This window comes from Ixodes scapularis, unplaced genomic scaffold (genome assembly GCF_016920785.2).
Source record: "Ixodes scapularis isolate PalLabHiFi unplaced genomic scaffold, ASM1692078v2 PGA_scaffold12__126_contigs__length_90152505, whole genome shotgun sequence".
Lineage (NCBI taxonomy): Eukaryota > Metazoa > Arthropoda > Arachnida > Ixodida > Ixodidae > Ixodes > Ixodes scapularis.
Window position 1 is genome coordinate 19,538,133 of NW_024609838.1, and position 144,179 is coordinate 19,682,311.

General features: G+C 45.0%; 4 protein-coding genes across 4 annotated transcripts; 3 read left to right on the forward strand and 1 right to left on the reverse strand.

The window, feature by feature from the left end:
• Positions 1-15,933: 15,933 nt before the first annotated feature.
• Positions 15,934-34,565, forward strand: LOC8027589 (lysosomal Pro-X carboxypeptidase). Its single transcript, XM_040499244.1, has 9 exons — positions 15,934-16,068; positions 23,784-23,785; positions 25,179-25,280; positions 26,020-26,201; positions 27,733-27,890; positions 28,455-28,624; positions 29,180-29,341; positions 30,238-30,425; positions 34,361-34,565. The coding sequence occupies exons 1-9, from the start codon at positions 15,969-15,971 to the stop codon at positions 34,563-34,565; spliced, it is 1,269 nt and encodes a 422-aa protein (XP_040355178.1). The 5' UTR covers positions 15,934-15,968.
• A 14,144-nt stretch (positions 34,566-48,709) lies between these two features.
• Positions 48,710-73,676, forward strand: LOC8027593 (lysosomal Pro-X carboxypeptidase). Its single transcript, XM_029975364.3, has 9 exons — positions 48,710-49,059; positions 53,124-53,264; positions 60,330-60,431; positions 61,110-61,291; positions 66,014-66,171; positions 66,754-66,923; positions 68,596-68,757; positions 70,016-70,203; positions 73,302-73,676. The coding sequence occupies exons 1-9, from the start codon at positions 48,961-48,963 to the stop codon at positions 73,504-73,506; spliced, it is 1,407 nt and encodes a 468-aa protein (XP_029831224.2). The 5' UTR covers positions 48,710-48,960; the 3' UTR covers positions 73,507-73,676.
• A 412-nt stretch (positions 73,677-74,088) lies between these two features.
• On the reverse strand, positions 74,089-116,216 carry LOC115316026 (sodium channel modifier 1). Its single transcript, XM_029975362.4, has 7 exons — positions 116,004-116,216; positions 115,838-115,908; positions 115,683-115,771; positions 113,221-113,339; positions 92,651-92,774; positions 85,190-85,487; positions 74,089-75,815 (listed from the first exon to the last, which is right to left on the reverse strand). The coding sequence occupies exons 1-7, from the start codon at positions 116,145-116,147 to the stop codon at positions 75,719-75,721; spliced, it is 942 nt and encodes a 313-aa protein (XP_029831222.2). The 5' UTR covers positions 116,148-116,216; the 3' UTR covers positions 74,089-75,718.
• Positions 107,312-109,710, forward strand: LOC115322563. The gene has a single exon (XM_029982916.2). The coding sequence runs from the start codon at positions 107,798-107,800 to the stop codon at positions 109,655-109,657; it is 1,860 nt and encodes a 619-aa protein (XP_029838776.2). The 5' UTR covers positions 107,312-107,797; the 3' UTR covers positions 109,658-109,710.
• Positions 116,217-144,179: the final 27,963 nt, after the last annotated feature.

Consider the following 144,179-nt stretch of genomic DNA (forward strand, 5'->3'; position numbering starts at 1 on the left):
GAAAACGACACTTCGCGAACACCGAATGCACATTTGGCCAGATTAAGCGTAACTCCAGTTACAACAGTGTTTCCAGAACCGGACACACGCTTTCATTATGTTCCAGCATTGTGGCTCAGGAAACTAAGATGTCATTCATCAACTTTCCCACTCCTGGCAGCCGGTCTAATACTTTCACCATTCGTTTCTGAAAATCCTCTGGGACTGAGCTGACTGGAGCCGCTGGAAACAGTAGCGGCCGAACGGATTGATAAAGGTTGTTATCGGCTGACTCTTCTTGCAACTTCATTCAGTGGAAGTACGAATTAGCGTCCACTTTCGAATGAGAGGATTCTCCCGCCAGTTGACCTAGGGTGTCTACTATTGGCAGAAAAACATCGTTCGCGCAAGACCCCTTTGTTCAACTGCGTTAGGTCTACGCATAGGCGAATTTCGCCCGAGGGTTTTACTACGGGCACGACGCCTGCCCACCATTCGGCCGGGCCTTCTACCCCACTCCTAAAGCCATGTCGTGTCGCCTGATGACGGGAGGAGACAGACAGTCGACGAAGTGTTTCAACGAAACAAACAACTGACGTCGTTTGCTTCCATTCCTACATTTATTGCCTCTCGCGGTACAGCCTCATAAAAGCGAAACGCACGCCAGCATGCGTGCGCAGGCTCAAAATTATCGCGTAACGTCCGTGACCTCGTCAGGATGATACAGTCAGAGTGATACTGTCAGGATGACATATGACACTACACAACCTCCCTCGACAAATAGTGCTGAGCGAGCGCAGACTCCACTGCTGGTAACCAGAACTCAGCTTCAACAACTCTTCACCCGACCGATCGTAGCATGTGGTAACATGACAGAGTGAGAGGTTCCGATGAGAGCGCTCGTGAAAACAAACGAATCCAAGAAAATCCTTAAAGGGGCAGTGACCCAGACCAGCTCATTCGTATTTTAAGCCTCTTTCACGTTCTTCTCTTATGCTTCTTTCACGCTCGTTATGTCCCTTTCACGTGCGTCTTTTATGCTTCTTTCACGTCTCCAGCACTCGGACACACAGCTGTGCAACCATAAAACCTCTGGAGGCACCGACCGTCCCCTTCAGTTGTTCCGCTGATGCAAGGTACCAGTTGCCGTGAGCGACCGTATTCTATCGCAATCAACCACACTCTACCGTAAGCAACATTTTCACTGAACCTCGAGCACCGCACTCACAACAAAGCGAGCCGGAAACAACCAAACTCCCAGACTTCAAGTTCTTCAACTTCAAACTCTCCGTCGTACTGGACTACCCCAGTTTGTGGTACCACTTTTTTGTTTGTTTTAAATGCAAAGCATCCATCATAGCGCAGACATTAGGGCTTTAGTGTCCATGTCACGTAGCTTCGATGGTGTCACAATGTTACGTGACACTGTAAAGTCATCCCAAAGCCCCATCAAACGTATAGCATTTAAAGGTCTTTTGTGACGCATGACGCGGTGAAGTACGTGACAGATTGACACAACATGACACCATGGCTGTTCCGAATCTTATCCGAGTGACCTGTCTCCTACGTCAGCGGGTAATACCACGCGACATCGCAAGTAAACAATCCATGACTTGATTTTCGAACGGCATCGATTATCACGCGGACTAGATGTTTCTTGGGTTATGGCAAACAGAAAACATAAAGGCGATGGCGGAAAATAGCAGGCGATCGCTTTTGGTCGTGGAGAAAGCGCTTGAAGAGACCATAATATTAGCCGCTGCGCAGTTTCCCTAAAATTTACCTGATTATTCAGCGCTATCGTTGTAAGTCCAGTCCAGATGCCTCCAAAGCATACGTTAAATGCGTCGCAATTCGGACCGATTACGTTTTCCGGAAATCAATTCCACACGATGTAGCAGTACAGTATAGGGGGCTTTCTCAATAGTGGTATGTAACTTGCGTTCGCTTTCACCAGACGGCTGTGGATGCAGAGAGCAGACGACGAGCAGACGGCGAACAGATCACGGGACGTATTATCTCGATTTCATTCGACGTCACCCAGAGATCGAGGACGGTAGCGCGAGGAATTACACTGGAGTATACAACCCGCTTCTGGAACGCGTGTTCTGACGTCATCTGGTAAGCACGAGTAAGTTTTGAAACGCTCCGTTACGAAACCTTTACTCTGGAGTCGGATCGAGTAAATTTTGGAACACAGCCCATGACGGCACGTGAGAGTGGGACGTTATTGTGGCCCGCGACGTCAGGTAGCACTTGGACATTACATTGTTACGTCAAGTTCCGTTACACTATGACATCACATGACGGAGTGAATTTCCACGTGACGTGATATTACGTCACTGTGTCATGTGACACCGTGAAACCATGTTACACAGTGATGTCACAGTGTCGCGTAACAATTTCGGGGCATTATATATCCAAACCCTTGCCATCTGCTCTTCAGGGACCTCGTTACAGTGCCCGCAAAAGAAGGAACGTCAGTTTTACAAAGCTATCGAGTGTTTGGTGGCAAACCAGAATTGTTCAGCAGGCGCCAAAAACCTTACTCGCAGTTCTTTTAGGGCTAAGCAACAGTCGCGAGCAAAAAGACGTCATCTACAAGTATCTTGAAGACGATAAATATTTTATACAAGCTCTCGCTTGGAGAGATTAGCAAAAATATTTAGCAACATATTCTGCAATATTACGAGCACTACTGTCCCATTACGTGGCTTCAGTTATTTGGTTGAGTTGTGTTTTTAGTACTAGAAGATGACACGGTTTTGGTTTTGCTTTTATCTAAAATGAAACCAAGCTCGACAAGCCCATAAGATGTAAATTTTCAAGCTGCTTAATTTTAACGTTTAACTGCCGAGAGTAGGCCATTATGATATCATGGAATAGACAGGGTACGTGTCCCCGAGAAACAGTTGCAGTGTTTCATTCTTCTGAATAAAACCCTGTTTGTTCTATTCCCTCTGCTTGCGCTTTGATGCCTTGTTGTTCACGGAAACCCAGTTGCGAAAAGACGAGATACCGCCGAGTTTTGCAAACTACAACTGCATAAATTTAAACCGAGATAAAAAAAAAACGAAGAGGCGGAAATTCGATATACCTAGAGTCTTCAATTTCTTTTACTGTTGTGGACGAATATTCTAAAATCGATATAGATATCGAATGTCTAGTTATTCGCATGGAAACAATGTTTGTTGTTGCTGCATATAGACCGCCCACGGGAAACAAATTTGTGTTTCTTCATTTCTTTGACAACTTGCTTAATTTGCTTTGGTTAACGAAGCGCTTTTTATGGCTATGGGCGATATAAATATCTACACACTTACAAATGAGTCTCACACGACCGATTTTAATGACATCATTCTATCCTACGGATGTTCAAACGTTATACCGCTACCAACCAGAATAACAAGTAAGAGTGCCAGATCAATAGGCGTATGCATAACAAACATTAACCAAACTGAATTGTACCCTGGAATTTGTGCACAGGACATTAGTGACCAGCTGCCCATTTTCAGTTCAAGCCGCCGTCCAAAACAAGGCGAAAACATCGACAGTGTTAATTACTGCTACCGAAAAATAAACAAAAAAACACTTAGCATATTTCAAGAAGTCGTTAAGAAATTTGATTGGAAAGAGATTTACTTATAAGAATGCGCGGACACTGCTTATAGCAAGTTTTTAAGTGAGTTTAGAAAGGATTATGATAGTGCATTTCTATATCACGAGGGAAAAAGTCGAAACCCAAATTCCGTAAGCCATAGCCGGATACGACCTATACGAAAGAATTAGAATAAAAAATTACATGTGACATTGCTTCGTGAAGTTGCGAGATAAAACGCTGTTGAGTTACTTAAAAAGAAAAATCGGGAATAATATTAGTTCCGACTTTGAAACGGCAAAATTTGAATAATTTTTGCTCAAATTCGATGGTAATTACCATAACCCAAAGAAACTGAGGGATACGGTTAATAGGTTAACAAAGAAAGGAGATGGCAGGTGTAATGTGCACACAATATCTATAAACGGTAGAAATGTACTCAGAGAGAAACTTCCACACATTCTGAATTAGCATTTTATAAACGTTGGTACTCCGCGCAAATGGGAAACCGACAGCAAAATCAGTAACACAAATAAAACTAAGAACATCTCAAGCTCTATAATGCTCGAGCCTACTTCCCCAAGTGAGGTTAGTAACCCAGTGATGTGATTGGCCTAAGCCATTTTGGAGCAGCTTTTGGAGCAACCAAAACAGTGTTTTGGAGCAGCAAAAGTGGCTTTCGGAGCAGCCAAAACAGTGTTTCGGAGCACCAAAAATGGCTTTCGGAGCAGATATTTTTAGAAAAATAAAAATATTCGTTTAACGTGCTGGAAAAACGAAGGACACTTTGCTCGCTGAAATAAACGAATTATAGTCAAGTTCGATCACCTAGGAGTCTTTCAAGATGTAACTGAAATGTCAATGACATGACAGATTTTGCAATGCTTCAGTTAAATGATACCTATATATGTACCCACAATAGATAGATAAGAACCAAACTTCATATATTCAAATTTATTTGAAAACTAAACTTCCCATATTATAAATTATTTGGAAATGACCAGCTAAGTAGCAAATATCCCAGCATTAGGTTGACTAGTGATATAATATAATAAATGGAAGCGGTCCCCGACTGATGAAACACATAGCTACTGCAGTGCAATACGAAATTGCACACAAGAAAAGGGTGCTGTACGACTAGCGGGTACGACTAGCGGGCAAGCTTTGCTTTGGCTTAGGCTAGTAATGAATGTCCACTTTTAATGTCTCCAAAGAAACATTAAGACACCCCACAAGTGTACAGTGCTTTAGGCGTTGCCGAAAAATTTTGAAAAACCGCTTCCCACCGTTTTATTGATTCCCGACGTGCCAGACTTTCGTCAAAAGTAAACGTAAAATAGTGGATTGCAAGCGTCCCGGCCGGTGCCTCTGTCGTGCAATGATGTTCGCATGCACGTCAGGGCAACTTCGGCAGGCTTGCAGCTGCACATGCTTCGTCGCGCGAGCGGGGACGGCTGCTCGATCGAAACCGAAACCATGCCACTCCGCTCCGTCGCCAACTGGTCTCCAAAAATGTATGTAAGATGTAACTGCCCAGCATACGACAAAAGCTTGCGAGGCCGGCAGGCGAGGTACAAGCTAAACATACAAAAAAAAAAAAGAAACCTGAGCGCATTGATGCAGGACATCGCGAGTCAGGGTCAAAACGTTTTTGGAGCGCTTTGTGCAACGACTGAATCGAGACAAACAAGCGCGCTGTGCGGGTTCAGCGTGCAAACATTGCCTTATTTTCTTTAGCTCACTTCTCTTCACAAACTTTCTTGCGCGACAGATTTTTCATGTACCGGGGTCCCTCTCGGCAGAAAGCCAACCAAGAGAAACCTAGGTAATCAATACTTACACACAGCAGTCTTCGAACTAATGAGGGATTTTTTGTAGTAGCGTATGTTTTAAACAAGAAGAGGAATGTTGATGAACATGCGGCGGTCCTTATGTTTCAGTTTAGGAAGCTCCATATCTGTAGCGACGTGCGAACTGGCAGGCAGGACCAAATATAGTTTTCCCACGGCCGTTGCTTGCAGAAGCGAGTGCTTCAGCTCAAAAAGTAACTTCCGCCGCGCAAAAACGTAATTTCGTTTCACAGCGTGACGGCGTGGCAGGTATCCAGCACGTTAGCGTCGGAGCGTCCGCACACGCCCGCCATCTATCGTTGTAAAAATAAAAAAATAAAAAAATGCGAGACGACATTTACGAGACGACGAGAGCGCGAAAGAAGAGACGGCGGGAAAAACCATGCGAGACCGGATGGGCGATTGATGTAACTAAAGCAAGGGCGCAGGCAAGCTGGTTCAATACTGAGATTGGAGTTCTTCGCCTGTCCTACGTCCCTTCTTTTCCCCGGCTCCAGGGTTACAATGCCACAATTGATGCAGGGTACTTTGTGTCGGGTGGCCGCTTGCGCCACCGAGCTCACGCATACTCAGTTACGGTACTCAGTTTAGTCTCGGTTTTGAAAGGCGACCAAAACTGGTCCTTTGGCGCAGGCTTGGCGCAGACTACCCATATTTTGGCAAAATGTAGCAGGATGTAGCAGGGTTAGCCCCTTGGCGCAGTTTGGCGCAATTGGCGCAGCAATCACAACACTGGTAACCAGATAAAAAAAAATATAAAGACAAGTGTAGAGGCTGGGTCTGACGAAATAGAACCATAGCCAGTTAAAATGGTTTCAAATATAATTAGCCCAGTCCTGGCACACATTATAAACGACATGATACAAACGGGAATATATCCAGACGAACTGAAAGTCGGAAGGGTTAGTGCGCTGCATAAAGGGGGAAAACAAAAATGATATTTAAAAATACCGACCAATATCTGTATTAGTGATGTTCTCAAGAATATTTGAAAGCGTGATAATCATTAGATTTCGAAGGTTTTTTTGTGTGTTTTTGTTTTTTTCTCAAAACACAACGTAATCACTAGATTCCAATATGGTTTTCAAAGGGACAAAACGACTGAACTTGCGCTTACGAATATATAGGACAGAATTATAACCAACATTGTAAATAAACTATATACACTCGGGGTATTTTTAGATTTGAGCAAGGCCTTTGATTCAGTACAACAAAATATTTTACTATCAAAACTTCAGACTTGTGGTGTTCGTGGCGTAGCGCCTGACCTAATCAAGTCCTAACTCCGGAACTGTACACAGTTTGAACATGTCAATAACGCCACTTCTCAGCAAATAGAACTAAATCATGGAGTGCCCCAGGGCTCCATTTTGAGCCTACAATTGTTTGTCATATATATATATATAAGATATAACTGACATCCCGAATTCTCCACATATGGTGATGTGCGCTGATAATGCGGATGTTTTCTTCTGCAGCTGTACAAAACCGTCCTTAGCATAACGGGCGAATGATTATCTTCAAAAACTTTCAGAAAGACTGGAAACAAACGCACCTAAACTAATTGTGGGCAAAACAAAGTACATTATATTTGGACCTATCAATAAGCACGACAGTAGTGTAATACACCTGCAAAATAATAGCAACCCCATATGCTAGGTTATAGAACAAAAATTTCTTGGCGTCTGGTTTAATGAAACACTTATTTGGACCACTCACGTGAAAAATTTAAAAGAAGACGTATCGATAACAGTAGGCTGTATACATAAAATAGCAAATTCATTACCAAAGTGGCTTGTCAAAAACCTATATGACTCTTTGTTTTACTCAAAACTTTGTTACGTAATTATTGCATGGGGCACTACCACTTTCACAAATTATAGCAAATTAATTATTCTCAAACAACCGGAAAGAATAAACACAAAGTTCGGGACGCAGACAGACGATACAACTTTGTGAACTTTGTGTTTATTCTTTCCGGTTGTTTATGTATTTACCAACACGCTCGTTTTTAATGTTAATTATTCTCCAGAAAATGGTTTCGCGCATTTTAAAAGACGATCAAGGAAATAATCGCCACTTTTATAGCAGCCTATATTTCCACAAAATAACATGCTTAAAGCAAACTAGATTTATTAATTTAAACTTATGCAGACAATATACAAAGAAAAACGTTATCAAATGGATGAAAAGCCCTCGTAACCTTCTCTTCTCAGAAACGCCAAACACAAGAAGCCTAAGGTCAGGACAAATTCTGGAAAACAAAACTAAATTATCAGGTTCCTACATTACTAAACATTTTCGAAGGGCGTACCGATTTTACACTATCATTTAATAAATATAAAAACAACATCAGACACACGCTTGTACACCAGATATATTACGCGTAGTAGAAATCGAAACTGACACTTTCGTAATGCGCCTATATGTGTTGCAATGACAAATATGTTACATGACTTTCACCTTTTGTGAACATATCTCTTGTAAATAGTTGCTCCTTCGGTCATTTCGGAATTTTACGTCAGTGATTACGAATCCCTCACGTATGAATGATAGTTATCTTTGTGTGGCATTATCTAGTTGGGTTAATGATTTTAAAACGTTTTGTGAATTGTTTTTCTTATTTCTTGTAATATTATATTCATCTGAGGACAGATTAACCCACGTTTATATTGGTAAAATATATTTTAGAATATTGTGTAAAACGTGTGCATGTTTGCTGTTACATTCGTCATTATCGCGGCCGGCTCGCCTAAGCAAGTGGAGCCGGCCGCGATAATGACGAATCGCATGCCGGCGGAGCGATAACTTTACCGGCGCTCTTTCCTGTTTAGTTTCGGTTTGACACCATTTGCCACAGTGACATTTCTCGACCCCGTAGCGCCTACTAGGAATTTTTTTATCCAAATTTGACGACACGGCTAGACCATATACTGTGGTCTATCTTGAATCCTCTAAATACATTAAAGTGAAAAATTAAAAAAAGTTAGTTAGAACATTTTAGTTAATTAGCAAACTAATTACCTGATTTCACCTTTTTTCTAGAGGCCGCCATGGCCACTAACACTTCCGAAGGGCTCAAATTGCTCTATCTCACGTTCCCTTTTTTTTTTGAAAATTTGGTGCAGCTAAAAAGAAACACCCTGTATGTATGTTGTTTACTTTTTTTACTTATATATGGCAACTAAGGCACGCTGTGCTGTTATGAACTGTGGGGGCTAGGGGCCCAGTCACGCAGAAATGCCTTTTGTCTTTACCTCCCTACCGGGCTTGGTCCGTGGGAAACCAAAATAAACTTCAAACTTCAAACTTTTACCGTAAAATTAATCTACGCATTGCCATATTCTCATTCTCCGCCCAATTGCTGGGGGTCCGGACAAAAGGCCAAAGATTCAGACCTTAAAAGTTTTCAATTAAAAGCTTTCAACAACAACCACGAAGTTCACGGACACATATATAATAATAATAATAATCTTTATTTTTCGGGTGCCCTAAAACGGCCGAGCGGCCTTCTCTTAGGTACACCAACTCGTACAATAAAAACTCTTAAACAAAAATCCTACTCATTAAAAAGAAATAGATATGCATATACACTGACGCGCTATGAAGTGACGAAAAGTTCGTCCAACTGACAGCGAAATGTAGGCAGGGGTGTGGTGATGTCAACTTGAGGTGGCACAATGCTGTTATACAATGTCTGTAAACGAGAAAGAGGTGACACACGGCATGGTGAGCAAATATCAAAACAGGTGAGCTGTCTCGTCGCACGGAAAGGAACATGGAAATGGATTTTACTAATAAGCCATGAAGAATCAATGGCACCATTAATGATCTTATGCAGGAATACCAAGTCAAGGACTGTTCTTCTGTGTGATAAAAGCTTCAGCGAAAATCTATTCAGTAAGCATTCATAGTCATAATACACGCGTCGTCCAATCCATCTATCATAAACAATTCGAACAAATCTTTTTTGCACACGTTCTGTGATCAAAGCCTGTGTTACAGAAATTGAATTCCAAATCACAGAAGCAAACTCAAGCCTTGAAACCACTAAGGATTGAAAAAGATGTATTGCACAACGGGGCCTTTTAATGGCGTCAGCTTACAGGGAATGGACCTCATTGCCTCATTTGAATGTTCAGCATGTATTCCGTGTTACTTTTGAATGCGATATCGGTTAGTGCTGAAACTTTGGCATGTGGTTCGCAACACCAGCGCCACGTTTGGGCGGAAACCAAGCATTCGGCGATGCGTAGCCTATGTCTGCGGTGAAAAAAAAAAAAAAACACTAATCTCCTTTTGTGTAGACAAGCTGTGCTACCGACAACGTTTTCAACAGTGCTTCAATTTTTTTTCAATGTTTATTACAACAAACAAAGAACCCTTTAGTTTCTAATTTTCTCGCTACAAAAGCAAAAAGAAGCCGAAATAACGGGAAGGACTCTTTAACCGCGCCTACAATGTCAACTGAAACGTAACAATGATCATAACTTCTTACATAACCTTTCAGAGGGCCGAAGCTGACAGCACCTCAAAGACATCAATGATAATGTTTCGGATCATATCCATTTCACTGTTTTGTATACCTGCGCCGAGAGGTCAAGATGCCACATCATTCGAAGAGCGCTACTTTACAACCAAGGCAAGTTATCATAATTTTATTGATCGCTATGCTAGTTTAAAAAAAAAAAGATTGGTGGAGCCTATTCAAGCAGACGACAATGACAAAACGTTTGAGTGAGCTATAACAAGTGTTTAACTGCCATCGCAACCCTTCTTTAGCGCCCTTTCCCAGGCAACGCGTGGTAAATGCTACCAAAAAAAGACAGATAGTTTATAGGGAGTTCCCACACTTCGCCGGGACTCACACACTGGCCAGGGAGACCTTTGCGGATAATTAGTTAGGATAACAAAAATAAAAATGAAATCCCGCTGTCCCACACTGTGCTTACTGCGCACCATAAAGTCTCCTCAACGCCCAAAGAAAAAAAGGAACGCAGTAATCAACCCTGCATAACTCGTACAAACCTTATAGGGGGTACATGAAAGAAAAAGAAACAGAAAGTGGGAACGTTGAGGACATCGTCCACAGTCAGATAAACCAAGAACAATAAGGCCTAAAGGGGCGCACTGGTCTTCAAATGCGCGGGGTTCAAATTGACGGGTATAAAAAAGTGTCTGATGCCAGATTCACGAAGGGCTTCTTAGGCTGCCACAACTTAGCTAAGTTTGTAGGTTAGGAACATCGTAAGGAGATGAGAAATCGGTATTCACGAACGCGTTCTTAACTAAAAGGAGAAAAGCGATGTTCTCGTTCGGGAGAACTAGAACTTCCGGTGTCACGCAAGCTCCCGATCCCCGCGAGAGCGGGCCGTTGCTATGGCGACGGCGTCTTCGGCAACGAACAACAAATCGGAGAGCTCGGCATGGTTCGGATCATGTGGATTTTGAATACCAAACGCAGGCGGCCTTTCCGCCAACGCTTCTCTGGGGTTCGTGTCCGTGCAACGAAATGTCGAGGCTAACACGATTTAAACACGCCCGAATGCCGAGGCCGGGATAACCGCCTTCGTCGACTGCTACGAACTCGATCCCTACGAAGTCAACACAAGTGTCATTCTTGCTAAAAGAAGACGGCCGCAGCGGTCATTTGCAAAGCGGCGTAGGTTGAAACAAATCGCCGGGGCGTTTTTCGGAGATTTAGGAGCGAGCCGACGTTCAAGAAGGTACGTTTAAACTACGAGAGCGTCCGCAAGAGCCACGTAAATACCTGTTCACACCCACAGCAGACGCGCGCGTTTGATCGATTCGCGCTGTTGAACCGCGTCTTCGTAAGCGCTTCGGGACCGATCTTTTGCAATTGCAACTCGATGCTGACGTGACACTCAACAAAGGAAGGTTGGACCTGCATCCCGTAGCTCCAACGAACTCATGTAGCTCGACTGTGGTAACGTACCGTCGTGTCGGAATAAAAATGGCATACTAATAACATAGTGCACATTCCATACCTTGCGAAGGTAATCCGTACGGCGTTTATTTGAGCTCTATATCACAAAAACAACGCGAAAGAATGGATGAGAGTCCCTTTTCGACGGCAGCGTTCGTTACCACTGACTCGAAAACAAGGATTGACCTTTTAATATATATTGAGGTCAGCCATCAAACTATTCATACGAGAAGGGTCCACAAGGGACGCGCGGGCATATTTCATTCAGCAATCCAGCCGGTTGTGGGCAAAAGGTCCTGGCTAAAGACCGTTGGAGCAACGTTGCTAGCTCCTTGGAGTGCCTCCTTGCCACCCTCTAAAAAAAGCCGTGCGTCTACTTTCCCGCACAAAACTCAGAGAGCCAATCACCGCAACTTACGGATGCAGCTCAGCAAATCACGATGTTTAGACCAAAAAACGCTGTCTGAGTTGTTTCCGCATCGTCATTAGCTGAGCGGCATCCGTAAGTTGTGGTGATTGGCTCTCTGAGTGTTGTGCGGGAAAGTAGACGAACGGGCTTTTTTTTTTTAGACTACAGGCCTATATTCTGACGAGCTAGTGAGCTGGCTCTTGTCGGTCACTTGGTCGGTGGGATTGCTGCTGTTGTAGCTTTTCCCAAATGTTTGTGGATGTAGCGTTCATATCCTTTCTGGTTAGTTTGGAAAGTGCTTGGAAAATTTAATGTCCGTTAGTCATCACGACTGACGCTGTCGGCCATGTTTATTTGATCGTAAAAAAATGCCTAAGACAGAACCGGAGCTGCCGTAGGACTTCATCGCAACTTGCGCAAAACTTATGTTATATTCGTTTTGTGAATACGAATTTGTTCATACGTTTTGTCATACGCGCAGTTTTAACGATTGTTTCGTGAATCTGAGGCCAGATTCACGAAACAATCTTACGCCAAAAATGTGCTTACGACAAAACGAAAAAACAGATTCGTACTCACGAAACAAAATTATCGTAACTTTTGCGCACGTTACGATGAAAACCTACGACAGCTTCTGAGCTGTCTTACAGACTTTTTACGATGAAAAAACATGGTGACAATTACTTGGTCGTGACGACCAACTAACATATATTTCTCTACGTGCTGTTCTCGCGCGTCCGACTTGAAGCAGCAAGTAAAAAGAAAATACTTGAAACCGACCACGGCGGACATGAACGCTGGATCCATAAACGTCAGGGAAAAGCTTCAACGCAACGATCCCACCGACCAAGAGACCGCCAAGGGCTAGATCGGCGAGTTCGGCAGAATATAGACCAACCAAGGCCTATGTCCGACCTGCTCAGACGCAGCGTTGCTCCGACGGTCCCCGGCCAAGACCGTCTACCCACCATCGGCTGGCTTGCTGAATGGAATATGTCCGCGCGACCCTTATAGCCCCTTCCCGTATTAAAAGTTTGATCGGTGACCTCGATTTTAAATTAAATCGTCAATCTCTTCTTCTTGTCATACGCTTGTTTTCCGAGGCAGCGGTGACGAACGCAGTCGTCGAAAAGCGGCTGTCATCAATTCTATCCTCTTGTTTTGTGTAAAATAGAGCTCAAGTAAACGCCGTATGGATAACCTTCGCTACAACTGGCGTGTACACTGTTATTAGAATGTAATTTTTATTCCGACATGAAGGTACGTTAACACTGTCACGCTAGATCAGTTCGTGGGAGCTACGGGATGCAGGTCCAAACTTCCTTTGCCAAGTGTGACGTCAGCGTCGAGATGCAATCGGAAAAGATCGGTCCTGAAGCGTTTGCCAAGACGAGGCAAAACAGCGCGAATCCAGCACCTTGATAAAACGCGCGCGTCCGCCCCGAGTGCGATCCGGTATTTACATGGCTCTTGCTGGCAACTGTAATATTATGAAACTGGGCACGTGAGGGCGGCACTGCCGGACATAATAGAAGGCGCGCACTGCCTCGACCAGACAGTGTGTGAAACGTCCCCGTCTCGAGATGTTGTTCCTATAACTGCACTGTCCGTTCCCCGAGGAATGCGCTTTGCACAAATTATCGCAACTGGCTGACGAGCGGTAAACAACGTTCACTTCACGTTTGTGACACCAACCATGCCGGCCATCAGAACGGTAGAACCATTCGACGCGGCTACGTCAGATTGGAGCGAATACCGCGAACGCGTCGTATGTTACTTCGCGGCGAACAGCATTGCCGAGACGGAGAAGACCGCCGTGTTTTTGACGTGCTGCGGGTCAGAGACGTACTCGCTGCTGCGGAGCCTTCTCGCAAGTCTCCTTATACAATCTTGGCTGAAATTTTCGACGTCCTGAACGAGCATTACTCACCCACAGTGTCGGAGGTGGTGGCCAGCTTCAGAGTTTTTTTTTTTTCTCGGCATCGGCGAGAAGGAGAGCATGTCAGCGATTTCATCTCATCGCTAAAGAACCTTACCGATGACAGGAAGTTTGCAACATTTCGGGAGCAGATGCTACGGGATCAAATCATGAGTGGCATCAAGGACGTGATAATGCAGACCAGACTACTGGAAACAGCCGAGCTGGATTTTGAGACCGCGAGAAACGCCGTTATCGCCATTCATGGAGGCTGCTCGGAAGGACTCCCGTGCATTACGCGCCCAACGAGCTCAAGGAGCCTGGAGCATTCAATAGCTTATTAAAGGCCCTAGGTGTTTTGGAGAGCCTTCTCTTGACCCTTGTGACGCGCTTCACGCTTCTTTTTTTTTTTTTTTGTTTGGAAGATTAATTGTGATTCGTTTCAAGAACGAGAAAGAAGCGCGAAAAATATTTCATAAAAGAATCCTCCCCGTCAGGGACAGATTCACCGCCACTTTTCCTAAACTTCTCAACATCGAATTTCAGTCACCGTTCAAAAGATGGCGCAAGTGGGCGGCGTCTGCTACAACATAATTTCTTTTTAATAATTAGGGCAATTAGTACGCTTTAAAAAAAATAAATCTTGAAAAGTGGTTTTAATTGGAACTAGAAAAGCTATAATTAAAGATTCATTGTTTAAATAGCTGTCCGCGTTTCTGAAACCGGTTTCTTGCATACAGACTCGAGCTTCAAAATAGTCCGATGATGTAAAAATATTTTAAACAAATATGAATATAAATACAACCAAACCAGCCTTACAGAAAACCAGCCTAGTTCCTCTAGCATACAGTTAAAAAAGATTAGATCCGATGCTCGAATGTTATCTGAGAGAACCAAGAACGCGTGAAGGAAATTTTTTGAACATTTATCATTATCAAGTAACGTTCACAAAACAACTGCGGGCGCTACACTGCTAATATATATATATATATATATATATATATATATATATATATATATATATATATATATATATATCCCGAGTTTCTATGTTTACCAAGAGCAAGCCCTTAAATGTCGTTGCTGCGTTACAATGTGAAACTGAGTTTCGACACTTCAAAATTGCAAAAAAGAAAAGGGTACTTTTTGAATATTAAAAACATGCGAGTCTACTAACTCAGAAAAGAACGTAAATACAGAATCACCCGAGTCCTTCATATGTTGATTAAAAAAAAAAAATAAGAACCCAACTTGGATGCTATACAAGTCCTGAATCATTGAATGCGTAGAGGCATGTCTTTCAAAAAAATATCAAAACTTTCACTTTTTGTTTTCTTACTGCGCATTACGTTTTAAAAAATGGATGTCACACTCTGCACTAAGAAAGTGGTGTTGAATTGCCCATTTATTTTCAAGAAGAACGAAATACGTGGCACGCGCAGAGACGCAACATTTCCACCGCAAACAGGAGCGTTAGCACAGCTCCCACTGGTATTATGATTGGGGCCGTGAGACCGCCGCCCTTAGCCGTGTGTTGGAGACACAACCACCTCAAATGATAGTCATGCATGTTGAATGGGCTAGAAATTCACACGCAGGCGCACGCTTTAAAGTAACTGAAACTGCGTGATGAATTCATCACAGGTCAGCCCCCACTGAGACGCTGAAAGTTTCTTGAGCGTTCGAGAAATCCGCAGTGTCATCCAATCTTTTTTCGTCGACCACTTCGGCTAAGCCAACAACGACACCTTCAGCAATACGGCGAGCAAGTGTTCCAAAATTCCTGTTTTGGGCATCGGAACGCAAGCAGGAGCCCGCCAATCAAATGGCGACATACAGAACAGGTAGGGCACGCGCAATGACGAGGCAGATAAGCGCGCGCCGTCGCTGCTTGAGGTTGGGGGGAAGCAAAAGCACGTGGTCAAGTTTGAGAGGTAAACAAACGCACGAGGTGCGCAAAGAACATAAGAACTTGCAGGCGGCATAGAAAGTGCACGCTTTAGCAGTGTTACAAATCAAAATGAACTTGATTTGATTTGATTTGATTTGAACCAATCACTGTAGAAGGTAGCGATTGGCTATATGGGCGACCAGTGGACAGACACGGTTTAAAGTGCCTGAAAACCTGTGATAAATGTAAAGTTTTTCATAACGGCGCAGCCCTCATAGAGATGCTACAATATTACTTGGAGTTGGAAAAACCCGCCGTGTCTCCCGATTCCTTTCAGGTGGACCACTTCGGCTACGCCAACAACGACACCTTCAAGATGCGCTATCTGGTGGCGGATCAATACTGGGACCACGACGGGGGTGCCATCTTCTTCTACACGGGAAACGAGGCGGACATAGAGGTGTTCGCGAACAAAAGTTACAGTGTAAGGACACGCCTTCATCAATCACTAAATATTTCTTACCGCGTGGCTCGGACATTTCAGCGTTCAGGCGCTTAACCTTGCTCTGCCAAGAGTACGACCACGAAAACGAACGTCACTTGGTGTCATGTGACGCACGCTCGGTCCCCTTAGTTGTTTCGGGTCTCCGAAAGGATGAGAACGGTAGGGAGGATCGTCAGCTGTCCAACAAACAGCGCGAGCTTCCCACCTTCAACAATGCTTCGGCGCAACGTAAGCCTTGAGCGTGAGCACGCAGCAAAAGGACGGCGGAAGGCAAAAAGCGAGTGCTGACTGCCGGGCGTTCAAAAGAGACGCACTCCCGTTCCCACCCTGGGAGTGACTATGGAACGTCAACTGCATCCGATGGTCCCATGTTGCTTCTATGTGGAATACTCCACTAGTTTTAAGCATCACAAAACGTTCGCCTAATAAAACTCAAGAAGAATCATCGATAAACCACAAGCATTTAAAAGAGTGTGTGCCATGTAATTATATGAGATATATAAGAATTTACTACAAAGACATAACTCCGCTTCAAAAAATGTTTTCGTAGATTTTTTTTTTTTTTTTGTCATAGCTAAACGTGGTGTTTGGGAGGGTGCTGCTCTCGTGCGTAAGGCACAATTACACAGCGCCCTCGTCTGTGTTGCCTGAGAAGAATTTGGTGCAAAACCGTTATTCGAAGACCTTAATCAAAACAATTGTTGTCTTGAAACATGTATGCAGTGCTGCGAGGGCGTGAGGTACGGACGCCCACAATGCTGCTCTTTAGAGCACCCACTGTAAACGCAGCAACAGTCGGCCAGTTGTTTTCTGTACACGCCAGCCAAATATGTATGTACATTTCGGGACAAGAAGCATGCACATAGCAATCAAAATTTGTTAAAAACATAAATGCAGCATGTTCTCGGGGCTGAGGCACACTTCTGTCAGCAGAGGCAAAAAAAAACAAAAAAATCTGTGGAGAATAAATTGGGAGCCACTTCATGGTCCGTAACTGGAAGACCATTGAAGTTGTTTAGCACGCGACACAGACATAACACCTAATTTTCAACAAAAGTACGAACACATTTATTGTCTTGATCGGTGGTCACCATAACGAAAGGTATGCACAAGCATGTACCGCCTGCCGCCGCCGCTGACATTCTCGTTGCCGTTCCCGCCGTTGCTCTTCGTAGGTGCGTTGCTCTTCTGGAGTCCGGACTAGACGCGGCCTCCCCATTACGACGAGAGAAGAGAAGTGAAATTGAAAATGGAGAGCGGCAGCTTGCCTTTCTGTTTTTTTATATACATTCGCGGGGACGACTATCACCGCCCCGAGGAGCCGGAGGACACTAGACACGCGCAATGGGACCGCCACCCGACGGAAATTAAATAGGCGCGACGGGGCCGCCACCCCGGGAGAGCGGAAGGGAACAAGGCACGCAAGCGCTTGGAACGACGACAAAGAGAGGGCGGTGCGAGCGTAGAGTTGTTGGTCACGCACACGAAAAATTTACGGAACCCTAGCCATAAACAGCCTCGATGTAAAATGAAATATTTTGTCTAAACGCCCAGGTTTAGAAAAGTGACCTTGTGTGATTCAAACTCGGACATAAGATACGCGCCCCGTGTCACACGCGGTTGATTCTTTTATCAGTTCAATACGGTTTCCCCAAATCTGAGTAAAGGCATCAAACTTACCTGACTCCGCGCTTGTGGCACTTTAATAAACGCAGGGCGTGATGAATCTCGTGTATCATGTTATCACTCGGCAGCCAGTAAAATCCAGAGGATGAAAAAACCGCTTATCCTTAGTTTCGAATACATGAAAGGATACAACATCCAGGATGGGGGAATACTTTCATGTACTCGTATCAATTCATCAACACGCTCGTCTTCAATCATTATCTTTCGTTATGTAACCCATTATTCGGCAACTGATTCAAAATGTCGCGTGTTCCTGGCTTTATCCTTGCGGTTTTTCTAGCTTTTTGTTTAAGCTCCCACCATATTTACATGATAATATAAAACATAAAAATTCCGCTGGATGGAAAAACGCTTGGTGATCAGGGCTCCAGCTTTCCAATTTACCTTTTATTGCGAAGCGCTCTTTAAAAGTGGGCAGTTTCCGCATTCATACCTTATTGGACGGCTGCTGCTGCAAGTTGCGTTGAAAGAGTTTGCCTGTCGGATCCTGCAAGACCTTCGGAGACCATGATAAGAAACTTTCGGCAAGTCTAATACTCAGAACGTAGGTAATTTGATTTTTGTTACCTACCCGAAGTTCGAATGGTTCGGCAAATATGCAACATTTTAGCGAAGTTCGAGGAAGTTATAAATGAATTGCCAATGTCTACAGAATAGAGAAGACAACATGGACACTTCTTATCAATATAAAAAAGATCACGAATATTTTTCTTTCTTTTAAAGATTTATTTAATGTTAATCATGTCTATTTAATTTAAATCAAATTTATTTAATCTATATCAGATTGATTTTATATATATATATATATATATATATATATATATATATATATATATATATATATATATATATATATATATATATATATATATATATATATCAGATTTATGATTTCAATCAGGTCAATTTAATTTAAATCAATGTAGCTATGGAACAGTAATTGATATATTTCCAATATGGTAGAGTCGTTGATTTATCCCTCCAACCTTTGAGAACAATGAAATCAAAAATATATATAAACTTCAAATTTTAAGCACAGTTTAATTAAACTTTTTATATCGAGTAAACTCCGCCATACTAGAGCAAATATAGCTTGATTGGTTGTAGTTAGCAAAGAATGTTTATTTGCAATTTCTGTCGCGATTTGATTTTCTTCAATAGGACATTTGGTCTTGGTAGTTTTCATGCGTTCTTTTTTTTTTTTTTTTTGCATTCTTGTTTCCACGGAATAGAATGTTACGTAATTGACGAACGAAGTGTAGAATCGAAAGAAAGCTGAAAGTACCGATTTGCTCAGAAGATCATGTCGAGAGCGGTTATAACGAAGTCGGTTATAACAAAATAGAGGCTACAGCGAAGCGATCACGATTTCCCATTCCCTTTTGCACTTTGTTAACCGAGGTCGGTTATAACGAAATAGCGGATATAGCGAACCGATGTCCGATTCGTGTTGCGTTCATTTTATTCGTCTCTACTTTTTGTGCTCGTGTTCAGTCTGATATAAATCTTTTTGTGCTGTGAATTTTTTTTATTTAATTACAAAAGAAATTCATGCAAAAATTACAAAAAAAGTAACATGGTAATTCAATTATATTCGTGGGAAAGGTTAAGTTTAAATCAGCGGTCTCCAAACGTTTTGACTAGGGGGCTGGATTGCGCACCTGTTGCAGGCTCATGGGCCCGAAATTAGATGAGACAATATAAACGAATAAATAGTAACAAAAAAACCCCAAATAAGCATTTAAAAACAAAACATATATATAAACTGCAACAAAAATTAGAAAAGAAATGTAAAATGGAGAAATGCATATAGTTTATTTTTAAATGCAATAGTTCACTATTTATGTCATTACAAAATAATTTTGATCCCCGAGTACTTACCAGACATTAAATAAAAGCGCATAGGAACTTTGGCACATCCACACAGGTCTGAGGTCTAATGAAAATGACAGATCAGATCAGGTCACTATGCTTGACACACATAAGAACTCAAATGAAGGTTTTCATAGTTACGCAGACATTAAGCAGGGAATTGCGAATAGTAATTCTGGTAAAGACATTGCACAATGAATAACATGGCGAGCGAATCGGTGATTTAATGCACTTTTCTAGATATGTGCGATTAGGGTATTTTGAGTTCAAAGCGAGTAGTGATTTCGGCCAAATATATTCGAATCGAATATCAAATAGTTTTTCCAGGCTTCTCACTAACCATGCCTAAACAAAAATCCACCTGAACTTGTAAAGATTCTTCCCAAGCTTCCACTTGTCCGCATCTAAGCTAATTGTAATCTTGCCATATTAATGAACTATAACCTCATAAAGTCCACTGCCTGCGTGGGAACGGCAAGTAAACGATGCATTCAACTTCTAATTAAACATAAAGAGATGCCCAGCTGTACCTAATTGGGGGATGTATAAATCGTCTTGCTATATCGAAATATGCTTTATTAAATCTAGAATTTAGGAAACTAAAAAAGACAACCATGAATAATGAACGTAGGTTTTCGGAACATGTCTGCCTAACATACTTTTGCATGATAGCCGAAGTTTGATTTTAAAAATTTCTCTGCAGCGTAGATTTCGACATTCGCAAAGTTTGCTTCTGTTTACATGTATACACCACGTGCGCGCGTGCACCATCTCGATTTGAAAAAGGGGTTCCTCTGAAGAATGTGACTGCCATATTTGTACTTTTCGAAGTGTTGACGTGGTGGTGTTAGCCCTGTTGAGCGGGCTTGTTACTGAGCAGCGGTGCAGTGCAGAAAAGGAATACATCTTCGCAGAGCACCGCAGAGCACCACTTCGAAAAATGCGAATATCACAGTCCATCTTGTTGCGAATATTGAATAGCGTATTATTCGAAACTACTATTCGAAATTTTGAATATTCACACTAAAATATAATTTTCTAACATTCCTTCTGATGACTTTGTGTCTTCGAAACGTGTCGCAATGCCAATTTTCTTTTTTTTTTTTTTTTTTTTTTTTTTTTTTGCGCGCGCGTTTATTTTTGTGCTGGTAGCAGCGGGCCAAGTGCCGGTCGTCACTGGATTAGCTGCGTTCATCCGCGGAACGGCGGGAAAACCTCCGCGGTTCGAATGTGGCCCGCGGTCCGGGGTTTGCAGACCCCTGGTTTTAATTCCAGTGAAACCGATATGATTTAAATCACAAATTCAATCAACTTTATTTTTATTCTCCACCCTACTTTTTATGTTGGCGTTCAGTGAATCTTGGAAGTTTTAGCAAATTTTGACTAAGTTCGACTTAATAACAGTGCTGCCCGACTTCTACAAAAGCCATTTCAAATTTTGGGTAGAAAATAATTTATAAAGCAGTTTTTATTATAGTTTCCATAGTTTACAGTGTTTTTAGAATAAAAAAGTAACATTATTCTTTTAATTCTGTAGTTCGTTTTTTTCGGTCGCCTCGATGTCTACAGAATAAAAAAAAAGCCTTGACGTCTTCGGGGAAAAACGCCGGTCTTCGGATCCCCAAGTGCCGGGTTCGGATCCCGGCCTACGTGCACGCCGTCTGACCGAGGCTTATTGCGCAGAAGGCGTCGTGTAACCGAGACTTCGGTTACACGTCAGAGGATCTCCCGGAAGTCAGAATTAATCCTCAGACCACCGTTGGGGCGCGTCAGGTGCCCTTCGTTGGTTTGGCGTGTGAAAAAAAAAGCCGAATTGGAAGGTAGAATATTTTTGTAAAACAAAACCGTGTAGTCAGTTATTTTTTTTTCCGCCAGGCGGCATCAGTTTGATTTCAATATTCGCGCATGCGCATGGAAGTCTAACTTTGGACGAACCTCGTTGTTAGAACTTTGAAAAAGTAGGAACTAGTGGAACTCGAACCAGGGCAGGCTCGCCTCATCCCTAGGTGCGATGTCCAAGATCGCGTGAAATATTCCGTGGAACGACGGGCAAAAACTGAATATACCGGTTCACATGTGAGACTTGGGTACAGATCAGAGGTCTGGAACATCCGGTCTGCGACTCTATAGGACGCGGCACGCAAGTATCCCGCTGCCGCAAGCCCTCGTTCCCATGCCTTGAGCGACGAAATCCGTCATAATAATGGTTTTATATCGACGATTCATTTCCAATCGAAAAAGGGTGCTGCTCACATGGCATGTTCAGGCATTTTGCACTAATGTGTGTGTGTGTTTTTTGTTGTTGTTGTTTTTTTTTTGGGGGGGGGGGGACGGGGGCGGGGTACTTTTTTGTCTAAATATTTGCTTCTCAGCCCTTCCTCATGTAAATCAATCGAAATGGCAATACCACTAATAGGCTACAAGCACGAGCTCTTTGCTCAAGGAGGCACCTCGGCTGCAAAAACTCTGCTCAGCAGGAACAACTGCCAAAAAAATAAAGCTTTGAGTTCGGGCTTCTAGCTGTTGGAAAATATCTTTAAATTTAAGTTATTCTCTTATAACGGTGTTATAAAAATCGTCAGGAAAAAAAACATCTGCCGTATGAAGATATCTTTTCTTTCTTTCATTGCCTGGGAGTAAATTGTGCTACAGGGCAAGGATGCTGTGCTTGCTCCCTTTCTTTTGAAAACTGTCAGTACTGGTGTGGGGGTGCTTTAAATCTTCTTATGACATCAGCTGTGGGCCCGGAGTAGTCGGATATGCAAATCAAAAGCTAAAGATGGCAAGAAGATGCGCTTACAAAAAGCAGACGAAAGCACAAGGTTCCTTGTCTCGAAAGACCCTGGGGTGTCACTGGAACAGTGAGCGATGCTTTCCAACGTGAAACAGTCATGCTGTTGTTTATTTATTTATTTATTGTACTTTTCCGGTGCCCCTAAACAGCCCATAGGCCTACATAAGGGTGCACCGTTGACACCTACATGCAGTTTTGCATAAAAAAGATGCACGCAAACGCATACATAATTTGAACAAACAAAAACGTGAAATATAAATGTAAATGAGAAAAGTGCATAAAGTTGAAAACAACACTGTTTGCCAAAAAGACTGATACAAGGGGGCGTCACATTATAAAAGCACTAGCAGAGACCGCAAACTAAAACTTTCCCGCAAAAAGATGTCTACTTCAGGCGTGTTTGCGACATTTGACATGTTAAAATTATACTGAATACGCTCAATGGGTCTTAAGCTTTTTGGATCAGAGGAACCGAAAACACGATGGGAGCGTAGAGACCTGCCAGGTACAGCAATGAGTACGGATGAGGTTAGCTTGGGGCAATCTATGAAACCGTGAAGACATTTGTGTAAAAATAAAAAGTCTCGTGCCTGCCTCCTTTCGGAGAGGCAATGCAGGTTTAAAATCTTCAACAATCGCTCATGGCTGAAATAAATTCGCCTGTTAAAATAACGATCGTAAAGTAGTCGAACAAACTTCTTCTGTACATTTTCAAGTTCATTCGCGTTTGTCTGGTTTAAACGATTCCAAACAACGCTAGAGAAATCCAGTTTAGACAGGATGAGGGATCGGTACAAATGCAAAAAGCAAGAATATCCTCTAAAGTTTCGAGTCATTCTGGTAATTGCGCCCAAAGTACGGTAACATGTATTGCTCAAGTATGCCACATGATCAGAGAATTTAAATTCACTGTCCAAGAAAACTCCTAGATCACGTACAACTGAGACGCGCTCAATCGAGCACTTGTTCAAAGTGTAGTCAAAGGTGTTAAAGAAATGTTTTCTCGAAAAAGATATGACTTTTGTTTTAGCAGGGTTGAGAACCAACTTGTTGTCCTTGCACCAGTCTGCCAATGCTGTAATATCTTGCTGTAGTTTGTTGCACTCAGAAATGTCCACAATAGCTCGGAAAAGCTTAACGTCATCGGCAAATTGTAACATCTCCGAGTGATTTATGCATGAGCAAATATCGTTCACGAAGATGTTGAAAAGCAGAGGCGATAGGCTAGAACCCTGCGGGACTCCCGATTTGGAGAGGTACGCGGTTGATTGTGCACCACCGTATGAAACAGAATTCCATCTGTCATGCAGATAGCTCCGAATCCATTCGCAAAGTGGTAAGGAGATACCATAGGATGCAAGTTTCTTAACTAGCATTGAATGGCTCACAAGGTCAAATGCTTTTTTAAAATCAAAGTAAATTGCGTCGACCTGCTGCTTCGACCCTAGTTTGGCACCCACAAATTCCGTAAACGCTATTAAGTTTGTTTCCACAGAACGATTTGGCATAAAACCATGTTGTTGCACGTTTATACGTCTGGAAAAAAAAATGCATGATATGACAATGCATGGCCTTTTCGAACACCTTGGCAAACGAACAGATCAGTGAAATTGGACGATAATTAGTGACAGTCAGTGCCGACCCATCTTTGAATATTGGCACAACTAGAGAGTACTTCCATGCAGTTGGAAAAAGCCTATCTTTCAACGACCGATTAAATAAAAAAGTTAAAATCGGAGTTAACACGTCACCGCACCCTTTCACTATAAACAAAGGAATTCCGTCGGCTCCAGCCGATTTCTTAGGTGGTAACGCCCGAATCGCCGCAAAAACGTCGTCAATGCTGAGCTCGGGAATTGATAAGTATGCGTTTTCCTGGTCTGGCAGTGTGCAAGTTTGAGACGTATTTCCCGTGGAATCAAAAACACCAGAAAAGAAATCTGCAAACGCTTGACAGACGTCGCTCGGACTGCTGATATGTTCCGAACCGTTAGATAGTGTTATCTTCTGTGCCGTTTTCTTTTTATTCGAGAAGTTCCTGGTATACTTCCAAAGACTTTGTGGATTTTGCTTTAGGCTTGATTCAACACTTTGAGTGTGGCTTCGGAGGTCCCGACGATAAAGACGCTTCGCTAAAGCTCGCTCCGACTTGAACTTTTCGTACCAGAACAGATTATTAGTCAGCTTGTAATGTCTGTGATAACGTAGCTTTTTCCTCATTGTATGTTTCAATTCGTGGGAAAACCAAAAAGGGTAGTGATTTGTGACACCATGTACGTAAGCCGGAATGAACATCTTCATAGCTGATGTCACTAGGTCTGTAAGCATTAGTACTTGTTTATCTACGTCATCTTTACCTGATGTAATGACTGACCAATCTGTGTTCGCAAGAAACTCGTAAAGCTCCAGGTAATTCCCCTTTGCATAAGAAAAAGCAGTCGCTTGCGGACATGCTGTACCTTGGTTATCAGCTATACTCAAATCTACTTCAAACGGGACATGCCAGGTGTCAACAGGGACAAGTGGGGCGCTAGCTTGTTGTAGTATACATTCGTTATTATTTGTAAGGAACAAATCCAACTTTGTCCCCAGAAAAAAAAACATATTGATCACCCCCCCCCCCCCCTTGCCGTAGGCCCTTATCCTTTCCAGTATTGGCTATATATGGCCCACACACTCAAATGAGTTTTGAGACCCCTGGTAGAGATCATTCAAATTTCTCTTTTCAGGGCTTGATGTGGGAATGGGCCCCGGAATTCAAGGCCCTCTTGATTTTCGCTGAACATCGCTACTACGGAAAGTCCATGCCGTACGGAAACGAATCCTTCAAGGTAGACGATCCAGTTAGGAACTGATAACAAAGAGAAAGAATAAAAAAAAAAGAACTGCTCCTTTTTTTAAGTATTTAAATGCAAGGAATACAGTATTCGAGGAGCGACCGTTCGAATTTGTTTAAAAGACACCGAACAGGTGTTTCGGAGAGTGGGGAACATTGTTTATTCCTTTTCCCGTTAAATTTAACAAGGAAAGTTCATCACGTAAATTGACCTCACGTGAAAGTCCCACGCAAACTATAGCAGAAACAATTTACCACCCGAAGATATCACGGGAACCTTTCTCGCTACATTTAGCATGAAAAATCAACGTCACGTGATCTGACATCAAAGGGACAACCGTGTCCGCGAATTCATGACGTCAAGTGATGTTGGAACGCAATGTGACATCACGTGATGCCAATTTTTTTCCTCCATACAGCGCGAATTTTTTCTCCCTGACGTCGGGTCCTCTACTATCCTTTTTCCCATTCAATTTAGCGGGGAAATCGACATCTCGCGACGTGGTCACATGACCCGACCCAACTTCACGGCATCAAGTCAGGGTGTCCCGTGGTACAATGACGTCTTTCGTGACATGAGTCACGTGGAACCAATTTTCCCGCCAGATTTAGCGAAGAAAAGCACGGGCCAACGAACGTACAAAAATCTAGGATTAAAGGGTTCAATGAAAAAGCGTTTGATGCTTTAAAACGACCAGATGAAAGGTTTAAATTACGATCAATCTTTTACGTAGGGTCCGAGTCGCCATGGATACCTCACGTCAGAACAAGCCCTTGCGGATTACGCGGATCTGTTGATGCACTTCAAGGCACATGTCCCAGGAGCTGGGGACAGCAAAGTGGTTTCCTTCGGAGGATCCTATGGAGGCATGCTGGCAGCGTGGTTTCGTCTCAAATATCCCCACGTGACCACGGCGTAAGTTTGAGCTGCTTCATCACCCAAGTTATACGTACTTCCGGTGATGGGTTTTATTTAAAAAATGGAAGTTCTTAGAAAATAATAAATAAGTTTACTCGCGATTCCACACGAGAATGCTCTCTTCCGTGCTCTTCTAACGACTATTCTGTTTAACACAGACACCTTGGAGCCTTGACTGCGTTTCCGACTATTGTTTACCGCATCCTCAAAAAAGGTCCCTCGACTTTGTTCTTGTGTTATGAATTTAGCGGCTATTCATTGAGAGTCATAGCAGGAGTGACGTACAATTCTAAAATATAAAAAAGAATGGCATGCCCACACCAGCGGTCTAAGAAAATATATAAAAAAGCAACATGGAGACAAAAGCAATCTAATTACTAATATCGTTAATAGCAATAGTAAATTTGTCAATTGATGAAAGTGTTACTATTTCATTATCTATTCTATAGCAAATAGCATTCTTGTATCACCCAACGACGCCATAGAGATGCCACGCTATCGCCTGTCGCGATCCTGAAAGTGGCACAGCAGCAAAGGGGGACGTTGCTGACGTCTGTTCCGCCGCAGGTCGCTCTGCAGTCAGGCGGTCGGTGGAAACCAAAGTGGACACGAGTTGGAACGCCGCGACGACAGCGCACCCTCGCGTCCGCTCGCCTTATTTTCGCCAGCGATTCTACCATTAACCGCCAGGATCGCGACATCTGACACCATGGCAGGCCGGCGACTGCGACGCAACTGGTTGCCACTCCGCCAGGACAGATACGAATTCAAGCATACCGGTCGAAGGCGCGCTCCAAGCACCCTAGGTTTACACACTGGCACTGCCAACGATTTGTTGCCGAAAAAAGAACTGAGGTCTATAGCTGCCGTGTCGTATGATTTTCATACAGCTAGCTTATTTCAGACATTCCGAGTTATAAACGTGCATACATTAAATGGTTATAGGCTTAGCACTATTCTCAAAGTGGAGCAACTTAAAGAGACATTTTTTTTTAATAGATCTTGGACGCTTATCAAGACATGATTATAGTTACCCTACCCGTGGTGCTGAATGTTAGGAGGTGGCTACACCAAGAATAAACTATGGCAAACAAATGCTTAAATACACTATCCCGAATCTACTAAATTTGTATGTGGCTAAAAGTATGGATTGGGATAAGTTATCCCTAAGTGAAGTCATCCCTTTTCTCCAGCAGCTAGAGGTAGTTGCCTTTCTTTGTAGTCTTTGTGCCTAGTTTTTGTAAGATTTTATCTCTGCTATCCGTTATGCCTCAATGTAAAAAGGAAAAACCTAAAATGTGTTCTTAAAATGTAGTGATAGCGACAATCTTTGTACAATATTTTGTTTTCTCTTGATTACTGTTTTCCCGGCTCTGTTGCTGCTTTCTGTAGGTGGTCAAGGACCCGTCACCCTTTACCTGACAGCATTTTTCCCTGATCGCCCACCATATTATGGTGGAAATAAACATCATTATTATTATTATTTGTCGGAAGGTCTTTACGCACCGAATTCAATTCTTCACTACAGTGCCCTGGCATCAAGCGCGCCCATACTGCAGTTTACGGGGATGACGCCCTGCAACGCCTTCAGCGAAGTGGTGACGAAGGCCTTCGCCAAAGAATCGAACCAATGCACTAATGCGATCCGAACATCTTTCGAACTCATAAGGAAGCAAGCGGCGACAGGTACGATTCTGTATCTTTTTTTTTCCTTTTTTTTTTTATCAAGACGGTGGACAACAGGCGTGCATCATCTTGACACAAGCCCCTTTTAAACGCCGCTCGCTCTTCGCCTCTGGCAGAGAGAAACGCTAAACATGCGGCAGACAGGAAAGTTTGAGCCGGAGTCGCACCGCTCGTACAAAAGACGCGGGTGTTTACAGCAGACACGATGAAAGTATGGCATCTGCGAACATGCCTGAAGCGTGTTCGAAGAACGTTTTCTTCGTTCGTATGTACGCTGCTTGAAACATGTCTGCAGGCAGTTCTCGCACAGTGTGACATTACTGATAACCAAGGAAGAAGCACACCCGAGAGTCTCTGCAGACTCTCTTGTGTACGATGTACTATTAGTGGCGCGACGGTGGCTTTAGGTTTTCATTTGTAACCTCCGTATGGTATCATCATTTCCCACGACCAAATCGAATGCGTCACTTAGACTCGCTTTAATGGTAAATTAATGCCGCAGCTAGCGCACCTATTTGTCGTAATGTCTCCATTTTTCCCGCTCGACCACGTTTTCGGAAACAGAGGAAGGTGCCAAGGCTCTGAAAAAACAGTTCCGTCTGTGTAAGCCGCTCGCCCCCAGCAACGACACGGTGCTCAGGGACTGGATCAGGAACGTCTTTGCCTACCTCGCCATGGTGAACTATCCGTACGCCAGCAAGCTAACCCTGCCAGCTCCTGGACACCCCGTCAAGGTAACGGCGGCGAACCACTTTCCAGCAATTACAGTCCCCGCCGGTACAAAAGACGCCCTTGGAGCGTTCATCCGAGACACCATAGGGTGCCTTCATGTGCGCAGTCAATGGCCACGCTGCTCTCGCTCGCGGCAATGTAACCTCTTCAAAAGTGCGCGACGTCTATATTTTGTTTCACCGTAACTTGCCAAAGGCCAAACTCTACGGCCCTTTCGAGCCAAACGCAGCGACGGAGGCGAACCACGTAACAGCCCTTGCCAAAGGTACAAGGGCGAGGGCGTAACCTAACCAGTTGGAAAGAGGGACTCCCCTCTTACGCCAAAGCTTCGGCTCAATGATGTCCGGATGGAGCTAACCTTGGACCTACAGTAAAAGATCAATCGATCGCCATCATCATGTCGGCCAATAAGCAGCACAGCTGACGCTGTCTTAACGGGTCATGTCGCGTGATCATCGATCAATTTTTGGGGGGACGGATGCGATTGCTTTCACTATCCTGCTTTCCTAACTTGCCTATCACTAATCTACACGTGTGCGTTTTTCTCACCGCCGAAGGAAGCGTGCAAGTTTCTCAAAAAGAACTTCACGGACGTCCAGTCGCTTCTCGATGGAATTTACCGGGCCATCAGCGTGCTCACGAATTACACTGGCAAAATCCACTGCAACGATCTGTCCGACAATGCCGGAACACCGGGCATCCACGGTTGGGACGTCCAGGTACTACATAGCTTTCCTAGCCCAAAGGTGGGGTGGGGCTAGTCAAACTAGTAGACAATTATAATACAAACTGTGTTTGGTTTTAGTAATAAAAAAACTTCAGACTCTCCCTACAAGCCACGCCAAAAAAATCACGCCTCGACTCCCCAATCGTCACCTATGCGCAATTTATGAATTTTTCCTGGGAAGCTTTTCCATCTGGGCTCCGCCGCTTCATATTAAAAATATAAACAAATAGAGGAAATGGAGGAGCTTTGGCCTTGCTGAAGTATGTTTTGAAGGTTGGGTTCAGTTTAAAAAAATTGGGCCACAAATGTTTTGTTTGGGCAGTTTCTAGTACTTGGCTCATCGTCTCATGTGGGTACATGCTAAGAATGAAGGAAACTTCAGACAAAGCATGCGTTTTAATGTGGGCAGAGAAATTATCTCACATCAGTGGTGCTAAAAAGAAGAATCTGCAGTCAACTAACTATCTGTTTCAACTGTTCTTAGCCTCTAGGTAAAAAGTGATGCTCCACTTGGGAAATGGAAATATAAATTCTTCCCGGCAAGAAATGTGAATAATCATTGCATTCCTGTCTATACCTTCTTTTTATCGATTGTTAACACATCTACTTGGGTATACCAAAAGGTTTTCACACCACTGATATGTAAAATAATAGCTTAAGTCATTTGTGCATGTCGAAAAAAATATTATAAACGATTATGTATATTCAATCCTTCATTCCAAGAGGGCACAGGCTTGGGCATTGAATGTCAGAACGAACAGGGTAAAGCAAGTAAGGATGTGGATCAGCAACAGAAACCTAACCTCCCAAAAAATGAAGTACACATAAAAAATAATAAACTTAAAAATAGAGGCGATTGGCACACACACCTTATGCCTACTTTTTCAGTCGTGCAACGAAATGGTCATGCCAAAGTGCACCAACGGGAAAACAGACATGTTTTTCGACCGTCCCTGGATCATTGAGGATGTCACAGCATACTGTGAGAATAAGTTCGGTCTCACTCCCGATGTCCACAAGGCGGCACTCTTATACGGAGGAAAGAACATCGCAGCAGCTTCAAACATCATATTCAGGTAAACACACTTGAAAGTGAAGGTCGCACAACCCGAAACCTTGCAATTGTCAAAGAAACTGGCGAGTTTTCACTAGAGTAGTTTACAAAAGAGCCCGAGTACTTCCTCACATGCAACCCTGCGACAAAACCTCACAAAATTCAAAGCGATTGCAGCAAAACAATGTGCTTCATCCCTTGTAATTCAAACAATGCGGAGCGCAAGTATATCTGCTTCTTCTGCAGGAGTTCTGGCGACGTCAGAAGGCCGAGCTATGAATAAAGAATAGTGGGTAGACCTCAAAGCAAGCTGCCACGAGGTCTATTCACTATCCTTCAATCAGAACCAATCAAAGCTCAGCATTCTGACCTCACCACAACTTCCGCCAAAAAGCACAGAAACTTGCGCTTTGCATTAAACTACACTTGTTGACCACACTTATCACTAGCCTTCTATAGTCTCTGCAATTTTTTTTTAATAACCAGCTGCTGAAAGGTTAATGAAGTGCTTTGCATACAAGGGTAAACCTCCCAGTGCTAGCACATGTTTCCTCGATCACCATTTCGGCTGAAAAACAATGATTGATAGGCTCCCGACAATGACAAATTTAGATGTTTGTGACGGTCATCGACTATACCACAGACAAGTCTTCACGACTTGGGCTGACTCGTATATAGTCCGTACCGCAATTATAGAACAATTATTTACAGTGATGGAAGTGGCATTTGGCTTTTTGTAGCAGGTTGTGTACAAGCAAAACATTGCTTTGAGCAGCCACTAAGGCTTTTGGAGCATTCTGTTGGCCCATCATTTGAGGATGAAAACGTGATTGCATCTCTAAATCAGTTCATTTATGATAGTGATCAAGGGTTCCTTTTTGATAGTCGAGCATATTACTTATAACCGTTTGTGATAAGACTAGATTGAAAAAAAAACACAGAACGGATAATAAAATGGTTGAAAAGTGAATCAGAGTGTAACACTTTAGGTAAAATACTCTCACCCCTCCCTATCTCACACTCGATAGTTAGTTTAGCCTGTAAATATAATTTCTGCAAAATGCAAGCAAGAACCAGCAGATCCGCTAACACGTCCACCAATAAAAATACATCCCGTAAGTCTATTGAACGTACTAAACTACCTCTTAATATCATAAACTGCAAAAATCAACACCCAAAAATATTATAAAAGCCTACACTTGTGTTTTAAATGTGACACTGCTTTTTGGCAGCGTAGGAACCGGAGTCCTATCAAATTTCGCTGCTCTGTCGATCGACATCCGCACGGGACCTACCGTGACTACCGCATTTATTCAAATACATCTAAACCCGTGTTTTCGTCCCGCTCTCTCTTTGACTGATCATTTATTTTTTTAATAGAGCGCAGTTTCTAGACGCTCCTTCCCGTGTTTTGTGGCATTGCCACCGGCGTAACCGCGCGCGTTGCATTATGGGACCTCACAGACCTATACACCAATTCAATTCCCCGCTAAATTTAGCAAAGAAACTGAATTAGTGTGTAGTCTCTGGCGTCCCATAATGCAACAGTGCGCATTCAGTTTCCCCGCTAAATTAAGCGGCAAAACTTACGTCCCATGACATCAACACCAAACCGAAGCGGGGAATTGAATTGATGTTGAAGTCACGTGACGTAAATTTTCCCGCTAAATCTAGCAGAGAAACTGAATGTGTTCATAGGTAACGTGACACGGAGCGATTGGACGTAATGTTCCAAGCTAAATTTAGCGGAGAAACTCAATTGGTATTGAAGTCACGTGGCGTCAAGTTTCCAGCTAATTTTAGCGGGGAAACTATCGGAGGAGGGGAGGGTATAAAAGAGGACGAGAAGGAGAAGGAGGGGTCCTTTGTACCCTCCTCTTCTCATCCTTATATAATTAAGATTGTAGTAAACATATTAATTTATATATTTATTATATAAATATAATATATATACATATATATATGTCTCTGTGTGTGTGTGTGTGTGTGTGTGTTTGTGTGTGTGTGTGTGTGTGCGCGTGTGTGATCTATATTATGCACGTAGGACTATAAGGTCTATATTCGTACATACCTTAAAATACCGCAAAAACACCCATCTAGTTCAAGCGCCCACTATCGTATTTACTCGCATAATAAACGCAGCCCTATAACGCGTACCAATATTTATATTCTTTTCTTTTTCCTAGCGTCGTGAACGCACTTCCGATTTTCGGCTCCGCGAGTCTCGAACTGCGTCCAACTTAATTAGCCACCAAGCCAAACAAGCCGATTCTCTTCTGCCGAGAAGCAGTCAGGCCAAGTCGAGATAAGCCAAGCCACTCCCGTAATGGCTGCAAGTGCGTAGTTGCGGAAGTGATCAATCGTGAAACCGAGCGGCGCGCATACTTGAAGAAGCTTGGGTCCAGGAACTGCCCAGCCCCGGACGTTCTTTCCCTATTGGATGCACTGATGCCAACAAACACGCCGTCGTCTGTGGTCGGCTTTCGGAAAGTGAAATCGTGAAAGTGGTTAGGCCTAAAAATGGTCTCGTCGGTCTCCGAGCTTAGTGAGCTTCGCAGCGAGCTTTTCCTTTGGCACAAGACAAGCCGAAAGATCCCTAAAAAGGCTCGCAATTTATAATGCATGGTTGCTGTGGCACGCCCACGAGCAGCCGAGGGTGCGCCTCTGTCAGTGGAGGCATGCCACAGTATCCTGCCGTGTCACATTGGCACCTAATATGGCGTTTGCACGAAGTGTGTAAATGCAAAAAGTTTTCCCCGCGTAATGCGCGCGCCCCCAAATATGTCAATTTTTTGGGCAAGACAAGGTTGTTCATTATGCAAGTAAATAGACAATTAACATTTAGAAAAATAGTGAATTATGAAAATTACACATTAAACACCCGATTTGCCCGGACAAGCGCCCATGTCGACATTAATGAAGTTATCAGTGAAGGAAGAGGGGGGGGGGGGGGGGGGGGGGCGCCACCGGTATTTTATGGAATATATATTTTTCCTCAAATTTTTAGCACGGCATATTGCAAAATCAAAATACCTCAAGAGCTGCGCTCTAATTTCGCACTACAGGGATTTGTAACCGTTTTTTTTTATTTTTTTAATTAGAGATTGATTTACAATTTAGACAAAGAGGATTTACATGTAATAATCTGAGCATAATTTGCGCTAAGCCAGGCGCTCCCGCAGGTTAGCCGCCGCTCCTAGCACTCCGGTGCAAACCGTTGAAGCTCGACACGTGCTTGCTGGTGGGAGGCAGTGAAGGCTAACGCGGGCGGCACAAGTGCCACGGTACTCTGCAGCCACGGAACGAACGCGTGTGGCAAACACGATGATTAAGTCATCTTATCAGGACTATAAGACCCTGGATCTGTTTTATCACAAAAGCAGGGATCGGCAATCCTACAGTTTTGCGAAGTTTTGTTAGGTTCCTGATATCGACGACGAGGTCTGTAAATTTAGACGACGTCGGCGATCAACCAGCCAGCGCTTCAACCGGCCAGAGCAGTTGATGCCCAGCATCTTCCGTTTCACTTTCCGGAATACTATGGTCAACAAATAATAGAATATCTTTATTTATTTATTTTTTTGCTTGAAGCCCTGCACAGCGCAGGTTTCGCGCAATTCGTAGCAAAAATGGATTTTGGCGTACTTTCGTTCATGACGTAATTTGCAGACTTTCGTTCGTGACGTAATTTGGCGTAAATGGCGCAGCACTTTCATCACTGTTGTTACTGCACAAAAAAAAAGCTTCCATTGTCAGAAATCACCATTAAAGTAGTCTGTCATTCGCAAAATTCTTCAGGTCTTGAAGAAAAAACAATCCCTGTACACTTCAGGCTTGCAGAAAGTCTGCACCGCGTAAATTCCAAACTTTTTGGCATGCATAAACTCCGGAGTATGTGGCGTAATATATGGTACATTTGCTTTCCTTACTGCATTCCGTGTCGCACCTGCATTGCAGCAATGGTGACCTGGACCCCTGGTCTGGTGGTGGAGTGCTGACAAACCTGTCGGACAGCCTGATCGCCCTATACATAACGGAAGCAGCACACCACCTTGACCTGCGGTCTTCTAATCCGGCCGACCCCGAGTCGGTTGTCGCCGCCAGGAAGGTGGAGAAAATGTACATCAAGAAGTGGCTCCGCGAAGCACAGGCATCTGCCTAGGCAGCTTTGGAGGCCATTAGCGCTCAGAAAAGAAGGCAGAAGCGATGACGGCTAGTGTTCATGTGTTCAGCCCCGTCGTTCACACCACACAAACAATTCTGCACATTAGGGACGCTTCAATATCAGAGGCACATTGAAATAACAATAAAAGTTTCTTTTGACAGACCGGTCTGCTAGAAAACAAAATCTAATTTGAAATTATTCTTGATTGCACGGTGATCAACCTCAGTTAGAGGCTTCTAGTTACCCTCGACCCATGAAAACATGAGAATATATTTGTAAACTCGGACTGCAATAGAGGAATGGAGCATCGTCTAACAAGACACCAGGTTAACACGCTGCTAAAATGTTTTCGTACGTTTTGCTTGCTCTTCGGTACTAATTTACGCACACTGTATACTCTAATGACGTCGCTTGCGCCCATGCCTGTGCACAGAAATGTTCCTAAAGTGAAAAATTATTGGTGTGTGTAGTTGTGTAATAATGTTAGCATTCCGAGTCAGACATCATTATTCTCACATAGACTGTCTCATCGCGTACATCGAGGAGAGCAGGAACTATCGCAGCATGATCGCAACCTTATATACTAAAACAAATTGTAAAGTGTCTGTGTGGTTTTAGAACTTGCAATTGCGCTAGTTTGTGAACTATATGAAGCATGGTGCTAGGCGGAGAAAAAAAAATGAACACAAGGAAGGCACACACACGGACACCTATCTGTGTGTCTTCCGTGAGTCATGTTTCTTGCACCTTGCACCGTGCTTCATTTGTGTGGTTATTTACGAAACGGGACCAATGTTTTGTACTCTGCCCGCCAAGTTTGTTGCCGGCGTCGTGCTTATGATAAAAGCTATGCTTCCGAAACAACTCCACTATATCTGAATCAATTGCACTGTTGATGAACGACCATACACTGGAGTCGAGTATATACTGGTAGTACCACCAGATACTAGACATTAACACAAAACAAGCGGGTACAGCTATCTTTAAAATTTTTATTAGGTCAAAGTCATAAAAAGTTGACCCATTATCAATGTTGTGAACGCTACATATTCAACTTAGTTCAGGCAAGACATCTGTTAGGGCATTCAATGGGCATTTAAAGCTACAAACCTAGTCCTGTATGTCACCATCGCTGTCGAACACCGCATTCTCATCCTTCATCCAATTGCCGTCGGAATTCAGTTTCCAGCCTGACCTGAGAGGAGAAAACTGTGTTTTGTTAACCAAATAAAAATATGAAACCATATTTTTGAGAATCTTTCCTTAAAAACATATTCAAGGAACACTAAGAGCTTAAAGATGAAAAACAATCGGAACTGCAGTACCTGACACTGGTCAGGTTAGTTATTTTTATATATATATATTGCTAATGAAACTTGACTGCTGACAAATGCAGAAGAGTTCTTTTACGTAGAGCTCTAATAAATGGACCTCCCTAGATCAGCACAACCTTTAAAACTGTCTATATGATCCTCGAAGTCTTCGAAGTTGTCTTTTTTACCTTCTGATAAGTGGAACATCTAACACATAGAACAGTTTTATCTTATCCCTTGAAAATCCGCTTCAAAAAACATTCTACTGTGGTTAAATCTATGGTAAGCAAACATTGTCTTGCTGCACAATCTTGTTAAACGTGCAGATCCTGGGAACAGAATATCCAAGTTGACAGATTCCACTGTTTGCAAGGCATTCAGCCGTCGACGATATCAAATATAGCTTTACGCCAGCCATACTTGTCAATCTAAACACTGCGTATTTCTGAAAACGTGGGCACAGGCCGCCAATGTGAACTGCACAACTTTAGTTTACCATCCTAAGCCTGGCCTCAAGCCCGGAACAAAAAAGCTGATAGTGAACAAACGACCGTGATATACTGTGCGTGTGAGCATGTCGCTATAAGCACCCACCACCTACTTTTGAAACGTTTTAAATGTAAGTAGGCTGCAGACTTTCTGGCTTTAAACAAAAAAAAACACGGATAAACATTTGTCGGTGTCAAAAACACAAAATCGGTTAAAAGCCAAAAACATCGAGAGAAAACCTTTGGCGTGAAAATACAAAACCGATTGAAACAGAAAGGCTCAAATTTCTGGAAATTTTCTCTCCACCCAGGGGTGCTTTGTTGAAACCCTCTGCCGTTAGACTTAAATTCTTGATTTTCCATTTGTGTTTTCTACATTTAATCACCTTTTCAGGTGTCCTCCCGAAAAAAATTTTGACAAAATGCACCGATATTTGAAAACAGGATAAGCGCTGGGAAACGTCCGACGATTTTTTCTATTAATGAACGCCGGAAAAATCTACGGCACAATTAGAAACAACATGCATATCAAGCAACCGTCCCAACAAATGCCCGAGTCCGCCGAGCTAATTGAGGCAATCCTCTGCATCGGCCGAGTCTCTGAGAGGCCAGCTCAAGGCAGGGAAGCTTTACACGTGTGCACCGGTACGAAGCGGCAGTGTTGCCAACTTCCGCGGTCGTTTCTTCCCCGAATTTTATCGAAAAATTTCCTAGATTTTCCTGGATTTTCAGAGAATGTGTTAATTTGCGTCAATATTGAGAATAACGTTATGTGGTAGCTTAAGAAAACATTCCTGTAGTTGGTTGGGCATTAACAGGCTAAATTTGCTCCGTTAAAGCCTTCTTACATAATTAAACTTTGTTACTTTGGCCTTGTGTGGCCCCCCGAAATTGCTGTTGTTACCACTGAAGATTATCTCTGGTCCCCACAATATACAAAGATACCTCTTTATCGCTGCACTCGGCCGGCACGAGTGGGAAAACGGAAAGGAACGTGTCTCTAAAACCCTCTGAAACCCATTAAAAAGCAATGCCAAGATTTGAACAAATTTCCCTTTGCCCCTAAACGATGACGAAACTTCCTAGATCTAGGGAAGACTCCCTAAGGTTGGCAGCATTTTGAAGCGGAAAAGCTTGATGCAAAAGCGCCAATCAAAGGAGGCTTAAAGAGAGGGACGCGACTGCATTAAAGATTAGAGGTTTTGACAGACCCCCAAAATGCTCCCCTTCTGTTCCATGAAATCGAACAAGGGCTTACTCTAGCGCAAACCCCTTCTGCTTGTCTGCTCTCAAACCTAACAAGCGCCAGTGCCCTTTTTTATTTGTGAATATATCTAACTTTTGGGTAGGCGATGGATTACTATTCTACTGTACGCAGTCCTTGTGAAAGGAAGCTTTAAAAAGGTACTGTACGCTGAAAAGGTTATTTTGCTAAACCGCATGGATAATCCTCACAGGATATGCAAGGTCCAATAGAGAAAGGTAACGGCTCTTTAGACCACGTAAATAAACTAAGCTTCGCAGAAACCTAAAACCCCGTGAGAATGTGACGCTAACGGTAATGTTATAATGCGAAAGTTTCAGCAGGTGACGTTACCTGGATCAGACAATACTAAAGAAAAACAAACATTTTCTGTGAGCCGACGCCCACGCAAGCCCAATTTTTGTCAAACGAAATATTTTAGACTTCATGTTCCTTCAGCAATTATGTCGCTGAAAAAAACTAATCGGCATGAAGAAAAGCCGCAATGCCTTTCTAAGTGCCCAGCTTTTTCACTAAAATGAAAGTTACAGGTGCCCACAATCTCAAATTACGGTTATATGAATACTAGCCTTGGTGGACCTCGGCTCATCGATATTTTTTTTTTCTTTTCATCCAGGTACTGTCATGTGATCAAACTCATTTGATCACCACCGCTAGCGTCACATTCTTGAGAAGGTTAAGCTTTCGGCGAGGCCTAGTTCATTCGGGCTTCAAAGCCGGACTCATCTTTCTCGATTGGAACCTATATTTTCACACGGTTTCCCCTCCCCCCTCCTCCCCCCCAATCCAACCCAGACCCAGAAAAAAATACAATTAAAGCAACTTTCAAGTTCCCAGATGCATTTTAGTAAGGAGGAATTTCGTCTGCTGGTTAGTGCTGGCCGATAAATAACTTCATTTATTTATTTATTTATTCATTTATTCATTTGCTTGTTTGTTTGTTTGTTTGTTTATTTATTTATTTTATTTTGAATTGTCCGGACGCCGATTATCTCGGAACTTCTGCTGGCCGCACTCACGTATCGCCGCTTTTCGTGTGAGGTCGCCGTTTCTCCAGCCACTGCTGTACAGGTTTGAATGTGTTCAGTCAGCTTAGTTGTGAATAAGGCGCCGTTCACACTCTTGCAACCGAGTACGACCGAGAGAGACCAGAGCGGTTTTTAAGCCTCTTGCGACCTCTTAGGACCGGATGCGCTGCAGCGGGGCTGGTCCTAAGAGGTCGCAAAAGGCTTAAAAACCGGTCTGGTCTCTCTCGGTCCTACTCGGTTGCAAGAGTGTGAACGGACCTTAAGGTGCAAGCAACAATGGCCACGCCATATGTGATTTCCGCATGTGGGGGAGCCTATTGTTCTTGTAGTTCGACGGTGTGTCTTGTGACGATGTTTTCCCAGGCGTTGTGCACAGTATTAAGTACGGATTTTCTAGTAAAGAAATGTGTCCGAATAGATTAAGAAGTTCAGGGAAGGACGCACAAGTGTCAACCATAAAGAAGGAGCTGGATGGCCATATGCTTCCACGACGAATGATAACATCGATAGTGCATATGAACTGATTCTGTCGGATAGGCGACTGACAGTCGACGACGTGAGATACACTTTGCAAATCAGCCAAGGCTTTGCCTATGCAATAATCAATGGCAGGCTTGGGTTTGGAAAGGTTTTGATCAAAAGAAACGCTACAGCCAGAGTGCGGATAATTTTGTAAACGCACTCGTATATCTAGGTTAATGTCAGTGATGACAAATAGGAGTGACTTGGTCGGCCTCCCCATCAGCTGAACGGTGCGCGGACCAGAGGTACGCCCACAACGTACCTCTTGCTCTAGCAAAGCAATGTAAAAACGGCCTTTTGAGGTAAATAGTGTAAAACCCTTAATATTCGCGAGCCATTAAGTTTCGTAAATTTCGCAAATTCAAAAATTCGCGAAACTTAGGGGCATGCGAAAATTTCGTTCCTTAAGAGTTTCAGTGCAGGCGTCTGGAATTCGCGAAATTTAGTGGCCGCCGTTTCGTCCTCATTGAACGATCCGTGAAAAAAGGTGCCACGAAAATAAATGCTTTTACAGTATTGCCATTAAATAAACGTTTCGGGAAAAATTCATTTTTAAAGAATGTGGCTTACCCAGGCGCCTCAAAGAAAAGCAGGCCACAACGCACAAGAACAACGGGCTCGCATGCGGAGTTCAAGCTCGTCTGCTACTTGCGTAGGGGTTGCGGTCATGTAAGTTGTTATTGTAAGTTGTTATTCGCTGATGATTTGTAGCTGTCTTTGCGTGTGAGGTCACTCGCTGAATGCGAATATCTAGAGGACGATCTGTGAAGTTATCCTGAATGGTGTTTATGTAATCCCTTATTGATCAATCCTAATAAAACCAGGATGTTATACTTCGTTTCAGCTTCGGTCCGAGCGCGGCCGATGTTATGAGCCGAAGGGCCAATCAAACAGCGAAAGAGGCACAACGTCATGGCGTGCTCTCTGCAGTTGATAGGACCAGCCGGTATTCGCCGCCTCTCTGTGCGCGTTCCTCCGCCGGCTAGTCCTATCAAGCGCAGAGAGCACACCATGACGCTGCGCTTATTGCGCTCTTTGATTGGCTCTTCGGCTCATAACATCGGCCGCGCTCGGACCGAAGCTGAAACGAAGTATAGCAATGTATAGAACGGGGCAACCGATTTCTAACGACTACGTTCTCGGTACCACTTCTATTTTACGCGTCACAACAGTTCGTTATCTTAATGTTTATTTTGATAGCCTTTCTTCTTTTTCTTTTCGTGTATCCCAGATGGTTAGCTCGGCTTTTAAACTTTTGGGCATGATTGACCGTTTGACGAAGGGGTTTACAAATCCCTTGTGTATCATATTCGTATTCGTTGAAGCCTCATTCGTTCCAGAATTAAGTTCGCCAGTTTTTTTTTTTTTTTTTTAACCATCTTACAATATCCGAATAAGAACAAATTGAACATTTTCAGAAGGGGCTCGTTCGTATTATTTCTGATCAGTATTTTTATAGAAAGCGTATTTCTGATTATGACTACATTCTTAGAAATCTCAACTTACAATCTTTATAAAGCAGAAAAGTCGTGCAAAACGTATTGTTTTTTAAAAGAATGATTTCCTGTTCAACCTGATGGTGCTATGTTATGTTCTCTGAATCTCCACGCACCTATCCGTGTTAGTAGACATGCCTGTCCATTTTATACTTTTCATCAGGAGAAGCTATGTCCTATTACTCGCAAGCAACTTACATGCAACGACATCTCTCTTAACCGTAAATACTTTGTTAATTACATACATTTTAAGCGTGAACTTGAGTCACTCTCGTAGACATGGCTACCATATCGTTTTTAAACCTTTTCAATGAAGTTGTATGCGTGGATGCATGCATGTTGTTAAGAATGTATAGCTGTTTGTGAGCATGCTGTATTTTGTACTTAAGTGTCTCGAAGATTTTGTCATTTTGAGGCACGAAGAACCAAATAAATCAATATATCAAAAAACGATACTCCCGGGAAGTAGTTTGCTAACGCGGTGTAAAAGCAATCTACTAAAATCTGTATCAATATAGCACACTCAGCTGTTTTTTACATAGACGGTTTAACAGCTGGGTATACCTTTACATACTAATTAAATACCCTGCTCACTTCCCCAGTTTATAGCAAAATAAAATAGGCCAAGTCCACTAATTTAGATATTTTTGTTCAGCTTCTGCACAAGCCAGATGTGAAGCTTTGAAGCAAAACGCAGCTTTCGGTAAATAAATCCTTGAGGTGTTTCCTGTCGACCCACTTTATTATATGAAATTACACGTCCTAAATTTTGTTATAGGTTTTTATGACACCAGAAGGCTTTTACGACATTAGGTGACATTTATTGGAATACGTGTTCGTACTGAAATGAAAAAGAGTCGCACACAGAGCTTAAAGTAATACACAATAGAAGAGAAGAAAACCCCGTGGACAAGTGTTTATTGACTAAGACGATCACAAGAATAATGATGTTACTAGCACTCAAACTTTTCTTGCGTACAAAATATCCAGAGTGCACTTAGTCAGAATATTCCATCATTTTATATATTCCCCAAGCAGTGCCTAGAATATATTGAATATTCATAAAAGAAAAACAAAACTCAATTCTAATAATTTATCGTTCATTTGTGCAGTCGCCGATCACTAATGCTGACAGCAATTGTTGATTACATAATTGTAGAATTACCCGAGACTGCGGTGACGACAGAAAAACGACAGGAAGAAGGAAAGAAGCTAAAACACAGCTGAAAATTTATTGCGACAGAATCTATATATAATAATAATAATAATTTTTATTTTTGCATCCGTATGGGTTACAGACGCCGGAGCCACGGACAAAAAGTCAACAAATGTTGACTTGACGGGGTCCGGGCCCCGTGCACTTGGCAGACAGCTATGGCGATACAAAAATAACTGCAGAGATTACAGCAATACGTAAAATACATATATAAAAGAGACCTAGGTTTCACAGGTTAACGAAAACAGCTCTATACAAAAAGTAAGTACAATGACTTAGGGTTTATATTGTAGATGTCCACGTCATCTACGCAATATTTGTTTAGCAATGAGGGTAGATTATGTTTTAAAGACTGGTAACTGTAGTTCGTGCGAAACGGAAACACTTTCCATTCCTCGGAGTAGCGGGTGCAGATGGTGGGTATGTTTTTGATTAATCCCGATGTCTGTTTCAGAAAATTAATAGATTCAGGGGAAGAAAAAAGAAATGATCGAGTCAAAAGGTACTCATAAAAACGATGTATATTTATAATTTTGTATTGTGAAAATAGAGCCTCTGTGTGGGCTAAGAAATGAACGTTTCCAACAAAGCGCAAAACTTTTTTTTTGTAGTAATAATATTCTGTTCAGATTTGTCCTTGTGGTCGTGCCCCAAACGAGATGGCAATAGGATATTTGGGATTTAAATAATGCATGATATATTTGTAGTTTTATCTTTTCGGGGAGAATGGCTCGACAACGTGCAAGCACACCTACAATTTTGCATAATTTGCTGACGACCTGGTTTATGTGTTTATCCCACTGTAAGTTATCTGAAAATATAATACCTAATGTTTTATGTTCTTTCACTAATTCAATCGGCGTGGATTGAAAATGGAGAGTTTCATTTATATTTACCTGTTTATTGGACGGTTTAAATAAAATTGCCTTTGTTTTTGTATCATTAATATATAGGCCATTTATTCGCGACCACAAAAAAAATCTAGACAAAATTAAATTTCCTTTGGTTATTAGGTTATCCGCATCCGCGTCACTGAGGAACAGACTGGTGTCGTCGGCATACAAAACAAATTTGACATTTTCGGAAATATTCACAAGATCATTGATATAAATATTAAAGAGCAACGGACCCAAAATGCTACCTTGTGGCACGCCATACTTAATCTGCAACAGTGATGAGAAGTGACCATCGATGATTACAGATTGCCTACGTTCATATAAGTAAGAATACAGAAGTGAAAGTGATGGACCGCGTATACCATACCTACTTAGTTTGTCAATGAGTATGCCATGATTGAGACAGTCGAAGGCTTTACTAAAATCAATGAAGATGCCAAGTGTCAAGAGTTTGCTTTCTATATTTTGTAATATGATTTCTTTTTGCAAAAGAAGCGCAGATTCGGTAGATCTTCCTTTTCTAAAGCCAAACTGAGATTCTGTGATTACAGAGTGTTTGCACAAAAAACTATTCAGACGACAAAAAAAGATTTTTTCGAGTCCCTTTGAAAAAACAGGCAGAACAGATATGGGTCTATAATTTGACAGAACATTCTTATCTCCACCCTTATATATCACGGACACTTTTGCAAGCTTCATTTTTTGCGGGAATTTTCCGCACGATAAACACAGATTAAAAATATGTACAAGGCATGGTGTAATTATATCAAGAACAAATTTAATTGGTTTTATTTGAAGGTCGTCAATATCACACGTTTTGCTGTTTTTTAGGCCCATAAATACCCGAAACACTTCATGTTCGCTTGTTGGATCAAGAAACAGGGTTTCACTAACCCTTTGATAAATGCCTTCTACTGCATCCTCGCAGTATGAACTCGAGGCCAGGTTGACAAAATGAGAGTTAAAACATTCAGCAAGCGAGGTTCCAGACAGCAATTTTCCATTTACCTGGAGCTCTCCTAAAAAATTATGTTGTCTGCCGGGTTGGAGAATTTCATTTATTGATTTCCAGACGACATCTGGACGTTTTTTTGCACATTCACTGAATAAAGCTTTGTAGTAATCATGTTTGGCCTTCTTGAGTTCCGACGTCAGAGCATTGCGATACTTTTTGAATACTATCAATTTACTCGGGTCCCTTGTAGTAACGAAATTTTTGTACAAACGGTTCTTATGCGTGATTTTTTTAAGATGAAGAGGCGTTACCCAAGGCTTTCGAATTTTCTTTGATGCAGAAGTTGTTTTGTAAGGAAACCATCTGTTATAAACCTTATATATGGTCTAAACAATTAATGGGGAAAAGGGGAAACAAAAAAAAAGGGAAACCCCCGCAAATGACACATTCTCAAGGACAAAACACAAGGCACGGACGCGAACACATTTCCCCCCTTCTTATGATCTACAAGATCAAAAGCTTTAGAGCAATCGAAATAAATAGCATCAGCTTGTTCGCGGGATGTGACCTTAGATAGAATGTGTTCCGAAAATGATACAAGGCTTGTTTCCACTTTACGCCCTTGAAAAAAAAACCATGCTGGTTGAGAGAAAGGGGCGATTTAAAATGAAAATAAATATGCTTATATATCCTTTTCAAATACCTTAGAAAAATAACAAAGAAGAGAAATGGGTCTAAAGTTATTAACGGCAGTCAGTGCGACCAGATTTATGTATAAGTACAACTATTGCATTCTGTACTTATACATTTATGTATAAGACATGTATCAACACAGGGGCAAAACTATCCCTGTATCCCTTCACAATGAAAGCAGGAATTCCGTCCCCACCACAAGACTTTTTGGAGCGAGCTCATTTATTGCGAAAATCACATCTTCAAGCGTAAGATTCGGAACTAGTTTTGAAGGTGTGTCGCACGTAGATTTCTCTGCATCATTTATCGGCCGTCGAGTTCTGGATCGTCCAGTTGTTCTGGCGATTTGTCATGAATAAAGAGGAGAAAACAATCTGTACGGTTGCTCTTATGCACTATTAACCATGGCTATGTTTCATATTACTCTGATGGATCACAGGGCAACACAAATAGTGCAACGCTGTGGAGCAAGGATAGTTTTCGACGGCAAAAGTACAAGACGGCGCGATTGAAAATCTTTGAGGCGCGTCCCATATGATCGTGTGCATTAGGTTGACCAATCACAATTAGGCGAGCCGCGCTCAAACTTGATGTCACGTCCAATTGTTGATAATGAACCAGGCCTCTGATCAGTGATGAGGAGCTGTGTGCGCGGTATTCTGTAAACCGCCTGACAAAAAAAAAAAGACGTACCTCCTCCTCCTCCTTCTCCTCCTCCTCCTCCTCCTCCTCCTCCTCCTCCTCCTCCTCCATTTCCGTCGCCCCTGGACGATGGATCAAGCTCGTTTCTGGAATGCTTGAGCCGCAAGTTACAAATACAGTCGTCTAAGTAAAGTAAAATGCGGATCCAGAGGCACATAAGGCTTCACGCACATACGTACCATATTGCTTATCACCTTTTGTTATCATATTACTTATCGTACCATATTACTTATCACCTTTTGTTAATAAAAGAAAATTGAATAGGGTGCCAAAGAGTCACAGCACCTAACTTTTAGGAATAAAAAGGCTCTGGTCAGAGTAGGTTTTATTTAAAATAGGCACTCAAAAACTGTTGAAAATTTAATCACACCGCAACACTTCAGTTTGGGATAAAGCCTCTCTCCCCTCCCATTTTTGCACCCGGTCGTTCGTTTAGCCTGTAAATAGAATTTCTCTAAAATGACCGCCAAAACCAGCCTTCAAGTTTTAAAAACCTACCCAACTCAATATTCTAATATTATAAACTACAAAAACAACCACCCCAAAATAATATGGAAACCATTCTCGCCCTTTAAAGTTGACATTGCTCTCCAGCGCGTTGGAACCCGAGTGAAGTTAAAGTTGGCTGCTCTTTCGATCGACAGCTGAGCAGAAACTACCTTGACTACCGCCTTTATTTATTTATATTTAAACCTTGAGGTCTACCCACTACCCTTCAATCAGGGCCAATCAGAGCTCGGCGTTTTGACGCCACCACAACCCCTGCGAAAGAAGCAGGTAACCTTGCGCTCCGCATACCCCGGCCTGGTGCGTGTTAAATGCTGACCTGCTTCTGCACAACGTGGTGGTCTATAGCGATTTCTGGACCACGAATAAAGGTTTGCACTCCAAATCTAAGATGGACAATTTGATCTTGCCCACTGCAGGTTTACAACCTGCATGCGTGACCTACCTATATACATATGTTGCGTTAGCCTAAAACTGAAACGCAATAAATTACAAAAGAAAGTGAATTCAAGCCTCGTTATGCGCGTCCTCTTACCTTGGTGGTAAAGCTGAGAGTGGCATGTCAATACTTACGGCAATGTCCCAGACCGAACGTCCTTGACAAAGCCAAGACTAAACACCACCCTGCCTTCAAGATACGCGTTGGGGCTACAACCGACGAAAATATCACTCATGTGCAAGATCGGCGACTTTTGGTACTTAAAGAACTGCAAGTATGATAACCTATCGTCGGTGGCAGGCCAAGAACCCCGGGCGAGGGAAAGGAAGGCTGGGGAGGAGGAAGCAGGCGGAATGTTGGAGAGAGAGGGCAGTTTTCTCCTCTCCTTCCCAGCAGTCCACCTGCTCACTCCTCACCAGCTTTCCTTCCTCTCGCCTTGAGTTCTTGACCTGCCATCGACTATACGCGATTTATTTGACTGGTCAGGTCGGCATGGCGATCAATACACATAAATGCATAACGTAAGGAGTGCGGAAGGAGATTTCACCTGCTGTGTCCAAAGTACAAACGTACGCTAGCTCACGCTAAATAGCAGTTTATTCGACGAACGGTCCAATGTTGCTGCCTTGTACGTTGATCGGCCTCGCGCGTGCAGTCGCGACTTATTTTTCGAATGTCACTTCAGTGACAGAAAATCCACGGTCGGCAATACAAAGTCGGTCCGGAAGACCTCTATCTGTTTGAGGCTGAATAACTATTCATATTATATGCTGCCGTGCTATCCATCATAGGAGGGGGAAAATCTTTTTGTTACTGCTCTTATATGCCAGCTTGTTGGCATATAAGAGCGGTAACAAAAATATTTTCTCTACTAATGACCTGTGTCGCTCTACAGTACATGCAGGCAGGTTCCTGAGAATTTTATCTTTAAACAGTTCGTAATCTTTTTCTTTTTGGAATTTGCAGCCCTAATGGTAAAAGACAAGCATGGTTTCCGACTCGCGTATTCAACAGTGACACATCTTCTTCACGTTTCGTGAATTTGCTATTGTAGTGAATAATGATGGTCAGGGCGAGGATGCTATTTTTCTGGACTTCGCGAAGGCTTTTGACAGTGTATCGCCCCCCCCCCCCCCCCATCGTAAATTACTGTATAAACTTAAGCAGGTACTGGAAAATGACAGTCTCATACGGTGGATTGGCTTTTACCTAACGGACCGTCACCAGAACGTGACTGTTGGTAAGGCAGAGTCCACAGAAATTCCTGTTCTTTCAGAAGTCTTTCAGAGTTCAGTACTGGGCCCTTTGCTCTTTTTTTTTTTTTTGTGCTTATTAATGATTTTCGGGTGGTCAACCCAATCATTCAGCGTCGTTCGTTTGTTTGTTTGTATGTTCCATGCGATTGTGTTTTGTTTTTAAAGCCTCTTGTATTGCCGATCAGGAATGTTTAAATTATAGTCTGTGCATGCTATTTTCTGGGGCAAACATTGGCAAAAGAATTTAATCGCAAAGAAATGTGTTCAAATGACACTACCAACAAAAAGGTCTCCATTTGTGTTTTACTATATTACAAACTTACTTTCTTTTGAAATAGTCAATTTATATAATTAATTAGCTGTAATCATTACGTCGATCCCGTTATCTGTGGTCTTTACGAGGAAATGTCTGTCACTGTACCGCAGAAACGAAGCTCGTGGCGTAGACTTCTTTGATTCGTCTGCTATTGGAATATGCAGATATTTTATGCGACATGCATTCTCCGTCATCCATTGATCGATTGGAGGACGATCAGAAAAACTAACTTGGATTAATTTATGACGCATACGACAGGTAAACATTCATGTCATCCTTGTATGCCTCATCCGCATTACCATAGTCATCATGCCGAAGGAAGGTCAAGCGCTTAAAGTGTGTATGTTTTAATACACGGTACGATTTGGTTAAATTTCAACGGCTATCTTAAATACAACAACCGTGACACAAGGAGGAAGAACGAAAATCTACTTCGCAAATTTTAATGTAAAAATGTAAATTTTTAGATACTTCTTGTTTTCTTAGAACTGTTCGTGACCGGAATGACTTTCCTCAAAGTGTGACAAGTCCTAGACGATTGTGTTTGTAAACCAATATCCGTACAATCATCATTACTTTTGCATAACTTATTATGTAAAATTTCGTATTTTATATTTTTCCAATGTCTGCCCTGCAACTGTACACGCAACCATGCCTTGGCCCACAAAAATGGGCCGGCAGTATTTCTGAAGTAAATAAAAATAAATAAATATGCTGCCTGCTATATGTATCTTTCATTTCTCCGGACCGTTATGTTACCTTGACCTGCCTGTAATTGTTTTTCGTTTCACTCCAGCAAATAACTTGCACAACGACTGCTAGCCTGGGGTCTTTAACGTGCACCACGGAGTAGTGATACACGACCGCCACGCCGGTACGATATACTCATAAAAATCGAAACGGGCCGGGGTGGGGACTGAACGGAAGATCTCTGGGTTGAGCAGCGCGTGCTTTTGCTCCACGCGCCCCGAGCTGCGATGCGCTAACACACTCAGCCACCGAACACTCCCCCCCCCCCCCCCCCCCCCCGCCACTTCCCCTTATAACATAGAGTCCTTAAACCCATTCCACGTGTTTAACATCTGCGGCCAACGTTCGAAAGGGAACGCTGAACGTACACTCTCCACTCGTCCGATATTACGAACGTCGGTTATCGGTTGTCACGGGAGCCCGTCGAGACGATAAACGTACCACTTTTGGAGATTTCAAACCTCCGATAGCTCGTATAGAGAAGGAAAGCTACAGCAGAAGGTTGGAAGAGAGCCTAGACCGCGTACGGCCAGAGTTGTCGAAGGGTGAACATGGCGGGAGTGTGGCGTCTCGGTTTGCTGTTAGCAGGAGCCTTTGGCCTCGCCTCGTGTGCTGGATATTCCTACGATACCTATTACTTCACCACCAAGGTAAGACTGCACGCCGCGAACGTCGAAAAACAGGCCCGTTTCTCGACCGAGGGGCACCACGCAGCGTTCGCGAGACGCTGCGATAGGATGTATAAGTCTGATATTTAAAAAAATAGTGCATTAAATAAAATGGTCTCCCTTTCCGTTACCCCAAGGGTCCTTCAGCCTTCTACGTCATTCGTACCGCCATGCCCGAGAGTTGATCACAAGTTACATGGAACGCTGAGAAAGGAACACATTACTGTACCGATAGAATGTGCTTGAGCAGAGTGCTAGGGAGTCAATCACTGAAGATGTTAGTGATTACCTCAATGGGCGATCAATCTGCCCGCGCGCGCATTAAGGCTCCTGAAAGGGCGTGATGACCACTACACGATAAAATATCACAGCAGCTCAACCCTCGTAAAAACGGATCCGCGGTGCCTCCCGACTTCTTTCTGGTGAACCAGTAAGCCAACAATGACACCTTCAAATCAATGCGGAGAGCATGTCGTCTGCTTCCTGCGCAGGAGTTGCGTTGACGTCACAACGACGCCGAGTTCTGATTGGCTCTGATTGGAAGGATAGTGGGTAGACCTCAATGCTAGATGCCTTCAGGTCTACCCACTACTTTTTTTTCAATCAGCCAATAAGAGCTCGGTATTCTGACATCATCGCAACCCCTGCAAAGAAGCAGACAAACTTGCGGTTCGCGTGGAATATGCTTAAAGGGAAACTGAAGCGGCTCTGTATTTCAGGAAAAACACATAAATCGTCTTCATTTGGCCTCTAGAATCACGAATATCTAGTGCTTTTTTTTTTTTTTTTTTTGTTTCATTTTGGTGCACGGAGGTTGCAGAAAATCATTTTTAAAGTACCGCTGAAGCTCCCTTCACGGGGCGTGACGTCATACACAGGGGTTTTCGGAATCTCTACTTTCGCGTACAGGGGTTTCCCAGGATTCTAATCAAGGGGGGTGTCCCAGTGGCTGGGGGGGGGGGGGGGGGGGGGGGCGGGGGGGGGGGGCGGGGGGGGGGGGGGAGGCGATGCGAGGCGAGGCTAGATAAAATATAAAACTTTCTTTTTTAGTCCACTGGCTAAATTATTACAGACGTCTATTAACAAAATGCTCATACCCGTAATGTATGTTTCCCTTTCTCTGTATATACACCTGAGAGGTGGTGTTTTCTACTTAATCTGAAAAAAAAAATATTTTTATTTTTTCCTTTTTTTTCTTTTTTTTTTTTTTAGATTCAAGGGGGGGGGGGGGGGGGGGTCCAGGAAAACTAGGGGGGGTCTAGGGAAATCCTTGCTCGCGTAACTTCAGCACTTATCAAAGCTATGCACGCGCACTCTTGCAATTTTACAAAAAGGTAAGAAAGGACGTCACGACTGGTGTCTATGCGAAAAAAATATACCTGGCAAGCTTGCAATTGCACGCGCTGCCCACACGAGCGACACGCGATTGGCGGCCTGAAGATCATAATCTAAATCTTTTTTTCTTTTTTTAAGTGTTTTAGTTCTTAGATTAGTTTTTTTTTAATTTCTAATGTTTTTGTGCAAGACATCACTAAGTGAGAAAAAGATCTTGCGGCTTGACTTGTTAATTTTTCGTGAATAAAAAAAATAAAAATATTACTCGGCATAAACTTTTATCACACCATCTCTTTCGAGACACAGGTTGACAAGGACCTACGCTAGAAAAGTAGAAACGCTTGGCGATTAACTTATCTGATCAACAGGATAACAATAGAAAAGCGACTGGATGTTACAGAATACTCCTTCAATGAAAAAAAAAGTTAGGGCTCAAACTAACTGAGGATGGTTGAACATATTTTCACGTTCCTTGCCGTATTACTACACATCTTGCTATGCTTTTACGTTCATTCAATTTGTAGTGTGTTCCCAATGTCTTGTTTGCAGACTTCGTTCAATAGAAGCGTACGTGTTGTCCAGCCTGCATGTATTCAGTGACATTTCTAGTTTTCCGTAAAAAGTAACGATACCACACGGCAACCACTTGGCATCTGTACTTGCCGTGCATCTCTTCCATTGGCCTATTTGATGTTATCTTGTCCTTTGATCGGCCGTGTTTGATCGCTTGGTTTTTACTTTTTTTATTGTGTGTACCAAAGTGAGAACCACTGTGGTTGTTTTTGGACATATTAAATAAAGATTTATTATCGTATTAATATTATATTATTATTATTATTATATTAATATTATTATTAAAACAAAACCCCCGAGACTGTAGGGGAAAAAAATTCGATTGACTTTGTTCGTTGTGGCGTCCTTCTTTTTCTTTTTTTTTTCTCAGTGTTCACGTTTTAATATTGTTATTTTAATATAGGTTCGATATTATTTGTTTGATTTACCAAATTATTATCGTAAGCTATCATAAAATGTAAATAAAATATAGTATTTTTCTATATAACCGGAAATAATGTGCGATGGAAAACGGCAAGTTTTATTTCGGATTAAAATAACCTTTATTTCTAATTGCGCAGAATTGGAGGTATTTTTAGGCATTCGGGCAAAGGTACATACACACCCCTGTCCGTTTCGAACTGGATAAGCATCGTACCGGCGCGCGGTCGTGTACCACTACTGCGTGATGCAGGCTACCCCAGTCGATAACGTCACGGACAGCGACTGCCTTTCGCGTTTGCTCGTTTTCAACAATACTTCCGCAGCAAATGGTTTGGGTATTCGGGTTCAAGGGGTAAAAATACATCAGAATTCACTTCTAACTCTTTTTTTTTCAAGAACCTCCGTAGCTTCCTTTTAAACAAATCTGAATATGAATGCAACCAAATCAGCCTTACAGATAACCAGCCCAGTTGTGCTAGCTTACAGTTTAAAAAGATTAGATCCGACGCTACAACCTTACCTGAGAAACCAAAGAACGCGCGAAGAAAATTCTTTCAACTTTTATCATTCTCAAGTAATGTCACGTGGGGATACTCTTGTTTATTAGGAGCATGCCCTTAAATGTCGTTGCTGCCTTATGATGTGAAACTGAGTTACGACACTTCAAAAACGCATAAAAAGGTACTTTTTGAATATTTAAAACAGGCGAGTCAACTAATTAAGAAAATAACGCAAGTGCAGAACCCCACGTGTCCTTCATCTATTCGTTAAAAAAATAAGAACGCGACTTAGATGCATTACAAGTCTAGAAACTTGGAATGCGCAGAGGCATATGTCTCTGAAAATATCAAAACTTGGACTTTTCGTTTTCTTATTGTGCGTCAAGTTTTCAAAAATGCAAGTCACGTTCTGCACTAAGACACTGAGAATGAAATGGCCATTTATATGCGTAAAGAACGAAATACTTGGCACGCACAGAGACGCGACGTTTCCACCGCACACAGCAGCGTTAGCACAGCTGCCACCAGTATTATAGGGTTGGGACCGTGGGACCGCCGCCTAAAGCTGTGTGTTGGAGACACAATCACTTCAGAGGACAGTCATAATGGTTCTATGGGCGAGAAATTCACACCCAGGCGCACGGTCTAAAGTACCTGAAACCGCGCGATGAATTCTAAGGTTTACATAACAGCTCAGCCCCCCCAGAGACGCCGAAAATTTCTTTGGCGTTCGTAAAATCCGCAGTGTCACCCAATCTTTCTTCGTCGACCACTTCGGCTCAGCCAACAACGACACCTCCAGCAATACGGCGAGCAAGTGTTCCAAAATGCGTATTTTCCACATCGGGACGCAAGGAGGAGGCCGCCAATCAAATGACGACATGTCGCGCGATGACGAGGCAACCAAACGCGCGCCGTCAAATCTTGAGGTCGGGGGGAAGCAAAACCACGTAGGTACGTTTGAGGTGTAAACAAACGCAGGATGTGCGCAAAGATCATAGAAACTGGTAGGCCGCATAGAAAGTGCATGCTCAAGCAATGTGACAAGGAACCAATCACTGTAGAAGGTAGCGATTGGCTATATGGGCGAGCAATGGACAAACTCAAAATGTGTGATAAAATTAAAAGTTTTCCCTACCGGCTTATCCCTCATAGAGATGCTACAATATTATTTGGAGTTGTGGAAAACACAAGATGTCTCCCGATTCCTTTCAGGTCGATCACTTCGGCTACGCCAACAACGACACCTTCAAGATGCGGTATCTGGTGGCGGATCAATACTGGGACCACGACGGGGGTCCCATCTTCTTCTACACGGGCAACGAGGGGGACATAGAGGTGTTCGCGAACAACACCGTAAGTACACGCTTTCACTAATTAACAAACATTTCGCACAGTTTGGCTAGGATATTTTAGCGTTCAGGTGTTTAACCTTGCTTTGCCAGGAGTTCGACCAAAAAAAGCGAACATCACTTGGTACCGTGTGACACACGCTCGGTCTCCTTAGTTGCTTCCGGTCTCCGAAAGAATGAGAACGGCAGGGAAAATCGTCAGCTGTCCAACCTACAGCGCGAGCTTCCCACCTTTGACAATGCTTCGGCATCTCGTATGCCTCGAGAGTGAGCGCGCATAAAAAGGACGGCGGAAAGCAATAAGCGAGTGCTGGCTGCCTTGCGTTCGAAAGAGATGCACTGCCGTTCCAACCTTGGCAGTGATTATAAGGAACGTCAAATGCATCCGACGGTCTCATAATGCAACTAAATTTTGGAGTCCCGTGTCGGTTGTGTGTGGAATACTCCACTGGTCCTGAGCATCACAAATGTCCGCCTACTAAAATTCAAGAAGAATCATCGATAAGACACAAGCATTGGAAAGACTGTTTGTCGTCTCAGTATATGAGGCATATAAGAATTCACTACAAAAAAATCTACAAAAAAATAACTCCACTTTTTTTTGCTTTTCCTTTTTTTTTTTTTTTTTTTTTGACAGGTAAATATAGTGTTTGGGAAAGGATGGGGCTACTCTCGGACGTAATATTCATTTACACAGCGCACTCGTCCGTCTGACCTGAGGGGAATTTTGTGCAAAACCGTTATACCAAGACATTAATAAAAACAGTTGTTGGCTTGAAACATGTATGCAGTGCTGCGATGGCGCGAGGTACTACGGTCACTCACAGTGCTTCTTTTTAGCACACCCTTTGCAAGCGCAGCAGCAGTCGGCCAGTTTTTTTCTGCATACGCCGCCCAAATATATAAGTACTACATTTCGGGACCAGAAGCAGGCATTTATGAAGCAAAATTTGTTAAAAGCATAACTGCAGCATGTTCCCGGGACTGAGGCACACTGCAGCCAGCACAGGTCAACAAAATAAAAAAGAAGTATATGTTAGGAGAAAAGAAACATTTCGTGTAAACACCCAGGTTTCAAAAATAACCTTGTGTAATTCAAACGCAGACATAAGATACGCGCCCCGTGTTATACGCGGTTGATCCTTTTATCGGTTCAATACGGTTTCCCCAGACCTGAGTTAATATTGTACAAGCAACGAACTGAGCTGACTGCGTACTTATGGTCACTTTAGTAAACGCAGGGCGTGGTGAATCCCTTGTGTCATGTTATCACTCGGCAGCCAGTAAAATTCAGAGGAAGAAAACAACCGCTTATGTTTAGTTACGCATATATTAAAATAAAACATCGAGGATGGGGAAATACTTTAATGTTTCGTATCTATTCATCAAGACGCTCGTCTTCAATCGTCATCTTAAGTTATGCAACCCTCTATTCGGCAACTGATTCACAATGTCGCATGTTCTCGGCTTTTTCCTCGCAGTTTTCCCAGTTTTTTTCCTCCGCTCCCACCATATTTATATGGTAATATAAAGCTATTGGTATTATTCTTACAATACAGCGCGTTCTCAAGAAAAAAAAAGAGCTAGTTTTCTTGTTTTTTTTTTCGGCACACGTATATAGACTATGCATCGCGGAAAGATCAAACTCGATGAGAATGTTATCCTAACCTCGGTTATGGATATAATGCGAAAGTTGTAGAAGATGACATACCCCGGTTCAAGAAATAATTGGGGAATACAAAATTTCTCCGTAAGCCGACGTCCACCCGTAGTCGTCGCCGTACAGCACAATTGCTTCGACAATATTACGCGACGTATCGCCAAAGCAAGAATTGACGTTATGGACGCCTGCATCATCTTTTTTAGTGAGAAAAAAAAAACTTGTCGGCAAAACAAGAAAACAATATTATCTTTCCCAATGACAAGTGGCTTTGAATGATACAAATCCCACGTGACATGCGTCCACAGTATCATTTCATACTTTCACGATGTCAGGCTTAGGTGGACGGCGGTTCATATAGAGACCCATTCCGCATTATATCCCAACCGCTTGAGTCACATTCTCAGGGAGCTTGAGCTTACTGCGCTGCATCTGTATTTACACGGGCCGAAAAACGCGGGTCTCCTTTTTCAGGAACGACCGGTATTTCTATTACTCCCCCGCGACCCGTGATATACGCTTCACAAGCCAGAATCTCGTCAAGTTCCTTGACGAGATTCTGGCTAGTGATAGACGAGAATCAAGTTCGTCTGCCTCTTGCGAAGGGGTTGCACCGGCGTCAGAACGTTGGGCTCTGATTGGCCCTGACGGAGGGACAGCGGGTAGACCTCAATGCTAGCTGCCTTGAGGTCTCCCCACTATCCTTCAAATCAGAACCAATCAGAGCTCGGCGTTCTGGCCTCACCGCAACCCCTGCTCAATAGGCAGACGAACTTGCGCTTCGTATAGTGTCATGACACACCTTAAAAACCGCAGAGCCACAGCTTGTTATATATTCACTTAATATTCGTACTTTCTGATTGACTCTTTGGCATCCTTACCGGCTAATGCTGCAACCTCATTTGCTGCGGAGCGATAATGTTTATCTCATAAGATATCGAGTGTCTTAAGCTGTCCATGAGTGTAGCGCAAACGTTACATGTTACATTATAAAGCTTGGCATCTTTCAAGAGGGTACAACCCTCGTGTACTATTCCTTGCCTTGTTGCCGACATTAAGATACCACTGGGAGGAAAAACACGTGGTGATAGGCGCTCCAGCTTTCTACCTTATCTGTTATTGCGAAGTGCACTCTTTAAAAGTGGACGGTTTCCGCATTGATAACTCACTGGACGGCTGCTGCTGCAAGTCGCGTTGAACGAATTTGCCTGTCGGATCATGCAAGGCCTTCGGAGACCGCGATAAGAAACTTCCGGAAAGCCTAATACTCAAAGCGTAACTGGCTGGGAAATGTCATGATATTTTTTGTCCAACCCGAAGTTCGACTGGTTCAGTAAATTTCCAAAATTTTAGCGAAGTTCTACGAAGTTATACATTGATTACCAATGTCTACACAATATAGAAGCTAACATTGATACTTAAGAATTATTTAATCTAAATCATATTTATTTACTTTAAATTCGATTCATCTCATCTACACCAAATGTTTTATTTAAATCAGATTTATTATTTCAAAAAGGTCAATTTAATTTAAATCACTCTAGCTATAGAATAGTGATTCCGAATCACTAGATATATTTTCCAATCTGGTAGACTGAGTGATGAATCCCTCCCCCAATTCCTGAAAACAATTCGATAAAAATATATATATATATATATAGTGCAGATTTAGAGCACAGTTTAACTAACAACTTTATATTGAGTCAAATTTGCCATAGTAGATTAATAACAGCTTGATGTGTTGTTGTAAGCGAAGAAACTTTATTCGCCTTTCTGTCGCGATTTGGTTTTCTTGCAATAGAACATTAACTTTAGTAGTTTTCGTGTTGTTTTTATTCATTCTTGTTTGCATGCAATAAGACGTTATGCAATTGACGAACGATGTCTAGAATAGAAAGAAAGCTCAAAGTACCGATTTGCTCAGAAGATCACTTGTGTCGAGACCCGTTATAGCGAAATCGGCTATAACGAGATAGCGGAAATAGCGAAATGATTTCCGGTTCCCCTTGACTTTGTTATAATAGGTCTCGACAGTACTTGTGATCGTGTTCAGCCTGATATAAATCTTTGTTGTGTTAGTGATTTTTTTTAACTCAATTACAAAGCAAATTCACTCAAAAACTAGCAAAAGAAAGACAAAAGGTGAATTAATTATTTTCGTGGCAAAGGTTTAGTTCAATTCAGCGGGCTCCAAACGTTTTCGCTGGGGGCCTGATTGTGGACCTGTTGCAGTCTCGAGGGCCGGAAATTATATGAGACAATATAAAAGATTCAATACTAAACAAATAGGCCTAAATAAACTTTTATATACACAAAATATATAAACTACAGCAAAGGTTTATAGAGAACTCACCAGGCATAAAAAAGCGCATAGGAAGTTTGGCACTTTGACAAAGGGCTGACGACTAATGAAAATGCTAAATCAGATCAGATCACCAGGCACGACATATATGAGAACGCAAGTGATTTTTTTTTTTTTTCATAGTCAAGAAGGGAATAGTAATTCTGGTACCGACAATGTACAATAAATAACATGGCGAGGAAACCGGTGTTTCGACGCAGTTTTCTAGGCATGTGCGAATAGGATATTTTGCGCTCGAAGCGAATAGTGATTTCGGCCGAATATTTTCGAATTGAATATCGAATAGTTTCGCCAAGCTTTTAACTACACTGCACCATGCCTAAACGAAAATCCATCTGAACTCGTAAAGGTTGTACCCGAGCTTCGACTTGTCCGTATCTAAGCTAATTGTAATCTTGCTATATTTATGGTCTGTAACCTCATAAAGTCCGTTGCCTGCAGGGGAACAGCAAGTAAACGATGCATTGGACTTAAAATTAAACATATAGAGAAGCCCAGCTGTGTAACTGAGGGGGTTTATAATCGCCTTGTTATATGCGAATATTCTTTATTAAATCTAGAATTTAAAAAAAAATAAAAAGACAATCATGAATGATCAACGTAGGTTGTAAGGGCATATCTGGCTAACAGGATCTTGCATGATAGCCAAAGTTTAATTTTAAAAATTTTCTCTATAGCGTAGATTTCAACGTGCACAAATTTTATATTACCTGAGAGCGTTCGTCATCCTTCGTCTCGAGTTTGATTTATTCTTTCTGTAATCAAAAAAAAAGTTTTTCTTTTTTTTGCATATACTGCGCGCGCACGTTTATTATACCGCTTTGAAAGTGGGTTTTCTCTTAAGAACGTGACTGTCATAATTCCACTTTGCCAAATGTTCATCGCGGTGGGTCAAGCCCATTAAGAAAGCTTCTTACACAGCACCGGTACACTGCAGAAAAGGACCAGGGCTATCCCACCGCGGTTAACACTTCGAAAAATACGAATATCACGGTTAATATCTATGCGAATATTGAATAGCGTACTATTCGAAACTACTATTCGAACATTCGAATATTCACACAACACTGCACTTTTCTTCCATTCTTTCCGATAACTTCGTTTGCGCCTTTGGTGGGTGTCGCTGCGCTGATTTTTTACGGGACGCTATTTTTTGCGCTGGTAGCAGCGGGCCAGGGGGCGGATCGTCCCAGGTTTGACCGCGTCCATCGGCGGACCGGCCGGAAAGCATCCGCGGGTCGGATCTGGCCCGCGGGCGGGGTTTTTGAGACCACTGGTTTTAACCACAGTAAAACCGTATGATTTCAATCCCTAATTCAATCCACTTTATTTTTATTTTTATTATTTTTGTAGCTCGGTGAAACTTGAAACTTGTAGCAATTTTAACGAAGTTCGCCTTAAAAACAGTGTTGCACGACTATTACACAAGGCATTTCAAATTTGGGGAAGAAAATAATTTATAAATCAGTTTATTTTATAGTTTACAACAACATTTCCAATGTTTACATAATTTAAAAGCTAACATGTATTCTTTTAATGGTGTAGTTCGTTTTTTCGGCCGCCTCGGTGCCTCCTGGGCGAATCGCCGGTCTACGGATCCCCAGGCGGCGGGTTCGAATCCCGGCCTAGGTGCACGCCGTCTGACCGAGGCTTATTGCGGAGAAGGCGTCGCATAACAGGGACCTTGGTTGCACGTCAGAGGATCCCCCGGAGGTCAGAATTAATTCCTATTCCACCGCTAGGGCGTGCCAGGTGCGCTTCGTTGGTTTGGCGTGTATAAAATACCCAACTTTGTGTGTAGTTTATTATAGTAAAACAATAAAACCGTAAGGTCAATAAAAAACATTTGTTCCACTTTTTCTCCGCTAGGTGGTGTCAGCCCGTTTTCCATCTACGCGCATCCGCACGAAAGTCGAACTTTGGACCAACCTCTTTGTCAGAAGTTCGAAAAAGTCGAAGCTGGTGGAACTCGAACCAGGGCAGGCTCGCCTCATCCCTAGCTACGACGTCCAAGACCGCGTGAAATATCGCGAGCAACGAGGGGCAAAAATTGTATTTACCTGGTTCACACGTGAGCTTTGGGTATAGATCAGGGGTCTCAAACACGCGGCACGCGACTCTCTGGGACGCGGCCCGCAAGCGCCCTGTGGCCGCGAGCTCTCCTTCCCATGCCTTGAGCAACCAAGTCCGTCATAAATAATGGTTTTACATCGTCGATTCATTTCGGCTCAAAAAAGAGTTCTGCCCATATAACGTGTTCCCGCATTTTGCGCTATTGTGTTTTCTTTTGGGCGGAGTACTTCTTCGTCTAAATATTTGCTTCGCAGCATTTTCTCGTGTAAATCAATCAGAATGGCAATACCACTACTAGGCTAACAGCGAGAGCTGTTTGGTCAATGAGACACCTCAGCTGCACAAACTCTCACTCAGCAAGAGCAACTGCCAAAAAAATAAAGCTAGAGTTCGGGCTTCTTGCTGTCGGACCATATCTTTAAAAATATTTTTTATATAATGGTGTTATAAAAATCGTTAAGAGAAAAAAACTGCCGTATGAAGGTACCTTTTTTTCATTGCCTGTTGAGAGCAGTCAATTGTGCGGCAGGGCAAGCTTGCTCTCCTTCTATAGAGTTTTCACTGGACGCCATATTAACGTGAGCTCGGAAAGAGCTCACGTTAATAGGCTGCGAAGACCGGCAATCTTGGTGGTGCGGAATGCACATGGCAAAAGAACTGTGGAAGCACGCCGCCAGCACGCGCTCAGCATTCGCGCGCACAGCTATGGCCGCCAGTAAATACTCCCTATTGAAAACTGCCATTACTGCTGTGTGGTGGTGTTTTAAATCTTCTTACGACATCAGTTGTGGGCCCGAAGTAGACGTATATGCAAATGAAAAGCTGAAGATGGCAAGAAGATGCGCTTACAAAAAGCAGAAGAAAGCACAGGGTTCCTTGTGTAGAAAATCTCTGGGGTGTCGCTAGAACAGTCAGCCCCACACTCGAATGAGTTTGGGACCCCTGGTAGAGATCATTCGAATTTCTCTTTTCAGGGCTTGATGTGGGACTGGGCCCCGGAATTCAAGGCTCTCCTGATTTTCGCTGAACATCGCTACTACGGAAAGTCCATGCCGTACGGAAAGGAATCCTTCGAGGTAGGCGATCCATTTGGAAACTCTTAACAGATTAAAAAAAAAAAAAACCTTTTTTTTTTCTTTTTTTTTTTTAAGAATGCAGTATTTGAGCAGCAACCGTTTGAATTTGTTTAGAAGACATCGAACAGTCGTTTCGGGGAGTGAAGAATAGTGTTAATTAATTTTCCCGTTAAATTTAACGGGGAAAGTGACATTACGTAACCTGACCTCACGCGAAATTCAGCTGATACAATTTAACACGCGATGATATCGCGCGCAACTTTCTCGCAAATTTAGCCTGACAATTGACGTCCCGTGATCTGACATCATAGGGTCAACTGTGTCCGCGAGTTCATGACGTCAAGCGATGTCAGGCACGCAATATGACGTCATGTGATGAGTTTTTGTTTGCCGCTAAATACAGAGGGGATTTCTTCCGTGACGTCGGGTACTGTAATATTACTTTTCCCGTTAAATTTAGCGGGGAAATCGGCATCTCGCTACGTGGTCGCATGACCAAATTCACGGCGTCAAGTCAGGGTGTCCAGTGATACCATGAAGTCTTTCGTGACATGAGTCACGTGAAATCAATTTTCCCGCTAAATTTAGCGGGGAAAGCACGGGCGGACGAACGTACAAAGATCTACGATTAAAGGGCTCGCGATAAAAAGTTTAAATTACGATCAAACTTTTCCGTAGGGTCCGAGTCGCCATGGATACCTGACGGTAGAACAGGCCCTTGCGGATTACGCGGATCTGTTGACGCACTTCAAGGCACATGTCCCAGCAGCTGGAGACAGCAAGGTGGTTTCCTTCGGGGGATCCTACGGAGGCATGCTGGCAGCCTGGTTTCGTCTCAAGTATCCCCACGTGACCACGGCGTAAGTTTGCGCTGCTTCATCACCCAGTTATACGTACTTCCGGTGATGAGTTTTATGTTATAAAATGCAAGTTCTCAAAAAAAAAAGTGAAAGCCGTTTACAACTCCCTGTAACACCGAATTAGAGCGCAGCTCTTGAGGAGGAGGAGGGAAGGGTACTGGGGGGGTGAAGTGACCTGGGGGGGGTCACGTGACCTTGGGGGGTCACGTGACGATGCCGATGATGTCATCACTGACGTCACTGATGACGTCATCAGTGACGACAGTGTTGTACACGTTCCTCAAAAAAAGGAATGAAAGCTCGTTCCTCGTTCCTTCTGATTTTTGGAACGCGTTCCCGTTACAAGTTCCATGTGTGAAAAAGGAACTCGTTCCCGTTACAGTTTCAAAAATGGAACGTATCGTTACATATACGTTACATTTGTATTTTTGCTAATTACCATATTTAGTTAAATCAAATTGCAACAAAATGGTGAGTTGGGCCAGTTGGTTCATAATGGAAAAAGACAAGCGCCGAAAGACCAGGACAAAGTAAGAAGACGACAACACAAGGCGCCTTGTGTTGTCGTCTTCTTACTTTGTCCTGGTCTTTCGGCGCTTGTCTTTTTCCATTAGTTAAATCAATCAGAGTTTTTTTATCTATCCCATTAATAGTCAACATACGAGTTTGCATGTCGGGATGGAAGGGCACCAGGAGTAGAAAACACGCGGAAGTAGGGTTTTATTTGTTGATATATGTATTTTAAACATCCCAGCTATTAACCATGTCCATGTTTGTAGTGGACAATTCAGACGAGTCAAATTTAATGTACTTTTACCCAAGGTTGCACTAGCATTTTACAACCTCACACGCTTCAATTTAACAGAGTCCCGTGTTAGAACTTGACAACAGTTGCTTCTCCTTGTTGCTGTCCGCAAGACAAGCAAGTGAAGGAGAGGGTAAAGCTTCTGGAAAGTCAGTATTGAAAGCTACAAATACTTGGTTGGGAAGGTTAAATTTGTTGTTCAGTTTGAAGCTGGGGGACAAGGGAAGGAATAAAGGCTATTTTTTGTGTATCTTTTAAGTGAATAATGTTCGGGATACAAGGGTGAGTCCGATATCTCGCAATCTGTGATCTTGTTGTAATTGTAGGTCTCGTTATTGAAGTTCAAAAATGACTGTAGTCGCAATAAAATTTCTGGGTGTATGAGGATTCGTGGAACCAAAGAAAGTAGCTGAGTTAGAAACAGCCCTCTTTGTCTTTTCCTACGACTAAAAGTTTTGCTTTTTGTGCCGCAGTTTCGGGCACTCAAAGATATATCGACTCCCACCAGCTCTCCTGCACCCGAAACTGTTAGCAAGCGAGGACCACACAAAATAATCCAGAAGATTTGTAGCCAAAAAGTTAACGAGATCCTGCACTTCGTAAAGATATTGTGTTTGTACTTTCATACTTTCCCTGTTAGAAATAAAATAAAAATCAGCCCACTGGACGAAAAAAAGGAACGCCGTTACTCTTTCCGTTCCAGCAAAAATGTAACGCGTTCCCGTTCCAGTTCCAGCGATGCAAAATGGAACGGCGGCGTTCCTTCGTTCCTCCTAAAAGGAACGCGTTCCAGGAACGCCGTTCCTTGGAACGCCGTTCCGTACAACACTGAGTGACGATGACGATGCGGACTCCGATGACGTCATCAGCGATGACGCCGAGCATCATCGCTGATGACGTCAGCGATGATGACGTCATCAGCGATTATGACGATGATGATGCGGATGTTGGTGACGTCATCAGTGACGTCACTGATGACGTCATCTGTGATGATGACGATGCGGATGCCCCCCGAAGTCACGTGACACCCCCAGGTCACGTGACCACCCCCAGGGTCACGTGACCTGGGGGTGTCACGTCACTTCAGGGGGTGGGTCACGTGACCTCGGGGGGTCACGTGACTTCAGGGGGTCACGTGACTTTGAGTGTCACGTGACCTTGGGGGTCACGTGACCTTGGGGTGACCTTGTGGCCACGTGACCTTGGGATGACCTTGGTTACGCCGACGGCGACGCCGACGCCGCTCAAGCCGGGAACGGGCCCCAAAGAGCTGCGCTCTAAAAACGGCTCGAAGTGCACCTAAGCACTTCTAATGAGTTGTGAATGCGAAAGCATGTACGCCGCTCTTCCGTTCCCTTCTTTCGTCTGCGGCGTACTTGCGTCGACGGTTGAGCGCGTGCGCTGTCCTCGGCGCGCTGACTTTGGGCGTGGAGCGGTGGAGCCGCTGCCTCGCGGACACGCAGCGCCATGGGGTGGCGGTCGCTGAAACTGACGCGCAGCAGCCAATGAAAGCCTCGTTGACGCGCACCAGCCAATGGGACCAAAGCCGAAATCCATCAGCTTTACTCCGCTCCTTTGGAATCGGGGAAACTAGGTGCCGTTTGGCTAGGCTTTTCGCGTGGTTTCATAGCTGGGAGCTGACTTCACTTGGAGAAAGGATTTGAGGTGCCGTTTAGCGCGGCTTCAAAGCTGATGACGTTCGCTCGCTCTATGGGACTGTTAGTGCTTTCGCATTAAAATAATAAACAAGATTACTCGCGATTGCACACGAGTGCTCTCTTCCATGCTTTCCTAACAACTGTTTAACACAGACACCATGGTGCCTCGATTGCGCCTCCTACTATTGTTTACCACACCCTCAGAAATGGTCCCTCGACTTTGTTCATGTGTTATGAATTTAGCGGCTCTCCAGTGAGAGGCATAGCAGGAGTGACGTACAATGTTCAAATATAAGAAAGTAATGGCATGCCCAGAGGAGCGGTCTAAGTAAATATATAAAAAAGAAAGATGGACAAAAAAGTAATCAAATTAAAAATGTTAATAGCATTAGTAAATTTGTCAATTGAAGAATGAAGAGATCGTTACGTCACAAAGATGTCATGTTATCGCCTGTCGCGATCCTGACAGCGGCACAGCAGCAAGAGTGGATGTGGCAGACGTCTGCTCCGCCCCACGTCGCTCTGCAGCCAGGCAGTCGGCGGGAACCAAAGCAGACACGAGTTGAAATGCAGCGAAGACAGCGCACTCTCGCGTCTGTTCGCATTTTCCTCCAGTATTTCTACGTCACCAAACGCCAGAATCACGACATCCGACAGCATGGCACGCTGGCTCCTGCGACGCAATTGGTTGCCACTCCGAAACCGCCTAAAGCGCGATCCAAACCAACGCGTTTCTGTGCGCGCTTAGGGCGCGCGGATCCCGGAAGTTGCGTACTTCGTGACGCCGCGCTGATTCCGCGCACCTTCCGGGAGCGCACAAGAAAGTCGCATATTTTCAACTTCTTCTGGAGGCGCAAGAAAACGCGCTCTGACGTAGAAGGGCGCTCCTGTATGTCGGCCAATAGGAGGAGGGCACTAGTTCCGGATCCGCGTTTCTTCTCCGTCTGGCACAGATGCTCTCTGCTTGGTTGCAAGTATGGCTGCGTCTATGAACTTTCCCCCTCTTTCGGACGCCAGGAAGGTGACTTCTGCAGCCAAAAAGAAGGCTGCTACGGACGCGCAGAGCAAAGACAAAGCTGCATTAGGGTCACTTCACCACCAGAGTGCACTCGCCCGAAGCCGCACCATCCCAACCAAGGTGCATGGCTGTGACTCAGAAAGCGCCCCGGAATCAGCAAAAATGTCACAAAAAAAATGAAAGCCGTTTACAACTCCCTGTAACGCCGAAATAGAGCGCAGCTCTTGAGGAGGAGGAGGGAAGGGTACTAGGGGAGGGTGTACCCCTCCTCTTCACCTCGTCACACTGCCTGCTACTCCTCCCCTCCTCCTTCACCCCCCGTGATCTCACGGTTACGCCGACGCTGCTCAAGCCGTAAACGGGCGCCTAAGAGCTGCGCTCTAAAACGCAATTTCCGGGAAGTGCATGGCCAACGCGCACAAAAACGCGCCCCTAGCGCTCCGACCCGCACTCGAGGAATCATGGGAACGGTGGTCCCTCAGCTCTCTAGTGATCGGCAATTTCGACCAATTTGATGGTTATACAGTTTTGAGAGTAATCCGGAGTCACCCTGACCAAGCGTCATGTCGAGTCAAAGGACCTGTCATATCACTTTTAAAATTTCTCGTCAATGTCAGCGTTTTTGATACTGTGCATGCGGTCCACTTTTCGACCTGGTTGATCTGCAGAAATCGCTTACATTATTATCATTCTTGTACAGCTTCAAAGACGCTGACGTTGTCACTAAGTTAGAAACGCTGAAACTCCTATAAACAGCCCCGCCGACTCCCAGCTGAATCCTGGTTTTGATTGTCAATTCTGAACTTTTTAAGCAATTACTGCTAAAACAACAATCACGAGAATGATATTGCGAGATTTCTGCACCTCAGTCAGGTTGAAAGGTGAATCGCCTGCACACTATCAAAAACGCTGACATTGACGAGAAAATTTAAAAGTGATACGACTGCTTCTTGGACTCTACACGACACTCGATCAGGGTGACTCCGGATTGCACTTAAAACTGTGTAACCATCGAATTGGTCCAAATTACCAATCACTATGGAGCCGAAGGAACACCGTTCCCATGATTCCTCAGGTGCGGGTCGGGGCGCTTGGGGGATTTAGCCCATTGTTGCACGGGCCGGACAGGAAGGTAAACACACCGGTCAAAGACGCGTTCCAGGCACCCTTGGCTCACACAATGACACTGCCGCCGACCTGCTAGAAGGTTTTCATGCACCGAATTCCATTCTTCACTACAGTGCCCTGGCAGCAAGCGCGCCCATACTGCAGTTTACGGGGATCACGCCCTGCAATGCCCTCAACGAAGTGGTGACAAAGGCCTTCGCCAAAGAATCGGACCAATGCACTAGTGCGATCCGAACATCTTTCGAAGTCATGAGGAACCAAGCGGCAACAGGTGCGATTATCTTTTTTTTTTTTTTTTCTTTTTTATCAAGACAATGCGCAACAAGCGCGCATCGTCTTGACACCAGCCCCTTTCGCAAAGCCCTTTGCTTTCCCCTTTTGGCACAAAGAACTGTACAAGAGATGAGGCGGACGGGAAAATTTGAGCCGGAGTCGCACAGCTCGTACAAGAAACGGGTGTTTACTGCAGACACGATGAAAGTACGGTATCTGCAAACATGCCTCAAGCGTACGTGTTCGAAGAACGTTTGCTTCATTCGTATGTACGCTGCTTCAAACATGTCTGCAGGCAGTTCTCTTGCAGTGTGACATGAGTTATTCAAGAAATAAGCACACCCGAGAGTCTGCAGGCTGTCTTGTGTATGATGTACTGGTGCGACGCTGGCTTCAGGTTTTCATTCGTAACCTTCGATAGGGACCATCCCCGCCCACGACGTTTTCGAATGCGTCCCTCAGCCTCGCTTTAACGGTAAATTAATGTCGCAAGTAGTGCAACTGTTTTTTGTTTATGTTTTCATTTGAGCCATTGTTGTACACCTCCCTTTCGCCGGCTCGACCACTTTTCCGCAAACAGAGGAAGGTGCCAAGGCTCTGGAAGAAAAGTTCCGTCTGTGTCAGGCGCTTGCCCCCAGCAACTACACGGTGCTCAGGGACTGGTTCGTGGACGTCTACACCAACCTCGCCATGGTGAACTACCCGTACGCCAACGAGTTTCTTGGGCCGGTTCCTGGACACCCCGTCAAGGTAACGGCGGCAAACCACTCTCCAGCAGGTACGGTCTCCACCGACGTGAGAGACCCACTCGGAGCGAGTGGCCGAGACGGCAGCTGGTGGTGGCGACGCTGCAGTTTTAGTAGACCGTGTTTCCCGCTCCGCTAAGCCCCTCCGCTACCCGGAACTCTACAGCCAAGGCCATCGGCGCGCAGGCGCAGTGGCGGTTTCTTCGTAGCGGAGGGCTAGCGGAGCGGGAAACACGGTCTACTAAAACTCCCTGAGCCCCTTTCCGAAAGTGTGCGCCATCTATATTTCGTTTCACCGTAACTTGGCAAACGGCAGACGCTATGGCCCCTTCGAGACAATAGACCCTTTCCGGAATTCAGTCCGGCCACTTTGATCATTATCATCATCATCTGAAAACAGCATATGTGCTATACTAATGGCGGCCTTCTGTTTACTGATGAAGGAAGAAGTTGAAGATGCTCCTAAGCAGATGATTAGAGGCCTATACATGCTAGATGTTAGCGCGGCGTGAAGCAGGAATTGGACGCAAGAGCTGCGTAAGCGTTAATTTCTAACTCGTTCCCAGTCAATCTGTTAGTAGCACTCACTCGGCTTCAAAGCCCCTGGATGTATAGAACTCTATCAAGGCGTCTATGTGGGTTGGCGCTTCGTTCCGACTGGCTGCATTTGTTTCGCCATCGACACTAAAAGAGATTGAAAAATAATTGTAGTGAAGTGCACATTCTCGCTTACCGTCGACCTTTAAGTGACGTTGCCCTATTAAATACTGCAGACTACAGGTTCATTGCCGCCATTAGTATAGTAAAAGATAAACTGTCATTTGAGTCACCAGATGGCACTGAATTCCGGAAAGGGTCTATTAGGGTGACGGAAGCGAAGCACGTGACGGCCCTTGCCGAAGGGGACGAGGGCGTTGACCGAGCGGTTGGAAAAAGGGAAGGAGTGTCCCCCCTCTCGCCGAGTTCAATGATATCCGTACGGAGCTAGGCCAGGAGCTATAACTGAAGCTGCCACGCGTTACAGCACAAGTGCTGCATCACAGTACTACGGGCACCTTAATCACGATGTTTAAACCACGAGATTGGGAAAGTATCTTGTAAAACATTCAAGGAACGTAAAAAAAGTGACGGACCGCGTCCTAAGAAGTGGTCCCCCGATTTCCGCCCGACAACGTCGCAAAAGTCGCCGGCCGCGGTCCTAGCGGTGTCGCAGCAGCGGTGGTAAACGTGGCAGACGCGCGTTTCGCGCTCTCTGGCTCGAGTCGACCGAAGCTTCGGCAGCCAGAAGTAGGAACGCCGCAACAATGACAACACTCGAATTCTCTTTATTCTTTTCCGCGAGTGTATTATATAATTGAAAGCATCGCGAGCTGCGACATCCAACGGCACGATATTCCAGCTTTCGTGACGTCATTTGTTGCACTTCAGGACCACTTTCGATGCATGGGTTGAATATGTCGCTAAACACACAAGTTGGGGACGCATTCCTGCAGGCACCGTACTACAAAGCCGAAAATACCTGGAAGCTAAGAAAAAAAAAAAAAAAAAACCACAGCAACTTTTTTTTTTTTTTTTTGGGGGGGGGGGGGGGGGGCATGAGATTTTGTTTTCACTACCCTGCTTTCGTAACATGCCGATCATTAATCTACACATGTCCATTTTCCTCACCGGTGCAGGAGGCGTGCAAGTTTCTCGAGAAGAACTTCACAGACGACCAGTCGCTCCTTGACGGAATTTACCAAGCCATCAGCGTCTTCCAGAATTACACCGGCCAAACCCACTGCAACGATCTGACCAACAGTGCCGGAACGCTCGACGCCGGCGGTTGGGACATACAGGTACTACACACAGCTCCAAGATGGGGTCGGTGCCAGTCAATCTAGCAGACGATTATAAAGTCATACTGCATTTGGCTTTAGCATGGAGGTAGGAAGCACACGGACGCGACATGACACCACCAGAGGTGAAGCCGGGGGACACCTCCGGTTTGGAGGGACACACCCCCAACGATGACCAAAACCAAAAGACGCTGTTGGACGGACTTGGCCCCCTTAAACGCTACTCGACGTAGTTGGGCACCCTTGGGGGCGTTCCCATTGACCACGACCTTTACTTCCGGCTGCACTGGCGATTTCTTCTTTGGCTGGTTTGAGCCGGTATGTCGCCTCCTCTTATTCCTATCTCCATGGGTTGTAAGGAAACTTCAGACTCTCCCGACAACAAGCCAGGCTAAAGACACCGCACCTCGATTCCCCAATCGTCGCTTTGGCACCATTTCATAATTTATTCCGGGCAGCTTTCCAAACTGGGCTCCTTCCCTCCCCATTTACAAAGGCAAAGAGAGAAAGGAAAGGAGCTTCAGTCCTGCTGAAGTAAATTTTGAAGGTTAGTTTTATTGAGAAAATTAGGCCACGAATGTCTTGTATGGGCAGTTTCTTGTCCTTGGCTCATCTCCTTACATCCCCTCACATGGGTACAATGCAACCTTGCAATAACAATATTGAGAAAACCCAAAAATTTTGACCGTTATAATCGACTATCGTTGTATCTGGACTAGAAACTGATCATTTCCAGTCTAAGAACTCTAGAAACTGATTGTTATAAGTGGTACATCGTTATATGTGGTATCATTAACAGGAATCTGCTCTCAACTATCCATCCGTTTCAATTTTTCCTGGCGTCTAGGGCAAAAGTGGTACTCCATTTGGGAAATGGAATTATAAGTTAGTAGTTGCCTCCCGGCCACAAATTTCAATGATTATTGCATTCCTGTTGGACATGTCTTCTTATATATCGCGTGTTAGCACATCTACTTGGGTACACCAAAAGGTTTTTGCCCCACAGATATGTGAAACGTTGGTCATTTGTGCACGGTTTATAAAAAATTTCATATATACGATTATGTACATTCAATCCTGCATTCCAAGAGAGCACAGGCTTGGGCATTGAATGTCAGAACGAACAGGGTAAAGGAAGTAAGTATGTCAATCAGCAAAAGAAACCTATCCCCCCCAAAAAAAAATGAAGCACAAATGAAAAATAATAAAGTTATAAATAGAAATTATTTGAACACACACCTTATGCCTACTCTTTCAGTCGTGCAACGAAATGGTCATGCCAATGTGCAGCAACGGGAAAACGGACATGTTTTTCGACAATCCCTGGATCATTGAGAATGTCACAGCAAAATGTGAGCAGAAGTTTGGTCTCACTCCCGACGTCGACAAGGCGGCACTCATATTCGGAGGAAAGAACATCTCAGCAGCGTCAAACATCATATTCAGGTAAATACACTTGAAAGTGAAGGTCGCACCACTCGAAACCTCCCAAATGTCAAAGAAATTGGTGAGTTTTCACTAGAATAGTTTGCAAAACTGCCAGAGTACGTCCTCACGTGCAACTCTGTGACAAGACCTGACAAAATTTGAAGCAATTGCAGCAAACCAATGTGCTTCATCCCTAATAACTCAAACAAAGCACAGCGCAAGTTCGTCTGCTTCTTTTGCAGGGGTCGTGGTGACATCAGAACGCCGAGCTCTGATTGAACAATAGTGGGCAGACCTCAAAGCAAGCTGCCTTGAGGTCTATTCACTATCCTTCAAATAGAGCCAATCAGAGCTCAGCATTCCGACGTCACCACAACCCCTGCAAAACAAGCAGATGAACTAGCACTCCGCATTAGTCCACAGTTGGTGAACACACTTATCAAGAGCCTTGTGTAGTTACTACATTCTTCATTTATTTTTTCTAATTGCCATCTGCTGAAAAGGTTCATTAAGTGCCTTGCATAAGAAGGAAAACCTCTCATAGCTAGAACATTTTTACTTGATCACCATTCTGGCTGAAAAACTATGAACGAGGGGCTCCCGACAATGTCAAATGAAGATGTTTGTGATGGTCATCGATTATATCACAGACGATTCCAGGTTGCAACAGCCTCGATACCTTGCTACAGTTGGCTAAAGCATTGCTGCCATCCGCCTACAGCACTCAGCCCGACTATCCCATTTTCTGAACTATAGTTTGCCACCCAGTGTATAGTCTGCAGGGGCCAATACAGGCTGAAAAATGAGTTCTTACTTTAGAATGCCCACACCTGGTGCAACCTGCCCCAATAGAGTCTGCACATAAAAAATTATTACGCACAGCCCACCCTGAAACTAAACCAGTTTTCTTTGCACTTTTGTTGCTGGCTGCCAAGTACAGCTATTACAGTGATGCAAGTGACATTTGGCCTTTTATAACAGGTTCTGTAGCAAGCGAAATATTGGTTTGGAACAGGTTCTCTAGGAAGCCAAATATTGGTTTGGAGCAGATGCCAACATTTGTGAGCACGTGACTTGATAATAAAAAAGTGATTGCTTCACTAAATTAGTTCATTTGACAGTGGTCAAGGGTTTCCCTTTGATACTTGAGCATATCCCACTTATCACCGTTTGTGATAAGATTAGATAGAGTGTAAAAGGAACGCAGGAAGGGTATTAAAAAATGGCCAAAAAGTGAATCATAGTGCAACACTTCTTTGGTATAAATTCTCTCTTCCCTTCCTATTTTACACTCGGTAGTTTGTTTAGCCTGTTATTTCTGAAAAATGCTAGCAAGAGCCAGCAGATCTGCTGACACCTCTACCAATAAAAATGCATCCCTTAAGTTTAATGAACCTACCAAACTCAAGACACTTAATATCATAAACTGCAAAAGCTACCACCCAAAAATATTAGAAAAGCCTTCACTTGTGCTTTAAAGGGATACTACAACGAAATTCCGGGGCTCATTTTTTGGTCTACATGTGTTCAAAGGGGCAGCATCACACCGAACATACCAATATCTTGTTAAAAAAGTCACAAAAAGGAATTTTAAAATGAATGGAACGATTATTAAAAAGCACCTGGCGGATGTCGCTAACGCCTCGCTTGTAACGCCCGTCTAGGAACCTTGACAGCTAGTGACGGAGGTTGTCTCGCCTCCGGCCACGACGAGAGAAGAGGGGCAGGAGGATCTCCCCTCTTCCCGAGAATGCCTTTTGTGTGTCACAGAAGTCGCTATTGTCCCCCTACAAGATTACAGAAGATTAACCCGTCACTCAAAATTCATACAAAAGCAGCCACTTGGGTGGCTGGAACGACTAGGCCATCCTCTCGACATCAGCCTCGCCGTAGCTTTGCTCATCCTGAGACGACCTCCGTCATGATTGCGTTGGATGTCACGTGGTCTCCGCTGGGCCTCCTTTGAGCGCTTGCCAGAGTGGGCCGTTTATAACGAAAAATACAGCCACCAGGCTCAAAATATACAAGCGTGCGATTGTCATTTACGGATATTCTGGATCATATTAAACCTATTTTTGAACACGACGGGAATATTTCGAATTTCGTTGAAGTATCCCTTTAAAGGTGACACTGCTCTTCAGCGACACAGGAACCAGAGTTCCATCAAATTTCGCAGCTCTTTCGATCGACAGCTGCACGGGAACTACCGTGACTACCGTATTTATTCAAATATATATACTGTAGATGGACCCGTGTTTTCTTCTCCCTCTCTTTCTCGGCTCGTATTTATTTTATTTTTTTTATAAGAGATTGATTTACAATTTTGAAAAAGAAGGTGGACCTGCAATCATCCTGAGCATAATTTGCACTAAGCCAGGCGCTCCCCCAGTTCAGCCGCTGCTTCTAGCACTTTGGTGCAAAGCGGTGAAGCTCCACGTACGCACGTTGGTAAGAGGCGGTAGAGGTTGACGCAAGCGACGCAAGTGCCACGACACTCTGCAGCCACAGAGCAAAGAAGGCACGTGGCAGACATGATTATCAAGTGATCTTATCAGGAGTACAAGACCTTGGTTCTGTTTTATCCCAACAACCGCAATCGACAATCCTACTATTTTGCGAAGTTTCATCAGGTTCCTGACATCGACATTGTCTGTAAATTAGACGATGTTGGTGAACAACCTGCCAGCGCATTAACCGGCCAGAGTGGTTGATGCCCAGCCTCTTCCGCTCTACTTTCCTGAATATCTAAGTTGACCAATAATAAAAAAATTAAAATTTTTTGCTTTAAGCCCATCTCAGCGGAGGTGTGGCAATTTTTAGGGAAAATAAAATTTTGGCGCAATTTGGCACAAATGGTGCAGCACTTCCATCAATGCTATTAGTGCACAAAAAAAAAAAAACTTCTATCATCAGAAATTATTGCTAACATAATCCGTGATTCATTGTCATAACGAACGGTCTTGAAGAAACACAAATCCTTGTACAGGCCGGGCTTGCAGACAGTCCGCACCGCGTTAAATGTAAACTTTTGGGCGTGCATAGCCTGCGGACTACATTCCGAAAGATGTGATACACTTGCTTTCCTTACTGGACCTCATGTCACACCTGCGTTGCAGCAATGGCGACATAGACCCCTGGTCTGGTGGTGGAGTGCTGAAAAGCCTGTCGGACAGCCTGATCGCCCTGTACATGACGGAAGCAGCACATCACCTTGACCTGCGGTCTTCTAATCCGGCCGACCCCGAGTCGGTTGTCGCCGCCAGGATAGTGGAGAAAATGTACATCAAAAAGTGGCTCTGCGAAGCACAGGCATCTGCCTAGGAAGCTTTGGAGGTCATCAGTCCTCAGAAAAGAAGGCAGAAGCAATGACAGCTTGTGTTCATGCGTTCAGCCCCGTCGTTCATATTACACAAACAATTCTGAACATTAGGGCCACTACAATATCAGAGGCACATTGAAATAACAATAAAAGTTTTTTGCTTTTTTTTACAGTCCGGTCTGCTAAGGAACAAAATTTAGTTAGGAATTATTTATAATAGCACGGTGGTCAACCTCAGTTAGAGGCTTTTAGTTACCTACAGCCAGGGATGGGCAAAATACATGCAAATATGTATCGAAATACAAATACAAAATACTTTGTCAAAAATGTATTTAATTACAAATCTAATTACATTTCCCAAAAAGCATTTAAGTACAAGATACAAATACAACCAAATGTATTTGGTCTCCTCCAAATACTTGTCCAAATACATTCCTCAAAGTTTGCGTCAGCAACTTCAGGGCACCTGCAATGGGTTTCTGGGTAACTCATTTTAATTTTGCATCGCACACTCGGGAGTTAGTGAGCGAGGCTCTAGTAACGTGATAGAAATATAATCACAAAAAAAATGTAATCAGCTTGGACGTAATAGGTGAAAAAAGTAGAGCTTAAAGCAGCTTTTTTGTTGATTACATTTTGGTATATACCCACAAAGAACCGAGAAAACCAAGACGCGCAGCACTAGCTAGAGAATTTTTTATTGTTGCAACTCGCACCAGTTACGAAAATCTGGACGACCCGCGCATTTAGAATGTTCCAGGCAAAAATATGGATGGAAATCAGGCTGGAAAGCATCACAAGTTGTCACAGGCACTTATTTAGCCAGTCTGCCTGTGAACGTCGATTTCGTCACTATTCTTGCCCTGAGCACCGTAATCACAAAGTCACTAAACGCTTGTGCTTGATTGAGAGACACTGCATTCGGTGCAGAACGTAGTTTTCTTCCTGCTCTGGACAGCGACAATAAATTTGAGGGATGTATTTTCGCTCACAAAAGTGTATTTAATTACAATTCTATTTTAAATACCCACGTTTTAGTATTTAAATACACACGTCAAATACATTACCCAATTTGTAATTAAATACAAATGCAAAATACACAAAGTATTTGAAATACATATTTCAAATACTGGTATTTGAAATACAGTTGAACCTCAATTTAACGAAACCCGATTTTACGAGTTTCCCGATTTAACGAACAAATTCGGATTCCCCGCGCAGCCTATCCCGAAGAATGTCTTTCTCGACTTTACGAAGTTCCCGATTTAACGAAATAATTAGGGGGTCCTGGTGACTTCGCTAAATCGAGGTTCAACTGTACTGCCTATCCCTGCCTGCGACCAACAAAAACATGGGATTTTATTTTAACTCGGAGTGGAATAGAGGAATGGAACATTCTCTAACAAGACACCAGGTAAACAAGCTGCTAAAATATGTCCGTACCTTTTGCTTGCCCTGCAGTAGTCATTTACAAACACTGTATACCCTAACGACGACGCTTGCACCCCCGCACAGAAATGTCGCAAGCGAGAGATTATGTGTGTGTGTGTAGTGGTATAATAATGTTAGCATTCCAAGTCAGACACCATTATTTTCAGATAGGCTGTCTCATCGTATACATAGAGGGGAGCAAGAACAATTACAGCATGATCGCAACTTTATATACCAAGAGAAATTGTGAAGTATTTATCTCTGTGGTTGTAGAACTTGTAATTGGTCTAGTTGGTGAACAAATAAGCATGGTGCAAGATGCAAAACGCAATGGACACAAGGAAGAAGGCACACACAGGCACCTATGTGTGTGTCTTCTTCCTTGTGTGTGTTGTTTTTTGCACCTTGCATTATGCTTCATCTCTGTGGTTGTTGATGGAACAGGACCAATATTTTGTTTTCTGCCCGCCAAGTTTGTTACCGGCGTCCTGCTTATGATAAAGGCAAAACTTCCAAAACAACTCCACTAAATCTGAACATATTACACTGTTGATGAACGACCTTAGACTAGAGTCGAGCATATAATGGTAGTACCTCCACATACTAGACATCAATACAAAAACAAGCGGGTGCAGCTTTCTTTAAGATTTTTTTATAAGGCCAAAGTCGTGGAAAGGAGACCCATTATCAATGTTGTCAGCCACGCATATTCACCTTAGTTCCAGCAGAACATCTGTTACAACATTCAATGGGCATTTAAAGATACAAACCTAGTTCTGTATGTCACCCTTTAAACTCTGGAGGTTCATCTTCATCGCTGTCGAACTCGACATTCTCATCCTTGACCCACTTGCCGTCGGGATTCAGCTTCCAGCCTGACCTGAGAGGAGAAAACAAATGTTTTGCTAACCAAATAAAAATGTGAAATCATGCTGTTTAGAACCCTTCCTTAAAAACTTATTTAACAAACACTAATAACTGAAAGATGAAAAACAATCAGAACTGCGGTACCTGACACTGGTCAGATGTGCTATGTGGTCACACATTGCTCCTGAAACTTGATTGCTGACAAATGTAGCAGAGGTCCTTTATAAAAACTCTAATAAATGAACCCCCCTAGATCAGCAGAACCTTGAAAAATAACTTTATGATCCTCAAAGACTTCAAAACGGTCTTTTTACCTTCTGACAAGAGGAATATCTGCTACGTAGAACAGTGTTATCTGATCTCTTGGAATTCTGCTTCAGAAGACATTCTATTGTGGTGAAATTTATGGTAAGCAAGCATTGTCAAGCTGCACAATGTTGTAAAACCTGCACATCTTGGAAACAGAACATGCAAGCTGACAGATTCCACTGTTTACAAGGCATTCAGCTGTCGAAGATATCAAATATAGCTTTACACCAGCCATACTTGTCAACCTAAACACAGTGTATTTCTGGAAAACTGTCCCCAGGCCTCCAACATGAACAGCACTTCTTTAGTTTGCCATCCTAAGCCCTGAACAGGAAAGGTGTTAAGCAAGAAACACATGTACAAGGAAACCGTCCGATCCGACGTGCGGACTGCCGGAATGACCTTGAGGGGCGAGGGTTTTCGTAGCACCGGAGAGCGTTCAAAACCCTCGCCTCCAACCGTTGTATTGCCTGATCGGACGTCGGACCGGACTGCTTCGTCATACATGTGTTTCGCGCTTTAGTGAACAAACAACCGTAAAATACTGAGTGTGTGCACATGTTGCTATAAGCACCCACCCACTTTTGAAACGTTTTAAATATAAGTAGGCTGCAGATTTTCCAGTTTCAAACCAAAAAACCACGGATAAACATTTGTTGGTGTCAAAAACACAAAATCGGTTAAAAGCGAAATACCCCGGCAAACAACCGTTGGTGTGAAAAGTACAAAATCAGTTAAAAGAGAAAAGCTCAAATCTCTGGAAATTTTCGTTCCAGCTAGGGGTGTTTTTCTCGAAACCCTCCGCCCTTAGAATTGAACTCTTGGTTTTTCATTAAAATTTTCTACTGGTAATCACCTTTTCCGGCGTCCTTCCAAAAAAAATCAACGAAGTGCACCGATATTTGAAATCCGAATAAATGCTGGGAAACGCCCGCCGATTTTCCTTATCAATCAAGACCGGAGAAACCTACGGCCCAAATAGAAACAACAGACCTATCAAGCAACCGTCCAAACCGATGCCCGAGTCCGCCGAGCTAACTGAGGCGCTCTTCTGCATCGGCCAAGTCTCAAGAGGCCAGTTCAAGGCAGTGAAGCTTTACACATGTGCACCGGTGTGAAGCGGTAAAGTATAATGCAGAAGCGCCGAGCAATGGAGGCTTGACGAGAGGGATGAGACTGCTTTAAAAATCAGGGTTTGCCAGGCTCCCACGATGCTCCCCTTCTGTTCCATCGAACCAAACAAAGGATCACTCTTCCACATACCCGTTCTGCTTCTCTGCTCTCAAACCTAACAAGTACCCATGCCCTTTTTTTTTTTTTTTCCCGAATATCTCGAAGGTATGGGTGGGCACTGGATCAGTATTCAATAGGAGGCAGCTCTGGTGAAAGGAAGCTTTAAAGAGATACTGCATGCTGAAAAGGTCATTTTGCTAAACCGCATGGATAATCCTCACAAGATATAGACCGACACGCGGGCTTGACGTCAAGGAGCTGCGGTGACGCTGCGATCGCGCCGGAGCCGAGTGGTATGGGGAGAAGGGCGCACATTTTGCATGGGCCTCATAGCACTTCAGCATGCCGCAAAGCTGTGTAGCCGTTAATTGCACCAAAAGGTACAGAAAAAGTAGCGGAGTGAGGTTCCACAAGTTCTCGGACTAGGCGCAGAACTTAGATAATATCCGTGGATCGAAAAGAATGGTCACCTCGCGAGGCCGGCCGTTTGTGCAGCATGCACTTTCTTGAAGGCAAGTGTGGCTTCCATTTCAATCTCCGTGCCGCGCCTTACTTATGCGCATGGAAATCGCTACGCCAGTGCTACCAAACGGAAATATATCGGCGGCAAAATGGAGGAAGCATTATTGCTTGTCGTGCCTTGTGGTCATGAGGGTAAGAAAAATGTCATACCTTGAGTTGAAGGATGCTGTGTGTATTTAGTCAATTAATAAAAAGGCTTGAGATATATCGAAGCACTTCTTACGAGTTGTTAATGCGAAAGCACGCATGCCACTCTTCGTTCCCTTCTTTAATCTGCGGCGTACAACGCGCCGACCTTGGGCGTGGAACGGTGGAGCCGCTGCCTGGCAGACACGCAGTGCCATCGGGTGATCGATCGTTCAAACTGTCGTGTGCCTTGCAGCACGAGGGGTGAACAGACAGCACCCTAGTTCCCAGCAGAACGAACCCCCTGGTTTATACCATGCGCCGTATATATTGCCACGTGCCAAACAACCGATAAGAGATGAGCGAACGCGGTGATCAGTGATAACCCAACAGCGCCAGCAATCGGACCGAAATATAAAAGGTGCCATTGCCTAGCTTTGCGTGTGGTTTCATTAAGGTGCCGTTTTGCATGGTTTCAAAGCTGATGACTTCGGCTCGCTCCCATGAGACAGTTAATGCTTTCACATTATTACACTTTCGCAGACGCTGATCCCGCCAGCAGTGCGGAAGCCAGCTCGAAATGATCGTAGGCCTCAAGAGACTTGTACGCCCGCACCGTGCTGGCCATAAGCTGGCTTGGCGAAAAAACTAAATAGACGACGATGTGAGCCATCGACGTCGGTGGCAGAAACTTCATGTTGGGACTCCAGCAGGCCTTGTTTACAGCGTACGGATTGTCGAAGGCAGCGCCATCCACGCACAGTTTGTCTCGATACCGCTGCCATTCATGCTCGGGTAGCGAGCTCAAATAGTCGGGCATAACTAGAGTTTGGTGTTTTCGGTTTAAACCGATAAAACCGATAAAAGTATGTCGAATCCATTTTCTGAAATTCAGTTTTAACCAGAAAAGGTAACTTTAACCTTCAAGTCGTACCGCAGAGCCGTGGCGAAAAGGTGAAACGACAGTGTCTATCGAAACGTGTCCAAATGTATGGAATACACGGATGCCATCGTTGCTTTGTTTTTTTCTAATGCATGCATTATTGATTGGAATGTGAAGTCCGAAATACCCCATGACTTTCCCACGTACGAGCGTGTTTTCAAACTTGTTGTAAGGAAGACTGATTTGATGCAAGTTCTGTGTGTTCTGTTGTGCTTCAAAACATTGCACCGTGTCCCTCTTGGCGGTCACAATTGGTTGATTGGCCGATTTTGGCTCGGGCAGCGCTTCATCTCCTCAGCCTGCCAGTGTCCAGTGTTAGCGTTGAGAGAGCATTCTCGAAGCTCAGGGTCATATTAACAAAAAAGAAAGAGTGGAGATCAACGAGGAGAACCTGGAAAGGTACATGTGTGTGTACTATAATAAGATCACGTAATCCTGATGTACAGAAGGTGAAGTTCCATGTTTTTTTCGGCATAGGCTTCGTATCTGACTTGTTTGTACTTCTGTTTTTGTTTTTTTTTCTTGTTTCGTTTACAGTAGCGCAGATTTTCCAAATAAAGTATCTGTGCCGTTATTCTTTGAGTGATCAAAATATCAGAGCTAGAAGGATCATCTTATCCGGTGTCCGTTGGCGTTTATTAGGAGGAACTTTGTCTACTCAGCGTGTTGGCCTAAAAACGCTTTTACGAGGGTGACTAAAACATTATCCGCATACCGGTTATCTCAAACTTCTGCTGGCCGCACTGTCATATCGGCGCTTATCGTATGTGGTTGCTGCCTCTCCAGCCATTGCTGTACAGGTTTGAATGTGTACAGTCAGCGTAGTTGTGAATGAGGTGCAATCAACAAAGGCTACCCCAGATGTGATTTGCACATGAGCGGTAGCCTATAGTTTTTGGGGTTCGACAAAGTGTCTAGTTTCGGTATTTACCCAAGCCTTTGTGCACAGAATGAAGGACGGATTTTCTCGCAAAGAAGTGCGTCTGAATATATTAAGAAGTTCAAGGAAGGACGCATGAGTGTCAACCCTAAAAAAGGTGCCGGATGGTTATCTGCAACCATGATTGATTACGATATGGATAGTGCACATGAACTGATTCTGTCGGATAAATGATTGACAGTGGACGATGTAATAATCCCTCACAAATCAGCCAAGGCTTTGCCCATGCAATAATCTATGGCAAACTAGGGTTTGAAAAGCATGGGCGTACCAACCGGGGGGGCAAGGGGGGCACTTGCCCCCCCCAGTTCTCAGAGTGGGGGGGCAAGGCATGCGTTTTGCCCCCCCTGAAACGGCCGCCACTGGACAGAGCAGACACAGGCCGGCGGCGCCCAAGGAATACCAAGGGCACTGCCCCCCGACCCGCGCGGGCATATTTTTAACGCGCAGGCGATACAAACCCTAGCAACGGTGCTCACGCTGCCGGATTGGCTGGTTCGTAAAGCCTTGCTCCACGAACAAGGCTACACGGTAACCTTACGGAATCCATCCGCGAGACATGGGCCGGACGGGCCGTCCAGACCAGGACGTAGGCCCTTACACAAAATAAAGTTTTGCTTGCTTGCTTGGAGATAGGCGCTGCCGCCGTCAACATAGGCAGCGGATGCAATGCGAGTTTCCGAAGGGGTAGCGTAACTTAGTGGTGAGATGTCTGCCTCATACGTGTCAGACCCGGGTTCTATTTATGGTGTGGGCCGGCTTACTTCTTTTTATTTTTTTTCTCGAACATTTTGTTTTGTCGAGGCATTTGGCGATATTTACATTTCTTTTTTACCATTAACACTAAAAAAACGAATGTTGTTGACGAAACATCGCTAAACTAAATCGTATCGACTCTATTTACGGAAGTGCATGGGGGGCAGCGGGGCTTGGGTTGCCGACCGGACGCCGCAAAGCGGCGTGTACGGGGGGTGGGGGGGCTAGGTGGGTTAATAGATTTGTAATTAGCAGCCGCACACCGTCACCGCGAAGCGGCGTGAACGCAGGCGCGGGGGTGGGTTAACGCGCTTCGAGTGATACACGAGCAGCCCATCCGGCGTGAGCGTCGTTGTTAGGGGTTCTATCGCCTGCACCGTAAAAGGAGCAGTGTGCGCACCTCCTGTAGTGGGCAAGAATTCCTACATTGGAGAGAAGCGGGGACAAGCCCTTTCTTCAAATGCGTCAAGTCTCCTTGAGCTTCGGAATACAAAGAAACGCCACTATTCGGAGCTAATCCCACAGTTACTCGGCCTCTCTTGCGTCGTGTCTGTTCGCTCCCCGCGCCTCGTAGCAGTGTTGTTGCAGTGGGGGGGCTCGTTAAAATTTTGGGGTTTTTGGGCTATCTAAATCACTTTCTTCCTTCCCATCCCCCCCTTTTCTACTCCGCATGCTTCCCCCTCTGCAAATGTCAGCTGACCTTCCGACCTCTGTTCTCTGTTGATAGGCAAAGCAACCACTAAAATTAGAAAGTAATTTGTAATTTGAGTGGAAGTCACTCGGAAAAGTAGTTAAAGTAAACTACTGATTACTAGAATAGAAATGTAATTAAAAGGTACTAAACTACCCAGAAAAGTAGTTAAACTACAGTAACTTGAGTAAAGTAGTTGAACTACGTACAAGTCTGGCCTGGCAAGCACTCTACGTAAGTGTTTTCACTGATCTGCCTAGCCCCGCACACCATCACATGGGCCAAGAAAGCTGTAGTTCTTCTGCAGAGGAGAAATCAGCAGGGTCCAAGATGGTGACAATGGAGGATGGGGGACTGTTCCAGTGGCTGATGGCTTGAGAAAGGAATGACCAATTGAAAGCGTTCGTAGAGCCAGAAGTGTGTTTGATGGTGCAGACGTTGTTGAGGCGAGAAGATGTTCGGTCGAGGGGTAATAACAAAGTGGTTTTGAGGTCGGGAATGTGGTAGTAGATTTTGTGAATAAGGCACAGCTGAGAGACTTTCCTGCGAAGCTGCATAGAGGACATGGTTAGTTCAGTTTTTAGCGCCGAGACACTGAAAGAAAAGTCATAAGTGGATGAAATGAAGCGAGCAGCTCTGTTCTGAACTGCCTCTACAGCGTATTGATGAGGTACAGTCGATGGGTATTCCAGATGGTTGAAGCATATTCTATTTTTGGTCTGACGTACGTGTTAAAGGTTAGCTTAGGGACAAAGGGTGGAGCGATTTTTTAAGTTACGTCTGCTTAGTCCAAGAGTTCCAGATGAATCGGCGGTAATGACTTCAATGTGGTTATTCCAGGGAAGGTCAGATGTTAGTCTTACACCAAGGTATTTATACACAGTAGCGGTCTCAATCAGATCGGAGTCCAAGAAGTAATTAAATGACAGAGTGGTTTTTTTCTTGGTGAAGTGGATTAGTTTGCGTTTATACTTGTTTGGTGACATAATCCACTCTTTGCACCAATTGTTAATTTTATCTAGATCTTCCTGAAGCTGGTTATTATTTTGCACACAAGTTACTTTGTTATGGATGACGCAGTCGTCGGCGAAAAAGCGTTTTTTTTAAGAAATCCCAATGGGAATGTCATTAATAAATATTAAAAAGAGTAAGGGCCCAAGTACGAACCCCAGGGGAACACCAGGAGATACATTTATTAAGGAAGATTCATGATCATCATGGACGTGACCTGTACACGGGAAAAAAGAAAGTCACGAATCTATGCAAACGGTTATTTGGTCGAGGCAAAAAGTTGATAGCTTAGAAAGAAGGCGTTGATGAAGGACACAGCCGAACGCTTTGGAAAAAAAAAAAAAAAAACTGCGTCAGTTTGGACGTGACATTCAAGGTTAGTGTGCAAGTCATGGATGAAGTCGCAGAGTTGCGTTTCGCAGGAAAGTACCTTTTGAAAACCGTGCTGCTGTTTAAAGAAAAGAAGTGGGATGATAGGTGCCTCAAGATATTGGAGTAGAGGATATGCTCAAGTAGTTTGCAAGAAATTGAAGTCAATGAATTAGGGCGATAATTAGATGCGGAAGAGCGGCTGCCCTGTTTAAAGACTGGGAATTACCCTTCCCACCTTTTGGTCAGATGGAAGGCAGCTTTGAGGTGAGGACTGAATGAAGATGAGTTTCAAATACTCACTAGAAATAACACGGGTGTTTCTTTTAAATTTTAGGGTTGATGTTATCGGTTCCAGCGGACGAAGTATGTTTTAGTTTATCAATCAATGTTTTAATACCAGCGGAGTTAACGTTAATAGGATGCATGCGCTCGTAAAGCTCTTCAGGGAGAGTGGGGACGAAGTCCAAGCACTCGTTAGTAAACACTGATGAAAAGTATTCGTTAAACACAGAACTATCATGCTCGACGTTGCACATCCGACATTCCTAACTCTCCCCATCTTCCTAAACGTCCGTGTGTGTCCTAACACCAGAAACCGGAATTTTAAAGGTTAAAAACGGCACGTTGCGAATATAGAACGCGCACTTTCATGCAAAGCTGACGTCAAGTGACTCAAATCGAAAAACATGCATATTTACAGTATTGTTATCTCTTCTGGTGAAGGCTAAACAACCGTTGCATCCGTTTTCGCGCACGAAACGGTGACTCCCAGAGAAAGTAAGAACGCAGTGATTGTCTTTATTTTAACAATGTAAACACACTTGCAGGCGTGCGCTGATGAAGCCTCAAAATCAAAACTCTCATAGTGTGATTCGTGACTGCTCCAGCTACTACCCAACCTCGCTGTCACGCCACTTTCTGCAAGCAAACACTAAAATTGCCAGTAAACACACAAAAGCGACATCGATACAATTATCTTGTAGAATATCACCTTATTTAATCCTAACTGTTTCAATAGGCACTACAAGTTGTATTTATTTTAAGAAGAAGAAGCAAAATTTTTTTTCGTGAGAAAAAAACAAAATATCAATGTTAAGTCTGGTAACGTTGTAATTTTGCCGAATCATTGCCACATCTTTAGAAAACTTCGACAAAAGTTGCGCCGAATTTTCGATTAAGGGGGGGGGGGGGGGGGGGGGGGGGAAGAGGGTCGGGTTTGCCCCCCCACTCAAAAACAGGTTGGTACGCCACTGGTCGGATAAATGATTGACAGTGGACGATGTAATAATCCCTCACAAATCAGCCAAGGCTTTGCCCATGCAATAATCTATGGCAAACTAGGGTTTGAAAGATTTCGATCAAAAGAAACTCTACAGCCAGAGCGTGGACAATCTTGTAAATGCACTCAAACATCTAGGTTACGGTCACAGAGATGTCAAATAAGAATGATTTTGTCTGCCTCGCATCAGCTAGACGGTGCACGGACCAGAGGCACACCTACAACGTACCTCTTCTCCATGCGTGCTGAACCACAACTTTGTAAAAACAGCCTCATGACGAAAAAAATATTGCAAATAAATAAGCTTTTCGGTAAAAATGCATTTTTGTGGCATGTGATTTACCAAAATGTCTAAAAAAAAAAAGAAAAAGCGGCCCAGAACGTCCAAAATTAGCGGACACCTATGCGAAGCGCAAGTTTGTCCGCTTCTTGCGCAGGGGTTGCGGTCACGGCAGAACGCCGAGCTCCAATTGACTCTGATCGCAAGAATAGTGGGTAGACTTAAAGGCATCTAGCATTGAGATCTACCCACTACCCTTACAATCGGAGCCAATCAGAGCTCGGCCTTCTGACGTCACTGCAAAAAAGTCAAATTTGGGGGTTTTACGTGCCAAACCTACGACAGGCATCTGGCACGCCCCAGCGGAGGACTGAGGATTAATTTGGACCACCTGAGGATCTTTTGACGTGCAACCGAAAGCTCGGTTACACGGCGCCTTTTCCGCAATAAGCCTCCGTCATATTGCGGGCACCTCGCTGACGTCACTGCAATCCCTGCGCAAGCAGACGAACTCATTGTCACTGACAGAACGAGGACGACAGGGTGTGTTTCTCGAACACCCGGACTCCAGCACCTGCTCTTTGCCTTCCACCATGCTTTGGCTGAGCGCGATCACTCGAAAGTGTGCTGGACGCCGAAGCATCATAGAAGGTAAGAAACTTGTGCTGGGGGAGGGACAGCTGGAGTTCCTCCCTGCTGTTTTCATTTCGTCAGTGATTATTTATTGCTCGGACTGTGTCACACTAAAAGACTATAAGTTGCAAAAAAATGTTCTGACAAAGCGACGCAACTTTTAAAGCATCCTTGCAGCACGGTCCCCATTGCATGCCACACGAGCCGCATGAGCAGCCCCACTTGTCTGCTTGCTACTTTCGTGCGCACTGCAGACGAGCGGAAGAGCGACCAACGTGCCACATTCACTCACATTCTCAGGTTGAGAAAATAGTTGGCCTTTTCTCGTTGCTTCGTCTCCTCTTCGCTCGGCGCCGTACTTTCCGGTTTGGGCGTGGGCTTTGCCCGTGACGCAGCATGCTTTGTGGTGTCAACGAAGTCTTTGGCGGCGTCGCATGTGTCGTGCAAAGAGCTTGACTTATTGGCACGCTGTCCCGGGTTGCGCTTTGTCCTTTCCACCACACCAAGGAAGTCCCTCTTACGCCGGCTGTCCTTGAGGTAGGCCTTGATCAAAGGATTCTCCACCTTGCTTGGTACAGCAGCTGCAGTTCCTGGATGGTTGTGTTCCAAAAAGAAACAGATGACAATAGTTCAATCATGCATGCCGAAAAAGTGGACAGGATTCAGCAGCTTTCTGTGCCGATGTGACGACGCCATCGAAAATATCCCAGGCCGTCAGATGCCACCATTTCAGTAGTCCACAAGATTATCCATACTATGTAGCACCAGTGACTCACATGGCAGCCTTAACATACCCATAGCACAGGTCCCTGAAGCGAAAGATTGAGATTGTTTTTGGATAACACAAAAAGGTCCTTTCCACTAAAGGATGAGTTATGCTAGACACAGCTTGCCAACCTCTGTTCCCAGCAATGAAGAGTAGCCTCAGATCGCTTGAATTCAAAGTAAATGTCTCACAGGTATGATTCTGTTTCGAAAAATAATTATAATAAACAGAATACTTGCAAGTAATGAACTCTAAAATATTTCTGAAAAAAAACGTGGTGGAATAAGCTAGAGATGAGTTTATATTTGCGGTGTCTGGCGGCAGTGGCGGCACAGACGCCGGTAACCGTGGCTGTCAATCAGAGGTCGGCATTTTAGGTCGCCCTCACTCACCCTCACTTTCACAGCCACACTCACCTAAGCCCCTCACTCACCCTCACCCTCACAGCTACACTCACCTTGAGCCCCTCACTAACCCTCACAGTCACACTCACCATCAGCCCTTCACTCACCCTCACTGAACCTCGCGGCCCTCACGCACTCACCGCTCTCACGGCCCTCGCAGCCCTCACGCCCCTCACTCATCCATAGCCCTCACGAAACTCACCGCCCTCACGCCACTCACCGCCCTCACGGCCCTCACGCCCTCATAGCCCTCACGCCACTCACGGCCCTCACGGCCCTCACGCCACTCACCGCCCTCACGGCCCTCATGCCACTCACCGCCCTCACGGCCCTCACGGCCCTCACGCCACTCACCGCCCTCACCGGCGTCACCAACCTCACGCCACTCACCGCCCATTAACAATACTAATGCACCTTTCTGAAACAGTTTATTTCCAAAAACCGATCGATTTCAAACCAGAACCAAGTCTTTCGGTGTCATCATCACTGGCACGAGGTATCACGTGAAAATTTTGCGTCCCTGATTGGATGCAGCCGCTTCAAACGTATTCGAATTGCTCCGAGTTGCTTGCTTATTTCGAGCCAAACCCGATCTCAGCAATTGTGTCGATCTAGGGAAAGCTAGAGAACAACCCGTCATTAACACCAAAATTGCTGAGAAAGATGCTCGATCTGAAGGGGGCCTCACGCACTCACCGCCCTCACGCACTCATGGCCCTCACACCACCTCAAGCACTCGCCGCCCTCACAGCCCTCACGCCTCTCGTGCCACTCACTGCTCTCACGCACTCATGGCCCTCACACCCCTCACGCACTCACCACCCTCACACCACTCACGCGCTCATGGCCCTCACGCCACTCACCGCCCTCATGCCCCTCACGGACTCATGGCCCTCATACCCCTCACTGCCCTCACGGCCCTCACGGCCCTCACGGCCCTCACGGCCCTCACGGCCCTCACTCACCCTCACACTCATAAATTTTCCTGGTTCAGAAACTCACTCACCCTCACCTCACCTGTGAGGATGAGGGTGAGTGAGGGTGAGTGAGGGCCCTCATGAGTGAGGTTTGCTGAGGTATGCTGTCAATGCACGCAACAAATTTATGCAACGAACCTTATGATATAATTCACAGTGCAGCGGAAGTGACCCAATTCTCACAGCCAAGGCATCTCCGACACCACAATTTGTCTGTTGGACAAGTGAAAAAAAAATATACTTGGCTACACGACTGCCAGCCATGTTTTCTGTATTGCAGTGATGTGATTGGCCCAAGTCATTTTGGAGCACCTCTCGGAGCAGCCAAAACAGTTTTCGGAGCAGCAAATGTGGCCTTTGGAGCAGAGAAAACAGTGTTTTGGAGCAGTAAAAGTGGCTTTTGGAGCAGCCAAGACAGTGTTTCAGAGCAGCAAAAGTGGCTTTTGGAGCAGATATTCTTAGAAAAATGAAAATATTTGTTTTAAGTGCTGTACAAATGAAGGGCACTTTGTGTTGTGACTTGTGTACTGTTCAAATGTGACGTGTTGTGACGTAACTCGCTGCTTGTGTTTTTACTGCTGAGACATTTCACAAGTGTACAGTGCCGTAGGCGTTGCCGAGCAATTCCGAAAAACCGCTTGCCACCGTTTTACTGGTTCCCTACGTACCAGATTTCCGTCAAAGGTAAGCAAACGTGAAACAATGGATTGCAAGTGTTCCGACTGGTGCCTCTGTCGTGCAATCAAGTTTGCAAACACGTGAGGGCAACTTCAGCAGGCTTGCAGTTGCGCGTGCTTCGTCGCGCGAACGGAGACAACGGCTGTTCGATCGAAACCGAAACCATGTCACTCCGCTCCGTCGCCAACTAATTCCCAAAATCGAATGCAAAATATAACTGTCGAGCATACGATGAAAAACAGCCCAGCGGCGCGTTCTTGTCAGGCAGGCAAACAAGGTACAAGCTAAACACATAAAAGAAAAGCAAAAAAGAACCTGAGCGCATCGATGCAAGACATCGCAAGCAAGGGTCAAAAAGTTCTTGGAGGACTTTGTGCAACAACTGAACTCGAGACAAACAAGCGCGCTGTGCGGGTTCAGCGCAGACAATGCTTTCTTTGCTTTAGCTCAGTTCTCTTCACCAGCTTTCTTATCGCGGCAGATTTTTCACGTACCGGGGTCCCTCTTGAAAGTAAGCCCAACGAGAGAAACCTAGGTAATCAATACTTCGACACAGCAGTCTTTCAGTTGAAAAGGGATTTTTCTAGTAACGTATGACTTAAGCAAGAACAGGAATGTTGATGAACATGCGTGAACATGCGGTGGTACTCATTTTCATTTTAGAAAGCGCCATATCTGCAGCGACGTGGGGATGGCAACACCCGACGTCGCGCGACCACGGTGACTGGAAGGCAGGGACCAAACATAGTTTTCCCACGGCTGTTGCTTCCAGGAGCAAGTGCTTCAGTTCACAAAGTGACTCCCTCTGTGCAAAAGCGCGGTTTCATTTCACAGCACGACGGCATGGCTGGTACCCGGTACGCTATAGCATCGAAGCCTCTGCACACACCCAAGTCTATCGTTGAAAATATATTTAAAAAAAAAAAAAAAAACGCGAGACGAGACTCACGAGACGACGAGAGCGCGAAGCGCCAGATGGCGGGAAAACATGCAGGACCAGATGAACAATTGACGCAGGGTACTTTGTGTCGGTCGGCCGCTTGCGCCACATAACACACGCATGCATGCTCAATTACATTGCTCAGTTAAGTTTCAGTTTTGAGAGGCGACCGAAATTGTTTTTTTGGCTCAGGCTTGGCGCAGATTACCCATATTTTGGCAAAATGTAGCAGGATGTAGCAGGGTTAGCACCTTGGTGCAGTTTCGCGCAATTGGCACAGCAATCACATCACTGGTATTGAAATAAATGGTCCAAATGCCTAAGGTGTTTGGCAATCGTTTACAGCTATTGTTTAACCCCTTAAGTGCCAAACTTTTTTTTTCCAAAAGTAACCTAGAAATAATATATTTTTTTTTTATTTTGAATTGTTATTCTTCTAGTATTACACATAAAATTTGAAAAGTTTATTACGCAAAATTCAGCGGAGGCAAAAAAAAATATTTGCCAACTAAAACGAGTGCTGCCATCTACAGTGATGTGATTGACCTAAGCCATTTTGGAGCACCTTTTGGAGCAGCCAAAACAGTGTTTTGGAGCAGCAAACGTGGCTTTTGGAGCAGCCAAAACAGTGTTTTGGAGCAGCAAAAGTTACTTTTGGAGCATTATGCTCCAAAAGTGTAAACGTTGCCAAGCAATTCCGAAAAAAAAAACGAAAAAAACACTTGCTATTGTTTCACTGGTTCCCGCGGTGGCAGATTTTTATAAAAAGTATGCAAACGTAAAACAATGAATTGCAAGCGTCCCGGCTGGTGCCTCTCGTGCAGTGTTCACATGCACGTAAGGGCAACTTCGGCAGGCTTGCATTTGCACGTGCTTCGTCCCGCGAGCGGAGACAACGACCGTTCGACCGAAACCGAAACCATGCCACTCCGCTCCGTCGCCAACTGGTTCCCAAAATAGTATGCAAAATGTAACTGTCCAGCATACGAAAATAAACAGTCCAGCGGCGCAAGCTTGCCACGCCGGCAGGCGAGGTACAGGCTAAACACACAGAAAAAAAGAACCTGAGCGTATTGATGCAAGACATTGCGAATCAGGGTCAAAAAGTTATTGGAGCGCTTTGTGCAACGACTGAACTCGAAACAAACAAGCGCGCTGTGCGGGTTCAGCATGCAGACATTGCCTTCTTTGCTTTAGCTCACTTCTCGTCATCAACTTTCTTTCGCGGCAGATTTTTCACGTACCGGGGTCCCTCTCGAAAGAAAGCCCACCGAAAGAAACTTAGGTAATCAAAACTTTGCCAAGCAGTCATTGAGTTAAAGAGGGACTTTTATAGCAGCGTATGATTTAAACAAGAGCCGGAATGCCGATGCGTTTCAGTTTAGAAAGCGCCATATCTTCAGCGACGTAAGGACGTGTGGTCACGCGAGCGCTTCAGCTCAGAAAGTAACTTTCGCCGCGCAAAAACGTGCTTTTGTGTCACAGCATGACGGCATGTTGGCACCCGGCCCACTAACGTCGGAGCATCCACACACGCCCGCGTCTATCGCCAAAAAAATTAAAAAAGAAAAAAGAAAGAAAGACGCGAGACGAGATTCCCGAGACGACGAGAGCGCGAAACGCGAGACGGCGGGAAAAATAATGCAAGACCGAATAGACGACTCATGCAGGGTACTTTGTGTCGGGCGGCGTCTTGTGACACCTAGCCAATGCATGCTCAATCACAGTTCTCAGTTTAGTTTCGGTTTTCAAAGGCGACCAAAATTGGTCCTTTGGTGCAGGCTTGGCGCAGATTAGCCATATTTTGGCGAAATGTAGCAGGATGTAGCAGGGTTATCCCTTGGCGCAGTTTGGCGCAATCGGCGCAGCAATCACATCACTGCATCTATGATCAGCGCCGCAAAACTACTCGGACGAGCCTAGCTCGTCTGTGAAATTGAGGGCTAACGAAAAAACCACAGGACGAACTGAGCTTGTCCATGGCATTTTTAGCCAGAAAGTGTACCCGACGAGCTCAGCTCGTCCAAGGTACTTAACCCTTTGAGTGCCGCACCCGAGTATACTCAGGCGCGCTTCCCTGCACACTCCCTGCCGCACCCGAGTATACTCGTCTCGAGTTTTCAATTTACTCCCTGCCTCTCCTGGCTAAACTTGGGCTGACAATATTCTTCTGAACAGGAAGCGCCATCTGTGGACAACCAATTGAATCAATGTTTTTAGTGGTGGTTTCGCCTCTTGATGGTAGGTTGAGATATTTTGTAAAGGTGACTTCCGTATGCGTTCCCGCGTGAACATTATTTTCCAATGGTGAACGCACGTGCTTTGACTTGGCGCTCCTTGACGGATGCTGAAGTACAGGAACTTCTAATGAATTCAGATTCTGATGACAGTGAAACCTAGTGTATTTTGGAGAGTGACGAAAGTGACGACGACTCAATGCCACTGGCTTAAAAAGAAAAAAAAAACTCGACGACACTGGCTACAAGTGAACTACAGGTGACATCGCTCCCATTATTCACAGTTTGGCTCGTCGTCTTTCGGAGTTTAAAAGATTAAAGATTAAAAGAAACATATTCTTTAAATAAACATACACAGTGAAGCATGTAAACCTGTTATCACGGCCAAAATAAATTTGTTTGTGCAGTGAAAAAAAAAATTCGGCACGGGGAGACCGCCGGGCCGAAAGAAACCCGGCACTTAAATGGTTAAGGTGTTAAGAAGGCTGTCGTTCTCCATGCACGAAAAACCAACAGCTGTGCTACTGGACGCAAACTTGATGTGTCGGAGCTGGTAGCGAACAGCACAAGATCTTTAAATGTCAGGGAAAACAAAGAGGCTTCTGCAGGCTAAAATCTGGATGCTTTTCAGATTTACTAGTTCAGTAGCGATGCGGTCGTTCCCAAAGTGCGGGATTTCGTGGGACGACGACGTGCTCTGGGACCGCAGCAGCGATCACAACAAGAACAGCAGCACCACCAGTGAGGACAAATCATCCAGCAATTGATAAATGTTTACCATTGAATGCACCCTAAAGTATAATATCCTTTACTTGGCCTTGCTCACATGCCATGTGGGAGGGGTATTGACTCACAACTGTGCCAATATGTTAATAATTATGTGTTAAATGTGATATTTCACGAAAAGGAACAACCTGCCCCTGGGCTGTTCCTCAACGATTCTGCTGCCATCCGGCTTTTAAAGTAAACATCTTCGCACACCCATGAGCACGCAAGCGAAATGGACAAACGTCTATAGTCGGTGGTAGGTTATGAGTTCAGGGAAAGCTCCTCCCAACTCTTTCCACTTTAGCAGAGAAAATGCTGGAGAGGTGGTTGCCTCCTCTCCGGCATTCGCTCTGCTAAAGTGGGGGTGGGACAAGCTTCTCCTGAACTCTTAAACTGTCACCGACTACAGGGGGAGCTTTGCAAGCACATCTTAAAAAAACACAGTCATTTAAAAAAAAAATGGATTCTGCAAAGATAGCTATAGTAACTGTGCCACCCATTTGCCCCATGCTTTAGCAGGAGAATCTCTAATAGAATAATCATCTACTGTTAGCCCCTTAACTATCAAACATTTTACTACAGGTAGCTTTAGGTAAAGGACCTAAGCTTTACCCCATCTCGTAGGCGTCGCTTCAGGTAAAGGACCTAAGCTTTTACTCATTCACGTAGGCGTCGCTTCAGGACGCCCACCTAAATGGTATGAGGTGTATTGCAGCAGAGGCAAGACTCCTGGGCTCATAGCTTTGGCAGTTGCTCCTGCTGTGAAATAATTTGTGTAGCTGAGACATAACCTTGAGCAAACAGCTTGCAGTTATAATAACCTCCTCTGATCTATATCTTAAGGTAAAACGGAGTATAAAACAAGCCATTACTCCTTCTTATTCTTTAAACCTTTTTGAAATGTTCAACTACATATTCCCTTTGAAAGCTCAGGTAGTTAATTGTGTGTAAATAATACTTCAGACTAGGACTGTGCAGAGTACCTGTCCCCTCGCCGGAGGACGCCCTTTCACTTTTCTTCTTGCAGCAGCTGTTGTAAGGTGCTGACTTCATCAGCTTCAGCCTTGGCGCTCTCTTCGATCCCTTGGCAGCTGCAGATCCCAGCACCTGGAAGGGGAACAACATGCTCTGAAAATGACCCTCTGGTCATCGCAGTCGTGACAGCAATGAGGCAGATGAACTACACAAACAATCCGTTACCCGGTCGGGACTTTAGAATTGAGCACACGAGCAACCTTGCACGTCATTTTCCAGGTGCACAACGTCTAATCCAAAGTTACTGGACCCTGAAAAAAGTAGCAACAAGGTCCCCATAGACGCCCTAATTTGATCCTTGGGATGAACAACTCCAAAGTCGCAGTGACAGGTTGTCACTGCAACTTTGGCTTTTTCCGTTATCAAACTCACTCTAAAGCCAATCCACATGGCCTGTAAGAACATTTGTAGCCAATCTAAGAAAGAGAAGGAGAGAGTCTCCCTGACAGTGTTGCCAATTTAGCGGTTTTGCCGCTAAATTTTGTGTTTTTTCTGATTTGTCTCAGGGGAGAAATTTCTGTTTTGCAGTTGGCGGGATATTTGGCGGTTTTCAAGTCATGTCAGCATTTCTTCTGGCAATATAAAATGTTCTTCAATTTACATTTATTAAACGTAGATAGACGATTTTCTTTGATAAATTAGAGTCATGGAATCGCTATTTTAGCTATTCTCAGTGATGTGATTGGCCAAAGCTGTTTTGGAGCACCTTCTGGAGCAGCCAAAACAGAGTTTTGGAGCAGCAAAACTGGCTTTTGGAGCAGCTAAAAGAGTGTTTCGGAGCAGCGAAAGTTGCTTTTGGAGCAGATATTCTTAGAAGAAAAAAAGATATTCATTTCAAGTGGTGTACAAACGAAGGACACATTGCTCGCCACAATCAACTAATTATTGTCAAGATAGACAACCTGGGAGTCTTTCAACATGTAACTGAAATGCCAATGACATGACACATTTGCAATGCTTCAGTTAAATGATACAAATATATCGGACCAAACTGCACATATTAAAATTTATTTGAAAATAACCAGCTTAGTAGTAAATATCACATCATTAGGTTGACTAGTAATATAATAAATGGAAGCAGTCTCCAACTGTTGAAACACGTAACTACTGCCGTGCAATGCGAAATTGTTGCGCGGGCTGAGATGGCTGTTCGATCGAAACCATGCCACTCCGCTAGACCGATCTCACCAGCCAGTTTAACTACGCCACCGCTGCCGCAATGCATCGAGGGAACTTTAGTCTTTTCGCACGAGCGACAACCTCGCTGGAGCTCTGCGCGTGTAAAGCACGAGAAGGAACGAGCCCTCGCATACACGGCCGTCTGCTTCCTGAGAACAAAAGCTATGGCGGCGTCACGCATGCGCCGAGCGCTTAGTGAGATTGGTCTATTCCCAAAATTTATATACAAAATGTAGCTGTCCAACATACGACAAAAAAAAAAAAATACAGTCCAGCGGCACGTGCTTGCCAGTACTGCAGGCGACGAGCAAGCTAAACACAGAAAGAAAAAGAACCTGAGCGCATCGATGCAAGACATCGCGAGCCAGGATCAAAAAGTTCTTGGAGCGCTTTGTGCAACGACTGAACTCGAGACAAATAAGCACGCTGTGCAGGTTCAGCATGTGGACATTGCCTTCTTCGCTTCAGCTCATTTCTCTTCACCAACATCTTTCGCAGCCGATTTTTCACATACCGGAGTATGTCTCGAAAGAAAGCCCACCGAGAGAAACCTAGGTAATCGATACTTCGACACAGCAGTCTTTGAGATAAAGGGATGTTTGTAGTATCGTATTAAACAAGAACAGGATTGTTGATGAAGATGCGGCAGTCCTTACGTTTTAGTTTAGAAAGTGCCATAACTGCAGTGACGTGGGTACGGCAACTTCCGATGTCGCGCGATTATGGTGACTGGCAGGCATAGACCAAGTATAGTTTGGCCACGGTCGTTGCTTTTAGGAGCGAGTGCTTCAGCCCATAAAGTAACCCCCCCCCCCCCCCCACAAAAACATGGTTTCGTTTCAAAGCATGACGGCACGGCTGGTATACCCAGCATGCTAGCGTCGGAGCGTCCGCACACGCCCACGTCTACCATTGAATTATTTTTTTTTTAGACGTGAGAGGAGAGACGGAGTGAAAAGCCATGCAAGACCGGATGAACGATTGATGCAGGGTACCTTGTATCGGACGGCTGCTTGCACCACCTAGCTCATGTGTGCTCAATTACGGTACTCAGTTTAGTTTCCGTTTTCAAAGGCGACCAAAATTGGTTCTTTGGCGCAGGCTTGGCGCAGATTACCCATATTTTGGCGAAATGTAGCAGGATGTAGCAGGGTTAGCCCAATGGCGGAGTTTGGCACAGCAATCACATCACTGTATTCTCGGCAAAACTGTTGCCAGTGAGAATAACGCTTGCGATGCCATTGAGATATGAGGCGGCAAACACTGAAACATGCTATGAACTAAATTGGGGAATCAATATTTGATTTTTTTTTTCAGGTCTGTAAGATGACATGAGCCTACCATGAACTATGCACAATTAGGAAAACTATGGCAGGTAAGGGATTCTAAACTTTGAGACTGGTTACTGGAAATTTCATTCCACGTCCGACAAGTCGTCAGATGCCTATGCTGGAGAATCAAACCTTTTGCAATGATGTGAATTTGGTTGGGAAGCTTTGAACTCCCACCAAATATTACACAAGAGATTGGAACTAAGTAAATTTATGTCAGCAGGTATGGTAAGGCATGGTAGATTACACACTTGGTAACAGTAAGGTTATGTAGTGTAACATTGTCCTGTGCATGCAAGCATTCCGAGCGAAACAGGAGAGCTCCTTTTTAAAGGGGACCTGCAACAACTTTTTACTGTTATCTTAATTTGCACCGAACCTGAGCACACTGAAGGTAGTAAGTTAGTGAATGTTTTCTTTTCTCGAAATTCGCATCATTTTAAATAATAGGCGTATTAAAATCATAGAAACAAGCATAAATAACCTCACTCATGACGTCCTTGGTTCTCTGTCCCCTCTTTTCCCGCACCGGAGGATTCCCTTTGCCGCGGTGACCGAGGAATGTGGGGAGGGAGGGGAAGACGGGGAAAGGAAGTGGGACCGAGGGGAGAGAGCTGCCCGGGTACGAGGCAGCTCTCTCTCCTCGGCTGATGTCAAAACCAACAACGTCACGATTTTGCCACATGCCGCGCGCGTTCCGATACCACGGGGCGCCCCCGCAGGGGGACGAGGTTTCCGCGTCGTCCGGTTAGAATATGAAGCACTGATATTTAGTTACTCTTTCCGTGCCCGCTGGGTTGCCCGTACCACAAGAGACGTGGAAACTACAAGAAAGGTAGCCGCTTCAATGGGAATGAGGGCCCCTTTAAGACCCTTTTAGTGGATCTGATGTTTGTAGTTTAATTATTGCAGTAAATAGTGTTAAAAAATCATCCTTACCCAGCGTGCTAAATTTACCGGATTTTAGTGGCTTTTCAATATTCCCTTAGCAGGTTATTGGTTTTTAAGCTGGCAACACCACTTTCTGAAGCCTGAGTGACACTCACCCAACCTCTGATGTAAGTCATGGTTTCCCGAATTGAGCAAACTAAAACAGAGCAGGAAAACAACAGAAATGTTGACCCCGCAGCCAGTGGCGTAGCCAGGATTTTATTTCGGGAGGGGTTCAACGGCATCTCCTCCCTTCCCCCCCCCACCCCCGGCCCATCAATGACGGAGGGTGAGCTCGTCGACACGGACGCTCAGGCAAAGATTAGGGAGACGCTGTTAAGATAAAACGGGTAACGCTGCATTGTCATTTTTAAAAACGGAGCAGGCTTCATTTACAGGAATACGGGCGGGGTGGCTCACAGTTCTACTGTCGTCGTAATTGCGGCCCACCAACTTTAAACGCTTTCTCACAACACAAAACTCCCCTCGCTTTTCGAAGTACGTAGCACCGCAATACCAACGCGTGAAGGCAAGAGAAAACACAAAAATAGCTATACTTTCACACACACACAAAACAAAAATTAAACAGCAAAAAAAAAAAAAAATTGACGCTGAAAAATGAGCAATCGACCACGCACAAACACTTTAGGGGCCCATATTTAGGGCGAAGGTAATTCTGAACAATCACACAACCAAAATCTATTATCTATTAAAGGTTTAACAAATTCGTGCTACACAACCAGATGCCGAAGGAAAGAGAGTGTTATCTTTGCTAGGCCGTTTTTCTTGCAGCGTGATCCAAAGGCAGCAGCAGCATATCCTCGGGGTAAGAAGAAGTCATCAGTCCGAACTCGTCGTTCCGTCACTCGGAGAAATGACATGACCAGTGATGTGATTGGCCTAAGCCGTTTTGGAGCACCTTTCGGAGCAGCCAAAACAACGTTTTGGAGCAGCAAAAATGGCCTTTGAAGCAGCCAAAACAGTGTTTGGGAGCAGCAAAACTGGCTTTTGGAGCAAATAATCTTAGAAAAATAAAAATATTTGTTTTAGGTGCTGGACAAACGAAGGGCACTTTGCCGAAATAAACGAATTATGGTCAAGTTCGACCAGCTAGGAGTCTTTCAAGGTGAAACTGAAATCTCAATGACATGACACATTTTGCAATTCTTCAGTTAAATTATACATATCTACCCACTATAGATAAATAAGAACCAAACTTTACATATTAAAATTTATTTGAAAATGACCAGCTTAGTAGTAGATATCACAGCATTAGCTTGACTATTGATGTAATATATAATAAATGGAAGCAGTCTCCGACTGATGAAACGCATAGCTACAGCAGTGCAATGCGAAAATTCACACAAGAAAAAGGTGCACTATAATTTATAACTACCGGGTACTTTTTGCTTTTCGAAACTTTCTGCAAAGCTGCTGCAAGCTTTGCTTTGGCCTAGGCTAGTAATGAATGTCCACTTTCATTGTCCCCAAAGAGACATTGAGACATCCCATAAGTGTACAGTGCTGTACGCGTGCCGAGCAATTCTGAAAAACCGCTTGCCACCGTTTTACTGATTCCCAACGTGCCAGATTTTCGTCAAAAGTAAACGTAAAACAGTGGATTGCAAGCGTCCCGGCTGGTGCCTCTGTCGTGCGATCATGCTTGCATGCACGTCAGGGCAACTTCGGCAGGCTTGCAGCTGCACCTGCTTCGTCGCGCAAGCGGAGACGGCTGTTCGATCGAAAACATGCCTCTTCGCTCTGTCGCCAAATCGTTTTCAAAAATGTATGCAAAATGTAACTGCCCAGCATGCGACAATAAACAGTCCAGCGGCGCGTGCTTGCAAGGCCGGCGGTAAGGAACAAGCTAAACATACGGAAAAAAAGAACCTGAGCGCATCAATGCAGGACATCGCAAGCCAGGGTCAAAAATTTCTTGGAGCGCTTTGTGCAACGACTGAACTCGAGACAAACAAGCGCGCTGTGAGGGTTCAGCGTGCCGACCTTGCCTTCTTTGCTTTGGTTCACTTCTCTTCATCAACTTTCTTTCGCGACAGATTTTTCATGTACCGGGGTCCCTCTCGAAAGAAAGCCAACCGAGAGAAACCGAGGTAACAAATACTTTCACACAGCAGTCGTCGAGTTAAAAAGGGATTTTTGTAGTAGCGTGTGATTTAAACAAGAACAGGAATGTTGATGAACATGCGGCGGTACTTATGTTTCAGTTTTCAGCTTAGGAAGCTCCATATCTGTAGCGACGTGCGGACTGGCCGGCAGGGACCAAATAGCTTTCCACGGCCGTTGCTTTCAGAAGCGAGTGCTTCACCTCAAGACGTAACTCCCACCGCGCAAAAACGTAATTTCGTTTCACAGCGTGACGGCACACGCCCGCATCTATCGTTGAAAAATTAAAAACGCGAGACGAGATTCCCGAAACGACGAGAGCTCGAAAGAAGAGACGGCGGGAAAAAAGCACTCGAGACCAGATGGACGATTGATGTACCGTAACTAAAGCAAGGGTGCAGGTGAGCTGGTTCAATACTGACACTGGAGTTTTGTGCCTGTCCTACGTCCCTTCTATTCCCCGGCTCCAGGGTTACAATGCCACGATTGATGCAGGGTACTTTGTGTAGGGTGGCCGCATGCGCCACCTAGATCACGCATGCTCAATTACGGTACTCGATTTAGTTTCGGTTTTGAAAGGCAACCAAAACTGGTCCTTTGGCGCAGGCTTGGCGCAGATTACCCATATTTTGGCAAAATGTAGCAGGATGTAGCAGGGCTAGCCCCTTGGCGCAGTTTGGCGCAATTGGCGCAGCAATCACATCACTGCATGACGCACCACAAAGAAACTACGCGCCGAACGTGGAAAGAAGCTTGACTAGCCTTGCGCCTGTGCGTAGTGAGAATATGACGGCCTCTCTCTTCAAGTTTCTGATGTTCCGTGCCGCGAAGAGATTAACTTAATAGTAATAAGGAATTGCATCGCATGCCACCGTGACATACAAAGCAGAAAGCAGGACGGACTTCATCGCATCCGTGAGCGACGATTTTCGCAAAGTGAGGGAAACTTCGCCAAAAATAGGGAAATTTTAGGCGTCCAATGCAAGAGGGAAAAACGTGAAGCGCCCGTCACATCTCCCTCTGTCCGGAGGCACTATTTCAGAACGTCCATCGTCTCCTCCAGATTCTAGTTGCTCACAACGGCGGAAGCTGAGCGCTCGTTCTCTTCACTACGACGGTTGAAGACATACCTGAGATCGTCCACTTCGAGTGAGCGACTGCGCGGTCTATGCTTCGTTTCAGCTTGATTCCAGACGCAGCCGATGCTACAGGCGTGAACATGTGGCCCTGAACAGTGCTTGCACTGCACGAGCGCGCCTGCTTGGCAGGGACGCTGAAAGCCCTGAACTCGTGCTTGTAAAATCGGCTGCACCTGGATTTAAGCTGAAACAAAGTATAGCGCTTCTGAATGTTCACCACGACATTAAAGTTCAAGCGGAGGACGTCCGGGATATTTTTTCCGTGAACGCAGGCCGCTTCATGTTAATGTGTAGGCGCTTGGCATAAATGAGATGATAAAGAGAACCTGTAAATTGCATTCTAATATCACTAGTCAAAGTGACCTATTTATTCGTGGTAATTTCTAGTCGAAAGCACGTAATTCTGATCACAAAAGGTGTGCGTGAGCGCAGCGCCACCCTTGCTTACAGGACGATTGGTTTTTTACAATTCATTTATTATTCCTTATATTACTGACATTGTTTTATATTATCACCGTGTGTTCGTTTTATTATGTTTACATTGGTTTGATTGAACTGTGTATTTCAGTGAGGATACACTTTAAAAAGAAAAGCCCGTGAGTCTGCTTTCCCGCACAACACTCGGAGAGCCAATCACCGCAACTTACGGAGGCACCTCAGCGAATGACGGTGCCGAAACATATGTTTAGACAAAAAAATGCAGTCTGAGTTGTGACATTAAACAATGCAAAACGTCACGATTGCATTGCTTAATGTCACAACTCAGACTGCGTTTTTTTGTCTAAACATATGTTTCGGCACTGTCATTCGCTGAGGTGCCTCCGTAAGTTGCGGTGATTGGCTCTCCGAGTGTTGTGCAAGAAAGTAGACGCACGGGCTTTTTTTAGAGTGTAGTTTGTCATAATTTTGCGTTGAAATTGCCATCCTTCACCCCACAATATTTTGAAATATCCGTTCTCTATATATCTGAGATCAAGTTCTGCATCCCATTGAATTAACATGAATTAAGCAATATTGCATATTTGATTAATCTGAGCATTTTCTACCCCACAAACAATTTTTTCGAAAGCCTGTAAGTTGGAGATGGTCCGTGCTCCCCCGTTGCTCCGTGCCTCGCGCAAAACCAGCAGCGAGCGGGCCCCGTTGAGGAGGGAAGGGGGGGGGGGGGGGGGGGGGGTAGCTTCGGCATTTCGGGAGGGGTTTCGACCCCCCAAACCCCCCCTCTGCCTACGCCACTGCCCGCAGCCTTCTCAAATAATGTAACACCACCTAAGTTTAGTCAAGGGAGCTAACCGTGCTTGTCGTTGCTCCATGCTCGTTGCAACAAAGGATGAGTGACCTGGATAGTAAACAATTGGATAGAATACCATACTTGCCTGATTGTAGGTCGACCCATTTTTAATTTTTTTTAAATCTGAAGTGTGTGGGGGGGGAGGTTGGGGGTTGATTTATACCCCTGTCAGACGGCAGCTAAAATGGCATTTACGCCAAATGGCATTCAGTGTAAATGTCATTTAGGCACTGCCACACGGCAACTCGAATGGCATTCAACCGAAATGCCATTTCAGGTAAACTGAGTTCGTAAAGCGTACTCTCGTCGGCAGCGCTCGGCACATGTGACGGGATTTTTTTTTAAAAAGAAGGCATTAATTGCGGAAACAATTTTTACTTCGTTTTAATTACGAAAACATTTAGTTCAACGCACATTTTGCAGACACTTTACGTTCCTAAATGTTTAACCTACTAACGGCTCCAGCGATCTAGTAGGCCTAATGGCTCTGAACCCAGCGCTGAACTGGCTGAACCGCTGTAACTGTCGTGAGCTCGCCTCGGTCGGCTGTTGGTTCGTTGGTTCCATTTCCAGTTACGCTCAACATTTGCGCGTTTTTACGATGTCGGAAGGAGCGCCTGCCGGCAAGAAAAGGCCACCTGTTAATTATACCACCCGCGAGACGTCGGCACAGCTACGTGAGACGAGCACCTCGAATGCCTTCGGTAGCAGAAGCGGAACGGCGGGTTCTGTATCGGCATTCGGGCGTTTTTAGAAGCCCTCGGTTTCCAAGGCAGATGTCGCAGTCCATCACAACACCGAAACCTAGAGGAACATGTTTGAGTAAGATATAACTTTGACGGTGGGTGTAACCAACGTGAGCACGCAAAACCACGACGCGTAAGACAATTAGCGGAGCGGACGGCCGCCTAGTGTTTGTTTTGCGTGTGTGGGTCGTCGCAGCACTGCGTACCTTGAACGAGTTCATTGCACGACGCCTAGCAGCGCTTTAAATTTCGCGTTCGTTGCGCAGGCAACAGCTCCCGAGGTTGGCTGACATGCCTTGTCAAATGTACTACCGCCGTGTAGAGATTCTGGGAAGAATGCAAGACGTCAAAAAGAGGTTATTTTTCTTTTTTAAGTGGTACAAATCTTGTAAATTGTGGTCTGTTGTTCTAATAAACGTAGTGTAGGTATTCGCCACCGTGACCTTTTACCGGCTTTTACATTCCCATTGACGTGCTCCAAAATGAAATAAAAAGAAATGCTGCATAAAGTCAGTCTCTGATTGTGTCTATTTCTAGCTTTCTTTGATGTTGGAGAATCCCATTCTGTTTCAAAGCTAAATAAGCTACGTATGTTTACATGATAGGTGCACATTTTTATTCCAAAACATCCCAAAAATCGTTTGATAAGGTATTGCACATATACATTGAATACAGTTGCTGCACAGTTGCTACTTAAGATATCTACATGTTCCAGAAAACATCTGCTGCTGGGGGCCACCATAGAAGTAGGCAAAGTGATCTGGCTACATTACAGAAAAATCTATAAGTTCCTGGGATCGCTGCCTCTAAATAACAAGTGCAGTTTCTTGCAGCCATGGCCACTTATGTGACATTCTCCTCACTTGTTTTCAGACGTGCAATGCAAAAGCACTCCAGAAAGCGCAACCTGTGTGAGGTAACATTGGAAAAGCCGCAATGAAAGAATGTTGTGGGGCTGACAAGGACAGTGCAATAGCCAGCATCAGGGCTGCCACTGGTAGTGACCCTAAGATACCAGTGACAATGTCGGTGATGATGCCACAAGTTCTAGAACAGGCCGACGAAGCAGGCCTTTTAATGCCATCTTTTCCCACTTGGCTCAGTACAGCTTCCAGCCTGGACGGAGAGGCATCGCAGGCCAGCACTATGGGACGTGACACATCGTAGTGTGTTAGAACATCTGAGGATTCTAGCAGACCCTTGGCACGCTTGTAGACCTCTCCTTCCATCTTCGTCCTGGCCCACACCTTATCCTTATCCAGAAGGCAATAAAGGGTTCCAACTCATGGGCAGCCCCCTTCAAAAAACAACCATAGAGGTTCAGAGCTCCCAAGAATGACTTTAGTTCTGTCTTGTTCGTCAATTCTGAAGCTTCCTTGGTGGCCTTCACCCTTTCGGCCGAAGGACTGACGTCATCCTTGTTGGTACGGTACCACAGCTACTATACTTCCTCAACTTGGAAAGCGCACTTGTTAGCGTTCAGACACAGGCCATTGTCCTGGATGCGCTGCAGCACCCTCGGCAGCCTATCGTCGTGTTCAGCTCCCGTTTGTCCTCCGATGAGAATGTCATCCGAAATAGCCTACACTTCTTCAAGGCCGTTCAAGAGCTCTTCCATATAAAGATCTGGGGTTCTGCCGGGCACTGTTAGTATATTATTAGAGGTATGAAGTGAAAAAGAAGTGCCTAAGGAAAGAAGTGGAATGACGTTTCAACCAAACGGTCTTCTTCAGGTATACTAAAAGGGGAGACGACAGATCAAAAGGGTCAGATCGGCTTTAAAGTGCAGGGACGAAGAACAGGCCCTTTGATAAAATAATGTGTTCAGGGGCAGTGAGGGGTAAATCGTCAAGTATGGCAACACCATCATTCCGTTGGACGGCAGCCTCATGATCTCGGGGCAAGAAAGTGTCTAGTTTCCTTTGATTTACAGGCGAGACCATCGGCATAGAGATACGAGTTGACTAAAGAATTTTGTCGACAAGTTTGCGTGAGTGAGAATGGAAAGATGAGTCAAGGGACTTGAGGAGCTTTTTAGCGACGGTGAGCTTTTGGCGTAACTGGGCACAGTGGTCATTATGATATCTCAGATCTGCCTTCACTAGGTGGAGAGCAGCATTATCTAATATTTGTGACACTTTTTAAGGGCCGGAGAAATTCTCATTGGCAGGTTGAGAGGAGGGCCGGTGTGTTTGCACGCAAGACATGTCGGAGTGCCGCACGGCGTGGTACCGGGGAGCAAAGTCTGACGCTTTGTGGACTGGTTGCTGCGTACTGGAAAGGATCGTAAGTTGGGCTGTCGATAGGAAGTTAGGGTGGGTGCTTTAAAAATAACTTTAGAGTCTACAAGGCAGGAAGTGGTCTCCATGATTAGTTTTCCGAGCCTGGGTACGGAGGGATGGAACATAAAGATGAGGGGGTTTCGGAGTGGTTGCTATGTACTAGAAGGGATTGTAAGTTGGGCTGACGACGGTAAGTTAGGGCGGGTGCTTTAGAAACTACTGTAGAGTCTACGAGGTGGGAAGTGGTCTCCATGATTAGTTTGCCGAGCCTGGGTACGGAGGGATGGAACATAAAGATGAGGGGGTTTCGGAGTGGTTGCTGCATACTGGAAGAGATCGTAAGTTGGGCTGTTGGTAGGAAGTTAGGGCGGGTGCTTTAGAAATAACTTTAGAGTCTATGAGAAGGGAAGTGGTCTCCATGATTAGTTTGCCGAGCCTGGGTATGGAGGGACAGAACGTAGAGATGAGGGGGTTTCGGAGTGGTTGCTGTGTACTAGAAGAGATTGTAAGTTGGGCTGACGACGGTAAGTTAGGGCGGGTGCTTTAGAAACTACTGTAGAGTCTACGAGGTGGGAAGTGGTCTTCATGATTAGTTTGCCGAGCCTGGGTATGGAGGGACAGAACGTAGAGATGAGGGGGTTTCGGAGTGGTTGCTGTGTACTAGAAGGGATTGTAAGTTGGGCTGATGACGGTAAGTTAGGGCGGGTGCTTTAGAAACTACTGTAGAGTCTACGAGGTGGGAAGTGGTCTCCATGATTAGTTTGCCGAGCCTGGGTACGGAGGGATGGAACATAAAGATGAGGGGGTTTCGGAGTGGTTGCTGCATACTGGAAGAGATCGTAAGTTGGGCTGTTGGTAGGAAGTTAGGGCGGGTGCTTTAGCAATAACTTTAGAGTCTACGAGGCAAGAAGTGGTTTCCAAGATTAGTTTGCCGAGCCTAGGTATGGAGGGATGGAACGTAATGATGAGGGGGTTTCGGAGTGGTTGCTGCATACTGGAAGAGATTGTAAGTTGGGCTCTCGATAGGAAGTTAGGGCGAGTGCTTTAGAAATAACTGTAGAGTCTACGAGGCAAGAAGTGGTTTCCAAGATTAGTTTGCCGAGCCTGGGTATGGAGGGATGGAACGTAATGATGAGGGGGTTTCGGAGTGGTTGCTGCATACTGGAAGAGATCATAAGTTGGGCTGTTGGTAGGAAGTTAGGGCGGGTGCTTTAGAAATAACTTTAGAGTCTACGAGGCAGAAGTGGTTTCCAAGATTAGTTTGCCGAGCCTGGGTATGGAGGGATGGAACGTAATGATGAGGGGGTTTCGGAGTGGTTGCTGCATACTGGAAGAGATCGTAAGTTGGGCTGTCGATAGGAAGTTAGGGCGGGTGCTTTAGAAATAACTGTAGAGTCTACGAGGCAAGAAGTGGTTTCCAAGATTAGTTTGCCGAGCCTGGGTATGGAACATAATGATGAGGGGGTTTCGGAGTGGTTGCTGCATACTGGAAGAGATCGTAAGTTGGGCTGTTGGTAGGAAGTTAGGGCGGAACGTGATGATGAGGGGGCTGCATGGTGGTTTAGATCTTGGTTGGGGAAATAGGGCGTCGTGCCGCGAAATGTTAGAGACGCGACTGCTCGCATTGCGCAGAACGCCAAGTGGGTAGCTACTTTCAATAAAGAAGGCGGTCATCGTCTTAAAGGGGACCTCAGGTGGATTCTGAGATCGTCTATTTATTGTCATAACTCAATCTATGGACTCTAAGCATCCTAAGAAACCCGAAATTACATACAAGGGCGGCCAATCTCGCTATTTAAAATTCTATTAAAAATTGGGGCATGCCCTCCTTTCTGTGCCGTGGCGCAGAACGCCAGAGGGTGCCATCGGACGGGAAGGCAGCAGGGGAGGGCACGTGACAGCCAATTACGAATAATGGCTTCCCAGCACACTAAATTTTCGAACATGTGCGCGTTTGAAAAATCAGTCCGCCGCGAAGCCGTCACTCGTGACTGGCTGTCGCGTGCCCTCCCCTGCTGCCTTCCCGTCCAGTGGCACCCCCTGGTGTTCTGCGCTACGGCACAGAAAGGGTGGCGTGCCACAATCTTTAATTGGATTTTTAATATGAAAACCGGCTGGGCCCTTGAATGCTTAAAGCCCATAGATTGAGTTATGCCAATAAATAGACGATCTCAGAATCCACTTCAGTGCCCCTTTAAGCTGTTGACAGAAATCAATGTCGTTGCTGCAAATCCTACAAAGGCAAAGGATCTGCAGCCTCGAACGCCTTTTTGAACTCCAACACTGGTTTGCCCAGGGGACGACGCTGCACCCTTTTGTCCAAGACACCACACAGTAGACGGTCCTATAGCATGGCTGACAAGGTCTCACCAAAGTTGCAGTGTTTGGAGAAGCGGCGCGGGGCGGGGACGAAATTCGCGATGCTTTCTGCAGGCTGTTGGCTGCACTTATGAAACGCAAAGCACTGAACAATCACTGACAGGCACGGCGTGAAGTGGGCGGTGAGCTCCAACACAATGACCGCATAGGGAGTCCACTGGCACACACAACGAGCATACGACGGAGTAGATTGTCGGACCACAAACGCTACACAGGACTGCGCATATTGGGGACTCCTCGACGATGTTGTGCACAATGAAGAAAAAGTTTAGTCGCTCCTGGTACAGGGGCCACGCTTCAATCTTTTTGGGTCGAACTCTTCGAGATGTCTCAGCCGCCCCATGATGACAACGTTAGGCTCATCCTTTTTCGCCATATGCTCTCGTCGTTGCCAAGTTGCCACGAAGCTGTCGTTGCTCAAAAAAGTGTGGTTGCGTGCCTCGGAGTTTGAATTTCTTCATTCCCGTCGTTGCCCAAATCTTTATTCAGGCAGCCGACTTGGCCGTGCAGAAAAGAGGAGTTAGACAAGAGGCACATGGTTTACGACGAGTCCCCGGAATGACAAACGGTTCGGTAAAACCAGCTTGACTCGCCTTGGCTTGACTTCTGCTGACTCGCCGATGTTGCCAGATGCACACACACAACACTCACGACGCAAGATTCCGTTTCATTTTAAGTGCAAGATCCAGGCTTTCAATGCCGCTACCAAGCATGCACGATCATGTACTGGTAGCATCGTTCAGGGCAACATGCTCATAGCTTCAGCTTCACTCACGCATGAAGTAAATGAAATCATGGCCCCTGTGTCCACTCTAATTCTCCAAGTCAGTAGTAGGCTGAAATTTATCCATCACTATAAGAAGTTGGGAGTGATGCTGAGAAGTCTGGGAGGGTTGTCGCATGCACGGAATTGACCGATCGACGTGCACAAGATGATGTCCTGGATTGGGCAAGGTTCGAGCATGTTGGATGGTATCAGGAACACGTGGTTACACAGGATCCATGGGGACACGGCGGTCCCATTGACTTTGGCCATATGTGCCTGGGGCGGCACTGCTTCCCGAGTGCTAGCCAGTGCCAACCTCTGGAACATGGTCACGACACTGCCTCAGCATCCCAACATTGAGATACTGGAACTGGTAGCAGTGGTCTAGGAGAGCCAGAGGAATCACTGTAGTTGGATAGAAACATTGCAACAGATGCATCAGTAGAGGCCCTAGCTTTCCGCGATTCCGCGATTCCGCGAAAAATCACGGAATTAACGTTTTTTCGCGGAAATCCAAAAAAAAATTAAAAAACGTTGCTTTTGGGGGTTGTTTCTTCCAAAAGATGGCGCTACACGTTTCCAAAACGAAAGTTTAAGTGAAAGGTGGCAAAACGTGACGGAAAAGTAGTATTTTCTTATTAGTTAATGACAAAACGGTTTCTATTTCCTCATCGTCTTTTACTGTCGAAGAAATTAAATTTTATATTCGAATATTCTAACCTTATCAATAAAAAAAGAAAGATGCCTAGGTGGCGCAGCCGCCAACCATAGCCGTCAACCGAGTCAAAGGGCTCGGCCGTAGCCGTAGTCATCAATCCATCCAACGTTCGCGCAACGAAACGTAGGGACTGTCGACTGTCGCAACGGACGCAACAGAAAGTGCGCAATTTTTTTCCGTTTTTGCTTTGTTTCCGAGTTCGTGATCGACATGGCTCCCTCAGGGTCTCATTTAAGCAAAAAGACAGCCAAAGAACGTGCTCGAGAATACAAGCACGCCAGCTTTTACGAAGATGGAGGAGTCCTTTTTTGCCGAGCTTGCGCGAGAGCAGTTGACTATCGTCGCAAGTCGACTATTGACGAGCACATCCAGAGCAACCGTCATCGTAAGAATGCCGAAACAAGAGACTCTTCCAAGCGAAAAAGTGGCGAAGAACCATCAGAAGACGTCGCTGGGGGCTCAGGAACACCGAGAAAGCAAAGTCGACTGCAGACGCTGGAATCGGCAATGACCGCTGGCGAGGCGAGGCACGACATTGTGCTCAAATTCCTGGATGCATTGATATCTGCAAATATCCCCCTAGAGAAGGTGGACAATCCGAAACTGAGAACGTTTCTACAGACACACGTACGGAACGGCGGGTCGGTGCCTGGATCTGATGCGCTCCGCCGACGACTTCCAGAATTGTTCGAGAAGCATGAGACAGCGTTGAAAGCTATGTTTCAAGGTACCACGGTGTCGGTAGTTATTGATGAAACCACCGATGACCGATCAAAATCGGTTGTGAATGTGCTGTTCGTCCAGTCAGCCAGAAGTGCGAGAGCTTCGCTACAACCTGTACTGGTGGAAGTTAAATTCGTGGATGAAGTGAACTCGTCCGTGATAGGCCGCATTGTAACGAGGACACTGACGAAGTACGGAATTGAATTCGAGGACGTGACGGGCTTTGTAAGCGATAACGCTGCTTATATGGTGAAGTCCTTTAAGGAGTGCATAAAGCCACTTTGCGAGTGTGCTGTTCACATTACGTGTGTAGCACATACAGTAAACATTGTCGGCAGCACATTGCAGGCATCTTTTCCCTTGGTGGACAAATTTGTCGCCTGTATGAAGAAGGCCTTCCGTCTGTCGAGTAGGAAGAGAGCTTTCTACAAAGCTCATCTGGAGAAGTGTGGGGTTGAGTGTGCCAAAACACCTCCAGCGCCTGTCAAAAGTAGGTGGAATTCGTGGATTGAAGCTGTTGAGCAGCATTCTGCTTACTTTGAGCACTATCCTTCTTTGCTAAGGCAAGTCTATGAAAAGTATGGAGATGCAGCGTGTGTTGATTCTCTTCTGGAACTTTTGAATGAACACTCGATTGAGCTTAAGTACTGCATGCGATGCATTGCAGTGTTTGGCAAAAAAGTTGCAAGCCTGCTGAAAGCAGCAGAGGGTCAGCGTGTAGCCTGCCACAAAGCGTACAATGCTTTGTTTACACTTTGGGGATATTTGGAAGCAGCTGCACAGGAAGATTTTGAAACACAGCTGAAGAAAGAAAACATTGCACACGACGAGGCCCATCGGATTGCAAACAAAATGAAGGCTGCAATGAGTAAAGCGGCTAGCAAAGCTTTAGTATATTTGGAGAAGTCTGACACTTGGAAGTTCTTCAAGAGTGTGAGGTGCTTGGATCCTCTGCAAATCGGGTGTCTCTCGGAGAAGAGATCAGAGTTTGCAGGTGTGCCTGGACTTGGGGAGGACTCACTGGCCCTAGCTGCTGAATGGCAAGTTTACCTGAAGTCCGCCCAAGAACTCAAATCAAGTGACAGGGACTTGGCACCATTTCTTTCTAAACAAGAAAAGCCAGGTGAAGATTTTGATGTTCTGGCTTTCTGGGCAGGGATGGAACCCCTGACTCCAACACTTTCTTCCATTGCCCTTAAATACCTGTCAATGCCAATCAACTCAGTTGATGCAGAAAGGTCGTTCAGTCGATACGGTGACATTGTGTCCCACAAGCGACACTCCCTCAGTGAAGAGAGTACCAAGCACCATTTGATGCTCAGTCACAACAGCTTCCTTTTAATTTGATGCAAGCAAGCATCAGTGTTTAATAACGTTCAATAAATAAACTGTTACATGTACCTTATGTCTGTTCAATGTTACCGCAGAATTTTGCAGATTCCTCGATCTGTATTTGCAGAATTTCAAATTTTCCACCGCATAAAGTGAGGGGCTTTATGCATCAGTCCTCTAGGCACAAAATATCTTACACCTTAGTCATATTATTCTTAAAATTGGAGATTCAATGGAGATGCAGAGCAGTTAAAATTTACCACGCAGCTAGCTTGGAACATTTCTTTCAAACTTCACAGAATGGCAAACAACTCTATAGCTTCTAAACATAGTATTTACAGTGCTAGGAGCTGGCACTCTTGTCTCGTATCTAGAAACAGTTATTCAGTCATTTTCACCTCATCAAGGATGCACAATTGGGAAGATGATCAATCCAGTTGTTTTATTCACATTAAAGCGAATTAACGAATAACTTTAGAATGCTGACAGGAGCCATATCAGTTAGTTTTGAGTGACATTCAGTAAAAAGAAGACAAGTGAATTTTTTTTTCTTTTTAATTTTGTGAGTTTGAAACAAGATAGCCTGCATTTTCTAAGGGCTAAAAAAACATGTAGGGATATTATTTCTACGAGTTCAAACTTTTTTTTATTATTTTTTTTTTGTGCAAAAAGGGTACTTACTATTTTTATTGTGCTTTGGTAGCCGCTGGTGCTGAAACTTGATGTCCCAGGTGGCATTCCTACAGCGATTCTCTATGACCTGAGGGAGTCCTGGGGCAGTCCGGTTATCCCGTGTGTGTTTAACCGTTCAGCGGTCGCGGCGGCGCTCACGATCTTCGGCCAGTCGCGTCGGAGGGATGCGATCACTTGGCAGTGGTTTGCCCCACGACGAGCAAGTTGGCGATGGTTCTGTCCTCCGCAGGAGAGTATGGCTTTGCAGCGCCGACTCACTTTGTCACTGGAGTGGTTAGGTGCACGCAAGTCACCTGGCCAACCAAGCACTCTGTGTAACACAGACACACATTCACATCGCCGGCATCAGCCAAACGCCTGCTTGAAGACGCGGTACGTTAGTAGGTACGGTAGCCTGTCTTCAAACCGAAGCTCGCGGAATGCTTCTACGACGAAGATGATGGACGGCCTTCTCAACAGGGGAGACGCTCGAACCAAGATCAATTCATACCGCCGTGATAGTGACGGCGGAAGCGCGATACGGCATCCAGGATCCCTCGCAGACGTAGAAGTGAGCACGGCAGCCGAAGATCGAGCGTGCAAGCACTACCGAAATTAACGAAAGACCTGTGTGAGCAAGCCGTCAGCTGTAGTGGCGGAGCGCGGGAGGCCCGGCTTACGGATCGGCTTATGACGACGTTAGGTTGACTAATGGATTTCGCCCCACGCTTCGCTTTATTTTTTCGTCAGAAACTACTGAGCGCAACTTTCTATCCCAGTTTTTTGTTATATTTTCTTGTCCCAGCAGACAAAACACACAAAAACAAGTGTTTTGCCGTGTTAAAATTGTTTATTGACGAAAACGTGTTCTATGTGCACGAGACGAATTTGCGATCGCAATCGTAATAGACATCACTTAAATGTCATTTTAGTTGTCGTCTGGCAGGTCTCATCCTGAATGTCATTTGAAAACCTGAATGTCATTTGGCGTAAATGCCATTTTAGCTGCCGTCTGACAGGGGTATTATACTTGAACCAAAGCGCTCCAGCACCAACAAAAAGGAAAACAATAACGATATAAAGAACACCTCTGCTTGTTAGGAGTACATACAGCCTGGCTGTACTTGAAGCATTGGGCTATTCTGTATGCTCATTTTACAACTTTTTTTTTTTTTTCCTTCTTTTAAACATCCGCGCGAACAAGTAGCATTGATTGCGGTTCGGAAATCAGCCTGAATCTACTGTGGTGAATGGCGCGCCCAACTCCCAGGGGTGGCGACACTTGATGTAAAAGCCACTCCTGAACGGCCACTGGAGCAGCCCCACTCCCCCTCGCTGCATGTTTTTGCACGACACACAATCGCCCGTCGTTTTATCGAGTGTCGAGATCATGCGACCGCGCTAAGGTGCCGACTACATTTCTCTTGCGCGGTTTGTTTGAATTTTGCTTTGTTTTTCGTGTGTAAGGTGTGAGTGTTGTTTGCTATAGTGCGCTGTGGTGTGTGTAATCACATGCAACCAACTCGCCCAAGCTGCTACGTTTACATTTCTCTGTATTGACATGTGTGATCCGGGCAGTTTAGGTTTTAAGTGCTCGTTTACAACCATTCTTAGTCCAAAAGCAACCAACAACTGCGCTTCTGGGTGCAAGTTCGACCCGTCGGAACGGGTGATGCCCGAGTAGCATCCGCAATGGCGCAGGATCTTAATTGTGATGTTAAACGAAGAGGCTTCCACGAGCCAAAGTTTGGATAGGTCTACATGCCTTCAAGAGTTAGAGGATGGGATTGCAACCTAAGTCGGAGAAGCCCGCAATTGGTCCCTACCCGTGACAGGCGACGCGATTACCGAGCAAGTGCGAATGATGCGGTCGATCTGGTCATTTGCGAAGTGCGAGATTTCCCTGGATGACGCCGACAACTTGCTTCGGGAACATGGCAGTGGTGACGATGGCAAGGACGGAACCAGTGTGGACGAATTGTAGTCTCTGGTCGCAGCCAGAGTGAAAACAACGGGGAGCAGCTTCACCCGTCTCGCCTCCAGCCAGAGTTTCGATGACGCTTCCGCATCTCGTGTGCCTTGTGCGTGCATGCGTGGCCAAAGCATGCCAGAAGGCATCCAGTTCGTGCCGGAGGCTGGGCTTTCGAAAGACGTCCTGCTATTCTCACGTCCTCCCCGTAGAATGCACCACTAGACTTGGTTTTTCCTTTTTCTCTTTATTTTTGTTTTTTCTTGGCGTGCAACTTACAACTGTGTAAATACGGTAAATCGGGCCAAAGTCACGGACAGCTAACATGGAAAGCCACCGAGTCGAGCGACAGAGATTTTCCCCTGCCGTTTGGTTTATGACCAACCAATGGAAATGGAACAATCGGATCGTCCATAGAAGACCGTTTGCTGCCGTAGCCGCGACCCCATTTCGGTGTTTCGACTCCGCTACGGCGCCTGAAACGCGCCTCCGACCAATGCATCTGTGGTGTCCTCGTTTGTGGTCGCTCGATTTCCACCCTTTGATTTCGGGTTGCTGCTGCCCGCCGCGACCCTGGCCATGGCACAGCGGCAGAAGTGGCCGTGGTCAACGCCTGTTCTGCTGCGGGTCGCTTTTCGGCTCGGCAGTTCACGCGAGCTCCGTTGGTTCCGTGTCCAGACGCCGCAACAACAGCGACGCTCCCGTCTGCCTGTCTCTTATGCCAGAGTATTTTTTGCAGGATCGCGACATCCTGGCAGTTGGTCATGAATGCGCACGACACGTTGGCTCCTACGACATAATTTGTTGCCCCTTCGGGACAACTTTCGAGACGTGGACAGTGTAGAACACTGAACACACCGGGTGCCTTAGTGTGCGTGCATCTTCGCGGCGAAAAACACCCAACCCTCGGAAAAGATCTCTCAATGCGAGTACTCACTTTCGACGATGTGGGCACTTCCTCGGTGCCTTCCGGATCAACAAGCGTGGTCGCTGCCTGTGTCCTCCTCTGTAGCTCTTTCTCCCTCCATTTCAAGTGTGCGAGGTGTCGCGTCAAACCTGGAGACAAAGACGCGATTGATGCCATGCTTAATATGTCAGGAGAGAGATGATCTCGGGAGTTTTGTGTAAAATTGATCCGAGATGGCAATGGCTTAAATTGAAATAAACTAAGATTAAAAAAAAAAGAGTGGGGAAAGGGGAGAGGGAAATGAGCACTCATTCTGTAGCCTCTCTCCTTTCATCTTTTTTCTGTTTATACTTACTCATATTAGACTCGAGTAAATTTGATATGAATAGTGCAAGCGGCACATACAGTACGCCAGTACGCAGGTCGCCATACCTCGTCCGATTTGAGTATAGGCTAAAGGGGTGTCCAAACAGGACACTACAAAACGCACGACTCCGACAAATCGTGAAAATTGAAGCGGGCGCGAAGCGGGCGCGTCCGCTTCCAATTTTCACGATTTGTCGGAGTCGTGCGTTTTGTAGTGTCCTGTTTGGACACCCCTTAAAGGGACCATGAAATGATTTTAAAATCGAGTTTCATCCACCGCACGTCGTAAAAGGTGTGAAAAGAAACACAAAAACACAAAAATAGGGAGCCCAAAAAAATTATTTGCCATAGAACTTTTAAAAGAAAACTGGACTCTTTTGCGCCTTCCTTCCTTCGCCTGTTCACTACGATGCATACGCAGAATCGGTGCACGTCAGCCGAATCCACATCGCCTATTGGGTAAGAGCCTACCTCACCAGCACCGCGATCGTAAACAATAAATAGCCGGCGAATGTTTCCTAAAAGTTTTGTTAAATAATATTCAGATCCACATTTTGTAGCATAATTAGAGATGTGTGGCGAAAATTGCCAAATTTGATAATGCTGAGAGCCAAGCGCCATCTATCGTGTGGTAAACGAAGCAACTACTGCGCGTGCGCAGTAGGGCAGGGCCGCCAGTTACTTGGGTGACGGCGACCGATGAACATTTATTTTCTTTGTTTTCCTTCCTCTCAAAACTCTGACTGACTGAACGTTTATTTTTCTACGTGTTCTTCCCGCGCGTGCCGACTTCAAGCAGCAAGAAAACAGTACTTAAAACAGACCACGACGAACAAGAACGCTGGATTCACCGACTCCGACGAAGCATATAGGCCTAGCAGGCATTCCGACTCGGCGCTGCGTTGCTTCGTCGCAAGACCGTCTGCCTACGACCGGCTGGCGTGCTAAATGGAATATGCCCGCGCGACCCTTGTGGACCCTTCCCGTATTATAGTTTGATCACTGACCTCAATTCTAGATTAAGAGGTGAGGAGGTCAATCTCTTCCCCTTGTTTTCCGAGGCAGTGTTGACGAACACTCGTCGAAAAGGGACTCTCGTCGATTCTATCTTCTTGTTTTGTGTGATATAGAGCTGAAATAAACGCCGTATGGATTGCCTTCGTAACACGGTATGTACACTTTGTTATTGGTATGCCATTTTTATTCTGACAGACTGCACGTCACTGTCGACCCCGGTCCAACCTTTCTTTGCCGAGTGTCGCGTCAGTATCGAGTTGCAATCGTAAAAGAATGGTCCCGAAGCGCTTACCAACAGCGCGAATACAAGACTTCCATCAAGCGCGCGCGTCCGCTCCGAGTGTAAGCAGGTATTTACGTGGCTCTTGCTGACACTCGTAGTTCAAACGTATCTTTTTTAACGTCGGCTCGCTCCTGCATCTCCGAGGCCGCGAAAAACGCCATCTACGTCGCTTTGCAAACGACTGACACGGGCCGGCCCTTCTGCCAACAATGACGGGGTGGTGACAAGACTCGCTGCACTTCCCAACAGGCATACCGGCGTATGGGACTAGTCCCATGCTGTCGCTGTAGCGCAACATATCTCATTGAATTTCGCTCAGCTGCGATGCGGCGATGAGAGGCGCCGATTCAGGAAATACGTCGGTGACATCAGCGCAGTAAAACCTACCGGCGCACCCCAACTCGTTGCCGCTAACACTCCCATTCTCCTACTGCCGAGAGAACTTCCGGTTCCGGAAACGGTCTACGTCACGGCTTCTTTTGCGGTCAGTTGGAGAGAATGAAAAAGTCGATATTTCAATAATTTTTTGTGTAAAAGTTAATAAACCGAGACGAAAACGGATGCCTGTTCGGCATTCAGTGAACATTGACGGTTTAATGTAAAAGTTATCTGGAAAAAGTAAAAAGGTCATTTCATGGTCCCTTTAACGCGGAAACGTGGGCGATATTAAGACGCAACCGTGGAATGGTTTAGTAAAATTAACGGGCAACAGTAGGGCGGATCTTAGATCAAAATTTCAGTTCCTGCCGCTATGCAATTGACGGTGAATCACTGCTTCGAGGAATCTAGTAGAAAAGACAATGTTGACGAAAGCAGACGGACTCACTCGTTAAGTGCCGTTTTCCTTTCCTGTGGTTCGCCAGCATTTCGATGGTGTCCAAGACCGGGCGGTGCTGGCATAGCGTGCACGCGTACCTACAATAACGAAAGCGGCACAATCTCCAAAACCGTAATGTTGTTAAAAACAAAAACGCGACTCACTTTCCGTTCTTGAGGAGTAACGCTTCATCTTCGGGAATGTGACCGACAAGCAGCTCACTAATCCTGCGCCGCTGAGGAATAAGTAGGAATAGGTGAAGCAGAATGGATGAGTTTTCATGTCCACTAAACAGATGCTAGCTTATTTATAAAACGAAAGAAAACTGACCTGCAAATCCTGAAGCAGCGATGTATCTGTCCCTTCTCGTTTGAAAGACATTTGGATTTGGATTTGGATTCTCGTGGCTTTGACGGCTTTGATGGTCACCAGATTCTCTTTACCTATAATATTGTTATTTAATTTAGTTATCATATTATTTATATTACATTACGTTTTGTTCTATTAAGTTTCAATGATCCTTTTCATTTGAAAGAATTCGTGGCCAAGCCGAGATATCAGCTAAGTTTGTACAGCGGCCGAGAGAGGGCGACTGTGAGCCGGCCCATTTTTTTAGTAGTTTTAATTGAATTAAGGAATGTTCTTGAGAGTTGGGCAGATTTAAAAATAAAAACAGTAAACAAAAAGTAAAAGATGTGGGGTTTATGCCTTCATTACTCGGTTTATTTTGTGACACGGTTGTCGTCTGCCAACTGCAGCACCGGGAAATTTGATTAGGATAGCCATTTAAAATTTGGTCATTTCCCCAGCTTTAATTCGCATGTTAAATGACGATATGCAGGCTTCTTACCGAAGGCCAAGTCGTCAAACATCCTACAAAGCCAGATGACGGGAAATACTTCTGACCATCGAAATCAGCGCCGACACGACGCTGATTTAGGACCCTCAGAGTGCCTCCCCCCTCAAAGTGCGTATCTCGCATGTTCCTTGTCGAAGTAAAAAAGTAGTGCTGCCGTCTTTTCTGGCGCATGCAGTGGACAGAAAACGGGAAACTCAAACCTCGAGCTCCCCTATGCGTTCCGGCTAGCAGGCCAGGCCCCTCCCACAATACTCTCTGCTCGCCATGATTTGTGGTTTCCTCCTCTCCAGTCGCCTCCTCTCTGACGTTCGCTCTTCTAAAGTGGAGAGGGAAGAGAACTTTGTGGTACGAGTATGTTCTGCTTTTCTGAACGTGCAACAGACTACCCGGAGCACAAGTTCGTCTGCTTCTTGGGCAGGGGTTGCGGTGTCGTCAGAACGCCGAGCTCTGATTGGCTCCGATTGGAAGGATAGTGGGTAGACCTCAAGGCAGCTAGCGTGGAGGTCTTCCCATTAGGGAGTTTTCGTAGATCGTTTTCGCCGTCCCGCAAGGCCCTCCGCAACCCGCTACGATAGCGGGAACTCCACGGTCAAGCCTATCGGCTCCCAGGCGCAGTAGCAACTTCTTCGTTGCGGAACGCTTAGCGGAGGGGGCAGCGCGGTCTACGAAAACTCCCTACTATCTCCCCATCGGAGCGCAATTCCGTGCAAGAAGCAGACGAACTTGCGCTCCGCATGGACATCTCAACGCCATTAACTGGCGTTTACCAGATGTATGAACTGGAAAGGCAAGAGAATTATGATAATTTTGCTGCCATTTGTCATTTTGTTCAATTAAAGACACTGTCCTTCATGCACCGGGGGTGCTTTTTCGGCTCGGGTTAATTAACTATGCATCGCAGAAAGCTCAAACTTTGTAAAGAATGTGACGCTAGCCGTTGGGAGGAAACGTAAATGGTTGAGAAGACTACGTTACCTGGGTCAAAATATAATTCAGAAAAACGAAATGTATCAATTAGCCTAATATCGTCAAAACAAAAACTGACATTGTGGACGCATACATGGGCGTACCAACCGGGGGAGCAAGGGGGGCGCTTGCCCCTCCAATTCTCAGAGTGTGTCTGTGTGTGTGTGTGTGTGTGGGGGGGGGGGGGGGGGGGGCAAGGCATGTGTTTTGCCCCCCCGCCCCCCTGAAACAGCCGCCACTGGGCAGGGCAAACAGTGGCCGGCGGCGCCTAAGGGATACAGAGGGCACCGCCCCCCCCCCCCCCCCACACACACACACACACTCAGAAACAAGTTGGTACGCCACTGGACGCATACGAGATTTATATAAGTGAAAAACACTTATCAGCAAGAAAGATAATATTATTTTCTTTCTTGCTGATAAGTTTCTTTCAGTGAAATAGATGCTACGGGGGCCCATATTGTCCTTGATTGTTATGACGATATTAGGCTTGGCTGGACGACGGCAGAGAAATTTCGTTCTTCTCAATTACATTTTAATCCAGGTAACGTAATGTTCTCAAACTTTCGCGCTCTATCCCAACCGCTAATGTCACACTCTCAGGGAGTTTGAGCTTTCTGCAATGCATAGTTTTCCCTGTTTTTTTTTTTTTTTTTTTACTTGGGTGGAAAAACACTTTTCGTTTCTCGAGAACGCTCTGTACAATTAAGGTTAGCAGCTAAACTAAAACTTACTCTTATTTATTTATTTTTAGCTTTAGCAGCATTAGTTGTGTTTGCTGTGTTTACAAATGACACAATGACATCAAAAATGTAGAATCGTAAAAAGGCAGCTGCACGCGTGTTTAATGATTTCTCGAGGTTCGCCTGAATTTGTTGGCGGTCCGCGACAAAGGAAGACATGCATCGAACGTGCTGTGAAGTCCCCTTTATTGTCTGCTAAGTCGATGCCACGTGGCAACAAGAAATCGCACGGAGTAACATTCAATGTGCGTACGGCTAAAAATCCTGTCATAGAAAAGATGCAAAGGTGCTAAAAATCCTCGACAATCCCTGACTGCATAGAAAGGAATTTAATCAGACAAAAATGTACCATGGTCTGTAGTTACGCCTGCCCAAACACAGGTCTTACAAAATCCAAAGTGTAAAGCATACGATATTCAAATGTTTTCTAGGAGAAACAGACTACTGCGTCATATGGATACTGTCTGGCGTTTGAAGGTAATCTGAGACATCCAAGTCCATAAGCAGAAAAAGGAAAGGGGGGGGGGGGGGGGGGGGGGGGGCTCTAGGACGGCTTTGCGGATGTCAAGCGAAAAGCTCTCTTTTTTTTTTTTTTTTTTTGCTTTTTGCAAACGCGTCGGTTTGAGCTATGATGGCCCAACGGTTAAATAACCTCCATATTTGGCACAGATGGAGTTTTCACATAAAAATCGAGGCTGAAAGACCTGTGCAAGTCGGTAAAAAGAGATGGGCTCCCGCCGCCCAGCTGCACCAACAAGCATGCTAGCAGCCTCACCACGTGCAAGACTGAGCAGATCTTTCCATGCCCATGTCCTGCGGCGCTGAATATATCGGCCAAACGGGTCACTGCGTAAACGACCGGCTTCGGGAGGGAGCATCACCTAGGGGACGCTGCGCCCAACGGTCAGCACCCGATAGACACTCAAAGACGAGAATGTCGTGGCTGCGCTCCCGACTTTGTAGCCACGACGACGTGAGCGCGACGGGAGGGAGATTATAGAGAAGCCTTTAGAATGGTGAAGAGCCCGCAAATCATAGGCTCATCGTCTTTTTTGCTCAGAAAGACCTCGGGGCCCCGGTTCCTTAAGCCCCCCCCCCCCCCCCCTTTCCCCCCTCCTCACCCCCGAAAAAAATTCCTGACTGCGGGCCTGGATACACACCACTTGTACAGAGTATGCTTCATTGTTGCCACATTTCTCCAACATGCAGGCTTGAACACGAGTGTTTGTAATGGTGTTCACCGGAAGTTTTGACACCGTAAAGTATAACTTTGGCGATGATGGAACGCATATTAGCTGGCAGTCATCGGGTCTGACATGCGACTAATTATAATACACACTGCAAGAGGGCAGGGAAGTGTCATCATGTTTTGGCATAACGTTCGCGTTTCTCGGCGTATAACCGAGCAGCGTCAAAAGGGAAATCATTTCACACATAACGTACGCATGGGAAAACATTTCATTAATTGTGCAAAAAAAAAAAAAAAACCTGGAAATTTACGTCTCAAACGTGTATACAATAAAACCAGCACGACAAGTTTGTACTATGTGTGTAGCCACGAGATATTACCATGCTATAACTGTAGGGTAAAATAGTTGGCAGCCAGAGCTATACCCCTGCTGTTATGTTGGTACTTGCAACGATAATAAAATGGCTGGGTACTGCTTTATCGGATATTTAATCGATCCTCATTAAATTAGTGACAAAGCAATATTTTGACATTCGTCCACTATGTCCAGCAGATGTTCGTCGTGCGCAAAACCTTGCTCCTCTTTCTTTCCTTTTTTTTTTTAGATGCAGGTTTTTTTTATCAGTAAAGGTCATGACATCTTGAATCGGATGATATTCGTTTGGTTTCACCAAGACCACGGTATAATGGGTCACTGGGGACGCCAAACCATCTTGCCCATTGTAATTGTGGTATAGCTGAAAAACACTCAAAACTGAGCCGCTCTTCTGTGTTTTGGCGGGAATGGTAAATTTACACGCTGTCTATAAGAAATGGTCGCCTACGATATTATAAAAATTATTTCAACCCACAATAAGAAGATAGGGTAATAAATTTAAGAAATGTATACACATATTGGAAGCTCAATAAATGGATCAAGTGGGTGTTGATATTTTGCGGCAAAAATGAAACAAAATTAATGGTCTAAAAAACACTTTAAAAAAAAACAAAAAAACTTCGAGTTCTTGTAACGTGTACACCGCCGTCTCAAGTACGTCAATAAAACTACTGCGATGGCACCCTGGAGAGTATGTACTTGGTTGGCTCCTTCTGAAATATTCCACCAAGTCAAATTTTGATTGTATACGAAATCGACGCCACCGTATAGGAACTCCTTCGCCTTGGTTTCTTGGTGAATGTCGTGCTTTGGGAAGACCCTGGAATGGCTGTGACCTGAAACATTCGAAAGAAAAACTGTTAGACTGCATATTTAACGCCTTCGAAGTATTTCGGGAGGACAACTGGTAATGCTTGGAAAAGTTGTATACGAAGACGGCGACACGAGGGAACGACGGAAACGGGCTCTTTTTATCTCTCTTTGAATTTCAATATGATTTCATGCATATTGAAGCGCAATTTCAACATTATGTTCACTAGTCGCTGCGGGCATTTCCGGAACGCTGATGACATTTGACCCCCCCCCCCCCCCTACTCCAGTGGCGATGATATTGAGCCGATGACAATGAATATCTGATGAACTATTAAAAGTTCCAAATAATAACAAAAGCAAAATCGTAATTGTTTTTATAATATGTTGACGAGTTTTAATGTGCCAGATTTTTATTCACGCTACATATTCTAGACTACATGTTTTGTATGATTTAGAAACTACGAGTATATGGTAAGCAGTATCGTGTTCGATCCTTAGGATAACCCGTGAAATAAATGCTTACGGTTATGAAGTTGTCACTTCCGAAATCAGGTTTTCCACTTTGAGCAGTATTGTTCGGGTGCATGATTTTCCTGTCAGAAATAAAGGTACTGTATGACGTTGGGTAGTTCATCCATGTTATACTCCAACCCAGCTAGAAAATAAGGCGTTGGGATTCGTTTTACCCTAACATGCTCTTTGGGCAATTTAAGATGTGCCGCAGAATTAGCGAAACAAATTCAAAAATGCTTCTTCAACCCCCGACTGTGTGCAGGAAGGGCTGAGGAAATCACGACGTTAGTCTTAACGTCACGCTTGACGACATATGATGTGACGTCTCAAGAGGGAAACGAGGCGACGTGTGTGCCGGTAGGGAAACAAAACGTGCCAATTTCCTAAACGTGTGCTGATCGGCTGTGTTCTCCTGTATAAGGTCGTAATGATAATAGCGGACAGTACAACACACATTTTCTGTTGTGCTGTCCGTTATTTTATTTCTCGTAGCATGATCTACTTTCCCCATGTGCCCTCAAGAAAGATAATCACCACATTGATACATTTCGATAGATCAATGAAACGTCTTGAGAGAGGCCATAAGAAATCAGGAATTTGAAGTGTACGAAATGCAATAGAAAAATGTGCACATTTATATGTTAAATCCTGTTGGGCAGGTAATTGGTATGCGTAACCAGCTTGAACCGGCTACAGACACCGACTTTCAGAAAAGGTAATAACACATCGACGAGCATTCTTGGAATTCACCCTCAAATTCAATACCCTGCGTAAAAATTTCCACCCACGTAAAACGGTCTCCTCCACATACACGCTGAGTTGCAAGTTATCAATAAAGTTTTGCAAACAAAGAATTTCTCTCTGACGCTTTAAAATACAATTTTCGGTAATCTGACATCAAATTAAGCGGATCTTCTATGTTACATTTCCAGAACGTACACTACATATTCTCAATATCAGCGGAAAGTGCCATTTTGGGAGTCGCACAAGCTGTCCGAATTGGGCATTCCCACGATTCACCCCTTTGGAGCCCAAATCTCTGCCAACCTGGTCGCCGCATTACCAAGGTGGAACCCACGGGGGCATCGCATGGGCAGCCCAAATCGGGCATTTACATGCGATGCACCCGTGGAGCCCACTTATGTGCCAAGTCTACTCTCGCATAACCGAGATGAAACACACGGGGGTATTGCAGGGGCTGTCCCAGCCCACTTTGCCCATGTGGGGTCCACGTGGCCCTCCTTCAAGTGCTAGCTGGGAATTTCTCCGGCTCTCCAGTCCGCTCAACATCGTTGCAGTCAGCATCCGAAGATCTAAGATATATTAAAAACTAAGCTAGGCTGTACGCGATAAGTCAGGGGAACGCTTTACGGCAGGGAGATGATGAATCTGGAGGTCAAATTTACTTTGAAGCCTAATACCGGCCTTATCTGCAAAATCAAACCATCCCACGTTGGTGTCAAAGTAAGTATCACACCCTGAGTATATAATCTCAATTTCAGGTTCTTCAGACAAATACATTTTGTAAGAACAAACTTGTAAATATGTAGGACTCTAGTACATCTCGATTTCACTTTATAAAATCTGTATAGCTCCCCACTGGAAGTGTTCATTTGGTAGGTAGATGGCTCATTTGTGCTTCCTGTGGGACGGTTCGCACAGACAGAAAGAAGTGATCCCTAACCATTTTCAGCGTAACATGAAATTAATAAGCGAATCCTTAAAATTATTGTTTTTCAGTGGGATATCTACTTACATAGAAAGTATAGTCAGCTTAAATATTTCGTAACAAGGAGAAGAGCAGAAAAAAAATGTATCTCTACTTTTGGTGTACTCCAATTATGTAAAAATTATTAACTCTATAAACATAGTTCGAATAACTTTACAGCTTGCGAATGTGGGTGAGTCGCTCAGTAGCATGAACAACCACTACAGAAAGGGCCACGTGATAACTGTAGGGACCACCAAATTAAAGGAAGGAGTTAACTTACCCGAAGGAAGACTTGCAGTCCTCTATATCGACTGCAAACCCTTCAGCTAGGAATTTCATGAAAGTTATTCATACTTTTCATCTTCAGTCACTGTGATATAATCTGCAAAATAAGTAATCGCAAATATTTTTTTTTTTGAAGGTGAAGTCACCATCTTGCGCTTTTAAACTAGAAACATGCCGTGCAGATATTTTAAAGAAATCAAGGATACTACATGAAACATTGTAGACATAATGGTGGGGCTATATAGCAGACGAGCTTCACGGTATTGAGTGCGTTACCTATGCTTTTGTGTAGAGCTAATTAAGCAGGTTCATGCACTTATGAAGCAACGCTATGGGTGTGTGTTCAGTCGTATTGTGTTGGGCCTCAACCAAGACGGATCATTTCTTTTTTTTTTTTGATTTGGGTTGTCAGCAGCGTTCATTTCAATTGTTTCTAAACCAGTGCATATTTATCATAGCAGGGACAGCGCCAATTAGTGTTGTGCAGTTACCATTGTTAATTTTCGTTTTTAGCCGGTGCATTATCCTAAAGAATTGTCGCACTCTCTTGTGTGAGCGCGTACTGTACTAGTACTCAGCTAGCTAGCTTCATCGATTCAATGCTGCGACGTTTTGTTCCTGTTACATACTTTGAACTTGCGAAGAAACATTAAGACTGGTTCACGTAGCATTTTCTTGGTCCTAATTAGCTTCATTCTGTTCCTGGTCTATAAGCATAATTGATGCTAAGTGTAAATGTGTTGGTAATGTACTTACTTGAACAAGGTCACATGTTGTGGACCCATCCTTGATGCCGTAACTATTGTACATCAGGTGATTTAGTGACTACTGGAACCCACATTATTATGATTATAACTATACATCGATGCACTGGTGAGACGCACTTTTGTTCCATCGGTAGAAACTAAACCCCTCTTCACGCTGGAGTGGTTAGCGCTCACTACCAGGGAAAACCAAAACAACATTTGGACGAGGTTTCCGCAGGTCTGACGCTCAAAAGTACCCTGATGATGGTGCCATTTTTTTCTTCTTCACCATGGCTTTCGTCCCGTACACAGAGTCACTCCTCTCACTTGGAAGTGTAGGACAGCAGCCATCTCAATAGCACCAAGATCCCAAGGCCGAGCACGCACCAGGCCACAAACAAGAGCAGGTAGTAGTACAGATTCTTGCAGCTCATCGAAGCCGTCCTCACAGGTGGCCTGCAGCGGGATGCAGAAACCCGGAACGATCCTCCGAGGAGCTCTAGTTAACGCTCGGGTTAGGCTTAGTCGGAGTACCAGCTAGGTCAGCAGGGTACGGTGCACCTGTGGTCTTTTACCGCGTTCTGCTATGGGATTAAACCAAATCAGACTAGGGCGTTCTTCGATGCAGCGATCAAGGCAGCGGCTTAGCCAGTGCCGGTGTCCATTTGGGCATCCCTGAGCGTCCCATAATGCACCATTCGCGCGCTCCCGCTCCATCGATTGCCTGGCACTCCCCTTCCTCCGCGTTCTTCCGCGCGGTCACGTGGGGGACCCCACGTGACCGATCACATGACCGCACGCCCCCGCTCGATGCCTCTTCTCTGATTTCTTCGCGAAAAACCTGCTGGGTTCGCCTCCCGGCTTCTACCGCATGGTTCCTCCTCTGCTCCTATTTCCTCCTCCTTCTGCGCCATATTTTGCTTTGGGGGGGTTACGGGACCACAGCACACAACACCGCCCGCTTCCCTCTCTTTCTCTCTATGGTGCCTGATGGGGAAGGGTACGGGAGAGGATGTCCAAACGAAATAAGCGAGGACGTGGAAAGAGTTCGCTGTGAGAGAGAGAGAGAGAAAAAAAAGACTAGCTGGTCGGTCTAGAAAAGGTCTTCGGACTCAGTCGGTCACCGCTGGGGAGCATCGAAGAGAAAACAACAGAAAAGCGACCGATCGCCGAGAGCTCGCGCAGCCAGAAAGTCGCCCAGAAAGCCTGTTTTTTTTCTGTTCATTTCTTTTTTTTCTTTTCTCTTTTATTTCGTTACAATTCCTCGGTCAAAACATCGCGGAGTGTCGTGCTAAACGGACGGTCTCTGCGTGCGTCGTGGTGTCTGGTGCTTGGTTCGGCGGTTTGTCGGCGGACTCGTGGTGCATACGCCGAGAGGAAGTGTCTGTTTGTTTCCCTGGTGTGGACCACCGCGTGGTGTTTCCTTCGGGCGGCTGGGAAAGGGGAGAAGGGTGTGTATATACCTGCTCCTCGTGGTGGTGATTCGGTGAAATTCGTTTCCGTCTGGGCGGGCGGTATACAGACCGTCGCGGAGGGACAGTGCGCTGCGGCGTTTCCGTGGAGGATCCGAAGAAGACTCGTGACGCAGTCTGCGGTGTCTCACGGACACCTTCAGGTGGGTTTATTTCGGCTTACGCGGTGTTGTGCTCGTGAGTATTGCGTCGTTTTTGTTCACTGGGGGACCGCGTGGTTGTACTGTCAGCGGTCTCGAACGTAAGCAGATGTTCTGTTATGTGATGTGGTCTCATCGTATTAATATATGATATTACGATGTGCAATTAAAATCGTTACGACGATTAAGGTGACCTTCGAGACGAATGTCATCCGGACCGTTTTGGTTTTTAGTCTAATTTGACAATGATTTAATGATGATGATTGCCATTCGCTGCCGAGTCGTTTGTGATCAGCATTTACTGCACTTGTTGTCATACGGTATTGCGAATTTACCATAACTTTATGCTCGTGCATTTCTAATGTAATCGTGCGTAAATGTTCGCCGTGTTTCACCGAAAAAAAGGAACACTCCACCGGCACTGACAGCTTAAGAAGCGCGGGGCGTGGCCTAATTTTACGCTTCTTCGTGATTGGTTCTTGTCGGCGCAAACCGCAATCTGATTGGCTGCGGCGCAATAATGAGATGCGTGGGAGTCTCTGCGCATCTCATTATCGTGCGTTTATTAAACTGTCATTGACCACAGCCGTTGGTAAGCAAGAGAAAACAAGCATCAAAATAAACGAACCCAATTAAAATGAGTTACGTGAGCATCTCTAGGGTCTTTATTTGACCCTTAATAAAGTAATTTCTCTCTATATATACTTACATATATGATTCTGAATCTATCTGCGAGGTTTATTTAAAAAAAAGAGCACGTCGATTCGACAGACTTCATCTTCTACAACTCTCAAGTTGACTGTATGGTGGCAGCTTCTTGGGGCGCACGCAAGTCTGTCGCGTGTTTTCCCGTTATAGAGCGACATGTGTAAAACGAAAGTCGGACCTGTCTTTTGCAAGCTGCATCGGACGCGTCTACTATAATTGGCGTTGGTTGACGAGGCCGCTTGTCCACACGAGGGTTCTACAGCCTGCCGCGGGTGCATTTCATCGATCGCGTGCTATCGGCGTTGCACGCGCGCGCGTGGGCCGGTGTTTGGCTACCTGAAACATGTGAATTTTGATAAATGATGGCGATGAAGCTCTCGCGTGTCGTATAAATGGCCTTCCAAGGGCGGTCGATGGCGGAGAACGCCGGCGCGGGATATAGGCTATACCCAGGGTTCTCGCGAACCTGCCGAGATTCGAGATCGAATAGGTTCGACTTTGCCGAACTTCAACACGAAGTTTGGCAAAGAAATAAGGTTCGTCAAAAAGTTTGACTTTTGTGCGCGTGCGCGAAAATTTGAAAGCGAGCTGACGCCACTTGGCGGAGGAAAAATGCAGCATTCGTTGACGTTAACAAACTCATTAAAAGTAGACATGTTAACTTTTATACCTGTCTAAAGATTGGTAACCGTTTTATAATAGCCACCATTAGTAATTGCGATTTGTTTCAACTAGATTTGCAGAATATAGCTGAATGATTTCATGTACTAGTATAAGTCAGATATATTTTATAGATTTTGTTGTAAATATATGTGCGTGAAGGATGGCGGACTGGATATTTTTGAAGTGTTTGAGCCGTTTGTATCCATTGTTGTTTGTAATTTCCTTTTGTATTGCTTCCGCAATTTTCATCCCATGCTTACTTCTTGTTATTTCCTCTACAACTCGCCTCTATATATACTTATGCCTTGACAGTATGTGTAATAAATAAAATATAAAGTAAACTACTTAAAAGTTACTTGTTTCCAAATAATTATATATATATATGTAAGTAGAAGCCACCGAGGGTCAAACAAACTTGGAAGGTTTAATTCAACATGTATAAGTTATACAGAAACGCGACGTTTCGAAGGGGGACCCTTCTTCCTCAAGCGGGACTTGAAAAGTGAGACCTCAAATATCGAGCTAAATACCGCAGAAGCAAGAAAAACAAAAAAAGGCAAAAAAATACATAAAATAGAAAGATAAAAAAATAAAAATAAAAATTCAAACAGCAAACGCAAAACATGGACGAGACCAGTGGCGGCCTCATCTGCGAGCTTGCCCAAAGCACACGATCCCAACTCTCTGTGGCCGGCGATAAGCCTTCCACCCAACCACACATCCACGACCTTGTATGGCACGCAGGGCACAAAGGCGGGCGGTCCGAACCGGGCACACTCGTAATTGCCCGCCGCGGGCCAACCCCGGGCAGCGATCGCCCCGTCGCGGCCCACGATCACCCGGTGCAGTGCACACGGCAGTCGCGGAATATGATGATTCACGGGCATGAAATTTTGAGAGAGAATGTAAAACAGGAGGACCATAAAGGCGACCAACTCGTCGCAGAAAACAACTGTCCGGTATCGGTAAGCGCCAAGCCGTGCCGCACTGCCCCGAGGAGGCGCCGCGTCGTCGGCTGACAGAACCGGCGCTCCCAGAGATAAAGTGCGAGTCCCGCCGCAAACGTCCCAGACGCCATCCGCGACAATAGGGCACCACTATTACACTCGGACGTCGACCAAAGATCAATCGCAGTGTCAAATAAATCTTCGCACAACACATTCACAACAGCTGAACACAACTGGGTATCCCAGGACTTTCGTTAATTCCCCATTTTACAGCATCAAACTGATAGATCACGTGCGCTTCTTTCAGTTCCCGTTCTAGATTTGATTTAAAGCCAGATCGAAGCAGCGTAACAGAAAGTTTATCGAATGAGTGGTTTGGTAGTGTTAGATGTTTGGAAAGTGGAAGGCTGGGCACTTTGGTGGAGTGGGATCTGTGATTATTAAACCTTTCATTGAATGCTCTCACGGTCTGTCCTACGTACTGCATCTTACACACCTGACACTCGAGAAGGTAGACGACATTCGGACTGCAGCACCGGAGATCTCCGTAGATTTTCATGCTAAAGTTTGATTTCGTACTCCTGGCAGTATCAGTCGTCACCATGGGGGGGCACACCTTGCACTTAGGTTTCCCACATGGGCTGCACCCCGAAGACTGGGGTGTCTCTCAAATTTTTTGAACGTCGGTATACTACGCGGAGAGGTGATGGGATTATTTGTTTCATTCGTTCACTCTGTTGAATTATGTTGAAATGTTTGCTAAGGATTTTGTTGACGTTGGGAGCGTTATTGTTATATGTCACGACCAGGTTGGTCTGCCGATGGTCACTGGTTACCTTGCCGTGATCGGTAAAAATATCTTAGCGGTCAAGTGCTCTGGCTTTATCAATGGCGTCTTCAATCACGCCAGCTGGATGATACCTTTGCTGCAAGAGCACCCCTCGGAGATCGGCGGCATTTCGTTCAAATTCTTGTTTTTCTGAACAGATGCGTCGAAACCTGTGGGGCCTGACTGTACGGAATGCTGTTTTTACAATTGCGCGGATGAGAGCTGTGATAATGCAAGTATTTTTAAGAATCGGTAGGTTTTCGATAAAGCCTTGTGTGTAGCTTGTTCCCCTCCTCGCTCAAGGTTACATCCAAGAAGTTTATTAACGTGCGAGAGTATTCATGCGTGAATTTGATGTTCGGATGTGCTCGGTTAAAGCGCTCAATAAAAATGAGCAGCTGATCTTTGGTATGGGTCCAAATCAGAAAAATGTCATCGATAAACCTTTAAAATATGGGTTTGAGGGTAGACGCTTCAAGAAACTGTGATTCAAGGGCGTCCATAAAAATGTTTGCGTAGTTTGGGGCCATTTTTGTACCCATAACTGTGCCGCTGATATGGATGTAATGGCTGTTATTAAATTCAAAACTGTTCAACTCCAGAACCAACCTGGTCAGTGTTGCGACAACGTCTACTTCGGGTGTGTCCACCCGCCTGTTGCTCGCGTACGCGCTCAAAAGTGTCGCCACGCCATCATCGTAGGGTATGTTCGTATAGAAGGACGAAACATCCAACGTAACCAGAAACGACCCGTGCGGAATAGTGACCTGCGCAACGTCCCTCAGAAAGTGACCTGTGTCATGTAAGAAGGGAATGTGGGTGGAACGTGTTTTATCAAAATGTCTACAAAGCTCGAAAGTGGTTCAGTTAATGTTCCATTTCCAGAAATAATATGGCGACCCGGGTTTTCAGTTTTATGAATTTTCGGTATAAAAGCGGCCAGTGGTGGGCTGCGTTTGTTTTAGGCCTGCTCGAACTTTCGATGTGATCTTGTTTTGTCTGACGAATGTCGAAAGTGCCTCAGTTACAATGGTTGTATGATGCGAAGTAGGGTCGCATGTAAGATGTTTGTAAAATTTTGAGTCGTTCAGTTGGCGGAGGCCCTCTTCCAAATAATCGTCCGAGTTCATTATAACGATTGCTACACCTTTATCGGCGGGCTTTATAACGATGTCTGTCCTTAAGCTGAGTGATTTAAGGGCATTCCTCTCATGCAAGTTGAGGTTTTGCCTGCCTGGGTCTCTTTTGCCTGAATTGCTGCATAATTTCTCGCTGAACAGCGTCGATGTATAGATCCAGGCATCTGTCCCGCCCCTTGCCTGGTGTCCAGTCGCCGGAGTGGCCTGGCATGATCAAGTCTTCTGTGGCTTGTGGTTTGTCGGCGAAATATTCCCGAAGCCTCAAATTGCATGCAAAATAATCAAGGTCACAGAAGACCTGAAATTCGTCGCAATTCCCCGAAGTTGGACAAAAGTTTAGGCGTTTAGAAAATAGTGTATATTCGTTGAAGATAACGTGATTTTTGACAGATTTACTACACTTTGCACACTGTTTTCCACTTGTTTCATTGTTAATGCTAGCAGTATGAGTTGCGGGTGGGGAATATGTTTCTAAAGTTAATGTATGTTCATGCCTGGACTCTGTGTTCATTCTAAATTTCTCTAAATCATAGTTGACGTTGTCTCGAGCAAGTTTTCTCATTTTTACAGTAACGAGTTCTTTTCGCAGTTTCGTTTCAAAATTGTCCCTTTCCTGAATCTCAATTGGTGTGAAGGGGTGAGATTGAAGTATGATATTTTCCTGTTCAATTAGCCAGGTGGTCTTTCTTTCACAATGAGTTATCGTTAGTTCCACTAGTTTGAGCGAAGCAGCGTCAAGTACGCTGTGCCATTCGGTGCGGTCACTGACAGAGAGATCGTTCATTGCCGGTGGATGTGTCAGGCGTAATCCCTTAGGCGAAATACCAGCCTCCAAATAAACGCGAAGGGTGGAGCTGTGTAGTAGGTGTCTAATTCGCTTACCTGAGATTTCGCGTAACTTAAGAAGAGACGGATTAGAAGAAGGCGGATCAGGCGTCGTCTCACAAGGCAGTCAATTTCGGAAGCGGGCAACCTCAAGGAATGGTCTCCTCAGGCGACGAGGCAAAGGGACCGGGATCGGCGACGAGGGCAGCTCGACTCCCTCCTGTCCCAGGGGCGGGAAGTCCGACTCACTAGGCACCACTGGCACCTCATTACCCTCGGTGGCTTCTACTTTTATAAAAATACGCCTACAGCCTACTTAGCCCCAAGATGTCATTATATATATATATATATATATATATATATATATATATATATATATTATATATATATATATATATATATTACGAATTCGATCTATCAACGAACATACTGTTTACAAACAAGCCCGCGTTTGCCCACCGGGTGAGCTAGGGCACTGCACGCGCGCAGAAGCCAGATTCGCCCGAAGCGAAGCATCTGCGCATGCGCAGTGCCTACAGCAGCGCCACCGCATCGGCATGCCGTCAGAGAGTTGAGTTTGTCCAGATGCTTCGACCCGGGCGAATTTGGTTTCTGCGCGCGCGCAGTGCCCTCACCCGGTGGGAAAACACGGGCTTGTTTGTAAACAGTGTGATTCGTCGAATTTGCTAAAAGTTCGAAGGTTCGCCGACCCAGTCGCACCTCGAGGTTCGACAAAATTTCGCGACGCGGGGCGCAGAGTCATGTGATCGATTAAACAGCATTGGATTGGCTGGGAACGCTCGTGCTGTCGGTCCATCGTAAACTCAAACAGAGCACGTGCACGGGGCTTTCACGGCTAGCTTGTCGCACGACGACACGCCCGACCGCCTCTGAGGATAGGTTGAGCGATGACTGCACATGAGCAAGGTTTTGGCTGCGTGGACTGCCTATATGGTGCGTCCTGACCCCCGGTTTTGCCTGTTTCGTGTCGTATCCGGTCTGGATTGCTCTGCAAAGAGCATAGAAGATATCGAGTTTTTTTACCTTTCACTGTTTCTGCTTACGAAGCCGTTGACGCAGTTTTGTGCGTTTAAAGAGTTTATTTAAATTTCTCAATATGACTGTTTTGTGTGTGTGCGTGTGTGTTGTTTACGCCTGTTCTTTTTTTTACAAACGTTTTTTAACATAAACTTCACGTTCCAGCCAAAACCTAGATAAAAAGACGTTTTCATAAAATAAGGCAGGGTAGCACTCCATCACGGTCGTATATCGACTGCGATACATCCGTGGTGGTCGCCGCCACTACGGATGTATCGCTACGCATACATCTGTAGTAGCGGCAACCGTATGCTATTGGTAAAGCTCTTACGTTCTCGCCAATGACAACGTCATAAGTTTGTTCTTGCGGGTCTGCGTTACGATATATTCCCCTCGCTTCCGTCGCTTTGTGCCAGTCGTAAATGGAACCACAACACCTAGGGGTTGCCATCTCTTGACGTATTTGTAGTATTCTGAGTTTAGTTGTTGTACGCGCACGAATTCTGAACGAGAGAAGCGCGTGCCCCACTCGCAGGGTTGCGTGCTCAGCTCGGGCTTGTATCGATTCGGAACAGTTGACCCTGGGATTCGGATTAAACAAGTAGACAGTCACCGGTGTCCTTCTTCGCCTTCGGCGGGGCCCGCGAGGACGCAGGCCCCCGCCGTTACCGGGTCCCCTTTGCGGACGAACCCGACGTCTACTCCCCGGCCACGACGCCGCCTGCAGCAGCGGCTGCCGTTCTTTCCCGACATTGACAAGGCAAGACATCGCCACTACCGGCATTCAAGGCCATTTATGCAGCCCTGCGCCGATACCCGACATCACCTCTCGGACCACCACCTCACTATACCAACACCGTACACCTCCAAAAAATACATTAGTATTGCAATGTCGACTATTATAGCAACGTTGTCGGAGCGCGTTCACAGACCATTTATGCAGCCCTGCGCCGATACCCGACATCACCTCTCGGACCACCACCTCACTATACCAACACCGTACACCTCCAAAAAATACAATAGTATTGCAATGTCGACTAACGTTGTCGGAGTGCGTTCAAAGGCGAGCAGGCGCACGTGTATACCTACACAGAATAGAAACGCGAAGGACATGGTGTAATTCGTGCGCTTAATTAGGCTGTGATTTCGATGCAACATAAAAACTAAAAAAAAGAACTAAAAAAAATCTCCAATATTAAAAGATAATAAAAAAGAGATATATCCGCTTGATCCGTGCCGAGACCGTCACCATAGGTTCGCCTTTAATTCGGTAGCCAAGAAAAAAAAACAAAAAACTGACGGATGCTGCTTCCTTTGTTTTAATTCTCCGCAAGAGAGTTACGTACGCATGTAAGAAATAACTCCAAAAAGAAATGTTTTCTCATTGAGTATAGAAATACATTTCATTCTATTGGTCTTAGAGAAAACTGGTAGCTCTTTTATCAAAATTATCGGCGGCAATGAACAAATCTTTCGACTTCTGCAGCTCAAAAAAAGGAAAATATAGCGGCGATCTATCGAATAATAAGTGAACACGATTATTGTTTTGGCATCTTACGCGTCACAAGTACAGCATATATATTTACCATATAGGCGCCGCGTTGCCTCTCGTTAATTTAAAAGAACCGAACTGCACGTTCGGCTTGTTCAGCACTTGTTTGTTTAACCATCATTCCTTTATTACCTCCAACCTCCACGACAACTCAATACAGAAACAAAACAAAAATGGCAACTAAAGATTTCACCCTCAACGATCAAACGAGCTTGGGGGGGTTCTCCTTCAGACGACCGATTCCTTCTTCAATATTTGCTCCCGTATCGAACTTCCCCCGTCTTTGTGTGTGTGTGTGTGTGCCCACGGAGATCGCATGCGAATGTACACAATCCTGAGATGCATCGCAGATCCCGCCGCTGCGAACCTTCCGCTGGCTGCCACCGAGAACATTCGATGTTCACGCTGTAAAGAAAAGAGGGAGATATTGAATCTGAATTTGGCTCTGCATGCTCTCTCATGCTCCGCTGAACACGAAAAAGCTTTGATGCACTTAAAAAAAAATGTATATATATATAAAGGGGGGCGGGGGGGGGGGGGGGGGGGGAGGGGGAGGGGGGAAGGGGAGTAGTCAGCGGGGCTCGTGCTCGTCTGGAATGTTTCTATTGTCAAGTTTTCGCTGTCTGCGCATCGCTGAAATTGTCGATAAAATGTTCACGTTGCTCGGAAAAGGCTGGGCTCGAAGAGACAACTTCTTTCGCAACACTACCACTATAGAAGACAAGCCCTGCGCGCAAGACGTCATTGTTAGTGGCGGCGTTCATTGACGTCACGTGACGTTATGACGTCACGTGGTACTGCGGCGTAACGGGACACTAGATTTCAGCTAAATTTAGTGAAAAAACTATCTTTCCCTAAATCAATCTTACATATTTCGTCGATATACTTAACGGAGAAATTATGACGTTATGTGACATCGTGACAAGACGTCACGTTACGTCACAACGTCACGACACTTTACTATCCCATTAAAAAAGTTTCCCCACTAAATTTAGTGCGTACATGTTTCCGCTATATTTAGCGGGCCACGACGTACACGAACCGCAGACGGGATCCGCAATAAAATGCGAGCTAAAAACGGCTGTCGCCTTAAAAAAAAAAAAATAATAAAAAATCTTTTTATGTTTATTGAACAAGCTCGTTTGCTCGTGGGAACCCTCAAACGCGCATGCGCATAAACAAGCTGTCCATGGACGGCGGCACTGTTGTCATAAAAGACCGATGCGCCTGCGCACGCGCTCTCCCACAGATGGCGTCACCGTCCTGAAGGCTCTGCACGTGACGTCAGAGATGGGAGGTCTGCTCTGTTGACGTCACGTTCTGTTGAAGATGGGGCACTTATCGAGGGTCGGTGTATTTACTTTCCAACTTCCTTTTTCCGGAGATTGGCGATCGTTTCCGGTGTCCGTATTCGTGCGTGGGAGAGTCAGTTTGAGTTTGCAAATTTCGGGCATCTTCGACTGGATTAGAATATAATTTGTTCCGGTACACGACGTTTCGTAACTTGCGGGGTGTGGAAAAGTCGCCCGTTAAGATGTACGAGGGGTGATCATTAAAATTTGGCCTCCTACAGGCTGCGACTTTTTTTATTCAGGGATGGAATTGAAAGCTGTTACATCCGAACGAAAGTTCGGACTCTCCTCTTCTCCCAAGAGCACACAAGTTTTCAACACAGTGCCCACCGGCGGCGACGACGCACTTTTGCCTACCAGTGCACTACTTTCCGCATGCCGTCGTAGACAACTGAGGGTGGCTCTCGACGACACCGAGGACGCACCGTATCGGTAACCTCGTCGTCGGAAGCGAAAAAAACAACTAGAAGTCTGATGGCGCGAGGTCAGGGCTGTAACGTGAACGAGGCAAAACATCTTGGAACTACAGCTCCTCCAGCGCCGCGTTGGTTTATTCATTATTATTATTATTATTATTGTTATTTTAGAAAGACTTGTTGCACGAGTGGCAACCTTAGCCCGCCACCATGCTTCCCTCGCGCTTCAAGCCTTTTTTTTTTTTTTTAACATTCACTGACTTAGTGATTTTCGACGACTCTCACCAGGTTTCTAATTGGAGCCGTACGTGTGTTGTTAATAATTAAAATACGCATACGTTAACAAGAAATACTTGTTAATAATTCGGCTTGTGGACCGCGTAGATATGCGAAGAGCAAGTCGTCTGCTTCTTCCGCTGGGGTTGCGGTGACGTCAGAACCACGCCAAGTTCTGATTGGCTCTGATCGAAAGGATAGTGAGTAGACCCCAATGCTAGATGCCTTGAGGTCTACCCCCTATTAATTTCGATCAGCCAATAAGAGCTCGGCGTGGTTCTGACATCATCGCAACCCGTGTGCAAGAAGCCGACGAACTTGCGCTTTGCTTTAGCTTCACGTCTTTTTTTTTTTTAACAAATTTGTAAAGCTTAAAGAGACACAATTTGCATATCTTCTCGTTTGTCTCAACTAAACACCGCACCAACGTGCCTTCTTTCCTCGGTCTCTTATAATTAGAGAGGTACGTTCCCATATCCCGTCCGCGCCGACGTGACATTGATAATGCACATGAGAACGCGTTCACATTAAACGAATGTCGCTTAGTACGAAGGATAATTATACACACACCAGATCCCCAGATCTCCCAGGAAGTGATTGGAAGAGGATGTGATGGTTCCTAAGGCGCTGAGCCGGTTAGTTTCCCACCTGACCTAGAGAGAGAGAGAAAAAAAAAAAAAGAAATAATTGCCGTAATTATAAAGCGGAAGGAATGAAGATCGCCACGTACCGTTGCGTCACAGGTCTTTGCTCGGAACCTCGAGGTATATGGCTTTGTCGTCGTGAGTGCACGGACCTTATGGAACTAGGGATCTCTCTGGGAAGATGGCGATCTTTATCGCCATTCAGTGCTTGATGACTATCGCATGGCCACGGCCGCTCTCTGAGGATGTGTCGTAAGCGTTTAGAAACCGGGAGGGAGGGCGATCGTCAAATGATCAGTTCGGACCCTCGGTGGTGCTTCCGCTTAGCATGTTTCAAGGTCGCTGTTGCTGTGTTGCATGGTTACCCGTTCTCCGTTTTGGCAGGCAGTGCCATATGCTATTGCGTCAAGGAAGGGTCCGTTTACGCTCTCTGTTGAACACCTCTGCCACGTACACCGCGACTGCCCCTTCTCGTACATACACAATAATAAAAGAAGTTGCGAAATTAAAACATTTCATTTCCAATGTGGACTGTTCGTCCCAAAGCGTTTCACTGCGTGCGCCAGTTTGCTCGTAGGTTTTACGGTGTGTGTGTGTGTTGCATTTCTATGACTCCTAAGCTCCTGTCACGTAAAATGAAACACTTAATCTTGTCAGGTTTGCGACCCTACAAAGTAACTTTAGAAGCTATAATAGCGTAGGTGGATATGAACGTCGACAGGTTTAGCACTTTGCAGGTGACAGAAGCGAGGATGGCATTCTTCTCTCAGCTCTGCGAAATGCTACCTACAGATGGTCGCTCAGTGCAGTAGTCCTTCTTTTGTTTCGTTTTGTTTCTGCTCCGTGGAAGTTGAGTAGACGATTAATCTTATTCTACTTAATGGTTCTTTCATTCCATAATAGGAGGCTGAGCTACAACATCACACAGAGCTGACGCAATTCTAATTTATTTTGCCTAAAAAAAAACTGTCCTCGAGTTTTATCTTCAGCATCCAGACACATATGGCTGCTTCACACGCTTGCGGTTCCTTACGACATAGTTCTTGTGATCTCTTATGACGAGAGAGTACACTGGCACGCTCGTGCCAAGCATGCAACGCAATTATCTAGATTTCCAGATGACTTTAGGGCGCACTGCAAGAGGTGTATTTTGTTCATTCCTTCTGTTACGCGTCAATAAACACCTCGCACGTCTTACCTCACCTCACTGGAGAGTTGAAACGGCGGTCGTGACGTCTGCTGGCAACATGGGCATCGTCTGGCGGCGCGAACCGCGTCGTGACTCAGCGCTTCGTTCCACGAGCCTCCCTGAACCAATCGATTCCGCGCCGACAGTGGGCCACGCGCGCCCGTGTGTATGCGCTTTCCCTCGCGGACGCCCCGCTGACCTTCGTTCACGTTGATTTCCCCACCGAAGATTTTACGGAAGTTCCACGGGGTCCAAAGAGGCCGTGATGTATATACAGTATATTCAGGGTGCATGCTTAATGATGTCTTGCAGTTGTCCCGCTTCCAGCACTTCCTATACCTTCGATGTCTCGCGAGCGTCGACCTTGCGTACGCAGCCGTAGCACGACGGAAGTCACGATTTCACAAGTCAGCAAGCTCGTGCTGGACGTCGGGCACGATATATTCGACGCACTGCCTTCGACAGTGCGTCGAATATATCGTGCACCTTTTGCGCACGCGGTTGCAGCCAAAGCATGGCGGAAGGCATGGAGCGCATGCTGGAGGGTCGCGGACGTTCGAAAGACACGCCCGGCCGTTTTCATTTTGTCCGTGACTATAAGTTAGGATAGAGAGACCTGCTTTATTCTAAAACTGAAAACAGACCGAAAGAAAGGGTACGTGAGACACTCTAGCAACACGGGACATCAGGTCGCGGTACGTCAATTTCCTGGCTAAATTTAGCGGGGAAACTGAATTGGTGTGTAGGTCACGTGATGTTCGTTTTCCCGCTGAATTTAGCGGGGAAATTGACGTACCGCGATCCGATGTCACGTGACTTATAGACCAATTTAACTTTCCCGCTAAATTCAGCGGTGACACTGAATTGGCGTGTAAGTCCGGGACTTTGCGGCCGTTGCATTACGGGACGTCACCGACCTATACAACAAATTTAGCTTCCCCACTAAATTTAGCGGACAAACTGATTAGCGAAAACACGGAATGGGTGTATAGGTGTATGAAGTCCCATAATGCAACACTTCGCGCTGTGCATTATGGGACGTCACGGGCCACGGCTTTACGAAATCCGGAGCAACTTGACAAAAAACGTTTCACGTTAAAAAAAAAAAAAAAAAAAAAAAAAAAAAAAAAAAAACAGCATTCATTTATAGATTTTGAAAATTTAAGAAACGGCGGCGTTTATTTTATCTTATTATATTTTGCTAAATGTATCAATCGTAATGGCTGTGGAGCGATGAAAAGGACGCCCGGGAGGCGTCACACTCCCGCGTTCCGGAATCTGTCAGCATGGCTATTCGGCGAGCAAGTGTTCCAAAACGCGTCTTTTGGCGTATCGGAACGCAAGGACACCAATCAAGCAAAACAATGGAGAGAAGCGCGCGCGGGAAAGTACGATGGCGGGGCAGTCAAACGCTTGACGCCATTGGTTGAGTACGGGGGCAAAAAAAATAAATAAATAAAAGCATCCCTCGGCGCATTTGAAGGATGAACAAACGCACGAGGTACGCAAAAGAGCAGACGAGCTTGCATGTCGTATAGTTTAAAAAGGGGGAAACGTTTGCTCGAATTAGTCGTTATACTGTCTTTCAGCAGCTTGTTCGCGCTAACACGCAAACTAACTAACACTAACACAATAAGTAACACTGACAATCACTTGTTCGCGCCAACAGTGTTGAGCTCTGTATACACGCTTTTAATATAGACCTACCCAAAACAAAAGCATGTTTACAAACGAGTTCGCGTTTGCCCACGCCAGGGTGTGGGCATTGCGCATGCGCGGAAACCAGATACGCGTCTGCGCATGCGCGGTGCCGACTGCAGCGCCACCGTGCTGACGTGACGTCAGATCTTGAGACAAGTCAGCAGGTCGTTGTATACTGTAGCTATCTGGTGACGTCGTTTCCGGGCAGCGTTGCCGAGATTTCCTCATGTTTACGAACAGGGTCGGGCCGATGGAAGGAGTAAATCCTTGATGCGTGTTCGCTGGCCGATTGGAGCGTACATATCGGTTCCTTCCGTCGCTTTAGAGACGATTAACGTGTGCTTTCAAGTAGCGCTCGTTCCAAGGACGGTTGGCAAGGCTCTCGTCTGAACTTGCTTTCGAAACATCCGGTGAATGACTGTAGAAAAATATCGTTCACAAAAACATTGTAAAAAAAATATTGTTTTATTTTTTTGTTTGGAAGGAGAGAAATCAGGAGGTCAACATACTCATGATGCGTCGTGACCTCGACATCAATGGAAGCCGCTTTTCGTTGCGAGGAACCATTTGAGGTTGCACTGGCGACTCGAAATTTAGTCCAAAGAAAAAAAAAACCTACAATGGCCACGAAATGGCGGTACCCCGAACCCTCCCCACCCCCCTTTTTTTATGCGTGTGTTTATCATACCTAGGTGCTCGTTTTCTTTTTATCGCGGAAGGAGTGTGGCGCTCACTTTCCCGCGTGGGGTTCAAGGCTAACGTGTGAGGTGGACTGAACTTCCTTCACCATATACATCCTACGTTGTCTTGGAACGGAGTCGTGCGCTATATACGCCCAAATATGATACGTCGTGATCATGCCCCCAAAAGTTTGATTGTACGGAACGCAAGTCAGCCTGCTTCTCGCGCGGGGTTTGCATTGACACGTCAGAACGCCGAGCTCTTATTTGACTCTGATTGAAAGGATAGTGGGTAAGTCGGATGCTATAGCTCTGCACTCGTGGTCGGTCTATACCCACTCTCCTTCCAATTGCAGCCAATCAGAGAGCTCGGCGTTGTGACGTCACCGGAACCTCTGCGCAAGAAGCAGAAGAACTTTCGCACTATAAGAACTGTCTGCAGACGTGTTGGAAGCAGATATTCTTACTGGGGGGAAGGGGGCCCGGGGGGGGGGGGGGGGGGAGGGGGGATAGCAAAGAGTTTTTGAGGTCTGAGCAGTAGTAATACATTTTGTGAAGGAGGCAGAGTCGGGAGATTTTCCTTCGGTAGTGCAAAGGGGTTAGTCCGAGTTTATATTTTTAATTAAGGCAGAGGCACTGGTTGCCGGCATCTTATGGGCCGCGGAGGGATAATAAAAGGCTGGGTACTCACAGTGACTGATGGCACAGGACGCACGCACGACATGAACGTTGGAATGAGATTGCAGTGGCGGAGTTTTATGAATGATAAGTTTCAAAAGAAAGATAATTGGTTTTCTTACCTGCGCACTGCGTCACTTGCTTCATTTTTTTTTAAATTTTATTGGCGGTTTTGTATCTTGAGCACACTAGGCTCATTACCGTTAGCACGTTAGGGAATTAAAGAAGGAAATGGTAAACCTAAAAGAAAGATCGCTACAGGCCGTGTTCCACGATTCCTTTCTTAGTGGCCCACAAACCTCCGCTGAAATGCGTTCTCCGCAGTAAGGCGTACTTACCTGTGTATGCATTAGTCCACCCACTAGCTAAATGAATGTCGTCTATATTTGATGTTATATTTGTGTGTGTGTGTGTGTTCGCATGCGTGTGTGTGCGCGCGTGTCTGTATGTGTTTATGTGCGTGAGTGAGGCGTGCGTGTGTATGTATCCGTGCGTGTGTGTGCTTGTGTGTGTGTGTTGGTAGCGTAACAGAAAACTGTACAAAAAAAAAAGAGTTTAGTATGAGTGCCAGTCCCGGTCGCCATAGAATATTAGTCACCAACCCGGTGACGCGACTTTTTAATTGGTTTATCTGCGCAAGTGCATGGCGAATATTAGTCCCTCGAGTGCTCTCGGGAGCCCTAACGGGGCTAAACTCAACGTTTTGAGCCACTCGCCTCTCTGTTCGAAAGCACGTTTTCCGTGGTAACTACTCTAAAACAAAAAGCGTCCAGAGGCTTTAAACATAAAGTGCCATCTCTCTCTCCCCCCCCCCCCCCCTCCCCGAATAAAACTACTGTAACAGGCAGATGTTCCCAGTCAACACGGGAGCCACCGCCGAACCGATGCATGCACCTTTCCGCTGTATATAACTGTCACCATTAAAGTTAAGCACAGTTGCCCTCAGATAGCACGTCAGAAGCTCCAGTACCGCATCTACAGAAATACCCGCTTTGGCCTGAAAAGAGACCAAATTATTTTCTAAAAGCTCCCTAACCCTTTCCAGCAACAACACGCTATCTAAAGAATAATACAAATCTTTGATGTCCAGGGACATCAACGTGCACCCACCTTTTTCTTCGTTTTTCGATCCTCTTATCGGTCAATGCCTGTGCAGCGATGACAAGATGGCCCGTCGTCCCCGTGCCCAGAGGTTCTTAAAGGGCTTCTAAAAACCCCAAGATCAATATTCTTTTTACCATCTCAAACGCTTCGGAAGCGCGTGATGAAACACCCGAAAAAAAGATCATCGTGAAAACAGAAAAGGTTTGGCACGCGAAAGAGACCGTCAAAAAATAAGTGTCCCCATCCCCCAATGTAGCTCCTCTTCGCTTCTCGTGACGTAACTGGCGAAGGCATTTTTGAAAACATCAGTATATGTCGTAAGTTCCCTCTCTTTAACAATTGCAGTTGTCATTTATGAGATACTTTCTTTTATGACGATTATAAACGTATTACACTGTTGACTTCGAAAAATAAAAATCAAAGATCGGAAGTGTTATCAATAAAACATCGACCGTCTCCTAGCTTACTCTTTATACTCTCAACATGGTGCACGATGCCGGAAAATTCTTCGGAGCGGCAACATGTTTAAGTTGAGGTTGGAATCGAATTCCCAACGATTTGGATACGTTGAGCTTTTTCTTTTAGTCGTCCTCACCAAACGGGTGAGAACAGATCCGGGGGTTTGAGACTGGCCTCCGCAGCTGTTCTTCGGAGATTGCAGCAAAACCAGGCATTATTTTGTGCTTCGAGCTTTTGTGTAGCAGGGTACTTTTTAGACTTGGTATAGTACAGGGGCAGAACTTCATGCAGTTAACTTTGCGACATCACCCCTCAGATTGCTCACCAAGATCTGCTACACGTAGTTTTTTTTCTTTCTTACCTCGTTAAAAATTGTTGTAGACCAACTAGCACTACTAAAAAAAAGTAACTGAAAAGTGAGCCATCGTTTGCACGCGAAGAGAGCTCGTCTCGCGATATACTCTCATGGTTGGCGGGGGTGCCGCGTGCGCGTGCCCATGAACTATGAGGGAAAGAAAGTTAAGCGACCCTTCCGTTTAATTGTTTGAACCCAATACTGGGGTATGAAAAAGATATTTTAAATCTAGGAGGGACAGAAAACAGGGAAGAAGTCCCCGTTTTCTGGTCAAGCTAAAAATATCTTGAAACCGAAAAACAAGAGAGAGAAAAACAGTCTGCTTTCTAGCACATGAGCATGACGTGAGCACGTAAGAGAGCATGCTCGGTATCACATCAATGTGGCAGCGCAGATTTTTTTTTTTTTTAAGCTGAAACATATTTGCAGTCTCATCATCCGTCCAACTCACCAAAGCGAATCGTGATTTTCTTTTTTTTTTTTTTTTTTTATAGGCACCGGTTTTGAAACAGTGCGCTGAAGGATGTTCTTCTCTTTACGCGACGTCAGAACAAAATCATGTATTCGTATTTAAGTAACGTGCTGACGTCATTTCTTTTTTACTGCGATATCGGGAGCAGAGTTTTTCACACCGGTCTTATATGTTTCATCGACGCACCTTACACTCTAAGAAATGCCCGCGCGTCTACTATCCGCAAAACGCTTGAAGGGCCAGTCTCTGCGATGTACGAATTCAGCTCAGCGAATGATGAGACGGAACATCTGTTTATACCTCAAAATGAAGTCTGGGCTGTGGCATTACGCAATGGAAGCATGACTCCTTGCATTGTGTAATGCCACAGCGCAGGCTTCATTTTTAGCTCTAAACGGATGTTCCGCCTCATCATTCGCTGAGCTGAATTCGTAGATCGCAGAGATTGGCTCTTTGAGTGTTTTGCGGGCAAGTAGACGCGCAGCCACTTCTTAGAGTGCAGGTCTCCTTCCGCCGACTTGTTTCCTCGATATGTTCTTGTAAAACTGCGCCCCACCCGCTACGCTTCACAGCAGATATGAGGGAGGTCTTTATAACGCTGGGAAATCATTTGCAGTGTAATGGAAAGCAGGGTACGCGAAAATGGGTCGGGTCTGTCTACGTTACTCCAACGATTAGTCCATATAGTGTCTATAATGATGGCTATATTTATTTCTGAGGCTCTAAGCGCCCTAAATAACCCGCGGCTGCTGGAAGCGAGGCTTACAGCCCACGCTGGTCTTTATTCTTGGACTTCGCTAAGACGTGTACAACTAAGCTGCAGTCAGCTTAAATGAGAATGGATGGTTTCTTTTTGGAAGACTGTATCCACGTGTATTTTAATAACCGCTTTCGGTGAGTTAGGGCATTATATTTTTTTTCCCCCCCGGCGAACCTTTTTTTTTTTTTTTTGTCCCGGATTTTGGGCATAGCAGGATATCGTAAATACGTATGCAGCGTAGGTGCGGTCTGGTTGTAGGCCATAGATAAAATGCGTACGATGTAGTTTCGTTTATTTGACCGAGTTGAAGCGTTAATAATATTACCGTGGTATTCTGGGGCTGGTATCACGTTTGAGACGTAGTTCTCTGATTGCTTGGTCGAAGGAACCGTTTCGTTATAATTTAAGCAGAATTCCAATTTGTGTTACTAATTTAATGATATGCATGTCGGAGAAAAAATGGGAGAACGTGCAGTGAGAGCATTAATTTTCCTGTAGACTTTGAACTCTGTCACTTTGTCTTAATAATTATGCTCTGCGATCCCTACAAGGCTAAATGATCAACTAAACAATAACGTCGACATTCTTTTAATAAGAAGTAAAGTTTTGCGTAATGAATGGAATAAAGACATAATTACAAAAAAAAAAACGTTGATTTTTATTAGGTGATAAGTTTCGTGTCTATTTTGTTGTGTATAATTTTATTTTACATGCGTGAAACTACACGAGAACAATGTGCTTCGCCAAGCTGTTAAGCAGTATATCCCCCCCACCCCCCTTGCTTCCACCATTTGTGTTTTAGAATGGAAAATAAGGTTGCTCTAAATTAGGCAATCTGGCTAGCAGGCGTATATAATCGAAGAGTGCATCATTAGTAACATTATACTGATTATATCGAAACCTGTT

Coding starts and splice junctions, on each gene's coding strand:
- LOC8027589 (XM_040499244.1), top strand. CDS start 15,969: ATGCGCTATCTGGTGGCGGATCAATACTGGGACCACGACGGGGGTGCC. Junction 25,281..26,019: donor ACGGAAACGAATCCTTCAAG/GTAGACGATCCA, acceptor TCTTTTACGTAG/GGTCCGAGTCGCCATGGATA. Junction 28,625..29,179: donor CTCCTGGACACCCCGTCAAG/GTAACGGCGGCG, acceptor TCACCGCCGAAG/GAAGCGTGCAAGTTTCTCAA.
- LOC8027593 (XM_029975364.3), top strand. CDS start 48,961: ATGGCGGGAGTGTGGCGTCTCGGTTTGCTGTTAGCAGGAGCCTTTGGC. Junction 60,432..61,109: donor ACGGAAAGGAATCCTTCGAG/GTAGGCGATCCA, acceptor ACTTTTCCGTAG/GGTCCGAGTCGCCATGGATA. Junction 70,204..73,301: donor GCGTCAAACATCATATTCAG/GTAAATACACTT, acceptor CCTGCGTTGCAG/CAATGGCGACATAGACCCCT.
- LOC115322563 (XM_029982916.2), top strand. CDS start 107,798: ATGGCTCCCTCAGGGTCTCATTTAAGCAAAAAGACAGCCAAAGAACGT.
- LOC115316026 (XM_029975362.4), bottom strand. CDS start 116,147: ATGATAACTAAATTAAATAACAATATTATAGGTAAAGAGAATCTGGTG. Junction 115,772..115,837: donor TTACTCCTCAAGAACGGAAA/GTGAGTCGCGTT, acceptor TCGTTATTGTAG/GTACGCGTGCACGCTATGCC. Junction 75,816..85,189: donor TATTTTCTCAACCTGAGAAT/GTGAGTGAATGT, acceptor TTCTCCTCTCAG/GTCAGGCTGGAAGCTGAATC.